General features: G+C 43.7%; 6 protein-coding genes and 1 long non-coding RNA gene across 17 annotated transcripts; 4 read left to right on the top strand and 3 right to left on the bottom strand.

The window, feature by feature from the left end:
- The first annotated feature begins 6,652 nt into the window (after nt 1-6,652).
- On the top strand, nt 6,653-15,142 carry hey2 (hes-related family bHLH transcription factor with YRPW motif 2). Its single transcript, XM_031755983.2, has 5 exons — nt 6,653-7,159; nt 9,048-9,126; nt 9,211-9,294; nt 10,940-11,021; nt 13,296-15,142. The coding sequence occupies exons 1-5, from the start codon at nt 7,074-7,076 to the stop codon at nt 13,952-13,954; spliced, it is 990 nt and encodes a 329-aa protein (XP_031611843.2). The 5' UTR covers nt 6,653-7,073; the 3' UTR covers nt 13,955-15,142.
- Nucleotides 15,143-17,011: 1,869 nt separating this feature from the next.
- Nucleotides 17,012-19,645, bottom strand: LOC116332901 (lactoylglutathione lyase-like). The gene is made up of 6 exons (XM_031755988.2): nt 19,510-19,645; nt 18,503-18,585; nt 18,287-18,427; nt 18,138-18,205; nt 17,955-18,044; nt 17,012-17,594 (listed from the first exon to the last, which is right to left on the bottom strand). Exons 1-6 carry the CDS (start codon nt 19,582-19,584, stop codon nt 17,500-17,502), a joined length of 552 nt encoding a protein of 183 aa, XP_031611848.1. The 5' UTR covers nt 19,585-19,645; the 3' UTR covers nt 17,012-17,499.
- Nucleotides 19,646-22,415: 2,770 nt separating this feature from the next.
- LOC116332903 (mitotic checkpoint serine/threonine-protein kinase BUB1) lies at nt 22,416-34,364 on the bottom strand. Its single transcript, XM_031755990.2, is given in 25 exon segments — nt 22,416-23,332; nt 23,334-23,451; nt 23,536-23,642; nt 23,871-24,048; nt 24,203-24,360; nt 25,017-25,178; nt 25,361-25,461; nt 25,557-26,344; nt 26,428-26,494; nt 26,613-26,790; nt 26,894-26,978; nt 27,753-27,837; nt 28,015-28,125; nt 28,325-28,444; nt 28,525-28,565; nt 29,067-29,431; nt 29,671-29,762; nt 29,855-30,039; nt 30,542-30,591; nt 30,678-30,754; nt 30,875-30,915; nt 32,951-33,147; nt 33,258-33,399; nt 33,962-34,021; nt 34,175-34,364. Coding segments are annotated over 25 exon segments (3,612 nt in total). The 5' UTR covers nt 34,198-34,364; the 3' UTR covers nt 22,416-23,251.
- A 694-nt stretch (nt 34,365-35,058) lies between these two features.
- On the top strand, nt 35,059-47,506 carry LOC116332904 (heterogeneous nuclear ribonucleoprotein Q). Of its 8 annotated transcripts, none has more exons than XM_031755998.2 (12): nt 35,059-35,231; nt 35,832-35,991; nt 38,197-38,315; nt 38,428-38,649; nt 40,870-41,046; nt 41,431-41,566; nt 41,694-41,899; nt 42,575-42,724; nt 42,803-42,924; nt 43,017-43,398; nt 45,120-45,204; nt 45,285-47,506. In XM_031755998.2, the coding sequence occupies exons 1-11, from the start codon at nt 35,229-35,231 to the stop codon at nt 45,159-45,161; spliced, it is 1,719 nt and encodes a 572-aa protein (XP_031611858.1). In that variant the 5' UTR covers nt 35,059-35,228; the 3' UTR covers nt 45,162-45,204; nt 45,285-47,506. The 8 variants fall into 8 exon arrangements, 7 of the variants coding, with proteins under 7 accessions (XP_031611858.1, XP_039454461.1, XP_039454459.1 ...); XR_004200418.2 differs by having other exon boundaries at nt 35,060-35,231; nt 43,017-43,555; XM_039598527.1 differs by having other exon boundaries at nt 45,123-47,506.
- Nucleotides 47,507-48,619: 1,113 nt separating this feature from the next.
- Nucleotides 48,620-75,196, top strand: snx14 (sorting nexin 14). Of its 4 annotated transcripts, none has more exons than XM_031755980.2 (29): nt 48,620-49,089; nt 50,448-50,568; nt 50,687-50,760; nt 53,293-53,371; nt 53,468-53,511; nt 53,596-53,683; nt 54,308-54,392; nt 54,541-54,697; nt 55,090-55,165; nt 55,434-55,478; nt 55,942-56,031; nt 56,526-56,640; nt 56,883-57,038; nt 58,304-58,428; nt 59,171-59,229; nt 59,521-59,544; nt 60,784-60,916; nt 61,008-61,194; nt 61,409-61,492; nt 61,797-61,897; nt 62,166-62,274; nt 63,248-63,288; nt 64,542-64,658; nt 65,668-65,782; nt 66,313-66,477; nt 68,313-68,408; nt 70,594-70,685; nt 72,180-72,236; nt 75,043-75,196. In XM_031755980.2, the coding sequence occupies exons 1-29, from the start codon at nt 48,953-48,955 to the stop codon at nt 75,070-75,072; spliced, it is 2,802 nt and encodes a 933-aa protein (XP_031611840.1). In that variant the 5' UTR covers nt 48,620-48,952; the 3' UTR covers nt 75,073-75,196. The 4 variants fall into 4 exon arrangements, with proteins under 4 accessions (XP_031611840.1, XP_031611839.1, XP_031611837.1 ...); XM_031755979.2 differs by having other exon boundaries at nt 59,503-59,544; nt 75,046-75,196; XM_031755977.2 differs by having other exon boundaries at nt 59,503-59,544.
- A 21,030-nt stretch (nt 75,197-96,226) lies between these two features.
- Nucleotides 96,227-106,443, bottom strand: nt5e (5'-nucleotidase, ecto (CD73)). Its single transcript, XM_031755989.2, has 9 exons — nt 105,959-106,443; nt 103,687-103,909; nt 102,463-102,651; nt 100,996-101,193; nt 99,527-99,681; nt 99,123-99,231; nt 98,819-98,968; nt 97,038-97,238; nt 96,227-96,960 (listed from the first exon to the last, which is right to left on the bottom strand). Exons 1-9 carry the CDS (start codon nt 106,289-106,291, stop codon nt 96,785-96,787), a joined length of 1,734 nt encoding a protein of 577 aa, XP_031611849.1. The 5' UTR covers nt 106,292-106,443; the 3' UTR covers nt 96,227-96,784.
- Nucleotides 106,444-107,353: 910 nt separating this feature from the next.
- Nucleotides 107,354-108,651, top strand: LOC120433320. The gene is made up of 2 exons (XR_005608492.1): nt 107,354-107,510; nt 108,287-108,651. It is a non-coding gene; the product is annotated as an uncharacterized LOC120433320 (long non-coding RNA).
- The last annotated feature ends 19,636 nt before the right edge of the window (nt 108,652-128,287 follow it).

The raw sequence follows: 128,287 nt of genomic DNA, 5'->3' as shown, positions 1-128,287 counted from the left end.
GACCAAAAGAGTCTATAACGGTCAGCGTTTACATCTCAGTCGCTCTTCAAACTCTCTCTGTCATGTTTTAATTTTACAATCTCTGCAAGACATTTAAACACAGCTGATACACACACACACACACACACACACACACACACATCTGCATCGTGTCCTGATGAGAAACGCAGGTCAGGTGACAGGAAGGAAGCGGAGTAGTGCTGCACCTGCAGGTTATTCGTACCGCACGGCTCCCCGAGGACGCGTCTGTGGGCTTCCTTCATCACAACAATGGAGCATTCTGTCCTCAGACAGCAGACATTCATACAGTCTGTGGGAGTGCATTAAAGCTGCTGATAAACACCCTCATTCTCACCCCCACCCCCACCAGCATGCAGACGTCCTGTACAGGTGTTAATAACGCGCTTCAGTTTTTAAGCTTTGAGCATAAAGAGCTCTCACATATAAAGTGGTCAGACATCGTTTCTGCACAATCTACTCTTTGGTTTTAAAGTTTCGCCATCGATATGCTGATGTTTTAATATCATACTGGTACTGCTGGTGAGCTGGGACTACTTATTCAAACATCACCATGCTGCTAACATATGAACATCAGGTGAGAAAATCTGTTCCATGAACCTTCACCGCATTTTCAATGAAATCTACTTCCTGTCTGAGCAACGCAGCACACGATCATCAGCAACACGAGACACATGTAGAGGTTCAAATAATTAAATAAACTGTAATTTTATTGTTGTTTTGGGGGAAAGCAGCAAATGTGTCAGACTGTTTTAATGCAAGTACAGAATTCACATCCATCCATTTTTCTGAACGATTATTCTACTCAGGGTCACGGGAGACTGGCTGGAGGTGGGGTGTGCTCCGAACGGGTCGCCAGTCTGTCCCCGGGCTAATTCACAGCAGGAATGTGAAATAATCCAACCACTGCAAAGAACAAAAACATGAATACGCCCTCTAAAGTGTCAGCATATTCATTCCACACCAAACAGAATGTGGTTGGTGCTGTATCGTCTTCTTTTACACATCGGCCATATGTATGTGTATTTATAGAGAGTATTCAGGACTCTGGGTATTCAGGACTCGAAGTATTCAGGACTCGGGGGTGTTTCAGGAGATGGTATCTGGGCAGGATGTGTCTGGCTTGGCTTTGTCCAAACACCAAATCACAGGAAGCTGCTAATAAAAACATGTCAGGCATCAATCACTCAATGTGTGTGTTCACAGAGAAGCTGATTTCCTTTTAACAGAAGAATCCACAGATCTTCTGTTTCACAGCATCGTGAAGAAGAGAGCATCCTCAGACAGCAGGCAGGTTATTTACTGCCCGCGTTCCACCAGTGTTGTGATGCTGTGTAAGATCTAAATATAAACACAATGCAATGATTTGCTAATCTCATGAATCCAAATTTCATAGACAATAGAACACAGAAACACGTCCACATCCAGACGTGCATTTCATGGAAGGCCTTCATTTTTCAGCAGGAGGATGCTAAACCACAGACTGCATCTACTCCAGCAGCACAGCTTTGTAAGAGAAGAGTCCAGGTGGTGAGCTGATCTGCCTGCAGTCTAGACCTTTGACCAGCTGAGAACATCTGAAGCATCATGAAACCCACAACAGAACAAAGCAGAGGCAGGACTGCTGAGCAGCTAGAATCCTCCATCACACCAGAACGGGACAATATTCCTCTGTTAAAGTCCACAGCTACTTTCCTCAGCTCACAGATGTTTACAGTCTAATGTTAGAAGAAGATGGGATGCTGTGCAGTGGCAACATGGAGCTGCACAGTTCTTACAGAACAGCAGCATCAGCGTTTCAACTGGTTCCACTTTCAAACTCTATGTCTGTGAATGGATGCAGACTCAGCATCTAGGCATGGTTGTGTATCATTGGTCTGTAAATGTTATATATGTGTACATGCTGCAGGTTTGTGAGGTCACCAGGAGGCAGGCTAACAGCAGTGATGAGCTGTTTTTGGTCCTTTGTCTCCTGCAGATGAGACAGACGTGTGAGGATACCAAGAGTGTCTTTGTGCTGAAACTAAGTGAAACTAAAGAAATCAATGAACACTGCCCACTGCGTCAGTCATCGTCTGAGCTTCTAACTCGTGTTTGATATTTAAAGATTTTGTCCTTAGCTTCTTTGTCTTGGTGAACTTTTCAAGCAATTAGCATTCAACCTACACGGCTACGTGCTGTTGGCTTTTTGGTCCGAATGGATGGATGGATGGACGGACAGACGGACGGACGGACGGACGGACGGACGGACAAGTCCCACAATCCTCTCTGCGAATTCAAAGACCCACATGAACATAAAGGGTCAGGCAGCAAAACTCAAGGATTTCTGTACCAGTCATGGGAGTGCTCCAACACCACCATCTTCATCTGCAGCTGATGAACATCATCCCCATTCTGCTCTGCATCCATCATAAGATTTGCACTAATGGATCCAAGCAGCAGAGGAAATGCCATGTAACTGTGGAAAGCTCAGCTCTGTGGCGGAGACAAAGGAGAGCAACACGAAACTGAAAGAAAAAGGATCAAACTGCAGACAGCTTCAGATGCAACACCCTGAAAACAGGCAGAGAGGCTGACAGAGTTTCTGCTGCATGATTTGCATGTCCATGGTGCTGCTTGGAGTCTCACAGGTCCTCCCAAAATTCAAAGGAGGTGTGAGGTGAAACCGCACACAGGACTCTGAAGCCTCTGCGGGAGGCCCATAAAGCAGCAGTTATCTGCTCAGATACAAGCCATGCTCCAAATTGTTTCTGAGCACACTGCCTTACTATAAAAAGTGATGTGCCTGAAGCAGTGCTTAATGCCTGAAGAAGTCTGAAACCAAATAACGTCTGTGATTCAGCCCAAGGAAAAGATGTTTAACTAACTGTGTGAGGGTTCATTGCACAGCGTGCAAGGACAGTTTAACATGATAAACCTGATAAACATAAAAAGGGAAGACAGAAAAGAAAAAAATGTCTTTTAATCACTTCAACAAGCTATTGCAATAAAAATTGAGTTTCTTCTTATTTTCTGGAAAAAAGATGACAATTATGATGTGTGTGTGTGTGTGTGTGTGTGTGTGTGTGTGTGTGTGTGTGTGTGTGTGTGTGTGTGAGTAATGGACATCTTGTGGGAACGAGGGGTCGAGTGGTGTGAGGTCCGAGGCGTCGTAACGACGGACGGGCGGCGAGCACCATTTAACTGAGAATAATACACCATTTCCTCCCATTCTCTCTCTCTCTCACACACACACAGTGCATAAACAGACACACACACACACACACCTCCCAGTCATGTTCCCTTGTTCCAAAAGGATTTCCGACTCACGGCCCAGCACTCCGGCTCAGCGCTCCCTGAGATATTACCCTCTACACACAGAGATATTCCTCCCTCGACACGCTGCGTTTCCTGCTATAGGATGGCCCTGCTTGTCCTCTGTGACCCCCGACACCAATAAACCTCTGATATCATCAACACACACACACACACACACACAGAACCGGGAGTCCGTTGGCAGCAGCTTCTCCTGTAAAACAACTTTAACTGAAACTAACTGTGTTTAGTTGACATCTGAGTTTCTGCTCATTTATTCTTGTTTGTTCCTTTGTTTTCCGTCTCAGCTCAGAAGCAGAGGTTTTCTGACTGGCGCCGTGTGAGGCTGCATGAGGTGAGCTGTGTTAGTTTGTCACAGATGTAGTCCACGGCTGAACTCTGGGATAGTTTCACCTGAACTCCACAGCTGCGAGGCAACACCTCAGAAGGAGACTTTTCAGTCCAGCAGAAACCCAAGCTTCTGTTTCTGACAGTGTTTGGTGCCACTCTAACTAATATAACAGTTACCATACTTTGTTTATCTCCATGATGGGTGGATGGACAGTCAAATATTCCATTTCCTGCATGCTGTCTCACACGACATTCATGTGGGAGATGGAACTAAAACAGCAGCTTGAGCTAAAACTTCTGGAGGGATGCTCGGTGCCACAAAGTGACAAGAATGTGACGATGAAGCGCAAACTCAGCACAACCCCAAAGCTGGCACTTTATCTGAGCTCCTCTGTGAGCTTGGCTCTCAGGTTTGTGGTACTAAAGAAAGATCTTTCATATTATGGTATGGGTTTGTGTAGATACACTGTGTACTTCCTATGAATAATGCTAAAGTGATGTAATGAGTGTATCTCTTCTTAGAGCTTCACAGAGGTCTTCATGGAGAGGTTCATTATCCCTCTGTGCTTACTGCAGCTCTGCACATCAGCCTCATTCTTGAAAACAGGCAGCAATAAGGGAAATAATGCATTACTTTTTTTTTTTTTAAGTACAGAGTAATGTGTATTACTTCAAGTCACAACTGCCAAATTAGAGGGCGTATAGGAGCCTCATAAAATGAGTCAGAGTAGTTCCAAACTTCAGCTTTGCCAAATTTAAAACAACAGAAATGAAGCACAACAACAACAAAAACCATAACTACGGTTTCACCGGGCGGCCTCGTCAGCGGTGCAGTGAGAGTTATGACATTGGCTGGAACAGATGTGCAGAGACCTGCAGGATGGATATATGAAGGAGCATCACTCCCACAATCCTAAAGTATTTTATTTTGAAAGTGCGTTTAGTTCACCTTCTCTCCTGTGAGTCTTTTATCCCTTGACTTGACTTTCCAGGAGAGCGAAACCTGAGGACAGCTGACCGCTTCATTTTTGAAGTGATGAAATAAAAATTTTGATGTTCTCAGAATGTGTATGGACTATTTGACTCCAGTTAAATTAAAGTTCTTACTCGACTGGTAATTTGTTGGAAGTGCAGTACTGTCGTTTTATGACTTCGTGCAGGCAAGCGTAAAGTAAGCAAACTTTCTAAGATTAAAAAATGTAATTGGTGATCTTTAAACTGAGTCAGGATTCATCACTTGTGTCTTGGATAACACCTGGAGTTCTTGCTGTCCTTCATTAACTGACCCACAGCAGAGGTTTCCATCCCACACGAAAAATCTAAGAGTTCAGTGCATTTCAGATTTGAGCTTTAATGAAGGCCTCGCTGTGTAGATGTGTAGACAGACTCACTGTTACAGCAATTACCCGGACAGAAAGAGGAGGAGCTCAGCCAATGAGAGGGTGCTGACAAGCCCACTTGAAGTTATCAGAACGAACGAAGAAACGGGGGGGGGGGGGGTCCTGTGTGAGTCTGTGTGCTCGTATCTGCGTCAATGTGAAGACCAGTTTGGTTTTAGTCAGTCCTCGCAGTGAGACCAGTCTGTGTATCACTGTGTGTATCAGTGTGTGTCGGTACAGTATAATTCCTGCATTAAATCCTTGTTGCACCGCTAACAGATTAGCAGGTGTAAAAAGACAGACGCTTCTGTATGTGTGTGTGTGTGTGTGTGTGTGTGTGTGTGTGTGTGTGTGTGTGTGTGTGTGTGTGTGTGTGTGTGTGTGTGTGTGTGTGTGTGTCTGTGTCTGTGTCTGTGTGTCTGGCCTCTCTCACACGATGATTGGGTTTCAGTGAACACAGCCAGGAGCTGTGGGAATATCACACACACACACACACACACACACACACACACTAGCCTTTTTCTGAAATGTCATACGTAATGTTTCTGGCTAAAGCGTCTTTCCGGCATGGCAGCAAGGGATTGGTGGATGCAGGTCCAGTGGGTCAGAGCCTCATTTTAAAGTGAAGATTGAATCTGGTGTAAAAATCAATAAAACAAAAGCAAAATGACATCACATACACAAAACACAGTTAAGACTCACAGACGAGAAGTTGAAGTGATGATTTGGTGAGTGACTTCTCTCGGTCAGGACGTTTGGCCCTCTCTGCTTCATGTCCGTCAGCTGACTGTGGGTCTTTCATGCTCAGCTCTCCTAGCATTTATGTCAAGCTGAGGTCCAACATCTTATTGTGTCTGGAGATACAACTCACCTCTCTTTACTGCACGATGGTAACCGCTGATGTCTGTGCATCAATCTTTTTCATCCTGCACAAATCAATGTGCAAATCAACGCTTCCAAGTTTGTGTCGTTTTTCCTACTGACCACATTCAGCTTCCTGACTATCTCTCCAACGTCCTTCTACGATGGAGTGTTAGAGTTAAGAAAGAAAATATTATTATTGTTTTGAGGAAAAAAATGGATATTTGGACTTTATTCTCCAACATGTATTTGTTCTTGATGTAGCTCTAAGACTCCATCACACCACAGAGACCAAAGGTCAAGCTGCAGGTTTTCACTGTTACTGACCTCCTGCCTCCAGTGGGCTGAAGCTGAATGTACCCGAAACGTTCATGATGCCATTCAGCCTTCTGTTCTATCAGCCTCTTGCTAAAGTGCTCTGAGCAGTCAGTAAGACGAGAAAAGTACTTTATAAATTCTTATTTAAGTATTTTTTACTGTGGAATAAAGCATCAGTGGGGGTGAGCTGCTGGAAATAACAGGACCTCAGAGCTTCAGAGGACCTCTGGTTTGCGGTGCAGCACTCACTCTCAGACCTGGTGCCTGATATAATCGCTGTTTTCTGACGGCCTCGTTCCCATACACGCACGCATGCGCACGGTCGTGTACGCGCGCACTCCCTCCGAACCAGACGGTCGGCAGCAAAGCGCAAAGCTACCACCCCACAGCCTGTGTGTGTGTGTGTGTGTGTGTGTGTGTGTGTGTGTGTGTGTGGTTCCCAGGCTTCGTGGGAAAGCTCCAGCGGCAGAGGAGGAGGAGGAGGAGGAGGAGAAGCAGGAGAAGGAGGAGGAGGACTCACCGGTCACCAGTCCACTCTGCAGCCGACACCCAGGCCACCTGTCCCGGACTTCAGGCCGGACACGCACCGCTGAGAGAAACCGGAACCCTGTGAAACTAACGTGACTTTTATTTGGAGGAAACGTTTTTGTCTCAGGAACCTGACCCCGTGGATTAACCGCACACGCTCCTGTAGCACCTTCACACCTGATCATCAGGACCCACCGGGTTTCGACCATTCGTTCACTCCTGTCTGATCTCCGGTCAGCAAATCCGCAGGAATAAAAGAAGCCTTTGAAACCTTCGCGTCTCCTCCCGGGACAGACGGCCACACTTCCCCGCCGTCCACGCGCTATGAAGCGGCCGTGCGAGGACAGCAGCTCCGCGGAGAGCGAGGTAGAGGAGACCATCGACGTGGGCAGCGAGAACATTTATCCGGGGTGAGAATTCACACACGTTTTTCTTTTTCTTATGACAGAAATGAAAGCAATGCAGATCGTTTAGCTTATGTCTTTATATTTCACATCCTTTCAACCTAAACTAATGTTGGCGTTCACGCAGCGCTTTATTACTGTGACTAAACAAACATTAATCGCCCTAAAAATAAATGTGAGGAATTTTAGCGGTTCATAAAATGTCAAAAGATTATTGTCAAACCTTTCATTTCTAATCAGATTTTCAAGTGAATGAGACAAAAGGGTCATAAATAAGTCGCGTAAATCAAAATATGTCGCGTGAATTCAGCAGATCTCCCAAAAACCGAGCTGAGCACAAGCTTTTAATTATTCCTGAAAGAAAAGGCAAAAGAGAATAAACATGATGAAAACTGCGCTCGTTTTTACTGAGTGACGTCACTGAACTTTAAAAACCGCTCAAAGCTGGAAAAAGTTAAAAACAATAAAATTTTACTTTCAGCTAATTTTGCCTCCAAAGTACTTTTCATGGTTTGTTTGTTGTTGTTGTTTTTTGTTTGTTTTTGTTTTGTTTGTTTGTTTATTTCTGAATTTAAAAGTGGATTTAAAGGCCTCGGTTTATTCCACATGTTCTACTATTTATATTTTACTTCATTACTGCACAGCTGGCGTGGAGCACCCACAAGTTCGTTGTACATGTATAACGAAATAACGGGCTATTCTATTCTATTCTATGTTCACTGTTGGTGAAGGACTCAAATACTTCAGTAAGATAAAGGTACTGCAGATTCTAAATACACCCTTATAAATACTTTTAAAGTGAAATAGTGCAGTTAAATGCATGCATTTAATAGAAATCCATCAGCGTGTAATCAGCTGCTTTTATCTGTTTAATACGATCAGTTTAGTTGAGCGGTTCCCAACTTAAGGGTCACTCCCCATTCAAAGGAAAGCCTGATAAACCTGAGGTGTCAGCAGAAGAAGATGAGAGGAAAGGAAATCAAAACCAGCTTCGTCTTTTCCTGATATTTGATGTGGTTCCGAAAGTTTAGAGGAGACGCTTTTTCAACGGAACAGTTCAAAGACCACTGTATAAAGAAATCACGGCATACATTTTATTAAATGTGTTGCAAAATTATTACAAGATTATTTCTGTAAAACTGAACAATCTTTGTCGTTATCTAAATTTAACTGTTGCAGTATTAATATCTTAAAGGTGGTGAAACGAACAAAGCATGAAATGGAAACAGTGAAGTTAAATACGTCAGACTTACACTCGAGTAAACGTGTTCTGTAAGCAGTAGATGTGGTGCTCGTTTATTATATGTTAATATAAAATCGGGCAGTTTATGCTAATAAAATCTACTATATTTTATCCATTTTATGCATGTAGTGTTATTAATATTCTACAGTAAGTGGGCTGATCTGCAGAGGAGTGAATGGACGATGGGTTAGAGATAAGAAATGAACACAAACACATGAATAAATATATAAAAAATATAAATAATCTGTCACACAGATTTTTGCAGCGTTTACTCTTCTCTCTCTAACCTTCATCTCTCATAAATAAACAGAAGAATAAACTTTGCAGTCCTGGTGTTCACATGTTTATGTCGACACAGTGGTGCTCAAACTGTGGGGCGGGTCCCCCTGGTGGGGCACAGAGAAACTGCAGCGATCTTTGTGCACCACCAGGAAAATTATGCAGACTGAGGTGATAATTTATGTATATATGTGTGTAGGGGGGTGGGGGGTCAATGATGATTTCCTGACATTATTTTAATAAAATCTAACTTTTTATTTTTAGTTATTCATAAAACTTGTCTTGTGTGCATCATGGCCTTTTTTTTCTTCTTCTGAGCATGCCTGAAAAGTATGAGAAACCCAAATTCCACAGTTCGTTTATTTTCCGCAGACACATGAAAGAATCTTTGGTAAGATGTGGCTCTCCAACCACGACGACTCAAGTGATGGCGAGGAAAAAACGCAGAGGGGTAAGGTCACTGTTTCTGTCAGCGGATGTGTACAGGAGTATCCAACCGTGATGATTTCAATTGATTTTAATATTTTTTCTTAAGATTATCGAGAAGAGACGCAGAGACAGAATCAATAACAGCCTGTCGGAGTTACGGAGACTCGTCCCAACAGCGTTTGAGAAACAGGTACCGGCAGACAGTCTCCTGTTTACCTGCTGCGTGCTCAGTGGGTGTGTCTCAATTCAGGGGCTGCATCATTAGGAGGACCCAGCCCACGTAGACCGCGAAGGCCGGGTCCTCCGAAGACCGAGAAGGCGGGAAGTGTGAGGCTGTGAAATGGGACGGTCTAGACTTCAGATTTGTATCACCAGCTGTCTGAGTGGAGTTTAATAAACTCAGCCGTCTGCTTCTTGCTATCTAAAATATAACAGGACACTGAAGTAAATTCTCGACCCTCTCACACTTCTGTTTATTCAGTTTTCTGTTTGACGTTTATTCAGCTGTTTGTAAACTATAACTTTAATCTCAGCCAAACAGATTTACTCAGGAACAAATAAAAACCGAAAAAAGCCAAATAATAACATTTTTAAGTTATCTAAGTGACTTGTATATCATGTTTAACCTGAGTAGCGAAAGACCGCGGGGGGTCTGAAAACGATGTGCCAGTCAGCTATCAAGTTGGTGGGTAACAGACGTCTCCTAAAACGACAGAGCACTTTTGGCGATATGTTTTTTTCATATATTATTATGAAAATACTATAAATACTAATTTAATTAATAAAGTATTGAAAAGAGTAATACGAGTAATATTACAACTAAGTAGCTGCTGCCATTGTTGGAAACTGGAATTCGCTGGGCCACGCTATGAATTCTGGGATAGGCTGGGCCACTAAGGATACACCGACCCATCTTTCAAATTCAGGGAAATGAAGGACGCATTTGTCAGCCTCATTTGGAGCAGCCTTCGAATAGGGACAGCCTTTGTCGCGTTGCTTTGACGTAATCAGCCTTCAAATGCAGCCTCCGAAGGATGTAGTCCCTGAATTGAGACACAGCCAGTGTCTGTGTGGCGCTTCCACTTGAGTTTATGATTTTAACTGAATAATCTGTCCACCGTCAGATCAGCGATGGCATTCACCTCCCCGTGTTTCAGTGATCGTGTAACTAAAGAAATGTTTAAGGAATCTGGCTTTTCCACAAACGTGGAACCACAAGAGAAATATATTTGAGTGTCATCTGCAAAGAAATGTTTTCTTATATGGGTAATTTCAAGATTTGACCTTAGAAGTAGCAGACAGATTATTCATGAGGTCTAAAACTAAACACTAGACAGGTGAAGTAGGCAGTGAGGAGTTTCATGTCACAGCGAGAAGAAACCTGAAATAATCAACGTAGTTGTCTTTAAAACATTTATCACAGCGTGCTTGTGGGCTCGTTTACAAATTGATGCTCAGTGCATTAAACTGCCACAGTCTTAATGGATTTTACAAAAACATGGGCATAATCTACAACAATTTGTATTTTTAGATTACTAAGCATTAATCACTTGGATGTTACGTTCCAAGTGGAAGATTTTACAGATGATGCATTACAATGGGAGTTTTCTTTGCTTAGCAGTTACATTTTAATCGGACTTTTGATCAGAAGCTTCTGTGGATGGACAGCTGCAAGAAACTCACTCCAAGTATGCTGCAAACATGGTTTTTATATCATGTAAAAGTTCAGTACTTGGTTAAAGTGGATCAACCCGCAGGCCTGGTTTGGAGTCACCCACAAAAGATGATGTTTTACTGGAATCGGTGTAAGTTTATCTGTCGTCCCTCTCTGTCAGAGTTCAGCTAAGCTGGAGAAGGCAGAAATCCTCCAGATGACTGTGGATCACCTGAAGATGCTGCAGGCCACAGGAGGGAAAGGTACCCACATTACTCCATACTACCACAATATGATTTTCTACGCTATGGTAACAACAGCTGACTGGTAGCTAGGTCATGACGGATCAGGGTTTGGATTTTGATCTGCTGACCTCGCTTAAAAACAGAGTTTGGGTATGTATTGGGAGGTCGTCAGTGTGGAAGCGATGCACAGTCAGGTTTTGGAATATTCTAAGTTAAGTGGGCAGAAAGTGACTGAATGTACGTCAGTGTGATGTCCTCTGAAGTGATACAAACAGGACTGTGTGTGTGTGTGTGTGTGTGAGAGAGAGAGAGAGAGGGCGGTGGTGAGTCCATGGGAAAACGCTGCAGGGATAAAAGCAGCACTTGACCCTGAGCAGCGCTGTTTGCTTTCATAAAGCGGATCGGTGGAGGTGGGGGGCGGGCAGTGTTGGCTGCATTCGCAGGCGGTCTCTCTGCAGCGTTTGTTTGGGTTTACAGCAGCAGAGCCGCAGCTGAGAGTCCGTCTGGCTCTCACAAACTGAAATCATAGTGCAAACGTTTCTCTGGAAGTCTTTGGGAAGCGATGGCGGCCGTTTCTCACACACAGTGAAGATGAGCGTCACTTGAAAGTGTTGAATATCATCACTCCACAGGCTAACATCACTTCCGATCTTCACTCCTCTGCAGACCTTTTCAGTAATGAGATACAGCACACTGTTTTTTAAAAAAACATGTCGGCTTTCTGGGATTTAGACTTAGGCCACTTTTATTTTAATGCTCCTCATAGCTTCAGACAAACATTAATGAACCAAGCCACAGTACTAGCACAAGTTATGCACGATACTTTTTATGATACATCACATGGCGTAGTGCATTAGGTCATTGTTTTCTCAACTTTGGCATTTTATTATAATCGTGGCTTTGATTAACAGAGATGCTTGTCAAACCTGGGTTTTAATCAAATTTAGTAAGTGAATAAGCTGAGGGGCGGCCTAGAGGGGGGGAGGGAAAAAAAAGAAAGAAAAAGAACGCTTGGACACTGCTAGCATAATGGAGGTTTTTGACAGGGCTCCACACAAACGCAAAGCAGAAAATAAAGCATCGCTAAATATGTTTCCAAACCGACTTCCTTCCAAGCCAAAGACTAGAAATATATGATGAAGCACATCTTTCCTTTGGCTTCAACTTCAAGTGCCAAGGTAGGTCTCCCCGACAGAATTAGTTTCCCCTGCGTCGGGAGCACGCGCTGGGCTGTCCAAATCACGGACAAACAGTATCCCACATTCTGGAATTTTAGTTCACAAACACTTATTATAATGACTAACTACTGACATTTTGGAAGTGTTAGCTCTTTATACAGTAAAGTTACAGTGGGATACAAATAATGCCAGGTTGATCCTGCCACAATTTGTTCCCCCTGTCCAAATCACGGACAAACAGTATCCCACAGTTGTTTATGTTTTTGAACCCATTTTGCACAGAGAAGCATTTTTTGAAAAATGTATTGACAGCAATGTTGAATATTATTACACAGTAACTGCGTGTCTATATGTAAGCGTGTAAAAACCGCAGAAAGTAAGAGTAACAGTATTTTGTCCCTATCTGCAGCGCGAAGACTTTCTTGTAAAACAAAGGGGGGCCTAGCAAAAAAAGTTTGGGAACCACTGGGTTATTCCGACCAGTCACAGACATGCTCAATAAAGACATAAGCAGAGTTTCATTTCATAGACATTTTAATGTGTAACTGATGTCAGCACTGCTCTGTGTGTCCCAACATGGCACACAGACACAGTGTTTGCATCACCTGCTCAGGTGATCAACTCTTCTTTGTTGTCTTCCTCGTCTTCTGCTCTTTCTTTTTATTCTTCTTCTAATTTTAATGGCCAATTAACAAACCAGCTTACAGGCGCACTAATGCTACATTGCATAGATCCCAGCATGGTGCAGCGTAAATAGGAGAGACTGATCAGACACTGAACCCTGAACCTGCCGCCTCACCTGTGCTCACCTGTCCTCCCACAGCTGAGCTCAACCCAACACCCCGTCACCCCAAAGTGAACGAGGGAAAACGGTTTAGTGTTTCTGGTGACGTCTGTGCACACCTGTCTGTTCATACCTGTCTGTGCTCATCTGTGTGGACCTGGTGTCTCCTGCACACCTTTGAGCAAACTGTGTTGACTTGTGATTTGTCACAAAATGATGGGTGGAGTTTGTAATGACTGACTGCCCTCATCATTTTTCGATTTGATTAAGAATCTGATTTTAAGCCCCACCTCCCTTCATCTAGTTAACCCCGCCCTTTTCTGCCTGCAGGTTATTTCGACGCCCATGCTCTCGCCCTGGACTTCCTGTCTCTGGGCTTCAGGGAGTGCGTGACCGAGGTTTCCCGCTACCTGAGCGCCGTGGAGGGGCTCGACTCCGGCGATCCACTGCGCTCCCGCCTTCTCTCCCACCTCGCCTCCTGTGCCTCCCAGCGTGACGCTGCCGCCCTTACAACTGCCTCCCATTCGTCACACCACCTCCACCCCCACCCCCAGCAGCCCCACCCCCTGCCTCACCTGTTCCACCACCCGCACCATTGGGCGGCTGCTGTGGCCGCCTTTCGTCCTTTTCCCTACAGACTTAGCGGGCTGGTTTCTCCGGACGTTGGAGGAGGCGGAGGCTCCCAGCGCGGTGTTGTCTCCTCCTCCTTTTCCTCCCATGCAGACTCCACCTCCTCCTCGCCTTCTTCCTCCTCTTCCTCATCCCTCGTGCTCCCCTGCACCTCCACCCCTCTCTCCACCTCCCTGCTTTCCCTCTCAGCGTCGTTTCCCATCGCCCTCCACGGAGGCATCCCCATCCTCCCTCACTCCTCCTTCACCTCCTCTGCTGCCAGTCCCCCCGTCTCCTCCTCCTCCTCTTCCTCGCAGACTCCACACAGCAGCAGCAGTAAACCCTACAGGCCGTGGGGAACTGAGGTCGGAGCTTTCTGACTGTGTGCTGCTCACTAACCTCTGCTGACAGTTTAACAGCCTGGAAACGTTTGAGCTCCACGGCTGGTGTTAGCGTCTCGTTATTAACTTCTTTGGGATGTTTGTGACTGACTTCCACCTGCTGCTTTCACACGCTGGCTCGAAATCAGAACAGGAACGTGTGGTTTGTCTCCTCTGAGCATAGTTTTCATGTTTCAGCTGCTTCAAACTCACATAAACTTTGTTGTTTAACCAAGATAAGTCAGGTTAAATATTGTTTATTACTAATTTACCTCAACCCCACATGTACAGTGATACTTGCCCAAATGCTCACTAAAAGTTGAGATGCGAATCAGTCTGCCGTTGAAAATAGGTCCCAACAGATGCCTAGTTTCCTCCTGTTTGTTAAAAACTGGCTTATTGTTCAGCTTTTTAAAACTGAGACGCTACCGACAAGACGCCGGGTAATGCTGTTTTTCACACGCCGTCGCACCGTCACACACCAGGTGTTTTTTCACTTTGATGCACCTGCTGTGCGGTCCACATCAGGGGGCTGCAGGGCCGGGGTAAGCACTGGTCTCATGTGTCAGGTTTAACAGCCAGCAGGCTGTGGTTGGTTTTTTTACTTCTGCTTCCTGTATTTAAATACAGCGCTTCACAGCAGAAACCCTGTATGCTGAAAACTGGCTGTCATGGTGTGACGCAGCACTGTGAGGGACACTCGTGCATAACCGAGCCACACCACCAGCTTACTGTGCACCCCTCAAACCCAAGCGTCCCGGCCGGGTCACCTGAGTTTGACTCTTTGACTCTTTCAGCTGTGGTTTGATGGTGTTAAAGAAATTTCTCCACACAGGTGATTATGACGCTCCATCTACAGGTAATTAACCACAGACTCCAGCACACCAGCGTCTTTTAAAGTAAACCTGACACAAACTCACGTCTCACATTTAACCCGACTAACACAAACGGACTTCTGTCGTATTTGATCGATTTGATGGAGAATCTATGAAGTGAGAAGAAAAGTGTTCCCCAACAGACTTCAGAAAGTTCAATATTAAATAAATAATATTGCTATTTGATTATATGAAATCTTCTTTAAAGGTTAAAAAAGGTGAACTGTCACTGAACTTTGAGCCAAATGTCTCTGATACCTTGTGTGCCTTGTACAAATAAAGACAACATAACAGAGTTGCTGCTGTAGTGAAAGCTCGAGTCGTGACGTCTTTCTTATTTTTATTTTTTTTTTTAATATCTATAATTAAATTGTGAACCGAGCTCTTTACCTGTCGCTCTACTGCAACCCGAAACAGCAGCTCTGCCGTGACAGCGACATCACTGACGTGTCAGGCGGCGTTGAAGTCTGCAAAATGATTTTTCTGCTTCATAAAAGGTGTTTTTTTGTGTGCTGACAAATGTCTCCGATATTTTTCCACCATCATGTGTGTTAATATGCTGGACAGAATATTCAGAAATGTGTTTGCAGTAAAGAGTTTATGACTATTTTTTAACAAATAAATAAGAAACAACTCAGCGATTACTCGGGGGTTAGTGTTCAGAGAGAGATCTCAGGTAAGGCATGTTTCATCATTGTGTTTCACTGAAAGAGACTTACTGACTATAAAAAGACCAGACAAAATTAAAAATGATCACAAAACGTAAAAAAGAAACAGAAAAATGTCCTTAAATAGACACAATGACAAACACGTAAGACTTTAAAAATGAGTAGAAGCTACCGTGAGAGAAATAATATCCTTAGTTATTTGACAGAAAAAGGCACAAAAAAAAGAAAATGACCACAAAAACGACACAATGAGTACAAAATGACCAGAAAGTGGCAAAAACAATACAAAACAGATGTTTAAAAAATTCCAGAAACAAATCACAAAATTGGCCATAATGGGCAAAGTACAAAGAGAAACAAAGAGCTGCAAATATACACCAGAAAAACAGCAAAAGGACAGAAAAATGCAACATCAACAACAACATTTCTACCAAGATGATGGTAACCAAAAACAAAGAGAGAATTACTACTTTTAAAACATGAGATGGAAATGTTTATAGAAACCAGAAAGACACGAGGAAAGGGCCGCAACAAAACTACAAAACAATCCTGAGACAAAGAGACATGAGCACAAAGACGCACAAAAATGGGACAGACTACCTTGCAGAGACAACACCACAGTGAGGGGGGAGGGGCTTTTACATGTGTGAGCCCAGGTGAGCTGACTTCCCCTGCTTCAGTCAGGTCACGTGATCTTCCTCAGGGGCTGGACAAAACAGCACGTCTTCCACCACGAGGCAAACGTTTTTACCTCAGTATGTTGGCATGTGTGACCAACCACACTGTACACACACTGTACACACACACACACACACTTCTCTTTGCCTTCGTCTTTTGGCTCAATCGCCATTACAGCCGGTAAATCCTCCCGGAGCAGAAAACTGCGTCACTTCCAGCTCAGTGGAGGATTAAAGGCCGACAGGCCTGGGAACGACGCTGCAGACCGTAAATCTGCCCCGGTCAGCCGACACGGTTCTCATGCTGCGACGCCGCTTTGAAGCAAGCGGCAGTAAATTAGGTGACATGATTCATGCTTTATATCCTCACAGAGAGAGAGGACGGATTACAGCGAGGAGGACGTGAGCTGGGCGCTGTAATGAGTACTTACAAACTGATGACACATTTTCACCTCTTAAATTCATCAGATTCCATTTACTGCTCGGCTGTTTGACTTCAGTTAAAAGTGCAAATTCCTCACAATAAAAATACTCCATTACAAGTAAAAGTACTGATAACTATATAAAATACACAGTGACAGTTTCGGAAGCCTCAAGCTGAACATGGTCACCGTCTACCGTCTTTAAACCCTCCCTCAGATCAGAGCTGAGACCTGTTTGCTGACACAGGAGTCGCCCTCTGCTGGCCGAGACAAAGAACACAGGTTTAAGGTGCTTCAGCCTCATTTTTCAGAGCAGGAAATCTTCCATCTTTTATATACAGACAGTGTTTGCTGCAAACATCATTCTGAAAACTGAATTTGTGCAAAAACAAGTAAAAATGAGTCAGCACAGAAAATAAATCCAGATCATATTTAATCAGAAATAAATATGGTAACCAGGATGTTCATGCACGTGCAGCTCTGTGCACTCATACAGATGTCTGACATGAAAAAGCACAGCTTAATATTTGGATATCACTCTTACTACATACAATTTCAAATAAATGTCATGAAGTAAAAAGTATGACAGTTACACCCAACATATAGTGGAATTGAAGTAGAAAGCAGTATGACATAGAAACACACAAAGTCAAGTGAGTTTAATTCTATGGCACATTTTAAAACAGCTCTTCAGCAAAGTGCTGTACATCTGGAATTATGAAAAAACAGCAAAAATAGCACACAGTAAAGTAAACTCATTCTGATTTCAGTGAGCAGGTTTGACCATCTGTGCTTTAATCCATTTAAAGTGTAAATGTGCCACATTACTTTATTATATCCTTTACTGTTAATATGACATAACGTTCATAACGTTCAGTCCTCCTCTGTTTCAGTGATGCGACTCTAAGACGACATGAGGGAGAACATGTTGTTTGGACTTAAGATCTCGATCCAGTATCCATCCGGGTCCTGAACGAAGGCCAGACCCTTCATTCTACCTACGACAGCAGAAACAGACTGTCATCAGTGAAGTTCAAGGAGAGAAGCTGACTCAAACAGGCGACCTGACCAGCTGTGTCTGCGCGCCCCCTGCTGGTACAGACGTGTCAGCAGCAGAGCATAGACGAGGTTCTTCAAGACTCTGAGGAAGATTTTTTACTTTTTCAAACTTCACAATGTTTAATCTAATCATCAGTCACAGAGGCTGAAAAGCTTTTTCAGTTTAAAAACATCAGTAATTGAAAGGCCACTTGCAGGACAGGTAGGGGCTGATGAACAGTGGAGTTTGGCTTCACTATGGTGGTATTTTGAGCCCACACCTGACGAGTGGGGGCTGGAGCGCTGACTGAAAAACTCACCTGTGTCTGGTTTCTTGACAAACCTCACTCCTTGCTCTTCAAATAACTTGCAGGCAGCGTAAACATCAGGAACAGCAATGCCGATGTGACCTGCGAGGAAGCAGGACAGCAGTGACACCCACAACAAGTCAAGCATTGAGAAGCAAACGAAACGGTCTGAACGTTGAGCAAACAAGTTCTCACCAAATCCTCGCAGCTCATTGTTCCCATTGTGGTACGACAGGTCTGCATCGGACTCCGAGCCCCAGTTACTGACAGGTGGAGGAATGTTATTTATTATAAATAATACTCATATCGAGTTTAACAGTTGGACTGGTTTTTTCCATACGTACTGCGTGAGCTCCAGGGTGGCTCTGCGGGAGAATGTCCACGCTGTCCTCTCCTTGACGTCTGCCGGGATGTCCGCCTTGTCCTCGTAACCCAGGTAGTAGAAGGTGAAGCGCATTGAAGGGAAGTCGATCTTCTGCAGCAGCCTAGAGAGCACAGAGCACTTGGGCAGTTAGAGCAGAGCAGCATGGGAGAAGTTCGGGATCAGACTAAGGACTCACGTCATGCCCAGGATTCGAGTGTAGAAGTCCAGCGAGCGAGCCGGATCTTTGACCCTCAGCATCGTCTGCTGCAGCATGTAGTCCTGCAGAGAGCAGGTGGGGGAGACCAAAACAGAGCTGAAAGAAGGGTAAACACTGGACTCCTCTGTGCCTGTGCACTTCAAAATAAGGACACCCAAACCAGAATCCTTCACGTGAAATTTGTCATTTCGTGTCATCCAGACGTCGTTTCATGTCACTTTGTGTTTGCTTTGCATCACTTTTGTGATTTTCAGTGTGACACAGAGGAGGACACGGAAAATGAACTTTAACATGAATGCACTGAGATTCAGGATAACAAGACGGGCGAGTCAGGAGCAGCGCCCTGACTCGCCCTCACCAACGCCCATCACAATTCAGTTCAATTCAGTTTTATTTAGGAGAGCCAAATCACAACAACAGTCACCTTATATTGTAAGGTAGACCCATACATATGAGAAAAACCCAACAATCATATGTCCCACTATGAGCAAGCACTTTGGCGACAGTGGGAAGGAAAAACTCCCTTTTAACAGGAAGAAACCTCCCGCAGTACCAGGTTTGGGGAGCGGTGGCCTGCTCGACTGGTTCTGGTGAGTCACACACAGTGACTGGCTTACAGCTCCCAGAACAGACTGTGAATGCGCTGTGGCGTCAGTGTGTGAGTCTGTGTACACAGGTACATTCCACAGGTGCTGGGTGGGGATGGGCAGGACGCCTTCAGTCTGATGGTGGAACGATAACAACGTTTCCACATAAAACTGCAACTTCACATAAAGCCTTTAACATAATTCGCGATTATGGTTTTTATACTCATTATTTTAACAAACCTCCCAACTTTACCTGAGTTTCAGGTGTTTAGCCTGCCTGTGAGTGTTGCTGTGGTCTCCTGCAGGTTTACACACAGTCATTCAGTGATCAGTCCTGACCTTTGACCTTGTGCCCGAGCTATAGAATCAAATCTGAGCTGTGAGGTTTGAAGCACTGACCTTAGTAAGGGCGTGTCCCTCTGAGCAGGCGGCAGACACAGCCTCGTCCGACAGTCCTTTCTCCTGAAAGTCCATTTCTCAGATTCCACTGATGAACGCTCAAGCTCCTCCACGGGCTTCTCTCCGTGGTGCATTCAAGTGCTCCTCGGAAAATTGTGTTTTAAAGCGATGAGGAGGCTGGAAGTGGGCTGTGTAATGTGCAAAAAACCTAAATAAAAATTATAATAATGAAAAAATTATATTTAAAAAACTTTTAAATCTAATTATAAAGCCTAATGTATAAGATCATAAGTAATAATTATAATATAAAAATGAAAATGATTAAATAAAACGGTAAAACTGAAGCTACAAGTAAATAAAATGAAATATCAGAAGTATAACATCAGAGGCGATTTTTAATAATCAGGACCTTGCAGAGACAACACCACAGCGAGGGGGGAGAGGCTGTATTTAAAGTTATAAAAGAATTATGCATTTGAATATTTCAAACATATAAAAATAGGTATTAAATTTATAATAGCAAAGTGAAATAAAAACCCGACACGCCGTGAACGACTCACGGGAGAGCACGTCAATAATGTGATGTTTGCTGCAGCTGCAGGTCTGAGCAGGTAACAGCGAACTGGCAGTAACACACAGTAACATGAAAAAACATGAACCACACACACGCTGGGTAAGTTTGTTTTTTTTGGGGGTTGAAGTTGAGACTTAAAAGAGAGAAAAAGTTATTAAAATATATTCATTTAAATAAAATATATTTTTTTTTTTTTTGGGGGGCGTTGTTGAAGTTGAGACTTAAAAAGAGAGAAAAAAAGTTATTAAAATATATTCATTTAAATAAAATATATTTTTTAATATATATTATATATATATAATATATTTTCAATATATTTTAAAAGATGAAATCATAATGTCTCTATAAATAAACATGCAGGTGGTGAACTGGGGGTGTGATAAAAAAAAAAAAACTATTTAAAGTAAAATGCATAGTTTGAGATTATACAGTACACATTAGTCTTTTTAAGTCTTCATTATCTCTTGATAATCTGAGCTGAAATCACCAGATTCCAAAAAGCTGGGACGCTGTGAAAAATATCAATAAAAGCAGAATGTAAAGATTTGTAACTATTCATCATAAAAAGGCAGCGACACGTCTCAATGGGCAACAAAAGTAACATAACTGGACAGAAAAAAAAAAGACTTTAAATATGGAATCATCTACAGTAAATACAGTAAATATTTAAGACCACTTGAAAAATGGAAAAAAATCATATTTTGCATGGTTGGATCTTAACAAGGTTCCAAGTAGAGCTTTAACATGCAACAAGAAGAAATGGGAGTGAGACAAAACATTTTTGAGCATGCGATTTATTGAAAACAACACTTAAAGTGAAACAGGCTGTTTCAGCTGATCAAAAGTTTAGAATCACACCTCCAAACAAACCTGTAAACCCCCCAAAACAGAAATCAAAGTTCCAACTATGAACACAGTAATGAGTAGCTCCACCGTTCTTGTTGATCACTTCAAAAATTCATTGCGGCATGCTTGATGCAAACGTTTCCATGAGGTGAGTGGGAACATTTCTCCAAGTGGTGAAGACGGATGCATCTACTGTCTGCAACTGTGGTCCATTTTTGTAAAGTTCCCCAAAGGTTCTCAAACTGATTTAGATCAGGGGAACACGCAGGATGGTCCAAAAGAGTGATGGAAGAAGTCCCTTCTCCTGCGGGCATTGTGTCCTGCAGCATTGTCCTGTTGAAAAACCCAGTCGTTACCACACAGACGAGGGCTCTCAGTCATGAGGGATGCTCTCTGCAACATCTGGAGCATCTGGCCAGCGGCCATTTGACGCCTGCACCTCCTGAAGCTCCATTGTTCCACTGAAGGAAAAAGCACCCCAGATCATTATGGCGCCCCCTCCACTGTGGCGCATAGAAAACATCTCAGATGGAATCTGCTTGTCATGCCAGTAACATTGGAAACCATCAGGACCATCAAGGTTAAATTTTTTCTCATCAGAGAAAAAAACTTTCTTCCACCTTTCAATGTCCCATGTTTGGAGTACTTCTGCAAAGTCCAAACAGTCAGTTCTGTGGCGTTCAAGGAGACGAGGCCTTTGTAGACGTTTTTTGTTTTTGAAGCCCTTCAGTCTCAGATGCCGTCTGATGATTATGGGGCTGCAGTCGGCACCAGTAACAGCCTTAAATTGTGAGAGACCCTGCTTATGCACTTCAACAACCCGACCACGTTCAAAAAGGGAGTTTTTTTGCCTTTGCCATCATAACATCATGACAGTGTGACTAGCTGATACCCCCTATGTGGAGGGTATCAGGTGGAAGCTCTATGTGGAACCTTGTTAAGATCCAACCATGCAAAATATGATTTTCTGCCATTTTTCAAGTGGTCTTAAACTTTTGATCAGGACTGTAGTTATTACTGAATCAGGTGACCATCATCATTATCATCATCACCATCCTCTAGTTATGCTGCCAAGACTTCCCATGATGCACTGGGAACTTTATACGTCACCACTCCCTTTCATTAATTTCTGATTTCTCTCTTCTCAGGTTTGTTTCGTCCTCATTTCTCTGCTCCTCTCAGAAGATTGCTGCTTGTCCGTGATCCTGGTTCTGTTAGAGATCTTGTTCTGCTAAAAGGTTTTTCCTTCCCACTGTTGCCATGTGTTGCTGATAGGGGATCATCTGATCAGTCTGAGGTTCACTGACTAAAATAAAATTAATGAGTGAAAAAAAAAAAAAAAGTTTTCTGGTCTTGCACATCAAATTATGGCTTTAAAAGCTGAACGGTATCTTTTTAGCTTTTCTAGCCAACGTTTGACAGAGGAAATGGAAAAAAAACCCCTTATCTTTCATTTTAATGTAAAAATATAGACAAAAAACGAAGCTTTATGTTTGAAATCCGTTTTTTTTAATCATAATTTTGACATAATTCTCTGCCTTTTCAGTGAGGCGTGCTTGTTATTATTACACCTGCATCAATGACACAAAGATAAAAAATAATCCCAGTTTAACAGAACATGAAACATTACAACTTGTCTGCAGTGAACATAAAACACTCACAGGTGAAAATATCTTTACATGTGACTGTGATAAACTCATGAACTACGACCATCATCTGAGATTTCCACTAAAATCACACCAAAACATTCTGATGTTTAATGTTCCTCATCATAAGATGAATTAAAGAAGCTGAAATCAATGCTGTTTTCAAACTTTAGGATAAAACCGTGTTGACATTTATGTTTTATCAGTTTATGTTTGTCTCCTGCTGGAGATCATCTTAATCTTAATCCTATTTTTTCAGGCTGGGACTTTTACCAAAATCTTCCTGTCTCACTTATTTCCTGAGATTGTCTGTGACACAACAACATCAAATTTTTATGTGTTTTGTTCTTTCAGTTGTTTTAATGAGAGAAGAAAAAGGTCAAAAACAATCCTGAAGCTATAAAACTTCCTTAAATACTAAAAACGCTTCAAACAGACTATCGTTTATTGTTTTACAAGGAAAAAAACAAAAACAAAACAAACTTGTTTCACAAAATGGGAACAAATTCAATTTAAAAAGTGACCTAAGAGAAATATACATTTATGCATTTGTATAAGCTGAAATGCTTCACTGCTCCTGTGACGCATTCACAGTCCAACCTGTCAAAGAGCGTTTACTTAAACGAGTGTAAACGGAGGACAAACAGCAGCCTTTTTTCAGAGCGAGGGACATCCGTTATCTCCGCACCGTCTTGCGGTTCTCCAGCAGCAGCACCACCAGCCGGCTCTTGAGTGTGGGTAGTTTGTTGCCGTAGTTTCTCCTGCAGAACGGCGTTCATCCGGCAGCGGAGGCTCCGCAGGCTCGGCAGCGAGCCGCAGTCTGGAACATTCAGCAGTGTGTGGAACAAGTCCAGCCACAGGTCGCTGTGAGGGTTCCTGTGGGGTGGAGACCATCAGCACACATCTGCACCAAAAACTAGGTCAAATAAAGAAAAATGGGAGCTTCCTTTGAGCACTCACCTTCTAAAAACGCCGTTTGTCTTCCATACGCCTCCTTCGTTAGTCACCTGCATGTACGTCCCAAACAGCATGCAGTACACGGTCCCCGCGATCCCAAAGTAGTCGGTCTGAAACTCAAACAACAGTCAGACCTTCAGAATAAAACTCGTTTTCCATCTTTAAAAGAAGCGCTAACCCACAGAGACATTACTCTCAGCTCTCAAACACATACGGAGTTATGAGAGAAGCTGCAGCTCAGGAAAAACCGCACGACTGTCCAATGTTGCTGAAACGTGACAGTGTTCGACGTCTCCGTCACCTATGTTAATGCCTATTCTTGTCCTTGCTGTACTCACCTGGTAGTTCCACAGTTTTCCGCTCAGCATCTCTGTGCACTGGAAGCCTGACGTCAGGCACTTGGCAGTGAACGCAGTGCCTGCTGGGAAGAGCTCCATGTCGATGCTCTGTCCGAGGTCGACAAGGACCAGGCCGTGGTCCGTGCTCTCTGAATCAAAACGCTTGTTCTCCAGGAACCTGAAGGACACGAGTAATGATGAGGTGTTTCAGCAGAGCCTGAAACTGATGTGACAAGAGGGGAGGACCAGGCCTGCCCACCTCACCTCTGACACTTTGTTTTTAAGCTGCAAAGACGAGCAGCGCAGAGATAAAAACAGCGTGTGATCGGTACCTCTCTCCCAGCAGGAAGTTGTCAGGTTTGATGTCGGCGTGGATGATGTGGATGCTGTGCAGCAGTTCCACCATGTGCAGGATGCAGACGGTGAAGTACATGACGAGGGGCTGAGGCATCACTTTGTCACTGAGGGTTCTGTACATGTTCACAGCGTTCTGCAGGTGGAGCAACAGCGTTACAGTCAAACAGAGAAGCTTTAAACCGACCGACTGAATAGTCACTGCAGACTCCACAGCAATGGTTTAAACCCTCATAACAACTTATGGGGGGGAAACTATTTTCATTTTTTAAGGCTTGTATTTGTAAAATTTGATACCAAATAGGCTGCTAGGCTTCACTTCCACTAATTAAAGCCCCTGAACTGGACGTTTGGACTGTGTTTGTCCTGTTTTAGCCTTTTCGGAGCATTTTTAATGACATCATCTGACGAATAGCACGGCTGCTGTGAGGTTACCGTACCAACGGACCGACCCACATGTCCAAGCTCAGCTGTGGCAAGTAAAACTCTAGTATTTAAAGTTTCTCTTCCTTCACAATGATTAACAGTCTTTGTCTCTGTGTCATGTGACGGCCAAATAGTGGGGGCTTCAAAGTGTCGTCCATGTTTTGGATTCATTATGTGCTCAATTTATTGTTTGGTTCACTGAAAAGTGACCACTAGAAAATTCTGTAACAAAAGTCTAGTTACGTAAACACAGATCAAATCCTAAATTATGGTGCAAAAACTAAGAAACCAACAAATTACTGGATTTTAAAAACATATATACAAAAATAAATGTATATCCATAAATCCACGCTGATGGTAACTGACCAGCAGGGTCCCGTAGCTGTGAAGCTCGCCGAGCAGCACGCTCCCGTTGTGGAAGAGGTGAGCCGAGTGCATGCTGCTGTAGAGGTGACGGACGTCAGGCCGCAGCCGAGCGTCGAGCTGGGTGTTGATGTAAAACTCCCAGGGATTGGCTGGCTTCTGAACCTGCAGCGAGGACACACGTGAATCCTGCAGTTATGTCCCAATGTCTCTGAGAACATGGTTCAGTGTGAACTGAGATGTTTCTGAGATGATTCAATAAGATTTGTTTCACCACTACATTAAAAAAAAAACAGAGCCGAGTAACACAGAGACAGGGACGCGGCACTCTTCATCTGCAGCCTCACCTTTAAAACGGTCTTCTCTAAGGTCGCGGGGTTTGTGGCCTGGTAAACTGTCGCAAAGGCTCCCTCTCCAAGAACACAGTCCACTCGGAGGGACTCCTTTCCTGTCAAGACACAAACATTCATCGTTTCAATCAACACAGCGTAGTTTTTCTCTGCAGACTTCCACACCTAACGGAGCAGGCGCTGCAGATCTTACCCATGCTGATGGTCATTTTTGGAGTGATGTTCGGTATGTTGCACTGCCAGGCGGTGCAGCGCGGGTGGGTGGTGAGAGGCGGGCTGAGTCCAGACAGCAGGCTGGAGATCAGTTCGGTGTCCCAGGGATCCGACACCAGCTGGACCGCCCCCGTCTGGGCTTTCTGGGGCGTGTCACTGTTCATAGAGACGTCAGCGCTCAGCCTCAGCCCCCTCTCTGGACTCATGGGTTCGTCCTCCCTGCTGATCGATGTCGGGCTCATGGGCACGTCAGCACAGAGTTGTGGCTGGCCTGGACTCATGGGGAAGTCCAGATTCTTGGGCTGACGGGGACTCAGGAAGGCTTCCAGGTCTGGCTCGGCCATGGCCTCTGGGCTCCTGATGGCGAGCCAGTCTGGTTTGAGAGCACCCTCGGGGCTCATGGGAACGTCACAGACTTGATTCTGGGCTTGCTGGGGGCTGCTGGGGGTCTCTAGGTCCTCCATGATCTGAAAAGGTTCGCTCTTGGGTCTGCCTGAGATGAAGGAGGCCTGTTTGGGTGGCTGCTCAGGGCTCGCAAACACCTCCCAGCCAGGCCCCGCTGTCCTGGAGGAGTCGGCGGGACAGAGTGTCTGGTCCCTGAAGGACAGCACGGCGGGAGGAGGAGGCTGCACCATGGTGATGGAGGACGCAGTAAGGCAGTGCTGGGCCGTGGCCAGCTCCTCTCCAACGATGGTGCCCTGCCTGGCGGAGGAGGGCACCGTCTGGCCGACGGTGCTCTCGTCGGTCGGACTCTGCTCCAGGATGGGGCTAACAGAGGAGAGGACACATCTCTGACATCTGCACTGATAACACTGACACAAATGGGCAGTGGATACCTGAAGACTGATTACCTCAGCTTTTTGGTCTGACGCCTCAGATAAGCTTCTTCATCAGCTTCACCGTCATCACATTTATTCTCTGTGGGGCAGAAAAACTTATTATTTAAGGAAACTTTAAATTATTTTCAGCTCGTTATTAAAATGTGACCGGTGCGGAGGCTGCGGCAGGAATAAGCCGCAGGTTTGGCTCTTTGTACCTCGGTCCTCGAGGAAGTCGCTGCTGATAAAGGTTTTGCGAGTGAATGGCGTGGAGACGAACTGAGCCAGCATGGCGAAGTCTGTGGTGCTGTTGGGACAGGCGGCGAGCGAATTGAGCGAGTTGTAGCGAGCTCCCCACATGGTGCTCTCATCTGGGATCAGATCTGAAGGAGTCTCCTGACGAGGATCAGAAAAACACGAGCATGTGAACCAAACATAAACACACCAAACACTCGTCCAGAAATCTGGAGTTTAGCTTAACGTGAGAAAATTCACTCACGTTGGGTTTGTCTGCCTTCGACACTGGGATTTCAGCCAGAGCTCTGACTCCTTTAGGCTTCTCAGCATCAGCAGGAGCAGCGGCACTAAACAGCACAGGGGACAAAATAACAGGAACACTTGGCTGTTATGAAGATGCACTTCATTTTATCCTCAAGGTTTCACAGGAGCACAAACATTAAGACGAACTGATCTACAAAAAACGTACGACAGAATGAAATGTGTGCCGTCCTGACCCCGGCAGCTGAATCACACACCGTGTTTCCAGAAGGGCAAACGTGTTTGGGCTGCATGACCTGACTCTCCCAAAATCTGCATTTCGTGTGTGAAAAAGCCCACGATGAACAGGAATTATTTAAAAATGGGAGTTTGTGGGTTTTTCTCATAAAATAAGTGAAAAATATGTCTGTATTTGTTTTAGCAGCCTTTAGCAAACACCATTTCCCAGAAGCCTCGAGTGTTTGTGAACTAGATCTCTCCTGGTAATGAGATTTAAATCTCAGTGAGAGTTATCACCTGGACCTGAAGCTGGAGATCACATCAACATCTGAGTGGAAATCAAAAGCTAAATCCTCCTGAAAGCACTTTTATTGCATTCACTACACGGGCTAACAGAGTAAACAACTGTTAAAAAAAGTCTATAAATTACCACCTTTGTCATTCATATTCAAAATTAAAAGCACTAAAGAGTCCCTGAGTCTTCTCAGGCTGAAGCACAAAATTCTCTTATCCTGGATAAGCAGAAGAAGATGGATGGATACAGGACATCCAGCACAGTAAGAATATCACACAGGTACAAGTACATGGTGTAACATCACAGCTGGGGTTTAGGGTGTCCACAGTCTGGGGGCCATATTTACCTGCCGTTTTCTTTGTTGTCGTCATCCTGAAAGATTGTGAACGGAGTCATGGTGGGAGGCTTAGATAATGAGGAGGCTCCTCCTGCTAATCATCAGAGACAGAATAATTAGGTTAACTGGAGCGAGACCAAGAATCAGTTACAGAGGTTCAGGCCTGAGTTTGCTTTGACTCAAACAGGAGGAACATTAATTTTAAGCATTGGTGACCGGATCCAGTTAGATTCTGTGAAAGTTATCCCGACTGTGTTCAGAGCCTATTTACCGCCTGTCCAGAATAGGGCTTCAGACTCCTTCTCGGCAGCGTGGAGCACTGATGTGCTGCTGAACGGTTCCTCAAGGAAGGTCGGAGCCTGGAACATGTCCATGATCACGCCTGAGTTGACACAAAGAGGAAAACAACTCAGTGAGGGAGTTTTTTACCACAGCTGCCAAAACCAGAGCAGCAGTGAAGATCAGTTTGATTAAAGGACAGAGACACAACATGAAAGAAGCTCTTTGAATCCAAAAACATTAAATTTGACATGAAAAAACACCTCTGAGGTGACAGCAAACAGACAAACTGTCGTGCTCACCCAGCGCCTCCCGTGTGTTGACAGTAGGTGACGGCAGCACCCGCGATGGCGTGGCCTGAACAAAGCCGAGCGAGTTATTAGGAGTGATGTGAGACAGGTTAGCTGTGGCTCCCTGTGACACTGAGAGGGACAGAGAGGGCTGTGATTACATCCACCAGAGACTTGCACCCAACAGCTCGACAAAATAAAAGCACACTTACCATCAAGCTTGTCCTCGGGCTCTGCAGGCAGACCCACATCCCTGAGAGAAAGACAAGATCAGTAACGCATCTAAAAACATTTCAATCAGCCAGCGAAGCCAGTGAAATCATCATCATGTGTGCAGGAGAATTTTTAATAAAATGGGAATACAATTCGTACATGGGATAACTAACTGACTAGAGAGAAAGCTGCTTATTACTCCATTACTTATTGTCACAAACTTTATGGCACAGGCATCATGTAGAGTCGAGTGATGAGCCCGTCTGCAGGACTTGTTAGCAAGGACTGAACTTTAACAGAAATCAGACTGTCCAATAATAAAACGATCGGTTCTCTTGAAGGGACGGAAAAATAAAAATAAACTTGTGTGGGAAACACGGCGTACGGGGGGTTTTGTTTCCTAAAAACCATCTCTGCAGCTGTTCTTACATCTCACATTTTCATGAGATTCAATTTTAGGTTCAATGTTTTCCTTGCAGAACCAGAAACCTATGCTCCACGGAGTATCAGAAGCAGCATGGGGGAGTTAGAGGGTACTCACGTGGCATTGTTCTCTGGGGGTGGGAGCCTGTCTGTGCTCTCAAAGCTCACAGGCTGATGAAGCGACAAAGGGGGGACTGCTGAGGCCCAGAGGGGCGGCTCCCGATCTGCTGACTTCTGCAAACCCACGTCCCGCTCAGCCGGGACAGGGGGATGATGGGATACCACCGAACTTAGCGTGTCAATGTTATGCTGGCGAGGAGGTTCGGGAACGGTGGCGGCGGCCTCTTGGATGAAGGTCGGCTCGGAGTGTAATCTCAAGCCAAGAGAGCGCCGGCTGCTCAGACGGTTTGAGGGCGGAGGTCGCTTGAAGGAGGGTTGGGTAAGACCTGGGTTCACACTGGCAGCCGTTTCTGCTGCAGGCGGCTGAAATAAAGAAGAAAACACTCTCAGACTGACGCAGTGAACCCAATGTGCTTATCACTCACTGTTTTCATTCTTGGATGCTGCTAGAGCAGCTTTGCATGATTCGCAGCTCAGACTAATCCTTCTTTGTCTTTTTTTTTCTTATTTTTTTTGCTGGCACGTTTGCTTTGAGCCTCAAGTTTAGGCCTCTGATGCACATCCAGCACAGCCTGCATTGCATCGAGGTGCTTTTGTCTCACCTTTTGAGATGAAGTCTGTCTGGTTTCGAGATCGCAGAAAACTTTGTCCAGCAACCATTTATTCCTCTCCTCCAACTCGGTTGGTGTCAGCGCTGGCATGAAAACAATAAAAAGGACATTTATTAGAAATCAAGACAAGTGATCGCAGCACGGATTTATTTTAGCTGCAGTATTAAAAACTCACTTAAGTCTGCCTTGTCGTTCTCTTCCTGCTCACGGAGCTTGCGGAAGTAATTCTGAGCTCGGGCCTCCTCGAAGCATAGCTCAGATTCGTCGCAGACAAGATCTTCCACCGTGTACTCAGACACGGTCTGAATGCCGGAGCCTTGACTGGTGGGGATCGTCCCGGAAGTCTCAGAGCGAGAGACTCTGTGAGAGACCGAAGAAATCAGGTGACACCATGTTGTTAAGATCCTCGAAACTGTGCGAGAGAATTTTTACATTAACTGGAAAAAATTCCACATGAATCAATCCCTGTGAGCCCAAAGCCATCATCAGGCAAAGCTACTCTAGGATGAGTAGCTGACATTTGCCACATTATGACTGTCTAAGATGCTTATTCCACCTTTGATGAGATAAAGGAAAGGAAGACGATTTAAAACACAGAAGATCTTTTTCCAAAAATTCCAAATAAAACAAACAAACCCTCCTAAGACACTTTTATTTACTGTTACTGTGGTTAACGTAAATCTAATTTGCTTCCAGAAAGACTGTTAAAGGATGACTTAAACTCTTTTTTCCTATTTCTGTCTTTGAGCCTCTTCCTTTTTCATCTCATGGCTATAACATGTTATGTTGGTACAAGCACACTCTTCTGACAACCAGCATCAGAAACAGGAAACCCGAAAACTAAGTTCAGTATTTCACTCACATGTCGATGAATTTACTCGCAGGTGGTTTGGAGGGACAGTCCACAGACATCTGTGACAGAGGACGCACAGTGTGAATGGAAAAGCAGAAAATGGTATTCATGCACAATTAGGATAAAAATCCAGTGATAAACACACCTTGTTCTGAGCGACGGGCTCTCTGTGGGGCACCTGATTGGTTAAATTGGAGTTTTGCAAAGGGTTTCGACTTCCCGCTTCATAAAATATATATATATATGAAAAAATAGTCAGAGAGCAGAGCAACAATAAAAATTTCTAAAGAAAGAAATCCAACATTATATAATAAAGAAACTTTTAAATAAACACCATCTTACCGGACACTGCCGTCTCACTTCTGGTTCTGGTCTGAAACTGCCTGCAGATCAGAGTTTCTGTTAGCCCACAGTATATAACATACAGCACAGTAGCATACCCCAGTCACTGCATGTAAATGCTCTGAAGAGTGACTACACACAGCCAGCTATCATTCACATTAGAAGGCTAGATTAATCCAGATTAATATCCAGGCTTTAGTTGTTAACACAGACTTTAAATTCTTGCACTTCTTAATCGCACCATCCCTAAAAGATCACAGCAGCAATATTAGAGTTTCCACACCCCAGATTATGTGAACGTCCTGCGCGGACCAGAGTGACGTATATGTCATCATCAGAGGGTGAATGCGAGGCTCAGAGCAGATGCTCACACTTTATTACTGCTGGGACTTTCCATCATGCTTCCTTTAGACAGGAGTCTCTAACTTAAATGAGCTGTAGGCCACTGCTGGCATGGTCGCCTCATTCAGGGCTCTAGACTAACTTTTTGCCGCGGTTGCACTGGTGTGCTTAACTTTTTTTTCTTAGGTGCACCAGCACAAAAGTTAGGTGCACCCAAATTTTTCAACTGCATCGCTTAATCGCAGCATATAATGTGTTTTATGGATACACTGTGCTTTTTCAGCGTTTTAAATTCGAGACATAAGCACCAGTCACAAATGCAGTATTGCTGCCCATGGTCTTTCGACACTCAACACAGCAGGGGTGGTCCTAGCCTGTTTGGTGCCCTTTGCGAACCCGCCGCTGCCCCCACAAAGATGCTGCTCTAGGCAATGGCCCATGTCGCCGTTATATCAAATACCCCAGTAAATGCAGTGCATCATGTTTTCAGCGTTACAGTATCTTAGCCAGGGAAACTAGTCAAGCAACTCTCTTGTATACACTGCCCCCTTTTACTTTCAGTAGGCTCTGGCTCGGAGTCGATCGTATGTGGCTCATTATCTGATGTTATCTCCGAACCAGTGTTAAACATAACTTCGGAGGTTAATGGCTCCGTGTCAGAGGACTGGCTATGAATTTCGGACGGATCAGGCCTCCACTTAACGAAAAAGTTATCAATCATTCTTTTCATCTTTTCTCATTACCCACAGCTACATCTACACCTATCGGGCCTAGGCTACTCATCCCTGACTATCGGCCTGCACTTTCAAACGTACACAAACGTAGGCCTACAGGAATATCTGGACCACGGCCAATCAGAGAGGGCGGCACGACCTTCACTATCTCTAATTGGCTTAGACCACGATATGGGCATAATGTATGTCTGTTGTTGACCACACAGAGACTTTCAGAGTTGCAGAGACTTTTTTTGTACTTGAACGACTAGTCGCAGATTTTTTTTTTTTAGTTGCACCATTGAGAAATTAGAGCCCTGGAACGTCCTGCTCAGACCAGAGTGATGTAAATAACGTCATCAGAGAGTGAACACGAGACTCAGAGCAGATGCTCACACTTTATCACTGCCAGGACTTTCAATCATGCTTCTTTTAGACCAGGGGTCTCAAAACTTGGGACTTGTGTTTGACAGCTGCGCATGTCTGCAAACAAGTGTAATTCTGATCTTAGTCATACAAACTGAAGAAACTATATCGAAATACCAGGACCAAACCAGTAGTGACGCCTGACAGATGAACATCAACAAATCTCACGTCCTGCAGAGCTGATGGCAGATGTTCAGCTGATAAATCTGAGCATCTCTAGAATTCAGCAATTTCAAGAGCACTGTAAACGCAAACAAATACTACAGTATCTGATGTCTGCAGTTCCTCGACATTTTTAATAGTTACACTGAAAACAAACCACCGGTCACCGTGATGATAGCTGCCCACTAGTGAGACCACATACGTCCGTGTCCTTTTAATACAATAACAGGCTGGCAGTTGGGTTAACAACAACTACACTACAACACAGAGGTTAAACCACTTCCACACATTTCCACTGCCATACTTTCTCTACAAAACACTCTGAAAGGCATCTACATAGGCCAGACTCCCACTGACACAGGCACAGACAGCTTTGCATTTAAACCGTCTGAGGTTACCACAAGAAACTTCCTGTCATTCTTCGAATGCTTACTTGTATTCATGGAGAACAGTGCTGGCTGGATTAGCTTGGTTCTCCAGCGCTTTCTGGTACACTGCATCAGCCTGTTCATGCAGTCCTCTCTGTTCAAAGTGCTGAGCCCAAGCCACATACAGGGCAGCCGTCCTAGTGCCGACGCCCCTACTGAAGACCTGACTGTACAGGGAAACAGGATCCAAGTAATAACTTGCCTGTAAGACACAGTAAGGTGAGAACAGGGCTTGAGTAAGACTTTATCCAACTTAAAAAGATACCAACTATGGAGACAACTGTAAAAATACAATGTTTTAATCAGACTTACACATTTGATGCAGTAGTTCACATATCTGATGTCATTCGCGTATCGCTCTTCATTCAAAAATCTCTGGACAAGACGCTCAAACACCAACAACATCCCTCTGCCACCATCTGCAGGTAGCCTCTGCTCCAGGTACTCCACAAACCTAAAGAAGCATCCAGAGAAACTTGCCTTCAGTACTCATCAGTGTCTCAAACATGGAGACCAAAAGTCATCAAAATAAAAACAAAGAAAGGCTGGAAACATGTCATTTTATGTTTAATATCTCATTTTGAGTACATCTTTTTGTATTAAATCATCAAAAAATGATTCACAATATTTTTAAGACAGACTATTATTGTATTTTATTGAGATATCACGCAGTTATTTATCTTTGAGGCTGGTTGGTTTGCTGTTTTGTGTGCTCTGAGACAAACAAACATTTGCGATACATACATTCAAAAATAACATCCAAAAGTGTTGTTAAATAACCTAAAGCTAGAAATAGACGGTAAAGAACAGGAAGTGTGACTTTGAAAAGTAAATCCACGTCTACTTCCGACATCAACACTCAAAAATGAAATAAGCGCACGATCATTTGTTGTGTACCTCCTATGTTTAAGGCTGTCACTTACAGGTTTCAATATGATTTCAATGGCTGCAGGACTAATAACGTTTCCAGAATGACTAAAACATTACGCATCAATGAAAACAGTCGAAATACTCACTTGATCCAGGGGTCCAGTGGGTCGTCCCCTGTGTATGAGGTCAAACTGTTTTCAAAACGCCTGAGAGGTAGAGGTATGAGTAATTAAAACATGTCTGACAGCTACGTTGTTTATGAATTAGTTATAAAACATCCATACATTCATGTTAGCACTAAAGCTAACCCCTTCAATTGAGCTAAGAGCGGCTAATGTCCATGTTCCATCGTGACTTACTGTAAATACGAGGCGATATCCATTTCGCTTTAAGTTAAAAAAAAAAGTTCTCCCAAGAAAACCGACACTACACTTATTTGTAGCGTTTAATTCCTCTGGTTTGATAGTTTGCTATCTAAAAAAATCGCATATTTAGCCTTGTTGTTGCCCTCCGAGCCGCTAACGTTCCCCTTACATTTCAAATTTCGCGCTAAGCCAATAGCGTTTCAGAGGGCGTAGGAAATCCCCGCCCATAACACGTGACGCACAGGCGTAAAAAAAATGCAAACTAAAAGTAAATAAATCAAGTTCAATTAAACCTGAAAATCTTATTGAAACTGAAACTCAAATAAAGATAAATATTTTTTTTTTTTATTAAAAACTAAGAAACATCACACAAAGTCCCGTATATTGCCCCTTCTGTGAGTTTTATTATTGGAAAAATGAAATGGACGAACGTCATGATTTTAATTTTTAATTTACAGGTTCTCCAGTTCAAGGATAAATTTTTTTAAAAAAAAAATAAGACTTTACTTTAAAACAACCAGGAAGCACCTGATTTCTATGTGCTTGAATGTACTTATAAAGTGTATAAGTATATACTAAATTAAACATCTTCACAATAAAATCGCAAGATTTTCCAGATATATTAAGCGTGTAAAGGCTTCTCCTGTTTGAATTTTAAAAAGAAAAAATAATCATCTTAAAATAATTTATTTACTCTAAAAGCAGTGTTGCATTTACACGTACATTGTATAGAATATACATTTAAACAAGCAGTATATTTAAAATAAAATACAGACATATCTTTGTTATGAAAAAAAATAAAATGAAGACTCACTGGTTCAACGTCACCGTTCGAAGCCCCAAAAGAGCCCGTGAAAAGCAGTTTAAGAAGCCCCGTACACGCGGGGGGGGGGTGGAGGAGAAGCGGAGTTTGCGACGTTACGTAGCCGCCATTTTGTTTCACCGGGAGTAAAGAAGCCAGCCTGGGAGCCCCGGCGTGAAAATTTCCCCTCATTCGGACCACCTAAATTACGGCGGAGCTGCATCGTGCACCCAAATTCAGATTCGCATGGTACGTAAGCTCCCGAGGCAATGGGAGGGGATGTTAAATTCGGCCATTAACCCGCAGCTTTCTGCATGCTAATGTTCGATGCGTTGCACGACCGGCTGCTGTTAGCATAGCAGCTCGTTTTCATGGCTAGCCGGCATTTTGGAAAAAAACGGGCCTGTTTGCATTCACTGTTGGGTAAATAAATGTGCTGTACGTTATGAGCATGGGCCAAACACACTGAGCCACCAAAAATTGCACGTGCTTGACATTTGGACCTTGTTTAATTAACTCTAATCTCGTGCATTTTGCACTTCCATGCGTGCCGCGCTCGGTGAGGCCTGTGATCTGTACGAGCCACAGATGTTAGCTCACAGAGGCGTGGTGACTGCGTGGATGCCGCCTTTTCTGCTCACTGCTTAGCTGCTTGTTTGTGTGCTGTTTGGGCAAGTTTGTTTTTCCGCTGGCGTCTAACACGTGGTGTTAGTTTCGCAGCGTCCGCAGGACATGCCTGTAAACCAGGTGGATGATGGCGCCAAACTGCGCGCTTGATGTTATTGTCCCACTTCAGTCCGGTGAGTGCGGTGCTGCTGGTGGTAAATGTTTGCTCACTTCTCTGCGCAGATGTCTGAAGACATGGCCACAGATCACGTTAACGGGAACGGGACGGAGGAGCCGATGGACACTACAGCCGAGGTGACCCACTCGGAACACTTCCAGGCTTTACTGGAGGCAGGTTTACCTCAGAAGGTCGCTGAGAAGCTGGATGAACTTTATGTAGCAGGTAAGAGAATGCCCTGCCTCCGTTTTCAGCCCACAGTGGGTGCACAGATAAACCCACCCTCCAGCACACAGTGTGAAAGTCAGTAGTATCTGAAATTTGTGAATGAAATGTAGTACAGTACCTGGAGAAGTGCTGCAAACATTACAAACACAGGAGTGGTGTGCTGGTGTAGCCTGCTTGAGATCACATGGGGTGGCCCATGAACCAAAGGTGAGTTTGACTGAGTTAAAATATTTGTCATGAACTTTTTGAAATCCTCTGCCACGTTCTCCTTTAATGTTCAGGTATGTTTATTAGTGTTTAATTACCAGTAAAGCCTTCCTGCTGCTGAAAGAATCTCAGCACAAGTTACTGAAATTTATAATTTGGCGCAATTTTAACTCTTTGTAGTGTCTTTACATGTTATTTTGTTAACCAGTAATAAAAATAAAACGATACCAGTGGATTAAGCAACACTCTAACTAACTCAGGGGTCGGCAACCCGCGGAGCCGCATGCGGCTCTTTAGTCCTTATAGTGCGGCTCCGCGTGGTTTGGGAAAATAAATTAGAAGTATTTCGCTGAAGTGTATTTTATTTATGTTAGTTCTTTTAAACTTGTAGTTCTAAATTGGAAGATTATTGTGATATTGAAATATAAATATAAAATTATATTCTATTATTTTTTCCTCGCTCAATATAAGCGTCACACTCGCGGAAGCCGGTATACCCGCTGAAACACCGTGCATTTATCGAGACTTTCAACCCCAGGTAGGCCAATTATGGATCTTCGGATCCACATTATGTCAGCAGCTCCACCGTGAACTATGTTAAAGACAAACACTGCTCACGCCTCACAGACGACAGATGACAGCTTACAGTCCTGCGTAAACTGACTTCGCACAGCACCGATTAGCAGACGCTGGGAGCAGAGGTTCAGGATCAGAAGTCCCATTGTAAACATACCACGGCAGACCCGACGATGTTTGCATGAACGCACTTTTCAGCATCTCTTTATTGACCACTTTTCACACACGGTTGCTGTACGCATACAGCCGGCTGTAGCTTCGCAGCTCACAGCCCGACATACACCACCAACAACAACAGCAGAGAGAGCACATACTTTAAGGCGGTGAGGCGTGATTGCGGGTGCCGCTCAGGTGCGTCCGCCTTCCCTGCAGCGGCACTGCAGACCATGCCCCTGCCGCACGCATTAACCAGGTAAAATACATATTTAGGCAGAATTTTGCAAATATCTATTTTTCATTTTTCAGCAGCATAGTGCTTTTTTACCAATTATTTTTTAAAAGTCAGGTCAAGGCTCCAACAGCCCAAAGGAGATATAAGGAGGCGGCTCACAACAGTTTTGTTTGCTACATGGATCATTTTAGTTCAGCTGGGTGTCTTTGCTTTTGTTATATTTCTTTAAGAGTTCAAAATGTGTTGATTACATAAATAAAATGTAATTTTCTCTGTAGCACTTCATGGATTTCATAAGCAACACACCTTAGTTGTTCACACAAAGGTAGAAAACAATATATACAGTGTTATCTTCATTTTAGATGTCAAAAAGTATTTGCGGCTCCCAGTGTTTTCTTTTGCGTGGAAACCGGGTCCAAGTGGCTCTTTGGGTGTAAAAGGTTGCAGACCCCTGCTCTAACTGAACAACAGTGAAATGGGAGCTGATTCAAAGTAGTTAAACCAGTCGTATCAGCTGCTGACAGATGGCTGAGGGAGCGTCAGATTGATCATTGTCACACTGAAGTATAGAAATCGGATCAAATGAAAGAACTCCTGTTACTACAAAGGGCTGAGTGAAGGTAGATGGAGGCCAGCTGGCAGGAACAAAAGAGCAGCTGTGTGTCCGCAGCAGGTCGGCAGGACTGTCTGAACCTCCAGCAGATGGTGACAAACACTGAAAGGAGACCTCCGGGCTTCTTCAGCCTTCTGAAACCTGGCAGTATGACAGGAAAACTTTGATGTCCATAATAATGAAACCGCTTCATACCTTCAGCTGTTTTACTTTGCTTTTTTTTTGGATCACATCAATGATCCTCAATCCTGTATTGCACAACTGCACGAGTCCCACTGCCTCTGTGAACCTTCTCACCCGTCCTGAGCGTTGACGAAGTTGATCATGTTTCTAATGTTGTAGTTACTATGGGGGTGATTCTGGTGGGGTCATGTGCGTTCGCCAGTTATTCTGAGGTGTGTTTTGTGTCCGTCAGGCCTGGTAGCACACGGTGACCTCGATGAAAGGGCTATTGAGGCTTTGAAAGAATTCAACGAAGATGGAGCCCTGCAAGTGTTGGTGCAGTTCAAAGAGAGCGACCTGTCACATGTGCAGGTGAGTTTTAAATCATGCGAGACATGAAGGGAAAGCTCTGCTGTTTGTTTTTATCCCCTAAAGGCAGATAAATGTCCAGGTTTCTAATTTTCTGCTGTTTCTTATTCCCCAGAATAAAAGTGCCTTTCTCTGTGGGGTGATGAAGACTTACAGACAGAGAGAGAAACAAGGGACTAAAGTTTCAGACTCCATCAAAGGACCAGATGAGGCTAAAATCAAAGAACTCCTCGAGAGAACCAGTTACACGCTTGATGTTACAACCGGCCAGAGGAAATACGGCGGACCCCCGCCAGAGTCGGTGTACTCGGGTTCTCAGCCCCCTGTCGGCACAGAGGTATTCCTTGTCAATTTATAGAAAATAGGGTCTTGTGTTATTTTCTGACATGTTGCTCTCGGTGTTACATTTTTACTTCATGTGATTGGAGAATTTGGTTGTTTTGAAATTGGGAAGCTGCAAATGAAAGGCAGGCACAGACAGAGGTGCTTTAAATAGTTAAACCCACGATCAGAGTGGCGTCAAGATTTACTTCATCAGATCCTATGAAGCAGGAATTACTCCTCTGCTGAACAGGCATAAACATAGCTAAAGTCTGGTGGTGGTTTATAAAATCTTAAGTATAAGTGATCATTTTTGACAATATTTGGTCTGAAGTTTTATTCACAGATATTCAATCACTGATACATCAGCATTGAGTTTGATTTATAAAAAGTGTTGGGAAGAACAGGAAGCAGAACGAGTGTCCTTTATCGAGGTGAAAATTATACAAGGGTTCAGTTTCTTACTGCTGAGGAAAAAAGATATATAAATAAAACTCTGAGGACCTAACGAGATGTACTTTAAATTTTAGCTCCACACTGTGCAGTGTAGGGCTGTGCGATATGACCAAAATCTCATATCCTGATATTAAGACATCTATCGTCCGATAACGATATAAATCACAAAAATGTAACATTTTCTGTAAATTCTGTGAATGTCGGGCAGCTCGACTTGCCTGAAGTGTTTCCAGCTGGGCATCGCGTACCTGGAGTCGAGTGTTTTAACTGATGCATGAAACGATAAATTTTTAGACATAGGTTGTAGCGGCTGCCGTTTTCTTTGTGAGTATTTATTACACAGCGTGCTGCGGGGAAAAGCCTGTTCTAACGTTCGAGTCTAAGGTTTATTTTTTTAGCACCTGACGGCTCTTTTTTTGCTTCTCATCCGTAAATACTCTGCATCTTTCACGTGATTCAGTTTATTTTGAAAAGTCTCAACAGGATCTTGAGCTTTATTGTGAAAGGTTTATGTGGAAAATAAACAAGCGGACACGAGGTGGTTTTACCGTCGTTGTTGCTAACCACATAAAAACAAGCGCTTGTCCGTCTGTAGTGTGGTTATATTAAATATAAGAGAAAGAGAGAACTTTAGGAAATTAATATAGCCACTACAGTGACCATCAAAATAATGAAAAAATATTGCCGTAAACAGTTTATTTTGCGACACCACGAAACAAACGATAGCGTAAAATGAAACGATAGACGTTTTTATATCATCATCCGATATATATCGTTATATCGAACAGCCCTAGTGCAGTGGGGTATATATTTGGTGTATTTAGATATTTTGACTTCGCTGTGACAGGTCTCGCAATGTGATGTGGGATTTGGATCTGTAGATGTTGATGTGAATTGTCGGCGTGTCACTGGTCTCATGTGGACGGGGGGGGCGGGGGGATGAATGCACTGCTCAGTTTATCCACGGCCTGTCATACAGTCACGTAACGGTGCAGAACAAGGAGCATTTCTTTACTAATCTCCACTTAATCCAACAAAGTTTGGGCTGTTAGTTCTTCTATAGCAGGAACAGTTTCAGCATTCTCTGTAGTTCCTGTGGTAGCACTAGCACCGGTTAACTTGTCTTAACAGATGAGGTGTTTGTGCGGAAGGCCCCTGACGGTCCAGCTCAGTCATTTCTGCCTGGTTTTTTTCCTTCAGCTGTTTTTACGTGGGGTTCTCCACTCAGTGTGTTCATCTTTACCTCCTCACATGTTCTCCTCCCCAGTATCAGTATCTCACACGAGGTTTTCCTTGCTTTTCATGAGTTATGGTGCAGTAATATTTGTTTCGGCATTATCACAAGACTGAGCGTTGCCAGTTTTAAACTTCTCAAAAAATGTGCAGCAGAAGCTAACCCGACACTGTCTCAGTGTTTACCAATGTCAAAATGTAAGGATGCATAAGACTGCAAATATTTATGTGCATATTTTATATCAATATAACTTCATTGAGATTTTTAACATGCACGTGTTTAAAAAGGCTTAAAATGTGATATGTGAGATTTTTTCCTGTTGGGCAGCGTTTATAGGAAAAAGCTGTACAGACATGAAGTGTTTTCAAGTGTTTTCAGACCGCTTCACTGAAGCAACTTTAGGGGTAACTCCTGATTAACATAAACTGCACTGTTGAAATGAAAAAAAAAATTCAACAAGTTAAGTAATAAATATTCAGTAAAACCAGCTGCTTGTGGGCGTTTATATTTAGAATATTCTTTTTTTTCTTTTTTGTCCTCTTGTAGATCTTTGTTGGGAAGATTCCCCGCGATCTGTACGAAGACGAGCTGGTTCCTCTGTTTGAGAAGGCCGGTCCGATCTGGGACCTTCGGCTAATGATGGATCCGCTGAGTAGCCTGAACAGGGGCTATGCCTTCATCACGTTCTGCAGTAAAGAGGGGGCCCAGGAGGCCGTGAAGCTGGTGAGTTTGTCAGGAGTGCACAGTGGCAGGTCGCTTTTCGGCGTTCAGGAGACCTGTCACTGTGTAACAGAGGAAGCTGTAGCTCAGGAGGTGAATTGGGTTATATTCTGATTGGAATGGTTTGGGTTGGTGGTTCGATCCCTGCTCCAGTCTCCTTGCGAAATATCCTTGGGAAGATGCTAACCCCAGGTTGCTCATGAATATGTGTGAATGTTAGATATAAAGCACTTTCGCATGAAAACCATAGAGAAAAGTGCTGCATGCATGAATGGATGAGGCGTGTTGTATAAAGTGCTGTATGAGAATCAGTCCGTTTACCCAAAAAACCTGTGTGCTGGAAAGGTTTTGGATCTAATGAGAGTTCATCGGCTTTATTTTTTGCAGTGCAATAATCATGAGATTCGCCCTGGCAAGCACATTGGGGTGTGCATATCTGTTGCCAACAACCGGCTATTTGTTGGTTCAATTCCCAAGAGTAAAACAAAGGAACAGATTGTTGAAGAGTTTTCCAAAGTCACAGGTAATGATTTCTGACAGTTTTGTTTTTCTAAGAATGCCCTGCTGTTCTCGTTATTCTGCTCAGAAACACCCAGACTCTTAATATTGAACCACAGGCAATGTTTTTGTTTTTTTCGTTCTTCACCCAGAGGGCCTGAGTGATGTCATACTGTACCATCAGCCCGACGACAAAAAGAAGAACAGAGGCTTCTGCTTCTTAGAGTATGAAGACCACAAAACGGCTGCTCAGGCCCGTCGCCGGCTAATGAGTGGCAAGGTGAAAGTTTGGGGCAACCTCGTGACCGTGGAGTGGGCAGATCCCATTGAAGACCCTGACCCAGAAGTCATGGCCAAGGTGAGCATTGGGAATCTTAAGTGTCGTTCACGTCAATCTTTAGGCCAACCATCCATGAACTTAATGCCACCTCTCACTTTAAGGTCTGAAAAGCTTTTGTCAGATTAGTGATTAAAAGCTCCATTAAATAACCAGTAACTAAAAATAACCTAAACCTGTGGGATTTAAAGATTACAAGTTATTTTTTTCCCTTCTGAGCTATTTTTAATGCTGAACTGGTTTTCTATTGAAACGACAGCAGAGCCAGAGTTGAAGCTGTTAATGAAGAAGGAAAATTTGAAGATCAGATCTCAATCTTTGGATCCTTTTGATGATCTGATGTCAAATTCTTGCATTTGTAGCTGACTCTCCAAAGCAAAGCATGTCTTTGCTGCTGATTCCAGTAGGAGGCTCTGCACTGGCACCACAAACACTTGTAGCAATGAACTTTAAAACATCAGTGCTTATGCCCTTTGTGCCGTCTTTTGTGTTTTTTTTGTTTTGTTTTTTAAACACGAGACAACAAGCTAGATGACACACATCAGCATTATAATGAACTAATAATAATTGTTCATATTGTGACCCTTTGTCTTTAACTCAATCAAATTTTCCAAAATATGTGATTTTACTGCCTCGATAAATGCGCAGGAGGAGATGAGCTGATTAAATCTGAGCTTCTTTGTATCCGTGTTGCAGGTGAAGGTTTTATTTGTGAGAAATCTCGCTAACGGCGTCACGGAGGAACTCCTGGAGAAGTCCTTCAGTGAGTTTGGAAAGCTGGAGCGAGTGAAGAAGCTCAAAGACTACGCCTTCATTCACTTTGAGGAGCGGGACGGTGCGGTGAAGGTATGTGTTACCCTGATGGTTAGCGCTGGATTAGAAACGAGGTGCAGAGACGTTACCAGTCTTTTATTCTGTGTTCAGGCACTGGAGGAAATGAACGGGAAGGAGTTGGAGGGAGAGCCAATCGAGATAGTGTTCGCCAAGCCGCCTGATCAGAAAAGGAAGGAGCGCAAAGCCCAGAGGCAAGCGGCCAAAACACAAATGTAAGAAATGTCTTCTCGAAGGTTTTTGAGCAATCAAACCGTTGTTTTTGTCAGAGCTGTTTTTCTAACCTGTGCCGTCTTGCTCTCATCAGGTACGACGACTATTACTACTACCCTCCCCCTCCCCACATGCCCCCTCCCAGCAGAAATCGGGGTCGAGGAGGGAACCGAGGCGGCTACACCTACCCTCCTGACTACTACGGTTACGAGGACTACTATGATTACTACGGCTATGACTATCACAACTACCGCGGCGGCTATGATGACCCCTACTACGGGTACGATGACTTCCAGGCCCCAAGCCGGGGGCGGGGTGGCAGCAGGGGCGCGCGGGGCGGAGCCTCCCCGGCCAGAGGACGCGGCGGCTCGGGGGCACCCAGAGGGAGGGCAAACTTCTCCCAGCGCGGCGGGCCGGGACCAGGCCGTGGCGGGCGCGGCGCAAGAGGAGGCGTGCAGCTGAGAGGGCGAGGAGGGGTACGTGGTGCACGGGGTGGCCGCGGTGGAAATGTAGGAGGAAAGCGCAAAGCTGATGGGTACAACCAGCCAGATTCCAAGCGTCGCCAGACCAATAATCAGAACTGGGGCTCTCAACCCATTGCTCAGCAACCGCTCCAAGGTGGTGATCATTCTGGTAACTATTCCGGTTACAAATCTGACAACCAGGAATTTTATCAGGATTCTTTTGGGCAGCAGTGGAAGTAAACCCCCGTAGTGCTTTGATAATAAAACCCGTGTTTGTTTTTGTCTTTTTATTTAGAGACTTGATCTGATTGGCCCTCAATCCCATACGGTTGCCTGCATTTTTTTTTTCTTTTTGTTTTCCTCAAAATTGGTGACATCTGGCAAGATCTCCTTTTTGTACATATTTTAATAATCCGCTTGGACTCGAGTCGTAGTCACACTCCCACCTGTTTCTGGCGAACTGGTTTTCTCTCTTCCTTTTGGGGTTTTTATTTTTTATTTTTTAAAACCATGAAAAGAAAAAAATATACGATGGGCGTTTAAAAGATTTTCCATAACAGAGTTTGAAAAAAATTTTTAGATGCAAATGTGCTCGAGCTGTCTATTTGGCTATAGCTTTGTCTGTTTTTAGAAATTCTGGTTACCATGTTTTAAGTAGCTAACGGCAACAAAGCATATGTCTCCTAAATATGTATTTAAATCCAATGAATACGATTTGTATTGTCAAAAAGTAATGCGTGTCTTGTTATTGAAAAAAGAAAAAAAAAAAAAAAAAAAAAAAGGACCATCGTAGTCCTATATTCTTTTTTTTCTTTTTTTTTGGCTTTACATTTTGGCTTGTATTCTTTGCTGTTTGTCTGCTTTAATAAATATACACGCACTCGTGTACAAAACTTCAAATTGTGTTGCAAATTCATGTTTCGGCAAATTCTCTCTTCAAATTACCTTCAAATTTAAGGCTCCTTGTGGAAGAAAATGGACCAAAGGTTTGCCAAATGTTTGGCCACGTGCTACAGTGTCACCTTGCATGCCATCAAATTCAAATCACCTTCTGATAGTCGGCATCTCTCAAGTGCTCTGTATGTGTAGTGACATACTCCATCCTTATGAGTTTCTCTCATGTCCAAAGAACATTAATGTTTCACAAATTGGTGTCCGAAATTCACACGCAGCGCAGTGTCAGGGTTAAGCCCCGCCCCCTACAAGTCTCTTAGAGTCCCTCTTATCAGCTTTGGTTGGGGTTTTTTTTTTTTTTTTTTTTTTTCGGGGAGGGGGGATAAAAGCACAATTTGAGTTGTTTCAAAGTGAAGCTTTTCCTTGTCCCAGAAGGATCTACTTAGCTGTTGAAGGCCTGGATACTAATCTTGCATGTCTTACTCTGGAGGTCTGATAATTGTGCTCTTGTGCATGACCTGCTTCTAGGTGTTTGTTTTTATTTTACTCCCCTTTTGCTTTTACTGATAATGATGGCTGCTCTTACCCCCTCACCTGCCCACTTACCTTCCTCCCCTCCTCCCTCTGTCTGTCTTAAGCCGCGTCTCACCTGCCGCACCTCGGTTTTACCTTTAATAACCGTCCCGGCTGACTCTGCTCGCCGTCTTCTCTTTAAGGCATTGTCATGTGCATGTTAACGTCTGAGCTTGTGCGTGTGAGCTCCAGAAACTGTAAATGTGTGTAGATGTGATGCGATCTGTTTTCCGTTCTCTAATTGCTTCCTTTTGTTACCTGACTAGCAGGAAAAAGGGGGCGAGGCTGGTCCTGATGTGTTGCTATGAGGACTGACGGCGACGCACGCTGCAGGCTTCGGTGGATGAAATGGTAAGGTCAGCTGACTCAATGGTCCAATGGTTGTCCAGCCTTTTATTTTATTTTATTTTTTTCTTATTTTTAATGTAAAGGAGGAAGGTTTTTTTTCATTTTGTTTTTGATCGTCTTCGAACTGCCATGTTTGAAGATGATCAGAAGAGTAAACCACACCTCCTTCAACCCTAAGACAGCCATGTGAGATGTACTGAGGTCACGATGGATATCCTTCTGGAAAAGGCTTTGCACTTTTTTTTTTTTTTTTTTTTAATTGGAGTGGTGCAGTGGGACTTGTTGTTTCTGAGTTTTTGGACTGAGACGTGTGAGGTGCCGTCACCTGGGTCTCGCAGGAAAACTGGTTCACGAGCTACCTCGGTTTCACGGAAACGCCTCGGATCACCTACTTGAGGAAACTGAGACAGGGCTCGAGCCTCTCCGGCCTTGCAGCAGAGCACTTGATTTAATTGAGGTTCTTGCTGAGACCTGGCACCGGCCGGTCCTGTGGGAGCGAGCCTGAACATGCCTTTTTTGCTGTCTTTGTACATGAACTGAGTGACAATGAAGTTAATGGACAGATTTTGTCTTTTATTTGTAAGGCCTGAAAACCACAGCCCTCCTCCTCTTCATGTCTTCCACAGCCTGACCCGACAGCTGTCTTTACTACAGATTTAGGATGTCATGTGAGATCCTGCCAGGTCTGGGAGAAAATGGGTTACATGTTTTGCATTGTATGTATGCCTCTGTAGACTATCATGCCATGTGTGTATGTGCTTGTGAGAAATTTACCTGTGGTGTTGACTCATGTCTTCTCACTGGTGTGAGTGTAAAGGAGAAATCCACCGCTGGCTGCTCAGTATTTGGAAGGGTGGGAGTTTAGGGCTCGTTTTGATTGAGAGGAAAATGACCAACCAAAGAACCTGAAAGTAGTTTTAACACTTCGTTGGATCAACTCTGGATATTTGGTTTTATACTCCTGCGATTTAAAACTGGTTAAAAAGAGTAAAAATATAGTCAGACATGTTGAAGTGAGAGTAAAACATTTTAACATCTGTCTGTTCTTTCAGCGTTAAATGTTGGAGGGAAACGCAGACTTTGGTCTGTGGTTTTATTTGAATGAAAAGAAGAAAATGAATTTCTTCAGAGGATAAAAGTTAAAAGAAATAAGTTTTTATGCTCTCAATGTCAGATAAAGGCTTTTTTTTAAATTTATTTATTTATTTTTTCATTTTTTTTTTTTTAACACCGACAGCCGTAAAAGGCCACTGCAGTTATGTCGTCACGCCACTCGAACAAGGAGACGTAGATTTGGCCCATAGAGCCTGTGTTCCTGTATTTCTTTTTTAAAAATTTTTTTTAAAAACATTTTAAATGTGTTCTGCAGGAATACTCGCAACTCGTTTTCCACTTGATGTTTCTGTTAAAATACTATATTTTGAAAATATTTAATAAAAGGGGTGATGCCTTCCCCCCTCCCCCCCTTTTCATCTTTTGTAGAAACACCCATAAGTCAGTGTTTTTAAAAGCACTCGTCTCTAAACACGTAAACATCTGTCATCCTTTAGAGCTTAAATTTTAATTGAGTATGTAGCATCTGCTCTCACGAGAGATATGATCTCTGAGCATAAAAGTTGAAATGTATACTTCTATGGCATCGATAAACTCTGCTTTTATGGTGTTGCACCAGTTTGAGCATTTTCAATAATTTCAGAACTTTTAATAATGAAAATATAATGAATGAATAATTAAATTATTTTGTTTAGAAACTCGTTTGGAGGGGAATGGTTTGGTCACTAGGTTTTGGTGATGTTAGCCCCACCATGACACTTTCATCTTTGTTCTACCTCGCACAGAGAGATCAATCACTCTGATCGATTAGTAGAAAGAAAAGGACGATCTGTTACACGTCCCTTTTAAAGTAGAGGAATATTGGGAGATAGGCGGCTCCAGAGTCGATGCATTGTGGCCTTTGGAAGGACGATGTGAGGTTGGATTTCTCCTTTAAGCTCCTTTCAGTGCATTTTTGTGTCTCTGCCTTGTGTTGTGACCTTTGACATGAGCCCAGAGTCTTGGTCTCATGTTGAGCTTTGTCCCATCTCTGAGGGCTGTGCTGCTGCCGCCACCGCCTCCTCTGTGGGGGGAAAAATAGAGCCACATTAGTGTTTGTTTCCACGTTAGACCAGACTTGATTTTATGGGTCAACAATGTGTTTTTGTTTGTTTTTGCTAACGAGTGTATTTGCAGTTTGCAGATGAATTGTTTTATACTGTACAGCGAGGTGATGTAAACCTATTTTTCTAATAAAGCCATGGACTTTGAACTCGGCTCTGTCTTCTATTTTGAATTTTGCCAGTGCTTAATCACATTTCAGAGGGCCTAGAAATATATTAGTGATGTTTAACATTTGTTTAAACGCCTTAGCTCAACCCAAGCTCAAAAGAAAAGTCTAGAGTGTGATTGGCTGCTCCGGGTAAGGATTATTTGCATGTCCATCTGCAAAATGAAAGTGACCAAACATCAGCATTTATGTCTGTGATGTATATGCTTCTGTAGATACCCAGTTTTGAATATCCAATTTAAAACAGATCAGAAATGAGAATGTCCGGTCCCCTTGAGCTTTAAATTATCGCACAATAAACTTGTTATGAAAAACCTGATCTCAGATTATTTACTAGTTAAAGAACAGAAACTCAATTTTTAATGATCAACCTCCAGCATTTCTAATTCTCACTGTAAACTTATCAAAACAAACCGCCTTACCGGAAGTGGCGTTGCTTTGGTCCAGGGTTGCCATGTCTGCTGAAGAAGTCACGGCTTCATACAGTTATAGTAAAATGCTTTACTCAAGAAAGATAATCTGTATATTAACTGAATAAAAAATAATTTGATTAAAGTACGTGACCCACAGTAATTCACAGCTCGATGTTTAACTGATTTATAAGCAATACTGGGAGTCCAGTGTTTCAATAGAAAATAAATTCACAATTTTGTTTTTGGCATATAACTGATTGAATCAGTATATTCTATTATTGCAGCGGCTGAATTTAAAAAAAAATCATGAAGTTGTATGTGTTTTAATTATAGTGAACTATACATCTTAGACATCTAATTTTGACCTTTAAACAACTGGCAACTTTAAAAAAAATACGATAAGTAAACATAATATCAAAAATAAAATTCCGACTGTCCTAAAATCAAAGTAACTAGATGAATCTGATACTTTAATGTTTACACTTTAAAGGACACTTCTTTCTACAAACATAAATAAAATAAATAGTAATCAGTGTTTACTGACGTATCAAGTGGAAAAATCCCACCCTCCGTTTCAGCTGAATGTGTTTGAAACGTGTTTATCTGCTAGTCATGCGCTCATCAGAGAGCCTTTAAAGAGGTGGGTACCGATGATTTTTACGTTTTTCCATAGACCTGGCAACCCGCGGTGGGATTACAACTCCTTCCATCTGTTGAGGAAGTGTGTCGGACGTCGGAAACTATTCGGAAACCATGAAGTGAAAACTTTGTAAAGTGAAGAAAGTGGGTTTTGTTCGGGAGCAGAGTGCGCAGCAGCCTCGGCTCGTGCCGTGGAGCCTGTTTTTGTGGCTGGTAGAGTCACGGCTCTGACGCTAGGCGCTACGTTCAGGCTAATGCCCGCGACACCCGGAGGGTTAGCCGTGTACTGTCAGGCTGTGCGGGAGAAAGTCCGGATCAGGCCCGAGCCGTCCCCGGCTGTTTCTGGTCATGTCCGAGCTACCACTGCTCTGACCGGATGGCGGGAATACTAACGTGTGTGGAGGACGTGAAGCGGCGGCTGAAAGTGGACGTCCTGCGGGAAGCCGGCCGTCAGTATCCGCTCACCTGCTTCGTCCTGGTGTCTATGCTCGCGCTAACGGTGCTGCTCAACAGGTGAGCTCACATGACCCCGTTCACCTGGAAGATTCATCGACGTGCAAAGTGTCAGGCGGTCCGTGTGCAGCACTGTGACCTGCACCTGGTCAGTCAGTAGAGGAAGGAGCAGGCGCAAGGCAGAACCTGCCTGAGAATATTTAGTTTTTAAGCTTTGTTCTATACAGAGCACCTCCCGGACATTTATCTTTACAACAGAAGCCACAGAACAAACAAAGAAGTGCCAAAGGCCAATTCGGCATACTTTATTTCACAAAATGTAAACACTTGACATTTCCTCAAACACTACAGGCAGTTAATTAGGCAGGTCTTTCCTGTGTATCTGGCCTTTTTTGCTTATAGGTTTCCTCCAAAGAAAAATCACATTGAATTTGCTTAAGTTTTGCTTAAAAATGACCAAAAAATAAAATGGGAAGTGCACAGGCATCTTCAAAGCCAGGTAACATCCACTCTTTGCCTAAACTACATGCAGTCCAGTCATGCTTAGGTGTGTAGCATCCCCCTCAAAGGTCCACTTTAAACTATGAAACCCCTGTTGGGTACAAATCTTCTTTAGAGGTCGTCACAGTGGACCATCTGCCTCCATCTCGCCCTGTCTCAGCATCCTCCTCTGTCAACCCTTTGCCTGTACTCCTTCATTAGATCCATGAATCTCCTGAGTTCTTGCTCTTTTCCTCCTGCCTGGCAGCTCCAGTATATCCACCCTCCCTCCTCTGCACGTGTCCAACCATCTCAGCCTCACCTCTCTAACTCTGAGCTGTCCCTCTGATGGACTCATTTCTATTCTGGTCCATCCTGGTCATTCCCATAGAAAATGTTAACATCTTCAACTCTCCCACTTTCAGCTTGAACTCCTGTCTTTTTATTCTTGGACTCTACTGAAATAGTTTTGCATGAGTCTGTCTTATACTGGGCCTTAATGCAGCCCCTCAGTTCAAGGTGTATCTAAAACAAGCTGTTTAAGCCAGCTTTCTTCTGAATGGCTGTCCCCGCATAAACAGAAGGTTTGAACAGCAGGTGGATGGAGCTATTCTGCCTCAGATGTTTGTTCTAAATTACATGGATATTTACAATAGGAAGCATGAGTTTGCTCTGTCACACATAAATAATGCAAAATAAAAGCTAGAACCAGTTTCTACTTTTGTTCCTTTGCCATGTTTTTGTTTTTCAGATTTTTTTTCAGAAGCTGAAAGTATCAGAAACCTCAGGTTTTCTTTACTTTGCCTGAAATAGAATATATGACCGTGTGTTTATGGAAATCACACGTCCATAGCTGCAGTTCTCAGGGAGTGAACACTAGGTGGTGCCCCAGTTCATCTCCTCACTCACATGGAGAGTGTGTGATGCTCTCCCTGCAGGTATATTCACATCCTGATGGTGTTCTGGTCGCTCCTGGCTGGTTTTGCCACTTTCTACTGCTCCCTGGGACCAGAGACTCTCCTTCCCAGCGTCCTGTTCACCGCGAAGCCCAGGAGCAGAGTGAGGCACACACCTTTACCCGAGAGGCTCTGACTGAATGATGATTTCTGCACACAGACAGGTTCTCTGTGATAAAGTGTACATCGTTACTGACTGATGTTTCTCTTCCTTTGCACAGCGACGGGAGCAGGAACTGTTTCCTCTGGGTCACAGCTGTGCCGTGTGCGGGAAGGTCAAATGCAAGCGTCACAGGTACGTTCACGTGACCTCTGACCCCATGCGTTCAGACTAGAAAACGTTTAACACAGTGGTTCCCAAACTTTTTTTGCCAGGCCCCCCTTTTTCACAAGAAAAATGTTCGCGCCCCCACCACCTAACCCCCGCACAAACACATCCTCCAAACACACACACCCATATTTTGTTTACAAACTCCATTGCGGTTTATTTCACACCTCAAACATTTAGTAAACAATTAAGCAAATACAAGTAAACGGCAATAAATTACAGGTAGTAATAAAATATACTACTAACTCTTTTACGCTGCGTCCACACCTACACGGGTATTTTTGAAAACACAGCTGTTTCTATGCGTTTGGGCTTTTCGTCAACACGTAAACGGCGTTGCGATTCACCGAAAACGGAGATAATTTAAAACTCCTTTTTTGCGTTTACGTGTGGACGAGGAATACAGAGTTCGTCACGCAACGTCAAAGGGATGTGCCTCTTTTCACGTCACGCTGTGCACCACGTTATTGTTTACATGAGATGAATTGCAGAATGGCAGATAGAGACAAAATACTGTTACTGTTAATCTGACTATCATCGGGTTTTACACACTTACATATACACACGCAGTTACTGTCCCTGCATTTAGAAAGGCAGAGGCGTCACGGTGTAATTATTTTACGTGTAGTTGTTTTTTCCTGTGTAATAATATTCAACATTGTTATCAATACATTTTTCAAAAATGTCTCTCTGTGCAAAATGGGTTTAAACACATAAACAGCTGTGGGATACTGTTTGTCCGTGATTTGAACCGGGGGAACAAATTACGGCAGGATCAGCCTGATATTATTTGTATCCCACTGTAACTTTACTGCATAAAGAGCTAACATGTCCAAAATGTCAGGAGTAGTTAGTCATTACAAGAAGTGTTTGTGAACTAAAAATCAAGAATGTGGGATACTGTTTGTCCGTGATTTGGAGAGCCCAGCGCTGCTCCCGACGCAGGGAAACTAATTTTGCAGGGGAGACCTACCTTGGCACTTGTGCAGGTGAAGCCAAAGGGAAGATATGCTTCACCATATTTTCCTGTCTTTGGCTTGGAAGGAAGTTGGTTTGGAAACATATTTGGCGATGCTTCATCTCCTGCTTTGCGTTTGTGTGGGAGCCCCGTCAAAAACCTGTCCACAGTGTCCAAGCGCTCGTTTTTTTTTTTTTTTTTTTCTTTTCATACCGCACCCCCCCTGCAATGGCTCTGCGCCCCCCCTAGGGGGCGGGCCCCACACTTTGGGAACCTCTGGTTTAACAGATGATGTTAGTCTGAAAGATTAGCAGTACTGTCGGCTGATTAGTTAACAGCAGAAATGTTTTGGTCTTAATCAAGGAAACACATTTCACGATCAGATAATCAAACTTTATTTGTGGATTTTTTCGAGAGCTTCACAGAGATGGCTGAGCTCTGAGATGTTTCAAAGTAAATCAAACTGCAGAGAATAGATAATAGTTCTCAACTATTCTTATTATTATTTTTAAAAATCTGGCAACATCTTTAAATCCATTCGCAACACAAAAACCTCCACTTCTACATTCCTGTGTGGGGCTTGACACTGACAGGTTAAACTGAGAAGATAACCACCATTTTTCAAACCTCAGAATAAGCCAGATGATTACTGTACCTCAATTCCTCTGCAATTTATTTATGTACCAATTTAACAAAATACATTTGATTAGATATTAACATGCAGTTTGTGCCGCCTGTCTGGGGTCTACATGGATATTTTCACCTTTCTGCACTCCTTCCTGGCTGAAGAATTGTAAGTTATTACTACTGTTATAGAGTGCTGGCCGTGACTGCACTGAGAGCAGTGAAAGCACAGCCACTGGCACCTTGTCACGCACGCTGGTCTCTTATCAGTTTGCTGCTGTCAGATTTTTCCCCAATGCATGTGCAAACCCCCAGAAAGAGTCACTGGAGCTGGGCAAGCTGAGAGGCTTGCCAGCTCCAGTGACTGTTAATGGGAGATGGACACGCCCTCTAAACAAAGATGGCTACAGTCTCTTATGCGATTTTTAAGAAGCTTTCAACAATTGCTGACTGCTGCCACAAGATGGCAGTGATGTAAAGCCTGGATGCATATATTAATCAACAGGTGAGGAATTTTATGGCAGCGCTGTCTGAGATGAAACGAGAGAGACGTTTTAACTTTTGCCTGACTTGTCCTGACTCATCCAAGGAGGCCCTCCCTGGGTTGATCAGGCCCCAGAGTGTGTCACTGGTTTATGTTAAATTGTTATTTCTCTTCTACTTTCTTCTGTTTAGTTTTCTACAATTTATTTTCTTCTATTAATTCACTGCAACTGAGAAGTAATATTTACCTCTTTAATATTTATGGAGCCTGACTTCTTCAAAGGGATAGAAAAGGTGATAGAGAGAATTAAGACAAAAGAGACAAGATAGGAGAGAGCAGAGAGGAGAGCCCGAACCTGATCTGGCATCCCACACCTCCCCCACCGGATCAACTCCAAAAATAAACCTGACTGACTTTCTTTCATTCACCGCAGGCCGACACTGCTCCTAGAAAACTATCAGCCATGGTTGGACCTGAAGGTTCATTCAAAGGTGGACGCCTCAGTAGCAGAGGTACCTCAGCTCAACAGCTGGACATGTGCTTAAGTGAAACATCCAGATGTGATTATGTGGTCCTCTCTGACCTCTCTACTGTCCCCCCCCTCGCAGGTGTTCGAGTTAGTCCTTGAGAACTTTGTGTACCCCTGGTACAGGTAGGAGGACAGCTCAAAGCATGTCTTTATCCATGTACTGGTAAAGACGTTTGTTTTTTTTAAAACTGCCGCCTCTGGTTTCAGAGACATCACAGATGACGAGGCGTGTTTGGATGAACTGAGGATGACTTTTCGCTTCTTCGCGTCGGTGCTCGTCCGCCGAGCTCAGAAGGTGATGTTCGGTCTCACAAAACAAACTCACCAGTGAGAGGATTACAGATTTGCTCCACTGAAAATTAGATCAGCAGCTGGTTTAGAGTGAAATCCAGTTTATGAATAGTATGAAAGATTATTTAAAAAACCTTCAATATGTTTCCAAAGCCACAAGTTTTTATGACATTGTTTATGTGGTTGATTTTTAGAAATAAACAGAAGTATAACCGCTGTAATTCCTCGGCCCTTAACCTAATCAGATTTGCTATAATTACTTATCCAATTACAAGTAGCGTGTGAAGTTTAATTGATTATAGCCGAGCTTAAAGATAAGAAAAAAATAATATATATTGTAAAATTTTACATAATCATAATAATAATAATAATAATAATGATAATAACATATTTAGTAACAAAGCTTGTTTGGCTCTATTTTGTTGGAAGTGTCAGTGAACTCTCCTGGAGCTGTCAGTTTTTCTGTTTGCTACAGTAAAATTAAATCAACTGGATTACTCAGATTTCTGTTCAGAAACATGTTCCAAATCTCAAACTGATCGAATGCAGTGCTGTTTTTAATGACTGCCACCCGCCGTTTCTGGTGCCTATTTTTGATGATTTTTGTGTTAATTGTCACTGTTGGCAGGTTGATATCCCAGCTGTGTTTGCAGACAAAGTGATGAAAGCTGCGATGAAGCACATTGAAATTATTGCAAAAGCCCACCAAAGAGGTATGCACGTGGACCGGAGTCTGCTTGTGCTTCATTTCTAAAATGCGTGCTATATTCAGTCGTCTGTGGGAAGCTTGCTGGCTGTGTTTGTGTGGCGTGGGGTTCACTCGGTGCAGGGTTGCACCCTAATATTTATGTCTGTTTGTAGTGAAGACTGTGGACGGCCTGCAGCAGGCAGCTCTGGACGAATACGGCGCCGACCTCCACGTCGCTCTGCACAGCCGGAGAGACGAGCTGCTGTACCTGAGGAAGCTCACGGAGATGCTGTTTCCCTATGTCATGCCTCCCAAAGCCACAGACTGCAGGTACAGAAACGACCGAATGAAGTGTTTTTCTGCATCTGAGGCTTTTTGAAATTTTCACACCTTCATCGCTCCGCCGTGCAGAGACAATTTCTGTTCTTTCTCTTAGATTACCATTGTAGCTCTCAAACTCTGAACAGGAGATTTTCAGTCCAGTTTCCAGCCATCCATCGATTTCTTCCACTTATCTGAAGTTGGTTTGCAGCTGGTTTCTTCTTGGATACTCCGAAATGTTCTAATCTGTCCATCAAGTTCCGAGTCGGTCGGATCTAAAAGACCATAAACCTTCTCTCTTGCCTCTTTAGGTGTTCTTATACGACTTCATGCATCGCGGGAGTCTCAGGCAGAGTTTCTGATAAATTTCTGAGCTTTGGTTTTTGCTTCATGTGGTGCAGGTCTCTGGCTCTGCTGCTACGGGAGGTGATGGCTGGATCCGTCATCCTACCAACCATGGACTTCATGGCCGACCCTGTAAGTAGCCACGTGATCGCGTCTGTCTGCATCTTTGGTGCAAATATGTGTACGTAAAATCCCCAAATCAATTCAGTGTTTTGAACTGTTGAACTGCATTTTCTCAATCACATAAAAATATATAAATTAAAACAAAATTAATCAAGATTATCTGTTAAAGTGGTGAAATTATAAATGTTTTATACAATATGAATCCTAATGTGATGATGAAACGCTGTGACAGTATAAAAAATGTTTTACATCATGTCCTGTTTCTCCTCCTTTTCAGGATACAGTGAACCTCATGGTGCTCCATTTTGTTGATGATACTCCAGTAAGTGAACCGCCTTCCTTTTATCTGCGCCCCACAAAGTTTAAAGGTCAAGTGTGGAGGAGTGGAGGAGAGCCGACATTGCTATGACAGACCGTGTCACAGTGTAGATTCAGGAGGCTCATTTTAATCCAGTTATCTCCAGCTGAATTAAAACCAACCACCTTTCACTTCAGCCTGTCAGCTCCTTTATAAGCTCCACGTTGAGCTGGCTGAGGGTGATTTCAGGGTCTGATAAGGTTTAATGTTATGAACAAGGCTAACTCTAAACATCAGACTTGAGTCCGGCCTGTAGGTGATCTAAATCCTGCACAGTGGACCTATAACATACAGTGTGTCCAGCATGGAAAACAAACACATTAAGGATGAAGAGTCTTTTTTTTTCACTCGTTTATACTCAAATCAATTCATTTAATTGTAGTGAATTGTTCTGAATTAATGGCCTCTTTGAATCTGTCCTGTCCAGCCGGAGCCAGCCACAGAGCCTCCGTCTCCACTGGTTCCATTTTTACAGAAATACGAAGAAACGCATCAAGTCAGAAGCCAGAAGCCGTCTGTAAGTACCTCAGAGTGCAACAGGACAGGAGAAAAGCTTTTCCTCCACACTGCTGTGACTTCAGCAGCTCAAACTAAGAATGAAGGTCTGATCACACTTTTCCTTATAGAGCTGGGAATCGTTTATATTTAAAGCAATTTAAGTCAATTTAAACAGCGCTTTCCCAACTTTGTAAATTAAATTGTAATATATAAATTGAAGTGTATATACAATTACTGAACTGGTGTTCCTAATAACAATAATAATAAACGTTATATGGTAAATAGAGATCAGTGTTGTGGCTAAAACATGATCCCCTTTTGTTCTTAGCCTGAATAATAATCAATGCTCTGATTTGAGGGTCTGGAGGTTGGTGTAAGGTGTTGTTTATAAGTTGTATGAACATGTAGTGATTTATAAAAAGAAAAAAAAATTCTGATCAGTTTACACACAGTGTGAATCTGGTGCAGATTTATTTTTGAAGCTTGTCTGAGCCTCCCTGTGCGGTGCTACAGGTGCTGAAGCTGGAGCTGAAAGAGATCAGGGAGCAGCAGGATCTCCTCTTTCGATTCATGAACTTCCTGAAGCAGGAAGGAGCCGTGCACGTGCTGCAGTTCTGCCTCGCCGTGGGTAAGAGAAGACGTTATCCATACATTTGATCTCCTCAGACAGCTCGTCCTGTAAACAGTTTTGCTCCACTTACATGCAGCAAGCGTGAAAATGTTTCTCTGTCAAGCAGTTTGTAACTTGATTAATAAAGTTTTTTTTGTCATCATGAGTTCTTAGACATGCAGTGAAGTCCCTGTTGGACCCTGTTATAATGTTATATTAAATGTGTCGGATTGACTGTATAAAACTTTTTTTTTTCCCAGAGGAGCTTAACGATAAGATCCTTCGTCCCGAGCTGAGCGACTCTGAGCTGCTGCATTTGCACGGCGAGGTGGTGCACATGTACGAGACGTACTGCCTCGAGGAGAGCATCGACAAGATCAGTTTCGACCCGTTCATCGTAGAAGAGATAAGAAATGGTGAGAGTTGCTGTTTGCAAGATCGTTACCTCGCCTTTAGGCTTTAACACCTGTCACCTGACCTGAAGCTTAAATGTGAAAGCTCAGAGATGAGCTGTGTTGTATGATGCTCGGTAACTGCAGGCGGCAGATTGTCAATGATTTAATTCACATTTCTAAAATTAAACTCTGAATTTTCTTATGAAATACTCTTCAAATTCCATCAAATTTCTTGATACAGAGTGTTTTGGAAGCGTTTAATGTCCAGTTCTACACAAGTTTTTTTAAATCCAGTGATTACCTGTAACAAACTGGCACTGATTTGACCCCCCCCAAAAAAGGTAAAGGTCACCAAAAACTACTAAATTATTGCTAATTCACTGCGTTGGCCAGTTTACATAGCATTGTTTTTTCTTGGTTAAATAAGCGTGGTCAAAAATGGTCCAATGAGCGCGATTACAGGTCTAAACACCAGCCAATCAGTGCCATCACATTTATCACCATTGTTATTATACCTCAGGTGACTGATTGTGTGAGATTTTTCCCAGCAGCAGCAGGGCGAAGATGGAAAGTTTTGTTTGTGTCGTGGCTCCATTTGCATCCAAATGGTGTTTGATATCGAACATCGTGAGACCCCCTGAACCTGCACGGGTGAAGATGGTGTTTCATTTCATAGCTTGTGGACCCACAGCTGGTGTTTGCATCAGTTTAAACTGAAATATTTTAATATTAATATTTTGTTTCGAATATCCGCTCTGATTATCGACCGTATACACAGCTGGCCATGCAAACTCTTCTGGCACTCAGCTTCTGGGAGTGTAAGCTCATTGCATCAGCTGTGTGCACTGACTGTGTTTTCATGCACATTCTCCCCTGTTAGCCTGTGGGGATAGCTTTACACAATGACGGCCGAAGTGTTGGTATACATTTGGTTAAATCCTGTGTTTACTGAAGCAGCTGCTGAATTTACTGCTCTGAGTTGGACACTTTATATATTTCTGTTTATCTTCTGTGTATTGCACACGTTCTGGTTATTCTTACAAAGAAAAAAAATTGTTTGTGCTTTGTGCGCATAAAGATTTTGGAACCTCGTATGTGTGGATGCTGATGGAAAACAGCCGCTCAGGTTTAATCTGATCCAAAATTCAGTCTATGGAAACTGTGAAATGCGACTGTTACCATGGTGTTTGATGTGCCCGTGTTATCTGTGTATATAGCATGTTCTCTAAGCTCTATAACTCAGTAAGCGGAAGCACGCAGTGACATCAGCTCGTGTTCTCTGTCAGTCGCCAAAGGTCCATACACTGAGGTGGTGAAGCTGCAGCAGATGCGCTGCCTGTTTGAGGCGTACGAGCATGTCCTGTCTCTGCTGGAAAGAGTCTTCACGCCCATATTCTGTCACAGCGATGAGGTAAGACCTCTGCACCCAGACTGACCCACACAAAGGCAGCACATCACAGAACAACATCACAAGGTCACCGGTTTGTGCTTCAGCTGTTAGCTGCCGTGTTCATTCCACTGTGTCATAGATGCATGGCTTAACCTGAGCCAAAAGCCCAGCCTGCTCCAAAAATTCAGCTTCAGACAGTTTATTCCACTCTTGGCTCATTATGATGTCATAGAGAGCCGATATCCCTAATATGGTAGATCTTACATTTGTGAGGGGCAGCCAATTAGGAGAAGCTTGGCTCAAACACAGGGGCCTAAAAAAAGTTTTTAACATAATAACTAAGGATCTGCACTCAAAGTCCAGTGTGTGACACATAAAGATTATTCTGAACTGTGAATCATGCAAAGTTACTCTAGAGTCCAAGAATAGAATTATGGAGCCGGAAGTGAGTTTAATTTCTTATTCTTTAACAGTGTTGAGGTAATAGCTGTATATACACGAAGCTGTAAGTTATATAAATGAAGGGAAAGTAGATCTGACTTCTATTTGTTACACTTAAAATACTTTTTTACAAGATTATTTACCTATTCTTTTTCACACATTTGGATCAAAAATGTGTTCAAAAATGTGTACCTGATTTAAATTTGACTGCTCTTCTCCTTTTCTCTGAAATATTTTGATTACACCCCATCATACATTTATCAGGACTTTGAGAATCTCATATTAGTCACTACTTATGTACCTTTGTCTCTTCTCTGTGCAGTACTTCAGACACCTGCTGAAGGGGGCGGAGTCTCCAGCAAGGAACTCGAAAGTCAGCAGGTTTGTGATTTGAATTAAACTTCATGTGTTTATTTTGATAGGTGTTTAAAAAAAAAATTAAAAAGTAAAAATGAAAGGCGGGGGGGGAGCATTTATTCTGAAAACACAAATTTGTCAATGCGTGCATGACAATAATAATAATCCTCCTCATTTTGAGCGTTGTGTTCGCAGTAACCACCGTAAACCACTGTGAGGCAGCACACAATCAGAGCAGCTCGCTGTGCTCACGTTTATTTCTCTGAGGTTGTTTTTTGTCCAAACGCCCGTCTTTAGATGTGCTTCTTATTCCAGAAGCTTCAGCTGGGATGAGACCAGGTAAGCACTCGATCAGCATGTTGCTCGTCTGCACTGAAACTCTGCCTGCAAACAGCACACGGTATGATGCATGCAGATAGAGCACTGCTGACCGCAGATTTGTTTACGTGATGCTCACTCAGCAATTTTAACCTCCTGCTTGAGAAAATGGAATAAAGATGCTGGAGAGTCATTAGAATTTCTCCTTGTGGCCGGATGAGCAGCACTGAGTCTTTGCATTGCATTTGCATTTTTGCCTGACACTGATTTTTCATTTTTAGTTACTGTTCGTGATTCAGGACTCAGCAGTCATGCGTTCAGTGCTAGAAAGGCAAAGAGTTTTTCCCCAAATGTCCTGCAAAACACAAAGTTCTTTCTGCTGTGATTTTAGAAACACATTTTTATAAGTGGACATGTTCTGCTTTTCCTCGTGTTTGTTATATGCATATATCTACCATTCCTGCAAAGTCTCTGTAGAATCTCTTAACTCACTGATAACTGGAGGACTGTCACTGCGGACTTTTATAACATCTGTCCAGAAAGCTTTTTCCTGCTGCCACCAGGCTAACGTACACTAATGTCAGCATGCTGGCAGGAATAAAGCACGCATCAGTGTGTGAAATGCAGATTACAGGCGTGAAAACATACAGCATCACTTTAATTTAAGTGATCCGAGCTCAGTTCTCCTCTTCTTCCTGGAGGTCATGTCCGAGACGACGACTACTACTACTACTAATAATAATAACAATAATAATAATGAAAAAAAAAGTGCACTCTTCTGCAAGTCATTTCAAACCTGTGTTACATAAAAATCTAATGACGTATCTTTAAAAAAGAAATGCTGACACAGGCTGGAAACATCGTGTAATGGTAAAAAAAAGAGGTTAATTACTAAGATGATCATGTATGAAGAGACAACCCCAAAAGTAAAGGAGAAGAAGCAGGAAGTTTATAATGATTTAAGTTTGAGTCCAGATATGAAAACATCTGGAGTGCTATGAAAGCAAACTGAGCTGTTGAGTCTAAAGAGTGTTTATCAAGTTTCCAAACGTAGACCGAGTGCTGTTAACGGAACAGTGATGCAGCACAGTGCTCTTTTGTACTTAACTTCATACGAGTTTGACATTATTTGCAAATCATTGTATTCTGATTACATTTTACTTGTTGCACGTCGTAGCGCACAGAGAAATCCTCTGCGTGAATTTGTCCTGCGGTAAATGGATTCCAGAGAAACGAGATGAAATATTCTCTTATCTTTAGAAACACGTCCAAACGAGGGGAGTCGTTCGGTATCAGAGGAATTGGCAGTAAAATCAAAGGTGTGTTCAAGAGCACGACCATGGAGGGCGCCTTACTGCCGCCCAGTGCCATGACCGACGTCGACGAAGATACGGTGAGTGCAGCAGCATTTTAATACAGATCGAGGGTTTTTCCACATCAATGCTTGATGTCTTAGTTGTGAGTCTCCTCTGTCCGTCCTGAAGGTAGAGGAGGCCACAGTCGTGATGGAAGACGACTCCCCCGACGAGCCAGCCATCACACCTGAACCTCAGAGGAACCTTCTGGCCTGGAGCATCACCATCCCCTACATCGATTTCTACGACGACGACATCAAGAAGGAGCGGATCCTAGTCTTCTCCATCCACGTCGAGCGCAACGACAAGAAGAACGGTGAGCGAGCGGAGAGGAAGAACAAACCTTAGCCAGGTTCTTCCTGCACAGACGAACCTGAAGATGTTTGTAGGAAAATAACCTTTACTGAGGTTTTGTTTGCTCAGAACAGACGTTTGTTTGTTATATAATCAGAAATGGTCCCGTGAGGTAGCCCAGACTCTGTGACTCATCAGTCAGATGATGTAATGGTTTTTGCTCTCGTCTTCTTTAGCTGATCACGAAGCAGACAAGTGGTTGGTGTACAGGAAGTATATGGAGTTCTACGTTCTGGAGTCAAAACTCACCGAATTCCACGGTAATGCAGTGTTTACAAAACCAAAGACTGTATATAAGAGATGGACACTGCTGAAAAAGGGCTGAAAGGTAAAGGTGGAAAATGAAAGTGTTCTAAATATACATTCTGTGTAAGATGGAGATGGAGACACTATGGTGGCTCTTCAATCTGGTTTTAATGTTAAAGGATTCCATAAACCACAGGCTGGCTATGTCCTTTCTTTATATACAGTCTATGTACCTAGCTCACTTTATCAAATGACCGTGATATATTTCAGCTGTTGGTATTTTACCCCTTTTTTCCCCCCGCTTGACTTTGTTCTCAGGCCCATTTGAAGATGCACAGCTTCCATCCAAAAGAATCATCGGACCAAAGAACTACGAGTTCCTCGAATCTAAAAGGGAAGAATTTGAGAAATATTTGCAGGTACTGGAAGTCTGAAGTTTGAGGAGCGTTAAAGAAGCTAATCAAGCATGGCTGCTGTAGACTCGTTATTCCATATGCAGGTTCTGTTAGTCTTTATAAAGCATCTCGCCCCCAGACAAACAACGTTACTGCTTCTCTTGGTTTTATCAGTTAGTTTTTGCACCTCTGCTTGGCCTGATGACTTTGAGCACTTGTCGTATTTTTCTGCAAGTCTTTGTTTGAGAGGTGAGCATTAGTCTGACTCTTGGCTCTTTGTGTTTGTGCTCAGACTCTCCTGCAGCATCCGGAGCTCAGCAACAGCCAGCTGCTGGTCGACTTCCTGTCTCCTCACGTGGAGCATCAGTTCCTGGACAGGATGCTGCCCGATGTCAACCTGGGTACGTAACCAACATATCACACATGCCCTCTGTTTTTATAATGTGACTGTTTCAGAGTAGCTGCGCTGATAAAGGGTGCTGTTAGCTCACCTGTAGCAGGTGGAGACCTGGTCCGTGTGTCACTACACTGATCTCACCACGGCTGCAGAGCAGAACGACCACCGTCAGAAACTGCAATCTGAGAATGGTAGCTGACGTCTGCTCCATTATTTAATGTTGGAAAGCAGCATGATTATGAAGTCGAGATGAAGACTTTGTGCTGCATGTCTTGCACACGTGCAGTCTAAGAGAGTTCTTCATCTCCCACTAAAGAAGTAAAACGGTCACTGTCAGTTATTCTGGTTAAAATTCAAACTGACATCATTTATATTTGAATCAAAGGGGAGATGTTATCAGTGCTGACGGGTGTGGATGGATGGCTCAACGCCGTGACTGAAGTCATCTCTTGCATGAAGTAACAAAGCATTCCTCCTTAAAAGCTGGCGGTAGCTGCTGGTTTACACGTAAATGAGCAAAATAAAAGGGCTTTTAATCAGCTAGTACTCACTGACCTTTATTCACAGAACATGGCTGACCTTTTTCTATTTCCTGTGACTAATAATCAGGCAGTGATGCCGTCATAATGTCTTTACTCAACATTTTCTTTTGCAAATTAAAATCTCTCATACTACTTTTTTCTTTAAAAAAATACTTTATTGTGAAACATTTGTATAAAACTCAAACTGACTTAAGTGATAAAATAAGTAAATAGCATTTCTGTCAGTGGCTCTGACGTCCTTCCTAAAATTTCCACATTGTATGTTCATGCTTTTATATTAATTGAATTTGTGCGCTGTTAACATCAGTGCTTCTGCATTGTAATCTGTATAAAACGGTTAATGTTATGGGAGTAAATATCGTAATTAGTCATTCAGTGCTCGCTGCCGCCATCTTTCTCTGTGTTCGGTTTGTGACCCAAGTTTTTCTTCTACAGGAAAAATCTTCAAGTCTGTTCCTGGAAAGCTGATAAAGGAGGTGAGTATCTCTTCCTAAGCCGGGGATCCTCTCTGTTTTTCTCTTGGCTTTGAGAAGGCTTTATCTCACTTAACGAAGCAAACGTCTCACGTTGTCTGGAGTGATTTTAGAAGCGTGTGAATGTGCAGCTTCTCTGTGTCCCACCTTTAAAAGCTACGTCTTATTGGTAAGCTGATATTTCCCTCTGCATACCCAGAATTTTACTGTGAGCCAAAACCAGAAAGCAGAATTACTCATGATTCATTTTGTGTAACCTCTAGAGTCGCAGGCAGTCACAAGCATCGAGAATATACACACAGAGATACAGAAACAGCCGGAAACATGCCAAACCCCACAAACAGAGTAGGAGATCAATGACGTTTGCTTTCATGCAGCTGACCCTGACCTCTAGGACAAATTCACAGGGTCTCGAAGGAAAACGGTGCCCAAAAAAACCATCTCATTGTTTCCTGTTACTGATGTTGTTGCCCTGGTTATTTTATTTAAGGTGGAATTTACCCACAGAGTAGAGCTTTCTTGTACATTGAAGGACGGAGATGTATTTTGGTTATGGTTGTCTTGGTTGGCAGTGTATATAGCCATAAGCTTAAAAAGTCTGACTTGGGGGCAGTGCTTTAACTTTTTCTTTTTCTGTGACCCACAAATTGTGCTGGGTCTCACCATACATAAATAAGTAATAAATCTAGAGCAAATCACTGGAAAATATCTTCAAGTAAAACAACTGTTTAAAAAAAAAAAACGTTTCTGTGTTGAGAAAATCGTGAGAAGAATTTCAAGAACCAATATGATAAACATCCTATTCACTGACGGCCAGAGGGCAACAAGTCTAAGTCATTGTGAAGTGGATGGTTAAAACAATTAACAATAGAATGAACCTCCCTCAGCACATGCTTGTTATAAATGGCCAAAACTCCGTCTTGCCAACTTCCTGAGATTTTGATGGCAGTTTTTACCAAAAGTCCCGTCTGATTCTTGTGCTTCAGAGTCATGTTACGAACCAGGCAGTGATACAGAAAGAAATAACAGATTCAATAAAACTTCTGTAAAATGAGGACAACATTTCAGAAAAAGGATCTCATTTTCCGTAAAAAGAATAGTGTTTGGTGAACTCTTTTGGTAGTGGCATCAGCATGAGGTTCAAAACACAGTTTATGGTCAAGAACAATCCCTAAATACTCGTAACTCTCCACAATCTCAATATCAGCAGCTTTAATGATAGTAGGTGATAAGCTATAATAGAGTTTGTTTTGCAGAGAGGACAGAACCTGGAGCGGTTCCTTCAGTCCTTCGTCAACTCATGCGAGTCTCCCAAACCCAAACCGAGCCGGCCCGAGCTGACCATCGTCAGCCCCACGGCGGGTAACAAGAAGGTAAAAAACAACTGTCCTATAAATGTATATGGAAGCTTTAACGTCATGTCTTAAAAGTCGCACGTCCATTCACCCTAGACCTAAAACAGCTTTATTTTGGATCACAAATTATACATTATCACTTCATACTTTAAGTATGTAGAAAGTACTGGATTTGTAATACAACATTTCTAAAAAAAATATTTATTGCAGATTGCTGCATAGTTTATTTACTTATAATTCAATCTTCAGCACAATAAAATGTTCACATAGTCCAGTTAAAGAAAAGGCATTCATGCTTAAACAAAGTGACTCAGTCAAACACAACAAAGATAATGACGTCCTCTGAGCAGACAGGACCTTTGTGGGGGTTTTTGGGGGTTTGGGGGGTTGAGCCTCAGTCATATCCTGGCATTTACTCATTTATACTTGTAGAAGCCCAGTCAATCAATCAGTCAATAATCAGTCAATTCAATTTTATTTATACAGCACCAAATCACAACAACAGTCACCTCAAAGTGCTTTATATTGTAAGGTAGACCCTACAATAGTACATGCAGAGAAAAACACAACAATCATAGGACCCCTATGAGCAAGAACTTTGGCGACAGTGGGAAGGAAAAACTCCCTTTTAACAGGAAAAAACCTCCAGCAGAACGAGGCTCAAGGAGAAGCGGCCATCTGCCGCATCCGGTGGGAAGGAAAGTTTAATCCTAATATTAAACTAGAGATGGTGTTTGTCTCCTGAATCCAAACTGGGAGCTGGTTCCACAGAAGAGGGGCCTGAAAACTGAAGGCTCTCCCTCCCATTCTACTTTATGATCTATTAGAGTAATACGGTACTGTGGGCGTCATTAGGATAAGATGGGGCCTGATTGTTCAAGACTTTGTCTCCTGTGTTATAAACTAAAGATCCTCTGCAGGTACTCGTCTGTAACTTAGCCTTGTTTTTTCAGTATTTCTTCATGTTTTAAATTATGTCGAGCGTTTAATCGTTACGAGGTAATGGTGTGTGCTCGTTGTCCTGCAGCTCTTTAGCAACCTGTTCAAGAACAACGCCAACCTGTCAGAGAGGAAGCACAACCCCAACTTCTTCGCAGAGATGTTCACTGTGGACGGCATGTACGACTACATGATGTATGTCGGTGAGTGAGCCTGAGGAGCCGTAAGCAGCCTCTAAAGGCAAGATCACAGCTTTACAGGATGTCTGTACAGCCTCCGTCACGGTCTCCGTGTAAGTAAACGAAGTGAGTCCACGATGATGGGACTAAATCACACGCGTGTGAAAATGCTAGAAGCTGGAATTTCCTGCAGTCAGAACATTTGAGGGAAAAATGACTGCATGAAAGCATCCAATGATTTCCTGCAGTATTTTAGGTTTCACTCCTCCTGCAGCAGATACTGTGGCCTTTAATGGTAACATAATGCACATTGTACTGATAATCAAAGCAGGGATGAAGACACTTGCACAGACCCACAGTTTAGTTTAGAAAGCAGCCAACGTGCTAACGTGTCCCACTGAAGCTCTTTTTACCTTCGTTTCTTTAAGCAGAGACCTGTTATGATTAGAAGACTTTAGATTGGTCACCTAAAGCCTGTGAGATATTTCGATCTGTGTTTCTTGAAGTGATTCGGGCCTGACTGTCTGTATCTGTGTTGGTGTTTGAACTCACAGGCCGGGTGGTGTTTCACATGCCGGACTGGCTGCATCACATTCTGTGTGCTGGGAGGATCTTGTTGAAGAGCACATTCGAAGCCTACATGGATCAGTACATGCAGTTGAAACTGGAGCAGATCCTCCAGGAGCACCGCATGGTCTCCCTCATCACCCAGCTCCGAGGTAGGACACCACCTGCACCAATAAAGTCTTTTCTTTTTCCGAGCTCAGTGTCGCTGCTTTTAAGATGATTTACAAGGTGTTCGGATTGTTTATGACACCAAAAGAAGCGTCAGTATGTGGAAAGGTCTTTTTTTTACTTTCTAAATGTTACACATAAAAAAGCCTCACGGCTCAACCTGTGAGCATCATTTTAAGCTCCTGCATCACCGCGATAGCTGTTCCTTGCTCTGAGCTGGTAGGAGTTAAACTTATCGAGCTCAGGATTTGAGTCAACAGTGAGTAAACGGGAAAGAAAAGAGAGAGTCTGAGTATTTTATTAACATTCACATCATAAAAATGCAGATCTGAATCCTGTCAGCAATATAAACCTGCAGTTAGTGCATCAAAGTGTTTTTTATTCCAGAATGGTTCCTTTTATCCTTGCTCCTTCTGCAAATGGATCAAAAGGCTAATCTGGGAGAAGGTCGTAACTAGGGATGGGTATCGTTTAGGTTTTATCCGATACCGGTGCCAAACCGGTACTTTTGAAACGGTGCCGGTGCTTAAACGGTGCTCAAACCGATGCTTAAAGAATGGAGAACACATCCAAAAACATCCAAAAACCTCTCATGTTCAGCTGTTTTTTTGTAAAAAGATAACAATGTTAGCCTTTTCTGCAGCTATAGGGCATATATGGTCTCACTCTTGGCTGGAAGCAGTGCTTAATCAATGGAAAAAACACAAACTTTGTCCAAAAACCTCTCATGTTTAGCTGTTTCAACGTTACTTACACACGAACAACATGAAGCTACTCACGCAGAGAAGAACGGCTGCTGCTGCCATCATCATCCTCATCATTTCTGCTACGCTGACAGGGCTAGGGGCCAGGACTCTCCTCTTCGGGTTTTTGGGGGATGTTGCTAACTCCGGGTCCGATAACAGGCACCACACCCGCAGTAGATGTGCACGGTGTGAGGTCTCGCAGCAAGCTATCAAACACGGCGCATTTCTCGGCTTTTAAAAAAACCCGCTATGCGTCGCCAGGTGTTTCATCGGATTTGAGCTGTTACCTCCTTTGACAGTATCACAGTATCAGCTTAAAGCACTTGTTGCAGGCTGCTGAGTTTCCATCTTTTGCTGTGAAGTACAGCCAGACTTTTGATTGCTTCGCCTTGGGCATTTTTAATCTGTAGCTCTGCTCTAAAAGAATGTACGTACCTGGGCCCGCCTACTATCCTCGGAAACGTAAAATGATTGGCTAGAATTGGCTCAGGAAAAAAAAGCACCAAAATAAAGCACCGAAATGTGCGCTGCTTTTCGGTCTGGTTACTACCGTTTATGTCAGAACCGGTGCCATCATGGCACTGGACACCGGTACCCATCCCTAGTCGTAACAAATCTGCTCATAAATCTCAGAAGTTGTATCTGATTTAAGTTTGGCAGATCTCCCATCTCCTCAAGTGTGCCCAGACAGCTTCCAGCATGCTGCCATCATTACATACCTGCCTGGAAGTTTTTCAGATTCCTTGTATTTCTGGGACATGTCATTGTTGTTGTAGAGGCAGACCCACTGCCTCTGGGCAGCACGCTTGGTTGATGCCACTGAACTTCTTCACAGATCTTCAGCTGAGGTGAAATCGGAGCACTCTGCGCACGTGATCAGCAGCGATGTGTAAATGTGTGGATGCAGAGAACGAAGCACCTTTCAACTGGACAAAAAAACTTGTTTTTGAAGATGATTCATGTTGTGTGACCCTGCAGAAAATTTCTGCTTCTGCTTCTGTGCAGATGTTTCAGTTTCCAAAAACAAAGGAGGAAACTTGAACTCTGCAATTTGTTCCTGTTCATTTCTGCAGACGCCGTTTTCTGTGAGAGCAGCGAGGAACGAACAGCAGAGGCCAAACAAGCCAGAGCCAAGCAGACGTTTGAGGAGATGATGAAGTACCTGCCAGGTCGGGTTTCAGTTCAGTCACAGTAATCGTTAATAATCAATAATCATCTCCTGGTATGTTTCATGTTGAAGTATTCAGTGAGGCTGTCTCTGCTGAAAGCTGTGCTGAAAGTTTATCTGCTCTCTCGGAGACATTATAATTAATAATGACTGTGGACATCAGCACAACATATCATATCAGAACATCAATAAAGATAATAAAGTATGTTATTGTATGCGTGTTAAAATCCGACTCTTCTGAAGTGCCAGTGAACATCTCACAGCCTGTTTTAAACATGTCAGAAATCTGATTTAAAGGGGGATAAAAATATCTAGTTAGCTGGGAGCGTGCAGGCAGTTTCTTTTGATGTGTGACTTTAAAAGTAAAACTGGAAATGAAACCACAAGACCTTTGAGCTGTTCTCACTTCCCAGTCTGCCGGTCATACTGGATCTAAAGTCCCAGTTTAAACACTGGCGTTGTCCGAGATGCTTTTCCTTTTGTTATTTACGGTACGGAAGTGATCCGCCTGCTTTTAAAGACAGAGGTTTTCTTACAGCTGCATGCCTGCACAGAACATAGCTGCTTTAACTACAACCTGGAAGCGAGAGCGCCACTTTAATCTCCTTCCTGTTATCGATTTGAGTATTTTGCTTCTTACATTTAAAGTTCTGGACTGCAGTTCAAGGTTGCTCTGCTCAGACAAGAGTTTCCAGTGTAATAGTATTAATAACCTGTATTAGCCTAGCACTTAAAAGAAACAGACAGTTACAAAGGGCTTGGCAGTTCGATCAGCCTCTCTGCCGACTGTCCTCCAACTCTTCTACTCTGATCTTATAGACTAGGGGTGGGTTTTAATAATCGATTTATCGATTAAAATCGATTCTGGCTTGGATAACGTGAAATCGATTCATTAAAATCCTGAATCGATTTTTTAATATAAATTTATTTTGCCCGAAACGCCAGAATCTCAGGTGAAACCTCACAAAATTTCAACAACCACCAAACAGCTAAGACAGTAAATGAGAGCAGGTACACGGATTCTGCACAAGGACGTAAACGCACAGCGCGGACCCGCGGATCAGAATCAGTGAGATGTCGCCTTTCTCACCCGACGGGGGCTGCAGCTTTAAGCGGCTGCGCGCGCTCCCGCGGATGGCAATCACTTTCTGGCAGACAATCACTTTTTGGCACAACAACTGCACGGACACGGTCGGGGCTGAAAGCGACAGCTCGCTGATTCTGATGTTTCGGCGGGTCCGCGCTTTGTGTTCACGTCCTTTTTGCGCTGATTCTAAAGCTGTTAGTTTTATCTCTCTCCAAACAATATTGACCGAACCAGCAGCAAAAGAAGATCCAAACTATGCTTCACATAAACATCGTCATGAAATCACTCTGACTTTTACTGTTTTGCTTCCACCATGATAAAATCACACTTCATGCACAGCTCTCTTTCTCCCTCTCTCTCTGTACTTCAAGAACAGTTTCCCGTCTAAAAATCTGTTTTCTGCATTATTCGCTTGCTTGTTACGCACAAGTCTACTGTTGTTTACAGCGCTGTCGGCCGCTGTTTTTTTTTTTTTTTTTTTTTACATTCTTCCGAAAAGAAAACCTAATTTCTGCCATTCAATACTGAACAAATTTAAACTTTTTAAAATTATGCAAAATGCAAAACGCTTAGCCGTGTCTCTAATAAAACCGCTGTAACGTCAGAGGTAACGTTCATATGTTGATTAATGGTTTTCTTTCGTTTTTGATGTACTGCAGAATATTTTTATAAAATCCCAGGCCAGGAAAATCACCTTCATGTTTTTCTGTGTTTTATCTTCAGCTACTTTGACACAAAGGCATCTGATGTGATGGTCACACCTTTGATAAAGTCTTGCGTGTGTCAGCTTCCTTTTTATTGATACAAAAATATGTAAATGTACTGATCTGAATTATAATATTTCTGACTGTCAAAATTTCCCAGATTCAAATCGAATTTAATTGAATCGAATTGAATCGAATCGTGGATCGAATCGATTCGGGACCTTGTGAATCGGAAACAAATCGATTCTAGAAATCAGTGACGATACCCGGCCCTATTAGACAAACAATCCTGGTCTTTGCTGCATGTTTTTAACAGTTTCGGGTCCAACTCATTAAATCTGCATGCTTCACATACCCATGGCTTAATAAAGCTGTATAATATGCTTTGATTTCAGACTTTGTGGTGAAGTGCATCGGTGAGGAGTCGAAGTACGAAGGTATCCAGCTGATGTTTGACAGTTTTCAGCAGCCGCTGCTCAACAAGCAGGTAAACGATCTTTCTCCTAATCCACGGTTCAGCTCAGCATTTACGAGAGCTTCCTGCATGTTCAGGCAGGCTCAACGGTGACGTGTAATGTAATGTTAGGGTGCATTTTCCCATTAGCATCAGGGTGGGTCCAAATGTGAGGCCTATTTTTCTGACATTTTTAAGCTCTGGTTCTTTTATAGGTACAGGAAATGTACTGTACCTATGTGGTTGCCATCTATGTCGATGCATGGCGCCTTGCACTGAGCGCTTTCACTTTGTAGAAAAGACGATTGTTTGATAGCTTGATTACTCTGATGCAAGCAGACCTTCATCCTATCAGAGAAGAATTTAAAGACACTCTAACTAACAGGAAGTGTTTAAAACTACTGTGTTTGAAAATATATTTTGTGTAGCTGGCTCTTATACTCAAATGTTGGCAAGCACCACGTTTGGACCCACTCACGTAACTTAGAGAGGCTGTAACTGTGAAAATATTCATAGTATGAAGGTAAAATCTTACATTCAACATGTTACTGTAACTGTTACTGTAAAGTTACTGTAAATCAGCTGGTTCTAAAGGAGTCGGGTGGGAACTTTATTCAGATTGACTTGATTTTATACAAAGCTGCAAAAAACAGAATCCCTGCAGCCTGTGTAGGTTGTGCTCACAGCTGTCCTGATTTACATATTTACTGGTCCAGACTTTTTCACTTACATGTGAATGTTTCCCTCAATTCCCGACAGTCCACGGAAGTTTTTAAGTTCCTGTGAGCGGTCCTGAATCTGAGCCTCAGTTGATCATGCTTTTCTTCCAGTGTAAATGCTGTAAACATGTGTTAAACGACCACTGCAGCAATGCAAATTTCTGTGCATTCATGTTGGATTTTTCTATATCTTTTAAACAGATGAGTTCTTCTACGTGTTTACTTGCGAGAACTGCTGCATTGTGTAGTTTGCACACATGCACACACTATAAAAACAGAAAACACGAGGTTAATGACGTCAGGTGCCCTTTTTTCACTGGAAGTGTTCTTTATAAAACACACCCACACACCCACACATATGCCTGTACTTGCTTAATGCCACAGCCTGAGGATGCAAGCCGATGACTTTCAGCTGAGCCTTTCCTGTTTTCAGCTCGTCACTGTGCAGCTCTTCCCTCTCACATTGAACTTAAACACCTCTAAAATATATCTCAGGGATCCTCTCAGGCTGAGTTTACATTAATCTGAGTCATCACTGGTTTATGACTCAGCGATAATTTGCTGTTCTCGTAAATATTGATGTCTGAGGGAGCAGAAGGACTGAAATGCATGTTTTCTGAACTATAAGATGAATTGATATCTGAAATCAGCAGTGTTTGGATGTTAACTTTCAGTACTGACGTACTTCATGTATGTTTTCACTTTAACTTACTGGCACATGCATATTGCCCATCAGCACAATGAACAGTAAGAGGAGATTAACTTTTCCCCTCTGACTCTGACTGGCCTGATCATTTCTCCTCCTCAGATGACGTACGTCCTGCTGGACATTGCCGTGCTGGAGCTTTTTCCTGAACTCAACAAGGTAAACAGCTGACAGTGGGGAATGTAAAGAAATAAAACAGGATGAGCTGGAAGTTAAGCTAAGACGCCATTCTCAGAATATATCAGGCAGGAAAAGACCTGTTCAGGAGTTCACTGTATGTGCACATGTGCATTTCCAAACATGAGCTTTTTCCTGGTCAAAACAGATGTTTGACTGCACATTTAAGTGCACATGGTCTGCAAAAGCAAAAAAGGTTTGTTTCACCTTCACTGACAGACATCTGTGCATCTTGAAAATATAGTTTTAACAGCAGATCCTCATTGTGCAATCTTTAACTGCATTTTTTATCCTGTCATCCATATTGTGATGGAAATACATTTGAAGGCATTTAATGGATACTTAGGAAAAGCTGGACTTACTTTGTGTGTTAGTGAGCAGATTTGTTGCTTAGACAGGAAATAAACTGTTGTAAGCAGCTCAGATTCTCTGAGTCTGCTAACCATTAGTGCTGCTGGCTACAGCTGTGGAGGCTCCTGTTGGCATCTACACTAAGTGCTTAGTGCTCATTTAGCAGTTTATGATGCTTGAATCAATATCTAATTAACATGATGACGAACGACTGAGTGGATTTGTTCTGATGAATCCATGTCATGATATTCAAACTGAGGCTGCAGATTTCTGCAGGTGAGTGTGAACAAGCAGAGGAAACCTACAGATAGCAGAGCTATGCATTAAACTGAAATTTAATTTAAAACAAGATGATTGAGATAAAAAGATTGAGTAGTGACCAAAAGAACCAGGATGTTGCAGATACATGGAGGAAACTGGCATAAACTGTCGTCCGCTTCCATAGAAATCTAACCACACTGACCACAACAAAGAGTGAGGATGCAGGAGGGAAAAAATGCCCAACATGTTATGTTTCAATCGGCTGACACTGGGACACAAACACATAGCAATTAGCACATAATGCACCATCCTGAGAATCAATGGCGCCAAGGATCTCTCTAATTATGTAGGTTATGTCGTACCTTTAGAAAGATTTCCTGCAGGAGATCAGATCAGGCATTAGAGAGAGGGTAAGGAGTTCACTCATTTGAGTGGTTTGGGCATCTGACAAGGATGCCTCTGGGGGTTTCCTAGATGAGGTTTTCCAGGCAGATCCCACCAGGACACGCTAGAGAGATTATATCTCTTGGGTTTGTGTGGGAACGCCTTAGTGTTTCCCCAGATAAGCTGGAGGAGGTGGCCGGGGACAGGGACATCCGGGCTTCTCTGCTTAGGCTGCCCAGTCCTGGATAAATCAAAGAAAGTGGATGGATGATTTATTGTGTCACGATCAGGCTTTATTTTGTTTTTCATCCCCCAAACGTTGATTTTTGCTGCTTCCTGGGAACATCCAACAGTTTCCACATCACTGTTAGCTGGAAATCGGGCGGATGTGTTGTGAACACAGCAGATACCATCAGTGATTTGTTTTCAGCACAAGTGTAAAACGCTACCATGAGAACAAACCAGCTTCTCACAACTGTTCATTTTACTTTAAATCCAGACTAATTTCACATTGTGAGCAGAGAGACGCGTCTCCTTTCACAGCAGTTATGCTGCAATAGACGCAGGCTGCCGGGGGGTTCCCATGATGCATTGAGTTTTTCCTTTCCAGTCACCTTTCTCACTTATTATGTGTTAATAGACCTCTCTGCATTGAATCATATCTGTTATTAATATCTGGCTCTCTTCCACAGCATGTCTTTATCCTGTTTTCCTTCTCTCACCCCAACTGCCGGAGGTTTCTTCCTGTTAAAAGGGAGTTTTTCCTTCCCACTGTCGCCAAAGTGCTTGCTCATAGGGGGTCATATGATTGTTGGGTTTTTCTCTGTATCTACTGTACAATATAAAGCGCCTTGAGGCGACTGCTGTTGTGATTTAGCGCAATATAAATAAAATTGAATTGAACTACAGCTGTTTTGGGATTCACGCTGGTTTCAACCTATTTAGTCATAAGCAGCTCCTTCAGTTAATGCTACGTTTAATTCAGCGTCTTTCCTCCACGTCCTAAACAACTGAAATGAGAAACGGTGATGAATGGTGGAGATGCTTCCATCAGCCCTGATTTTGTTTTTTTTTGTTGTTTTTTTGTTTCTTCCTTGTTGTAAAGTGTCCTTAAAGCTAGTAACATAGGCAGAGTTAGTTCAGCTGGATTCACATGTGGCAGCGGAGAGCCTGGAGCTTTCTCTCTCTGTGAGAAACCATAGCTCACATGGAGGGCGCAGGCGTGGGTGGCGTCTGTGGAACTTCATACTTGTCTGACAGTGACACTAAAGCAGAAACGCCCACACCGCTCTCTCCCCAGGTACCTCCTCCAAATCTCCTCAAGCCCGCTGAGAGGCGCGTCCCGGATCTAATTCCAGCTGGTCGCACCTGAAACGCCTCACCCAGTAGACATCCTGGACATACACTTGAACCACCTCAGCGGGCTCCTTTTGGTGTAGAGGAGTAACAGTTCTGCTCTGAACTCCTCCTCGGGGAAAATGGACATTATGCTTTCCCCTTCTGAGTCTGCTGCGATCCGTTTTGGTTCCATTGATGTAAATTTCATCATCAGACAGTTAGCGTGAGGGTCCATGTGGACATCCACACGCCGGCTAGTGTTTTGTGAGCATGTGACACAACTGTGCTTTCATGCTTTCCACAATAACACACCTCTTAGTCATGGCAACCTCTGTCCTAACCCTGAATGCTGTGATAGTTTAGGGTGATATTTAAGGTTGTCACAGATTGGGCAGGCCTCGTTCTCTCAAACACTCTAATGTGACCTCACAGGTGTTTCCTCTTTCCTCCTCAGCAGGGGGCGAAGGAGGCGTTCATCGTGTGACTCGGAGGAGGAACCGAACTCCGTGCTGGAAGGTGCAATACTGTCAGAATATTTCCAAAGGCTCTGAGACCATCTCTGCATTCCGATGTACATTAATGCACTAATAAAGAGATATTTATTGATATCACGCTGCCAGTCGTCTTCTCTGCAAACACCAAGGAGCTCATCTGCTCATCAGAACTTTTTGCTGCTTCATCCCAGCTCAGCTTCACATATCTTCACTTCTGCTTTAGCTGAACTGTAGTGAAATGAGAAGGCTTGCTTTGTCTTTGTCACGCTGAAGCAAGCTACCTTGCTCTCTTTCAAAACCAGTGACTTTCAGTTGACCTGGGAATGGTTCTGCAAGACCGCATGTAGGTCACTGTACTCGTATCTGTTTTATATCTGCAAGCTGTGTGCCAGACATAAAACAGTTGGGAGTACAGTGAGCTGACCGGTGTTGTCAGGAATTCAAACCTCAGCTACAAACACACTAGTTAGTAGTATTTGTTAACCACTTACCATTCTCTACGGACCGTGAACAACAAGTTGTTGTAAGCTGCAGGAAGTGATCAGCTATAACTTTAGGGTAGTTCAGACTTTTTCCTGTGTTTCCGATCTCTGTGTGCAAGCAGAAGACAAAATCATCAGGACAAACGACAGAAATCTTAATATCTGTGCAAACAACATAAAACTGATGGATTCTGAAGGCACAGTTAAAGTTATTTATTACATTATTGCCTGCAGAGAGAAAAACATTACATTTTCTGCCGTGACTGAAATTCACAAAGCTCTATGAAGACTTCCAGTTCACAACAATGTGCCAAAGTGAGTCAGAATTTCCAAAAAAACAAGATCACTCATAGGCGTTTACAGCTTTGCTTTAGTCCAAGTCAGTGAATACAAGAATTAAGCAACAGAGTTTTTTGTTTTGTTTTGTTTTGTTTTTGTCCCTGTGGGTGGGCCTTCAAATAACACTCCTTACATAAGAAACAGTTACTAGAACCATTCTGACTGGTGATCAAAGAGTGGTGATTATTATCCTGTCTGTATGAGTTTACAGTTAGAGGACCACAAACAGACCAACATGAATTCAGAGAATCCCTGAAAGCTCCTTTCAGGGATTCTCTAAAAGTAAAAAGAAACTTAAAACCTGTCCCGAGTGTGTTTCAGTGTCGGCTGCAAGAACGCAGACAGAGAGCAGTTCTGCGGTTTCAATGAGCTTGTTTTCCAGCCTTTGGCAGCTCGTCCTGGTGCAGGCCGGTGCCAGCTGAGTAGATGCTCAGTGCAGCGACTAATAAGGTGCTTCCAACATTAGCAGGCAGCGAGCGTTGTTTGGGAGATCCCTGACACAGAGGAGGCCTTGTTTAGGGTATCGCTGGGAAGCTCTGGTTAAAAAGAAAAATTGAGGTAAGGAATTTCCTGAACTCTGCTACAGGAAAAAAAAAAGACATGAGGGAAATGGCACCGCCTGTTTTCTACCCTAAAAATGCAGTCTTTACACATTTTTGCACATCTTTGCTTTTTTGTTTTAGGGGCAAAATTAAAGGGCTGGCAGTAAAATCTTTCTTAAATACTGATGCTAAAAGGAGAAAAAAGAAAAAAATGTGGAAAATTTTAACATTTCCATGACAAAATAGGCAGTTTCATTAGGGAAAAAACAAAACAAATTTGTGACAAAAATGTAGATTTTGAAAGAAAAATTCAAAACTAAGGAAAGATGAGAAAACGATGGCAAATTTACAATAAGCTTTACTTTTACTTGTGCTGTAGCTCTCAGTAATACTTTAAATGGCTCAGTATAATGTGATCACTTTTAAAACTTAACTTGAATCCAAAATCCCTTTTAAATATGCAGTTCATCCATCATCACAGGTGTGGTGTAATAACCTGTTTTTATTAGCTCTAGCTTCATATTTACCATTGAGACATTATTTATTTATTTTTAGAAAGAGGGGCAATACATATTAATGAACATTTTAATAAATGTAAATATGCCAGATTATAGCCTTGGGCTAATTTCCATCTGCAGACCCTCTGGCAGGTTGGTGTTAAACACAAGTTAGTAAAAACATACAGAGACACTGTTTACAGGTCATGTGACAAGGACAAAAACAGTCATCACATTATACTAGAGCAAACAAATGACAAGAAGAGTGGACACAGAGGACAGTATAGATAACAATAACGGAAACACATCAATTATATTGCACAAACCCCAGTATTGCACATGCCCTGACTGTCGTGATATTGCGTTCACCCATTGCACTAACAGTTGTTTACCTTTTTGTAATATGTTGCACCCTCAGAGAGACATGACTCCATTCTCCTTTTGGCAACTTTATTCTCCTCAGTTCAGGTTCGGAGTTTACAGGCAGTATAGCGTATCATCAGCAAAACATCGCTCTCATGCCTCAGACACTGTTTTTTTCCTTTCTGCGCTTACTGATGACATCACTCGTCTGAACTCTAACCTCTGGTGCTAGTAAACTACAAAAATTAACTAGAAATGTGTCCAAAAACAAAACAATATTAAATAAGAATAGTCTTTAGAGATTTTTCCAATGATTCAGAAAATGCAAGTTCTATAACTACTTTTAGAGCACAACACCCTCCCCCACAAAAGAAAAATGTTGCCACACATTTTCTTTCTAATCTTTGACAATTTACCAAAAACAAAACATTTAACCGAAGATGAGCAAGCAAACCAGTATTTCCACACATATTACACATTACTGGGTTATGACATCTCTTATTATCTCAGGACAAGTCTCTCATGGTCACGATACAAAACTAAATGTTCATAGTCCTTTTGTATTGAAGGGTGGGTTATCCCTCGAAGCATTGGTGGACCCGCCGAATCTTCGCAGTGGGACAAGGAAAATACCATTTACACCCAAACATCATGTGATTACACACTTCAAAACTATGAGTCCATTAAACCCGTATTGTACCCACTACTGTCTTAACTCTTTGACGCTAGAATGATAAACCTTTCCTCTATTTATTACAGTAATAATGCTCAGAGTACCTGTTTTCTTTTAACTGTAACATGTGTCAATACCACATCAACATGAACTGCAACTGTAATGTTACGTTTAGATTAAACTCTCATGTAAAGTTGACTGTGTGTTTTCCGTTATATCTATTCATACTGTAAAGGATACATGAATGATGGTGGGGCAGAGGAATGATAGATGGCACTTGAAGGGCTGTTCACACTGACAGGGCACGTGCTCCAATGCTGGACAGTTGGCTGGCCTAGCTTTTCATATGTGTAGACACGCCAGGGCTGTCTAACTCTCTTTGGCTTGTGCCTCCATGTCTTGGCATCACTCTGCTCACTCTCGGGTCCAACAGCTGGAGCTTTAACCTCCTCCTCCAAACTGCGTCTCTCCTCCACCTGTTCCTCTTCAGGCTGCCCCTCTGCTCTGAAAGCAGGCTCAGACTTCTCTCCGAGTGCTTCACTCCGCAGGCAGAAATCCTCTGCTTCCAGGTTGAGGGGTGGATCAGCATATCTGAGTGCTGTCCACGTGTGACAGTCGTCTTCACTGGAACTGCCTGTGTCTGTTTGGTCAGTATCGGGTTTGGTCTGATGATGTCTTCTTGGTGACTGTCTCTGTTTGTTTCCACGGCTTTTCTCTTTCGGGCTGCTTTCACACACCACAGAGTCGTCGACCAGGTAAGGACACGGCAACAGTAGGTTACGGTGTAACACTCGTCTTCTTCCTGTCCCCTGCAATGGCTCAACCACATACACTGGACTATCAGGACCTTTCGTTTCGGTGATGACATGAATCATATCCTCCCAATAGCTGCGCAGTTTCCCAGGACCTCCTCTGGGTGTGAGATTTCTCATCAAGACATGGTCACCTGACTGAAGCACAGAGCTCCACGCACGTTGATTGTAGTTTTTCTGTCCCCTTCTTGCACTCTTTCTCATGTTCTGCCTCGCAATTGCATAGGCCTCTTGCATAACTCCTCTCCATTTCTCTGCATAGCCAATGTGTGATTGACTCTTCTCCTCTTCTCTTTTTGGGAAGAGCAGGTCGATAGGCAAGGTTGGTTCACAACCAAAGAGAAGGAAGAATGGAGAAAATCCTGTTGCTTCGTGCACAGTCGAGTTGTAGGCATGAACTACTTTGTTCAAATGGTCTTTCCATCTTGACTTCTGTGATTCATCAAGTGTCCGCAGCATACCTAGCAGTGTCCTATTGAAGCGCTCTGCGGGGTTGGCCTGTGGGTGGTACGGGGAGGTACGAGAATTACTGATACTGCAGTAGCCTCGAAGCTTGCGGAAAAGATTGTTCTCAAATTCTTTCCCCTGGTCATGGTGTATTTTGGATGGGAAACCGAAGCGCATGATAAAGTCATCAAAGAGCTTTCTTGCCGCAGTCTTCCCAGACTTGTCCCTTGTTGCATATGCCTGGGCATATTTGGTGAAATGATCCACGACTACGAGTATGTATTCCTCACCTCCTTTGCACTTGTCCAAATGCAGATAGTCAATGGATATCATCTCAAACGGTGCAGAGGTTTCAATGCTCTGAATTGGTGTTCTAGTTATCCTGTTAGGCTTCTTCTTCTTTATACAGCGACACAGCTGAGTGACATAGTGCTCCATTTCCTGCCTCATTTTAGGCCAGAAGAAGCGCTCCCTGGCGAGAGCGACCATCCTGTCTGCTCCTAAATGTCCCATCTCCTCATGTAGATGTTTATAGACCATGGGCTTTAATGAGTCAGGAACAACTAACTGCATTCTCCTTGTGGTCTCACGCCTCAGAATGCCATCTCCATCAATCTGCAAATGGGGCCACTGCCGAAGAAGGTACCTAACTGCCTCACTCTCCGCCATCTTTTCTTTATGCTTCAGGTAGGTGTGTGTTCTTTTCAGGGACAAAACTCGATTTATGGCTATGTCTGCATCCTGGGCTTCCCTGATGTCGTCACTTGGAAATGGCTGAATTGGCTCTGAGATGATGCATCCCTCTGGAAGCGCGTTGACATTACAGGTGACAGCTGAGATCCAGTTCACGTCTCCTGTTCTCTCTCTCTCTAGAGCTTTCCCAATACATTCAATGGCCTCCTGCTGACATTCCTCTGTGCATTCCTGCATGATGTCTTCAATGGGCTTTCCTCTTCTTGATAAGAAATCTGCATCTCGATTCGCTGCCCCTGGCCTGTACTTAAGAGTGAACCGATAATCTGCCAACTCCGCCACCCATCGGTGTCCAGCTGCATTAAGTTTCGCTGACTTCATGACGTATGTTAGCGGGTTATTGTCACTGTACACAGTAAAATGAGGCGCATGAAACAGATAATCACGAAAACGTTCTGTTATGGCCCATTTCAGTGCCAGGAATTCCAGCTTGCCTGAATGTAGCTTGTAGTTTTTTTCTGCAGCTGTCAGTGTCCGTGAGCCATAGCCTATGACTCTCAGGGCAGTCCCTTGACGCTGGTACAAGACTGCACCCAAACCATCCTCAGAGGCATCTACATGAAGAACAAATGGTTTCTCTAGATCCAGATATGCCATTACTGGTGGGTTTGTCAGCTGGTTTACTATTTTGTCCAATGTCTCTTGGTGAACTGTCATCCACTGGATTGGATGGGATGGTGGCAGCTGGGCAGATTTGCAGTGGCACTCCTTATTCTTTCCACGCTGCTTGTGTTCAGACTTAGGCTTTGCTAAGAGTTCGTAGAGGGGTTTGGCTGTCCTCGAGAAGTCTTGTATGTATGGTCTGTAGTAGCTAAGGAAACCCATCAACTTCCTCACCTCTCTCACAGTCGATGGTTTCTCCTGTTTCAGGGCTTGCACTGCTTCGACTTCTTTGGGGTTCATCTTGTATCCCTCTGCTGAAACTACTCGCCCCACATAGCAGACTTCACGTTTGAAAAAGTCACACTTCTGTGGCCTTAATTTGATACCACATTCTCTTTGTCGCTGTAGCACTCTCCTCACATTTTGGATGTGTTGTTCAAAGCTTGAGCTAAAGACGAGTACATCATCCAAATATGGGACACACATTTCATCCCTGAGGTCTCCCAGGCATCCCTCCATGTAGCACTGGAATGCTCCTGGGGCATTAGTAAGGCCGAATGGGACCCTCACCCACTCATAGAGTCCCCATGGTGTTATAAATGCGGTACAGGGTCTGCTGTTCTCACTCATGAAACCCTGGTGATAAGCCTTTCCCTGGTCCAATACTGTGAACCAGGAGTTGCCCCCAAGGCTTTCCAGGATCTCCTGTATTCTCGAGATGGGATGTCTGTCGGGCAGTGTCTTTGCATTCAGGAGCCTATAGTCTACACACAAGCGAAGGCCACCATCTTTCTTCCTGACACATACCACAGGCGAAGAATATGAAGAACAAGACTTTTGGATCCAGCCCCGATTGAGTAAGTCTTGTATGTGTGCTTTTACCTCCTGATAAAGGTGTCTGGGGATTGCATTGTATGTCTTTTGCACAGGCACATTGTATTTTAGCTGTATCTCCAGCTCTAGATCTTTAATGCATCCTGTGTCCCAGTCATCTTTTGCAAAAACATTGCATTCCTCCCTCAGCATCTGTTTTACCTGCTCCTGATGGTCACTTGTCAGATGGCTCAAATCCACTGGTGGGTCCCAGGGCTCAGTTTGTGTTGTCTGACTGGACTGCGCTGTGGGTGAGGAAGCACTGTCTGATGTTTTAGAAAGCTCACCCTCCATACATTTTACCTGCGGCATGTAGATAGCATCAACATTGTGCAGCCACCCCAGTGTAGTGCGACCACAGAGGATGATATCATGGTCAGTCATATTTTCCACAGTCACTGCAACTTTAGCATTATCTTCTGAGGGGAGCTGGATTTACCTGTTCTCTAACAACTAGGCCTGCTGGCCATGGTGTCTCACAGTTCGGCTCCAACACTGCATGTGACCCACTCAACACACTCTTATTTAACCAACCACATTGCACTGTCATCATGTTACGCTTTGGGATGGTCACAGGTCGCCTTCCTACTCGGGCTATGTGGGGATGGCTGTCAGGTGTTTGTTTCTTTAGGACAGACAGGACAGCTCTTGCAGTTTTGTGCCCCACCTCGAATGCTGAGCACAATCTGTCCAGCATATGCCCTGGGGGGATACAGTCTTTGCTGGTGTCATTTCTCAAAGCTAATTCTTCTATCACATTAAAACCGATGATGGGGCATTCAATGTCACCACTGGTGACTAGGATTGGAACTTGGACGGGCCTGTTGGTCATCCCAGCCACAGCATTTTTGGACAGGCTGAACTCAGTCTCTATCCATCCTTCATATGGAATACTGGTCCCATTAGCAGCCGAGAGCTCTAAAGCCCCCTCTTCAAGCAGCTCTATCACTGACCTCACTTCAGCATCAGGCAGGTGTTTCTTTCTCCAGTTCGTCCCCACTATCGATACTTGTGAGCCGGTGTCCCACAATATTGTGGTGTCGACACCTCCTAAGAAGCCACGGACCTGGCATCTTTTGCCTACCAGCTTCGCCATTTGTTGTTGTTTACCAGTGAGGGGTGCTTTGAGGCTGAATGGGTCGGTTTGGTGCTTCTCCCCTTCAGGGTTAAGTATGATTTCGATCTTACTTGAATTAGCTGAGCACTTTTTCCTACGACAACCTGCTGCCCAGTGTTCCGTACTGCCACATTTGTAACAGTGGTCGCATTTGTTTCCTGTATTGGATGAGTGACACTGCTGGCACTGTCTAACGTTTGTGCTCCTAGGCTGTGATTGGTATTTCCAGTCAGGTGGTTCGGCCATTCTCATGTGCTGAGGCTTAACAGTCTGCTGGAGACTGGCAATGTGAGTGGTGAGGTTCTGCAGAGCCTCACATATAGCCTTGTTACCTTGATCAACTTTATCCATTAATGTGTCTCGTTTGACCGCTCCACCTTGCTTGTTCTTACTGTTTGATGTGTGCATACTGCTTTCTTTCTCCACCTCTGGATCTTCCCCACTAACTGCTGCAACTTTGATCATCTTTGCTCTTGATGCAGCTGACAGCTTATTCCTTCTTTCCATTTCCAGACTGTACACCGCAGTCATTTTTTCCAGAAGAGCCTCATCTGTGATCTTAGGATTTTGCAGGTATAGCTTCACATCAGCTCGGATGGTGTCATCATGGAGGCCAGTGAGTACTGTCTGGAGAAACTGATTTTGGATGAGCTCCGAACTGTACTTCAAACCAGACTGAACTCTCTCTGAAGCAAGAACAAGTTGTCTCAAATCCATTGCTCGCATCAAAAACTGGATTGGAGTTTCTTTTGGCTCCTGTACAGCACATGTGAGCGAGTGATACAACTCTGTGGCATGTTTCTCAATGTAATGAGTCCATAATATTTGCCTGAGAGCTTGCAAAGTCAAATCTACTCTACTCTCAAGATAGCTTTTCAGTTTTGTTCCTGGGGTTATAGCTTGAATGATGGCTTCAACAATGTCTCCTTCATCATAACCCCTCTTCAATGCCCTCTGGATTTGTCTTTCCAAGCTAGTGTATGTTAATTTGTCCTTTTGATTTGGTTCTCCAATTTGTCCCATTATCTTCAGATCCCGTCGGTACAGTGGATGTACAAAAGGGACACTTTGAGTAGCGACAGGGGTGACTCGTGTAGCATTCAGATGAGAAACACTTTCTCTCTGCTCGTCTGAATTACTGGGTGCTATCACATTTTCAGCCACAGGGTGGTGCTCTTGTACCACTTGTTGAGACAACGGGGCATTAGTTTCGCATCTCTTTTGCTTCACTTCATTAATTTTGTCATCTAATTCCAACAACAGAGACATTCCTTCATCTTCTCGTGCAGTAACATCCTCTCCCTCTAAGTACTGGAGAATACGCCGCCTCAGTTTACGAGGTAAGTCTTTTTCACTTTCATCCACGGCTAAACTAAGGGCAGCACAAATCTCATTTCAGATCCGGTGCTAGCAGTTTAAGTAACTTTTTCTCTATCTCCTCAAGAAGTTGCTCCCAATCAGGAGACATCTGTTGTACTTTAGATATGACGAAAAACTTTTACCTTCACTGCCTTTTCTCGGAGGGATGGCACTGCCGTACGCGTTCACGTGGGAGATAGTGAGCGAGGCTAGTCTCCTCTAGCTCGTCCTTCTTTGCAGTATAAACTCCAAACCGGGCGGAAACACCAAGATTATGTTGCACCCTCAGAGAGACATGACTCCATTCTCCTTTTGGCAACTTTATTCTCCTCAGTTCAGGTTTGAAGTTTACAGGCAGTATAGCGTATTGTGGCGAGCTCAGTCACGGAGGAGACAAAGGTTTCTTTGGGAGCACCCGTTTATTTACAACCGGCCCAGAATACTGCCGCTACCTCCCTCCTCCGCGCAACCCAACATAAACAACAAAAAAAGGCGCTCTCTCACCGGAAAACAGTCGCCGAGAGAGCGCGTCACTCATCACCATGACAACAGTAAACAGAACTATAATAACAAAACCCCAAAACAGCCCTGACCCGCTACATAGCCCCCACCTAAGGGGTCAGTCGTCCCCGACAGCCCCATTACCCCACACAAAGTCCTGTAAGTGTCCGGGTGCCTTCTTCTGGTGCACCGGCCGGTCTCGACCGGCGGGGGAAAAGTCACTCGGATCAGAACCTGGGATGTCACCAGCATCCCCTGCCCCGGCGTCGGCCGGAGCGAGCGGTCGATACGGTGAAAGCCTGTCCCGGTGCAACACCACCATGCGCCCTGGGCCCGGCATGCGGATACGGTACACCACTTCCGTTAGCCGCTCCACGACCTCCGCCGGCCCTTGCCAGTGACTGCACAGTTTGGGGGACACTCCTCTCTTGCGAACCGGGCAATACACCCAAACCTTGTCGCCAGGCACAAAAGCCTCCCCCCGGCACTTGGTGTCGTAGGCTCTTTTCTGCCGTACTCCGGCGCTGGCCTGGGCCTGGCGGGTATAGTCGTGAACCACCTGCAGCCGCTCCCTCAGCCTCCTGTAGTAGTCCATCTCTGGCCCACCATTCATCTCCGGCTCAGGGGGGGACCCAAACACCAGATCCACAGGCGTCCGGAGCTCCCGCCCAAACATCAAAGCGGCAGGCGTGCACTGGCTAGACTCCTGAACCGCAGTCCGATACGACCAAAGGACCAGGGGCAGATGTCGGTCCCAATCACGCTGGTGGCGGCTGGTGAGAATGGCAAGCTGGGTAGCCAGTGTGCGGTTAAAACGCTCAACCAAGCCATCGCTTTGTGGGTGGAGCGGTGTGGTTCTTGTCTTCTCCACCCCCAGCCGCCGGCAAATCTCCCCGAAGACCTTCAATTCGAAGTTGCGCCCCTGGTCACTGTGGAGCTCAGCCGGGACCCCAAAACGGGCGAACATCTCCTCCACCAGCCTCTCTGCCGTCGTCGTCGCACTCTGGTCCGGCACCGCGTAGGCCTCCGGCCACTTTGTGAAATAGTCCATCGCCACCAGCACGTACCAGTTCCCTGACTCCGTAACGGGGAAAGGCCCTAGGACGTCCACTCCCACTCGCTCCATCGGGGCCCCCACCAAGTACTGCTGAAGGGGGGCAGTGGAGCGTTGAGTGGGGCCCTTCTGCGCCGTGCAGGTGTCGCAGCAGTGCACGTGAAGTTCCACATCCCGTCGACAGCCAGGCCAGTAGAACCGTCCCCTGAGGCGGCGGAGAGTTTTGGCGGTCCCATAGTGGCCTGCCCCCACCGAGCCGTGGACAAGCTCAAGCACCTGCGACCGCAGCAACCGAGGCACCAACAACTGCAGGAGATCTCTGCCCTGACCGAGGGCCCGCCATCTCCGGTACAGGAGGCCGTCGTGGGTCTCCAGGTTGTTGTGCTGGGAGTAGTAGGCCTTCACCTCGGGCTCCTGACCCGACACCCCCGTCCAGTCTGGGCGTTGCGCCGCCTCCAGCCAGGCCCCCACCTGAACCAACGTCGCGTCGGCCTCCTGCTCCTGCTTCAACTGCTGCGTTGTCAATGGGATCCACCCCCCTCCGCTGGCTGTGGCCTGAGCAGTAGCCACCCCCAGCGCCTCCTGGGCCCGCTCCTCCTGTTGCAGACAGTAGCGGCACTCGACGGCCATGCAGGGCCGTCTGGAGAGGGCATCAGCGTTGCCATGCTGCCGACCGGCCCGATGCTGGATCTCGAAGTCGTAGCCCTGAAGGACCTCCAGCCAGTGGGCCACCTGACCTTCTGGGTGTTTGAAGTTCAGGAGCCAGGTCAGAGATGCATGGTCGGTGCGCTGGAGGAACCGGCAGCCGTGCAGGTATGGCCGGAAGTGCCGCACTGCTAGCACTACGGCCAGCAGCTCCCACCGGGTCACACAGTAGTTCCTCTCGGCTCGCCCCAGAGCACGGCTGAAGTATGCCACCACTCGTTCTCCGGCCTCGCCCTGCTGGGAAAGGACCGCCCCGACTCCTACATTGCTAGCGCTAGTGTCCACAATGAAAGGTTGCCGGGTGTCGGGGTAGGCCAGAACTGGGGCTCTGGTGAGGGCCTCCTTCAGCTGTGCAAAAGCCGCAGCGCAGGCATCACCCCAGCCAAACGGCTGGCCCTTGTCAGTCAGGCGGTGGAGGGGGCTGGCCATCGTCGCGAACCCCTTGATGAACCGACGGTAGTAGGAGGCTAGGCCCAGGAAGCTCCGCAGTTCTTTGACGTTCGAGGGAGTCGGCCAGTCCCGGACCGCAGCCACCTTTGTGGAATCGGTGGCGATACCTTGAGCGCTGATCACATGGCCCAAGAACGTAGTCTCTCTCGCCAACAGCCGGCACTTCGCAGGGTTGAGCCGCAGCCCAGCTCGACGGATGGCGCTGAAGACCTCGCTCAGGTGAGACAGTGCACTGTCGAAGTCACCACCGTGCACCAACAGGTCATCCAGGTACACAACACAGCGGCTACGAGGGATGTTCATGAGCACCCTCTCCATCAGACTCTCAAACGTCGCTGGCGCATTGCAGAGCCCAAATGGCATGACCCTGAACTGCCACAGCCCCTGTCCAATGGTGAATGCAGTCTTAGGCCTTGCTTCGGGGGCTAGCTCCACCTGCCAGTAGCCGCTGCGTAGGTCGAGGGAGCTGAACCAGCTGGAGCCGGTAACGTAATCCAGGGCCTCGTCGATCCGTGGAAGCGGGTATGAGTCCTTCTTGGTGACTGCATTGAGACGGCGAAAATCTACGCAGAACCTCGGGCTGCCATCCTTCTTCCCCACCAGGACCACGGATGCCGCCCATGGGCTGTTGGACGGCTCGATCACCCCAGCCGCAGCCATCTCACGGAGCTTTTCCTCCACCACCTGCCGTTTGGAGAGGGGCAGCCGGTGTGGGCACAGACGGATGGGTTGAGCAGAGCCGGTGTTGATGGTGTGCTGGACCAGCCCCGTCTGCCTGCAGTCTTTGTCACTGGCGGCAAAGATGTCCACATTCTCATCCAGGAGGCACCTCAACCGCTGGCGGTGGTCAACGTTGAGACCTACGCTGCTGCGCTGCCACAGGTCACCAACAGCCTCGGTTGTCTCGGTCGAGGGAGATTTGTCGGGGCTGAGGTGAGTAGAGATGACCCGGAGCCACCGGCACCCGAAATCTGCTGAGCGGCAGCTGCCCGACGCCTGTCTCGTCTGGCTCTGGTCCCCTCCGCTCCCTGCTTTTGATCGCACTGGAGGGCAAGAGTCTCTGTGCCAAGAGTGATAGCCCGCTTTGCGGTGTCGACGCAGGCCCCCCAGCGGGTCAGCAGATCAAGGCCGATGATGCACTGGTCTTGAATGTCAGCAAGCCAGAAGTCGTGCACCAGCTCCAGATCCTTCACTCGGATCCGCAACGGTTTCTTCCCCCGCATGTCAGCCCACTCACCCGTGACCGTCATCAGCTGGGTGTCGGTGGGCGACCAACCCTTCACCAATGGCCCAGACGTTCCAGGGAGCACGCCAGGTCGTATCAGGGAAATGGTGGACCCCGTGTCCACCAGGGCCCGGCATGGCTGGTCCTCAACACAGCAGCTCAGGTAGAGTCCCTTGAGGTACCCAACTCGGCCCACCACCGTGCATCGTCCTTGGAGGGGGGCAGGAAGCTGGAGCGGTGGTCCCCTCGCTACACCGCTCCCTCCCCGTTTCCTTGAGGCTGCGTAGTCCTGGTCTTTGGGGCAGGTGCTGGGCAGTCCGGTCGACGGAGACGCCTCCGGGGCACCGAGGGTTGCAGCTGGCCTATCTCGGCAACCTCCCCCTCCCCGTCGCAGTCTGCGACTCTGATTTGGGGACAGTTTGGGGGGGGCACCTGCTGGTTAGGTTGCGAGGTGAACACCAGCTCGGCCCTCTCAGCCTCAAGGAGCGCCTCACGGAGAGTTTGAGGCATGGCCAGGCGAACGTGTTGACGTAGTCGCTCTGGAAAAAGTCCTCGCAGAAAAGCATGCAGGCTAAGCTCCTCACGGGCTGCTGCTGGGAACTCCGGGTAGCCATGACGAGCATGCAGCAACACGTCCGCTGCAAAGGTGCCCAGGCTCTCCCCCGGCCGACGGCTCCGGTTGGTCAGCTGCTCTCTGCTCTGATCAGTGGAGTGCCGCTGCCCGAATCGCCTCTCGAGTGCTATGGTGAGGGTCTGGAGCTCATGCTGCTCTGACGGGGCTAGGTCAAGGAGTACCTGCAGTGCATCTCCTTCCAATGCTAGCGCTAAGTGTGTAGCAGCCTCTTCATCGCTCCAGCCATTATGCCTCGCGGCTAGCCGTACTTGTGAGAGGTAGGGCTGTAGCGGGGTTAGCCCGTTGTATTTCGGTACCTTAGCTGGCGTTGCAGGCGTCACTGCCCGCTGTCGGGGGCTCGGTGTGTCGGTCGACAGAGGCAGCCCATGAAGCATTGCCCTAGCGTCTATCGCGACGGGCCGCTGCCGCGGTGCGCTCGCGCCGTCGGGACCCGTCAGGGGACTTACATGGCCGCTCACTTCCTCTCTCCTCGATCGCCAGCTTCCCAAGCAGCGGATGCTCTCCTCGACAGCTTGCTCCAGCCTCCGAATGTCTCTCTCCATTATGGCGAGGGTGAGCAATCCCACTTCTGACACCAATGTGGCGAGCTCAGTCACGGAGGAGACAAAGGTTTCTTTGGGAGCACCCGTTTATTTACAACCGGCCCAGAATACTGCCGCTACCTCCCTCCTCCGCGCGGCAACCCAACATAAACAACAAAAAAAGGCGCTCTCTCATCGGAAAACAGTCGCCGAGAGAGCGCGTCACTCATCACCATGACAACAGTAAACAGAACTATAATAACAAAACCCCCAAAACAGCCCTGACCCGCTACAGTATCATCAGCAAAACATCGCTCTCATGTCTCAGACACTGTTTTTTTCCTTTCTGCGCTTACTGATGACATCACTCGTCTGAACTCTAACCTCTGGTGCTAGTAAACTACAAAAATTAACTAGAAATGTGTCCAAAAACAAAACAATATTAAATAAGAATAGTCTTTAGAGATTTTTCCAATGATTCAGAAAATGCAAGTTCTATAACTACTTTTAGAGCGCAACAAATACACTAACTCTTTTTCCCGTCCAATATAAAGCATGATTATTAAACATGATCACATGTTTGTGTGTCCCTCACCCGCCCTTTTAAGTGACTCTTAAAGATGGGTAGACTTGTACTTTCCCTCACTGACAGTGGAAGACTATTCCAGAAGCTCACTCCCTGATGATGACATGATCTGTAGAGGTTTTAGCTTTGCTTATTTCAGCTTTTCTGATTTTGTCCATTTTTGTTTTTATGCAGAATTGTGACGTCATGTGATAGCTGAGTTCAAATACTGCAGACAAACCGGATAAAGCAATTTAAACATGTTGCAGGACCGAAAAAAGGGAAGAGGAAGCAGGTAGCATTTAAGCTCTGTCACTAATTCAATTAACAAAGCTAAATCACTCCAGAGTTCTGCATGAACTCAGAGTCAGGACAGCATAAACCAACTCAACTGTATGCAATTCACTCTACTGCTGCTGACACGTGCTTTCATCTTTAACCCTTACAAATATTTCTATTTACCTTTCAAATCATTTCTTTTAAATCTGCACAGAGAAATCTGAGTTTATTTTGACTGCTTAATCTTAAATTTACAATCTTTCATGCATGTAGTTAGAAAGTTAACTACTCAATCACTACAGTGAAGACATCGCTGAGCCCTTTAAGGGTTTGTAAACTACTTAAAGTTGAGTGGAAACATCTGCACAACACATGACTTAGATTTGAAGGTCACAATCAGCCGTTTACTGTTTTACATATTGTTAAGTCTAATTGTTGAATGTTGTCATTGTGTTTCATAAATTTGTAAGTCTGAGTTCAATCTATAGGATCAAGACATTCCTTTGATCCTGACCACCTCTCCAACCACTCTGTGCTGGGGGAGGTTTTATTGCAGATACATCTATCTGGAAGATTCTGTTTGTTTGGTAAGCTTCCTGCCCTTTTATATGGCTTCACTGTGTTGTGCATGGTGAACCAATACAGGAATTGAGCCATATATTGGGTGTGGGGGAGATTACCATTTTATGACCGAGGATTTTGTTAGAAACAGTTGTGATCAGGAAGTTACGCATACAGAGAGACACACACACATTCTCACATGCTTACACACACACACACGTTCTTGCACATGCATACAGGTGCTTACACATACACACACACAGTGCCTTGTCTTAGAACCACTGGGGGGTTTTACGGTGGGAGGGGCTTTTGCTTTGATGCGTATTGTGTGAACTGTTTTTGCCAATAAAAGGCAGCGAGCGGAGGCTGGAGTCGGGGTCATTTGTGATAGGATTTGAAGTGCGTTTCTGAGATACCGACGAGTTCTCCCTTGCGCAAGTAAAATCGATCGATCGCTGACTGTCTTGTTTTCCGTTCTTCATGAGGAATAAGTCTCTAAACTAGCGGGGCATGTGGAAACACAGACCCAACACATATTTAAATTTCAAATTAAACAACCATTTCTGCCAGCTTCCACACTTCAAAGGCCAAAAATGATTGCCTAAAGATGTGGAAATTTGGCTTAACTTTCCTTGAAAGAAACTTTATTTATCTGCAAGTTGGAGCATTTAAGTACAGAGACATGAAAGGAACCCCACAGTGCCAAGTATCCAGACTTAGAAAAACAGGAAAGGCAACATGAAACTGAACTTAAAGTCCAGAGGTGGGACCAAGTCATTGTTTTGCAAGTCTCAAGTAAGTCTCAAGTCTTTATCCTCAAGTCACAAGTCAAGTCTCAAGTAAAGTCAAGCAAGTCAGAGTCAAGTCGTAAGTCAAGACAGACAACTTTCAAGTCAAGTCCCAAGTCCGAAACTTTGAATTTCAAGTCCTTTCAAGTCTTTTTTTTAACCCTCTGGGGTCCCGGGTATAATTGGCCGTTCTTGACTACTTTTGATTTTACCTCTATATTTCACCTTTAAAATATGTTTTTCTTGCCTTGTTTGGTATCTTTATTTACAGCACAACCTCAAATATCTGAAATTTGAGTTATTTTTTTCATTTTGGTATACTATATTAGCACAGTTGATCTAAATTCAGACAAAAAATTCAGAATCCGAGTAGAAAAAAGTTATATTTTTTTACATGTTTAACGAATCATTTTCATAACTTGAAATGCAAATAGAAATTGTACATTTCTAAAAATTATGCACAAGTTTTGCAAACAACAAAGTTATATGGTACTATTTACCTAAAAATGCAGCCAAGGCCTCAGGCATTTTTTATATAACCATTTAAATCTATTTACAGAACAATCAGGTGTGCTGCATCAAATAAGAAGGCACACAAATTATTTGTGCCAGTCCAAAACATGTAGTTTGTGTTCAGTATAAGACAGAGGAGAACACCACAGGCCTAAACCCTGCAGGTCTGACAACTGGAGGTGCAACAGTCCAGTTTTCCATGTGGAAACAGCGTTTACACTGGAATCTGCCTTTGACAGCTTTTTTAGATCAAATATGAAATTCAGCAGTCTAACCGACACACAATACAAAACAATAACTACACAACAAACTAACTATAGCCTCCAAACACGCTAAACGTCACTAATGTCTCACATATGAAAACTCGCTCTCTCTTTCTTTCGCTCGCCCGCTTTCCGTGGCGGGTGTCACTCCTAAAAACTTCCCCTTCTCCCTAAACAACCAAATGTCACATGTTGCCTTATCATTTTTTTGATTGGCTGACATGGTAAACTCTAACACCAATAGGGAAGGGGTGTTTTTTCTTTTTCTTTTTTCACTCGCAAGTGGAGAGCGTATGCTAGGCTGTCTGTAGAAAACGCCGTTTTTGTTTAGCATCCCTGTTGAGAATAACCTTTGCAAATAAACAACAGCTAATAACAAGATCAAAATATTTTATTTGATGTATTGACATAAATGACAGAAGAAAAAGGCCATGTATAGCAGGACTACTCAATTACACACTAAGGTGGGCCAGATTTTCTAACCAAAAAAAAAATTCCCAGGCTCAGACATGCAAAAGTTAAACACGACCATACACTAATTGCAAATTGAACACAGTGATTTTGAATTGTGATGTGATGGTAAAATAAATATTTGTCAGTCTAAACTGGGTTAAATCTACTGGGTTAATGATGGGAGGAGACGGAGAGAGACTGAGTACAGCTACAGAACCCACTTTCTGAAACGGACCCTGCTCACCATTCACCGACAATTCTGAGCTAACAAGTTGCATGTTATTCTTGGATGCGCTTGCAGGACCGGATTTAAAATAGCATGACAAACATATCATACCTGTTAAAGCCAAACAGTATCATCAACGTAGCCCGAAGAACATTTGCTAATAAGATGAAGTTAGCTAAGTCAGCTATTTCATCGTAGCAAAAACAAAAAAAAGCACCACTTACCGTTCTTTATGCAACTTCAAATGTCGGACAAAGTTGGAAGTTGTTCCATCTCCGTCTGTGATTCCCTTCTTGCATGTTTTGCATATTGCATTTCGTTTTTTGTTGACTACTTTGTAGTTTATGTACCCGAAAGAAATTACTCTTGGGAGCATTGAGCGTTTTTGTTCTTGTTTTTTTCAAATCTGGTTAATTTGATTGGCTGTGCTACAGCCCACGCTCACATACATACGGAGTGTGGTAAGAATGAATGAATGAATAAAGTGAATTAATGGTCCACACTTTTTATATAATATGTATGTTAAATTTTAGATTTGGGTAAAATATCAAGTCTTTTCAAGTAAACAGGTTCAAGTCCAATTCAAGTCACTGGTGTAAAAGTCCAAGTCAAGTCACAAGTCTTACAACCTTTTTTCAAGTCAAGTCTAAAGTCATAAAATTAATGACTCGAGTCTGACTCGAGTCCAAGTCATGTGACTCGAGTCCACACCTCTGTTAAAGTCTGAGATGGGGTTATAGACCCTGACCGACTCCCACAAGACATGACACTGTAAACCAGCTGTTATTAAACCCTTGTTTAGTGAGTTTAAAGGTTCTGAACCCCTAAAAGCTTATGAAGATTTTAGCTGGTTGCTAATTCATTTTTCTCTTTGGCAACTAAAACCCACTTTTTCACAAGTCCTGTGACATACACCTGTCACACACCTGTCAGGGGTGTATCCCAGCTGTTGCTTGTGACAGCAGGGATAGGACACCCTTTCACAGCTTCAATCCCACATGATGAAAACTCACTCTTTAGTGCATTTAAAAGTGGCCCACTTTAATCTTAGGCAGGCTGAACCAGTGAAACTAATTTTTCTCTTGGTGCAAAGACTTTGATATAGAACATTTAATCTCTGACATATCTTAATATAAGAAAATGAAGTGCAATTTCAACAATACCTCTCAGTTTTCTGCATGACTCATGTGTAAAATAACAGGAAAAAAGTTCTAATACTTATTGCACATAATGTTGTCTATAGTAGAAAACTTGGTAGATATGGTAGATACTAGGAAGAACAGGAACTTTTTTTGTTTTTTAAATGTTTATCTATTATATAACTTTGGTGTAGTATGGATGGTAATGGGGGGCAGGGCGTCTTTATTAACAGAAAAAGCTGTTAAACGACAAAATACAAAAAAAAATAAAAAAAATACAATGCTTTCCAGTGGGCTGCAGTGGAATCTTTGCAGGCCCCGGGCTTTATGTTTGACACTACTTATGAAGATGGAGTAGAACCTAGCTCCATTTAGTGTGCTAACATGCTAACATTAGCAAATTAACACAGAGCATGTTTGGCCGTAAACCAAGTTACTGGAGAAACTCCAAAGCTGACGAGATGACGGCACTACATTAAAAAGCCAGAGGATCACTAAACTGGTTGTGTTTCCTCCTTAGGCAAGCAAGATATCTAAACCCAACAATTCCATTTGTTAAGGAGAAAGAAGTTATTCAAGCCAACCTGCCCTGTGTGAAAAAGTAACTGTCCCCTAAACCTAATAACCTGTGGTGCCACTCTTGGCAGCAGGAACTGGAATCAAGTCTTTGTGATAACTACAACAAGTCTTTTACACCATTGTGGAGGAATTCTGGCCCACTCATCTTTGCAGAATTGCTTTAATTCAGCCATATCGGAGGCTTTTCAGGATGAATGTCCAGACTTTGACTTGGCAACTCCAAAACCTTCGTTTTGTTTGTTTGAGCCAATCAGAGGTGGACTAGCTGCTGTGTTTTAGATCATGCTGCTGCATAATCAGAGTGCTTTTAAACTCCAGGGCATGAACTGACGGTCGGAGATTCCCTTTCAGGGTTTTCTTGTATGGAGCAGAATTCCTGGTTACCATCAGTCACAGCGAGTCATCCTGAAGCAGCAGAGCAACCCAGACCATCACACTACCACCACCGTGTCTGACTCCTGCTGTGATGTTCTCTTTATGAAACGCTGTTGGTTTGATTGTAGATGTAACAGGATTCAAACCTTCCAGAAAGTTCAGCTTTTGTCTCATCGATCCTTGTGGGTTTGATTATCATTCGGGATTAATAGAATCTTAAGTTTTTCACTGATTGAATAATTACTTGCAGACATATCAGTATAAAAGAATTTGCTTGAGGCAGCTGTGGACACGATGACTGGTGCCTGATATCCATCATAGCCACCTCTTAGCTCAGGGCCTGCAAAACAAGCAGCTTGACTCCACCAGTTTTAACCGGTTAGATAGATGCACATTCTCATATAAAGCTCTGTGAACTGCTAGGGAGGCTAAGCTCTTCTGGAAAGTTGGCTGCAGCAAACTGTCTTAATCATTCAATGCTTTGATAAATAATAATCAAAAGAAGAAGTGTTTCACTGGTGATTCCTCAAGGTGGATAAACAAACACTTTATCAGTCAGAATATTTTCCTAGATGTTTGTTGGCAGATATGATATGATATAGTCAGCAGTGGTTTTCTCCTTGAATTGTCCCACGGAGGCTATTTTTGGTCAATCTCTTTCTCATTCTTGAATCATGACCTCTGACCTTCACTGAGCCAAGTGAGGCCTGCAGTTTTTCAGATGTTGTTCTGGTTCTCCTGTGACCACCTGGAGGAGTCGTCCATGTGTTCTGTTGAAGTGATTTCTTGAGAGGTCTGGCAGTGAAACTAAACTTTTTCAAAAAAAATTGTCTTTATTACATTCAATTCATGAATCATGGGGGGATAACTACTTTTTTTTACATGAGGCAGGTAGGTTTCGGATAGCTGTTTTTCCCAAATAAAAGAAATCATGATTTAAAAACTGTGTTTGTTCAGGTTATCTTTGTCTAATGTTAAAAAAAAAGTTTGATGATCTGAAACATCTAAGCGTGATAAATGGCCTGTATTTATATAGCCCTTTACTAGTCCCTAAGGACCCCAAAGCGCTTTACACATCCAGTCATCCACCCATTCACACACTGGTGATGGCAAGCCTCGCACTGACAGAGGCAAGACTGCCGGACACTGGCGCCACCGGGCCCTCTGACCACCACCAGTAGGCAACGGGTGAAGTGTCTTGCCCAAGGACACAACGACCGAGACTGTCCAAGCCGGGGCTCTAACCGGCAACCTTCCGATTACAAGGCGAGCTCCCAACTCTTGAGCCACGATCGCCCACACTCGCAAATATATGCAAGTCCCCACAACCACACCACACCACACTACACAAACACACAAAAAAAATCTCTGTATTTCACTCTGGTCCATTTTGGTAGAAAGACCAAGTGACCAGCTTTCCACCAGCTAACAGCTAAACACTCAACACACACACTCAGTTTTTACCATATGTTTATTATGAAAAGGCAGCGCTGTCCAGCTTAGCAGTGCAATACCTGTCACTACCCAAATGTGCAAAATATTAATACCACTGTGCATCTGACACAGTAGGCAGGTATCTGGCTAATGGTGTGGTGTGGGGGAGTCTGATGGTTCCTCCGGATCTCACAGTTAGCAGAGCTTAGAAAACATCAAACACAAAAAACCTTGTTGGTGCTGATTTCATTTTGAGGCCAAAGTATACAGAAGACGAGAGTTATAACTACACACAAAAGATATTTTACACATTTTCTTCTGACCACAGCACTTTTTTTCATTCGAGGCTGCCAATGATTACTGGATTTGTTTCAACTCTTGGCTGCGTTTTTTACGCTTTTGTCCAAATTTGTTCCTAGATATTACCACACTGACATGGGGCTTCCCTGTTATAAAAAAAATATTAGTCATTAAGGTCAGGATTTTATGAAGAAAGTTTTCCGGTCCTGCATGATTACATCAGGGTGTTATTTTAATCGGTCGTGGTTTCACTGCCTTTGAAAACAGTTTTTAAAAGTTAGATGTTTCCACGGAAACTCCAGAGAAGCACGAGTGAAACCATAAAAACCAGGGAAGCTGTTTGGCCCTCAAGTCCAGCAGCTGAGTTGTACAGCTTGATGCGTCCTTCGACAGAGGGATAAACTTTTTTTCTTTGTGTGATGTATCTTGACACGACTGAAATGTCCAAATCCCCTGGAAGCAAAAGAAACAGGTGTGAAAAGAAGCACCTGAAAAAATTAAAGCAAGCGCAAGACTAACAAAACCCTCACCGCTGTTATGTTTGAGGAACCCGTCTTTAATCATCGAGAATCCATCGCCTCCTGTCACCATGTACGACGGCAGCACCACCTTGTAAACCATCTCATTCTCGACGGGTTCATAGACAGGAACCCGGCATTTGGTGCAAAGGATGCTGAGGCTTTTGACGCGATGCTGCGGCGGTTTGGAGAGGTCAAATTCTACACGAATTCCTGTTGGAGGAAACAGAGACACTATCAATCTGAATCAGATGTACTGTACGGGTAGCTGGAGAGTAAGAACAGAGAACGTTCTCTCCAGCTCCTTATACATGTGGAATATGTATAATGTGGAGAGAGAGTCTTGACACAACAGAGAACTCAGGTTCTCTCTGGTGCTGACTAATTCCTGGGATTGAAACCAACCGGATGATGATATTTCTAAGTTCTTGTCCAGTTTCTAGTACTTGGACGACATTTGAGGCACGCTGTGCTTTTCAACACAGGATTTAAGTAAGGAGGGCACAATCTATCAAATGTAGCTTATGTTCTGTACATCCAAAAGACAAGACTTTGCTTTAAGTTTTCTCAATGGGGCAAATGTTGATGGCACAATCTAAAAACTAAGTAATGACACCATCTACATGTACACTGAGTCCATCTTTCCAGGTCAAACTTTCACAGTTCTCCATCTGAATGAAGAGGAGAGTGTAACTTTAAACCAGAATATCATTGATGCAGTAGCTCATGTGGCTCAGGATCCTTCACAATTCACAAGTTTTTATAAAATAACAAATGTGGCCAGTTTGGGTGAAAAACCCATTTGGTGAACACTGTATGGAAGTTGATTAGATTCTGACCAATAATATAGTAGGGGGTGCCACTGTGAAATTTGGAGAGATAGCCGCCTCGAAATGGCTTAAGCTCATTGTTCCTTTGGCCGGATGAACTAAAAACTGTTCTCATAAGCTGAACACAAGCAGGTATTTTAAAAGGGAGAGCAAATCCAAAGCAGCAGGGATGGGTGGGCTGTAGAAAAGTTATCTATTGTAAATGGTAAATGGCCTGTATTTGTATAGCGCTTTACTTAGCCCTAAGGACCCCAAAGCGCTTTACACTACATTCAGTCATCCACCCATTCACACACACATTCACACACTGGTGATGGCAAGCTACATTGTAGCCACAGCTGCCCTGGGGCGCACTGACAGATGATAATAAAACAGATTGGTTTTATTATCCAAGATTTATTATCCAAAGCAAACCCAATGTTCCCACAAAGATTTCTTTATACTTCAGGGCTTCTCAAAAAGTTCAGGTTAAACAGATTTAGATGCTTTACTGAACTCTTCCCATCCGGTACCATCGTCATATTAAAAATTGAATTTGTCCAAAATGAGATGCAATCGATCAGACCCAGTTCTGGATGTAATGAGTAAAATGCATGCCAAATATAAGTTTAGCTCATCTACTCTTTGTGGAGGTGTACAGAAGTTGTACAGAGATACACAGGAAGATGGTGTTGAAGGGGGACAGTGGCCAAATTTAGAGAATGTATGGTTTTTATATTGACATTGGGTAACCTATTGAATCTTATATTGGACAACCTGAAATTATGAAGTGAAAGCGCTGGAGGGAAAATACATAAGTTTTTGTACCAACAAAATCACAATTGTGCACTTCGAAGCTGCACCAGAGTAAAAGTCAGAGGATCACATGGTTCCACTGGATATCAATTTAAGATTGAGTGCCAAAAAACTGTTGATAATTCTGTCTGAACCAAATAACCAGAGTAGATGTAAACGTGCAGATACCGGACACTTGAAGGAACTCTCCGGTGCTCTGGCCGTATCGTTCCACCGAGTGTTCGAAGGCTTTCCTCAGCGTGGAGCCCTTTAGCTCCACCAGGTCAAATGTTCCGCTAAAGGGTAAGACGGCTATCAGGTCCTCCATTGTGATTGAACCTATAGAAAATCAATCACAGAAAACAGTTTTATAAAATCCTCTTGACACAAATCAGAAACTGCTTTGAAGAAAAATCCCAAGTAGTCAATGACAGGTTGTCCTAACGTTCTGACTCTGCACATGAAATACAGCTCTATGTTTATTTGACTTCACCGTTCCTCGTGCGCTCGTCGATAGATGCCCGAACGCCTCCTCCATTCAAGATGCAGGCGCTGACGTGGTTCCACTGGATATCATTTGAAAAGCTGATGTAGTTGTCAAGCTGAGGAACAGAAACAGGAAGCAGATTTCCTCGGTCATACGTGGGTCTATTGCATGTTGCTACAACTTCTCTGCTTCTGACAGATGTATATGATAGCTGTTGTTATAGTGCTTTTATACTGTTTAGTTCATAGTTCTGGAACTTTGGAACAGATAGCACTGCCTACACTGCTAAACTGGAGTCACTCTGAAGTTTGATTCATGGAGATGATACTAACCGCTAACCCTCAGCTACAAGCCTCTGAGAGCCAGGAGGAGGAACATAATAGTACTCAAGTATTTCTATAAAGGCTCACCATGGCGTCACAGATGAGGTTTCCCAGGTTGCATTCCTTAAAGCGGCAATCGTGAGTCGACCCATTCAGGAAGACCAGAGTCTTTCCCACCACCTGAGCAGAGTAGTTGGCCAGATTCTTCTTCCATTCCTCCACATCAGCCAGCACCTCTGAATCTGTGCAAGACATTATTCCGTTTTAAAAACAGTCAAGCAGTTAACAGTTTTAAAAGCCTGCTTTACTGTTTTGACACCAAGCTCCTACTCTACACATCATTTACATAACCCACTCTGTCTGAGCGACTAAAATCCACTCCACTCCATCCAAGCTCCCTGCTTTTCTTTTACAATCTTCTGATATCAAAAATGATAAACAATCTGATAAAGATACGATGTCTGTTTGTAAAAAGCAGAGCACGACAGCAGCTAATTTTATTTGCAAGCATACACAAGGTCATAAAAATACTTCCAGACAGAATCCTCAGGCTAATAACAAGATCGGGACTTTGAGTGTGGATCCTCAGAGGTGGTTGTGGTTCAGGAGGCTGATCAATCCACCCACTAATTTGAAGGTTGGTGGTGGCCAAAAAGTATGTTTGGGCAAGATACTACTGCCTGTGTTCATCAGACCGTGAGTGTTGGACAGAAAGAACTTAGACACAGAAAAACATTCTGGTATGACTGGGTGAAGCTTCAACAGAAAAGTGCTACATAAGAACCAGCACATTTAATAAGTCCTTGCTCTCCCCATAATCCACAATTTTCAGCATAGCAAGTATAAAAGATGGACGTAGAGACTGGATCTAAACAATGAAGTCAGTATGTAAGTGCCTTTAACCTGGATTCTTTCTAATGATCAGCAGGGGACACCTCTGGTTGCAAAAGAGAAATATAATTGGAAAATGGTCCTTGCCTCCCTTATCTGTGACCTTAAAGACTTTTCTGATGAACTGATGGTATCAAATTGTAGTTTCAAACTGTACTGAATACAAAGGAAGGCTTATTTGATTTCTATGTAAATTATGGCCAACATTACACTAATGGAAGACGGCAGCGAAAGTGAGCGCACTCATCTTTTTTATGCCTTCTGTAGCACAGTAATAGACATGGCATGTTCTTTTAACATCAACGGCTGTGCAGCTCGGAAGGTGTCCCAGGGGCTTTTGTGCAATTCATAAAATTTAAAACCAGAACCATAGCACAAAAATGGCAAAATACATTCAGAGAATTTGAGCTCTGAATGTGACAGCCAACCAGATTTGTCCAATTTGCACCAAGTAGAAGATAAAAGATTCCACAAACTCTCTCAAAGAGCATTCAGATTTCGGCTGCTGAAGCAAAACATCCACAAAAGACACCAGAGATCCCTCATGTGCCCTGTCACCCTGTGACAACTGCAATCAGAAATCCTCCAACAGCACAAAGACGGCACGAAGAACCTGGTAAAAAACAGAAAACGAAGAACAAAGATGGCAGACTCTGCTTCATTACCCTGTTTGATGCTGCTGTTCAGGAGGATGGGGTTTCCAGTTGACTTCACTACATTCCCAGCATCATCAAAAGAGACCTTCAGATAACCCAGATATTTTCCAAAGGCATAGGCCTGCACAACAGGAACCTTTCGCCCGTCCTCTGAGTTCACCATGAAGGGATACGGACCGACTGGGACTTCAGTAGAAGGAGGAGTTCCTGAAAAACAGAGCAGAAAAAACAAAGGATGGAAAGTAAAAAATGATAAGTTTTCTGAATATAAACATCCTCAGCAGATCTTCAGCTCTTTGTGTCAAAGGGCACATTTGAAAAGATTCGCCCTCCATGGGAAGCTTCCAGGAAGGGAGCCTCAAAACTACAGCACAGAACGGGCCTTCTGAAGTCACGTGACCTGGGCAGATGGCTCAAAGAGCTTCTTGTAGTCTGATATCAACTCAGTTTGATCGGGTAGATTAAACTCCTTTGTGACATCACTCAGAGACAAAGATGTGAAATCTGCACTTATAAATATTCATTCGTTCATTCAAAGAAATTCCAAACAGTTCTCTTTTTTTACTCTCCTGTTTTTCAGTAACATCCTTTCACTGCTCTGAAGTCTAATCTGTGCATTCGTGACACTACCAGGGGAATGTTTTCCATCACGAAGAGGTTAAAGACTGAAAAAGAGCAACGCTCAGAATATGCACTAACCAACGCTGATTAATGATGCTTGCCTGTCTAAACACGAGTCCAATGGGCTGTGCAGGATTATCTGCACAACAGGAAGACACCGTCACCCTTCAAGGACTCTCTTCCTTCCTGAACCCCAAACAGTGATGAAGTGCTGCCCAAGCCTCTAAGTGAAGGCAGTTCCACACTGCAGACAAACAACTCTGTGCGGTTAGAAGTCCAAACCTCGTCTTGCCCACGCAACACTCCAGAGTTATTTATAAGAGGCTCACTCACACAGACAGCCTGTTTAGTCCAAAACGAGTCAGAAGGATGAAGACTCAAAGTTTCCTCTCATGAAGAAACAAAGACACGCCTCACAGAGACGGACTGCGGGAGAATGAAATGCATGAAGCAAGATGTAAATGATTTTGCTCATGAAAATGCATGAAAGAGCAAAGCCACAGCCGCAGATCTGAGCTGCTGGATGGATGAAAAATCAGGTCAACATTTTTACCTCCTGACCATTAACAGAGCAAAATCAGCTGAGGTATGAGTAGTATTTTACCCATCTAAGTAAAATCTGTTGTTTCGGATAAAATGCTAATCAGCATTGTAGGGCATAGAACACCGACAGACCACTGAAACAGACTACTTAAAAAAACAGAAACATTAAAAACAAGCAAAATAAACTTTATTTAAATGCATTAAATAACCTGCTGATCAGTTTTAAATCATTAAAAACTGCCTGCACCTTCAGTAATAGTGTGAGCCTCACAGTGTAGGTGACAGATGTGACAGCTGTATCCGCTTTCCTACCTGTATACAGGAACGTGTTGGTGTGTCCGCCGATGACGACGTCGACCCCACGGACCTTCTTGGCGATCTTCTTATCCACAGTGAAGCCAGAGTGACCGAGAGCGATGATCTTATTGATCCCCAGAGTCCGAAGTTTTTCCACCTGTACCTGTAGAGAGGTCACCTCGTCCAGGAACTGCAGGTGAGGTCCTGGGGATAAACATTGGCACCGGTCAGTTTGTCCATGTCAGTCTGCTTTTCTGCCAAATCCAAAAAACAGCACAGGCACTATTTTCATATTTATGTCTGTGATTTATCATAAGTAACAGTTATTTCTGCTGTGACCAACAAACTTCTGTGAAGAGGAAGAAGAATAGAGTATTTCTATGTCCTGTCCTTATTTCAGTGTTCATGCAGGCCTGAAGACCATTTGGTGGCCAACAGATAAGGATGTTTTTACAGCTGTTAGAGAGGTGGAAGAAAGCATGTCGACTTAGATAACAAAGCATATTCATCCCATTGTAAGGAACAATAAATGGTGTATGTTCCAAAACCTGGGACCAGCCATCGCAGCACATTCAGACCCGGAAGTCTTCAGGAGCCCCAAAACATCGCAAGCAGATCTGCAGCCTTCATGTCAAAGGGCACATCTGAACAAATCTGACCTCCACAGGAAGCTTCCTGGGGAAAAAAAGACTCAAGTACGACACAGAATGGGGCTTCTGAAGTCACGTGACCTGTGCAGATGGATGAAAGGTCTTCTTGTCTGGCCACAGCCCCAGCTGACATTTTTGAAACAAAACAGCTTTAAGAAGAACTTCACAGCAACCGTGAAGCATGGCAGTGGAAATGTTCTGCTGTGGGGTTTCTCCACTGCGCCAGGGTGCAGTCATTACCAGAACACACCTAAAATGCATCGTACTTTAGATGTTTTATTTGATGGTTGTTTCCAATCTTGTCCAGTGAAACACTTTGTAACCTTGATTTAAAAGGATCTTAATAAATAAGATGAATGGAGGATTATGGAAAGGCCCAAATCAGAGCTTGGGTTTTAATCCGCATGAAATGCTGTGGCGTTATTTTCAAATTAAAGGTTGATCCCACTTCCTGATACCAGTTACTTCCTTTCACTGGAAAACACTACATCCACTGATGTATTTGTTCATTAATAAACCATTAAACAGTTTCCATGGGGTTTTTTTCACATTACTGTAAATGTGTCAGAAGCTCAGAGGAGCCACTTACCAGGCTTGGAGAGAGCTGGTGTTTCCTGTGAGGTGTACCCCACCACGCCCACCATCTCTTTGCCAATGGTAAATATCTTATAAGGTAAATAAGTGATCCCAAACGTTGCGTTCAGAGTGTGGTCCGGTTTGATGTTAGCACTGAGAACGGGACACTTGATCTGTTCCAGGAACGGTTTCATGAGTCCTTCGACTCCGTTATCGAACTCGTGATTCCCAAAAACCTGAAAAAGAAAACAAAGAATGAAGAGCTCGGACTGATCAGCAGAAGTTGGTTGTTACTCCAAACACCCCACCAACCAAGCTCACGCTGTGTCCTTCAGTTTCTTCTGGTTTCAACCACTATAACTGCCTTCACATCAGCCACGGCCATGAAGCCGTCCACTCACCTCCGACTAAAATCGCGGAACCTTCTCAAACATTGCTTTCATATGAAAAACCTTCTCTTGCTTTTGAACCTGTTCTGGTTATATAGACAGAGTTTCTTCTGAAAACTTAATTATTTTATTGTTTCAGTGTTTGGGGCTAAAATAAAACTCCTGCTGCAGCTGGATAGTGTAGTGGTAAGACCACACACCTTTGGAGCGGAAGCCGCAAGTTTGATTCCCTCCCAGTATACAGTAAGGGTCCTGGCTAGGCCCCCCATGCCAAAAGACCAAACCATGGAATGCCGCGGCTACGTCTGCAGCCTGTCCGCAGCTCGGACACGACACATTTCACTGCATGTTGTACTCTGTATGATTGTGTACGTGGCCAATAAAGCTCCTTTCTTCTTTCTGTGTGCACTTCCTGCACTTCTTTAAACTCACCACAGGCCTCAAACCTTCATACAAAGAAAACTTTAACCTTGTTAAACTGCCCAGGTGACACTTCTGTTTCTGGTGATCAGAGTTGAGGAAACAACTCGGAGACCAAACAGCAGAGTTAGTGGAACAGTCCGCCACATTTAAGCCTGGAGGTGGCTCATCAGCTCACAAGCACTTATTTAGGAGTTTGCCATCATTTGCAGGATTGTACACCTTGAATTCAGCTGCTGATGTGACATTTTGTGCAGAAACGTCTAGTAAAACACTTTGAAGGTGAATGATGACAGGAAATGAGCTGATGGAGGGGGAGGAGTTTCCAGGCCAAACCAAAAACCTTTGACAGGGGCAAAGATGACCTTCAAATTCGGATGGTGGGAGTTAAAGTGGGTGTAGTGTTTCACCAAATTGTTTTGCCTTATGGTAACTTGCTTTGTTGTGTACTCACAGTGAAGTTTTTCATGTTTTCACATAAATTAATTAAATGTAATGTGTTTTTATTTTTCATTCATGAACTTTTATTCACCTGTGGAACATTTAGCTCTCTTGGCCGCTAGAAACAAATCCTTCTTCCTACTTTCACAATTTAAAAGACAAAATGTTTAGACTTGCTGAGCCAATAAAAACGCACTTTTGTTACCCGCCAAAAGTAAATCAAATGGAGACTCTAAACTTGGATCTCTGATTCTGTCTGAGAGTTAAAAAGCAAAGAGAGAAGAAGCTTATCTGTCAATGATTAATTAGAGGAATTAAAATCGAGTCCAGCCTTTAAACCTGAACCAATAAATCAAGCCTTTCACTGAGTGCAGTCCTGCGTGTGCCTCTCCCAATAAAAACCAGAACGATGATTGGACCCCACCATCTCTGCAGAGATGGAAATTGTGTTTGAGATGCTTATATTCCTGCTCTTCATCTTCACGCTAACATTTCCATAAAGCCCCTAAAGACATAGAAGCAATTAGGATTTTGCAGTAATGTATTTGGGTAATTATCAGATCACAGCGTCCGAATGCCCGGGAAGCTTCACGTTACAGAGCCGGGATCCTCCCTCAAGCCTCCAGCTCTTACACTAACTCAGGGACAGCAGCACCACGCACTCGGGCTGGTGCGCTGACCTGGTGCACATGTGTGTGTGCTCTCCAGATGTGAGTAAGCAGCTCTCTCTCTGCCTGTTTTGTGCTTTTTTCTTCAAACTTTGGATTTTATCAGCTCAGAAACATTTTCTAAACTTCCTGCTCAGCGGGGGGGATTTCAGTCCTCCTCTGCACTTCATCAGACCCCCCCCCAAATCCTTGTTTATCTGGCACCAGAAAGCAGGTGAAGGAGGTGGAAGGGGGGGTCACGTCTGTGTGGGACGGGTAATTACGATCACTACCACAGAGAGTAATCTGATTACTCAGCATTACTCAGTTAACCCAGCATCTACAGGACCTGAACAGCGGAGCTGGGCAGCACAGGAGGCGCTCCTACCGTGGCATCGTAGCGCAGCTTGTTCATGAAGTGTGCCGCCTCGGCCCCCTTGTAGAAGTTGAACCACACGGTACCCTGGAACTGGTCCCCGGCGTCCAGGAGCAGGACGTTGTTCTCGGTGCTGCGGATCCTGCTGACCTCCGTGGCTCTCCGGGCCACGCCGGCGAAGCACTGCCCGTTAACGCCGCATTTCCCGGAGTTAACGTCGGTCTCCTCCACACGAGCGTGTACGTCGTTGGTGTGGAGCAGCACCAGGTCCCAGACCGCCGACGAGGACGCGAAGAATCCCAGCAGGAGGAGGAGGAGGAGGGGGAGCAGGCGCACCGCTTCCATCGCTGTGCGCAAAAACAGTGCAGGAGGAGCCCGGAGCACGGCGGCTCCCTCTCCTCCTCCTCCTCCTCCTCCCCCCGCCCTCAGACCCGCTACCTGCTCCCTGTGAGGGGGCTCCGAGGGGGCTAACAGAGCATGAGAACCTGGAGGAAGTTTTTCATCTTTTTGGAGCTTCGCCTTCTTTGTAACTGTGGAGCAGGGCACATGCTCGCTCCCTGCTTTTTTCTAAACTTTCTGACGTTTCACATTCGCCTGATGTTTGCTCTGCAACACTCAGTGTGATGTTCAGTTCACGGACTTTGATAAACATAGAATAGAATAGAATGCCTTTATTGTCACTATACAGTTGTACAATGAGATACAGAGGTGCTGCATTCACTGTTTGAGAACCACCAGCATTTCAGACACAGTGCCCGGTTTTCTTAAAACGAACTGGGCACTCTCACATAACCGCTGTTCAGGATTAAACCTCCTTTGGTCAGTCCTTATTATCCAGTCCCCTGGATAATATTTTTCCTTAATTAATTCCTTAATTCCTTAATTAATAATATTATCCATTATTTTGACAATAAAGTGAAATTGTGGAGATTATTAGACCAGACACAGCTGCTGGACCCTCTGACTCGGTTTTAGTTACAAGCATTAAACGATTTAAACTCATGAACTTGTTGCAGTGATGACACATGTTTTCTCACGCCCCTCCCCGAGCCTGGGTCTGCACTGTAATCCCAAAAGTTATTTGCATTCAAATGGTTTAGCTATAATCACTGATGGTAATTAATTTTCTTTGTAAAACTAAAATCATATAACTGTGTCAGACAGAACTCATTGGTGGAAGCTTTTTGCACTTAACCTATATTGTTTTGCATGTGATGCACTAAAATGAATACATTTAACATGGTCCTTTCTATTTTAAGTTTATTCTAATAAATAGTTTAAGTTCAATTTTTTATAAGAGAATAAGTTTTAAACTCAACACTCAAATAATAAAAGTAAATTTGATGTTTACTGATTATGTTTAGTTGAAAGCACTTTCACTATTTTTAAGTTTTTGTTGCCCCTCCCATATTTTTCCCGGCACTGGAACCGAAGACACGTCTGGACTTGTTTGTCAGAAAAAATTAAGACAAGTCGTTTTTGGTGGTTTTGCCTGGGATTGGACATGTTTGTTTCAGTCTACAGTCGATAGGGAGTACTTTTCCTCAAACCTCCACGCAAACTGGTGAGTTAAATCTTTGTATTTCAACTTTAAGCAAAAATAGTTGCATGTTACATTACGCAAATGTGCACGCTAATTCAATCTACAGTGAACCCTCGTTTACCGCGGGGGTTACGTCCCAAAAACAACCCGCAATAAGTGAAATCCGCAAAGTAGTGAAAAGTATTTATTATAAATGTTTTAAGGCTGTAACCCTCACAGCCTTAACCCCTGCTCATGCGTAATGGTTCTAGCATCTTCCTCGTCCATCCAAACCGCGCGGTTCCATTGTATGATATGAGCACATCCAAACCGTGTTCAGGGTTAGCCCGGGTCCGGACTCCGGCCCCGGTCAGAGGAGGAGGACCAGAGCACGGCCGGGCACCTCCAGCCGTTCACACGGACAAATAAACCTGTCATTATTCTCTGCACAGCCGCGCTCTGACGCTCAGCCCCTCGCTGAGGCTCGAGGGGCTGAACACCGCTCCTCTGCACCTGTACGGCCTCTCGTAAAGTTTACTTTATTAACATGTGCGCCGCTGCAGCGCCATACAGAGCTGAGCAGCGTCTCGTCCTCGGCCCTCGCTGCTCCGTGCGGTACATCGTACTGAACTCTGCAAACGGGACTCGTGTTTCAGAAAAACTCGTGTTTTTTCCTTTCTCTGGACTTAACACTTTACTGAGGTTTGGATGTGACAAATAGCACTTCATTTGACAAACTGAAAGCATTCTGTGCCGTACAGGAGTCACGGTCCTCTCCACCAACAGGTTAACTCACAGTTTTTTCCCCCCCTCTGTAGAATGCTGCTGATGGTGACCTTGAAATCCCAATAGGAATCATCTTCAATGGTGAAAACGGAAGTCCAGAGCAAGAACTGAACCCCTCCCAGCTGGGGATCCTTCTAGAGGGCAATGTGGTAATGGATTCCATCTGCAGTCTTCCTTTGGCAATGTGTCTCCTGTTTGGACTGACTTATGCACTCCACTTGGAGTACCCAAAGTGCATGAAGAATACATTCCTGTTTATCCAGCAGATTATGCTGAATCTGGGACGAAACGATCCTCCTCCAAAACTCCAAAGGCTAAAAAATGAGCTTTCAATGTGTGCATAGATACATTGAATGTTCACTCTTCATTGAGCAGCTTTTTCTCAAGTTCAGGAAGTCATTATTGTGTTTGTAATTGTCTTTTTTGTTTTTAGTGGATGGCAAAACCAGGGCTTAAAGGAGTAGTTCACTGATTTTTACATACTGAGATATGTTCTTACCTTAGCTTTGAAGAGTTGATGCATACCTGTCTTGTCTTTGTGCGAGAGAAAGCCTCTCCCATATATTCCAACTACCTCCATTTTTTTTGCTCCTTTTAGAAGCTACCGAGCTCCTCCACGTTTTCCCTATTTATGTAAAATTACATGAAAAGTTACACTAAGTTTAGTTTCACTAAATTTAACGTATAGATTTTTAAGCCCATAAAAGGGCACTATATTACAAGCGCCGCAGCAGTAACCCTAGTGCACTCTGGAGCATAGACTGAGTTACTGGGGGGATGAAGAAGTGCTCCTACAGTGTTATTACACCTTGTAATATAGTACCCCTTCTTATCGGCTTAGAAAATCCACACGTTAAATTTAGTTAAACTAAACTTGGAGAGTGTCACTTTTCATGTAATTTTACATAAATAGGGAAAACGTGGGGGAGCTCGGTAGCTTCTAAAAGGAGCAAAAGTGGAGGTATTTGGAATATATGGGAGAGGCTTTGCTCCATTTGCATGACTGAGGGCACGCACAAAGACAAGACTGGTACACATCAACTCGTCAAAGCTAAGGTAAGAACATATCTTATTATGTAAAATCAGTGAACTATTCTTTAATTTCATTGTCTCGCTGGGGCCATTCCTTATTCCATAGTTTTTATTTTTCCAAGTTAAAATATTTGTGAAAATAAGTTTTACTGTTACAACTTGTTACCCAGAGTGTCGCACCAAAGTTCTTTACTTGTGATACACAGTTTTATCTGTTTAAAAGGATTGTTTTAAAGAAAATGTTTTATTGGAAGTCCAATTGTGCAAACAAAAACTTACTGTTCAAAAAAACTACCTCAGAGACCACAAATAAATTCTTGTCAAAAAGTGGCTAGGAACAACTGAAATATTGTGTTTGTTTCTGAAAGAAATGTCTTCTTAGAAGCGCCATGTGTAAAAATTGGAATACTGTTCAAAGGAAAACAAAAGTCTTGTTTTGTTATAAATAAAGTAAAAAAAAAAAAAAAAAAAACACTTTAGTGGTCTTTGGTTTTGAGTGTGTTTGCCTTGACATATTAAGTTTTAGTAATAATAATACATTTAACTAAAAGACGCTTTTAATTAAACACTACGCATAAAAGTGAGTTTTGTAATATTAGCACCACTTAAACAATTTAGTTTTTTCTGTTAGTATTAAGTTAACTGTACTTAAACAAATTATTTTTGAAATATTGAATACTTAAACACTTTAGGTAGCGATGACTCAATATAGTAAATTGTGACAATTTTACTTTTAAGTTTACTTGACTAAATCAGTTAATTTTTTGTTTTGGTTTGATTACTCAAATCATTTGAAGGGAATCGGTTTCCTCAAACGATTTAAGTGTATTGAACTTATCCGGGTTTACAGTGTGCCGGAAGAAACTTTTCTTCCTGTTAAAAGGGACTTTTCCCTTCCCACTGGCGCCAAAGTGCTTGCTCATAGAGTGTCATATCTAGTCAGAAGGACAAACAACCAAATGTGGAAGAGTTGATTCGTCCAGAATCAAACATCTGCGGTGGTCGGATGTGAGGTGATTGACGGTTATGGCCTCCTGAAATAAAGACGATGGATGATGTAGCACTTTTTCTTCCACCAAGGCTTTTGGAAAGGGAACAGCAGCCATGGCAGTGAAACAACAATCTAATAATCTCCACATTTATTCTCAAAATGATTTATATCATCGTTTCATCTGTCCAAAGGATTTTCTGAAGATCTGCGCAGCTCTTTAGATGCTTTTTTATGAACTTTGACCTTCCCATTCCTCAGTGTAACCAGCGGTTTGCACCTTGTTGTAAAGTCTGTGTATTTCATGAACGTATTTCTTGAATGTAGACCTGGACAGTGATACTCTGGCTCCTCATCACTTTCATGGGTTAAAAGTTATTTTTTAAGCACAGAAATAATTCTGTCATCATGCACGTTTTCAGGCCTTTTGTTGTTGCCGAGCTGCTCAGTGACATTCAGATTTTAAAATGTTTGCTTTCTCTCTGGTTTATTTTAAATTTTCAGCCTAATGATGGCCTCTATCAATGCACTAACTTTTCTTTGGAGCTTTTATTTTAGAGTTTCATGGAAAGATACTAAACTGTAATTCCTGAACAGAGATCACAGAGAAATGTGTCATTGTTCCAAAACTCATTGCCCTGACTGTATGGTGTCTGAAATGAATGAATGAATGAATGATTAATCCTTGCATTCAGAGCATTAGAGAGCTGCAAAAAGAAAAAAGAAAATGCAAAGAGAGGTGAGAAATTTCACTGTGGTGAGATTTTCCGGTTTACAGACCAAGTGTGGAAACCCTGGTGAACAGAAAAGTTCCTTCTTAAGCAAGAGTGTAATCGGTCCCACAGAGCTCAGTTTGATCTTGTAGCACATTCCTCCATTCATAAAAAACCCCGAGACTTCAAAAAGACACCAAGATTAGTTTTTATTCCACATCTGATTTCATCTTAAAACCCACCATCATATCAGAAACTTCATTTTTACAGCTCTCCCCGCAGCACCCCTACTGCGGGGAGAGCTGTAAAACATGCAATAGTCACACCCATTGCATGTTCCAATGGGTGTGTCCTGCAGAGCTGAAAGATGTGCCAAAAAACTGCAGTTCCTCTAACGTCCACTAGTGTCCTCTAACTTTACAGCAGAAATAAACCTGTTCAATAAAAGTGGCCATCACACCAAGTACATCCATCCATCTTTTGGATCAGCCAATCCGATTTGGAGAAAACCATCTAAAATCTTTACAGGTGTAAAAAGAATCTTCACTTTTATAAGGATCCATTAAAAAAATAAAAAATAAAAGTAAGCAGCTTTTTTTCCAACATCACACACACAGAACCATTTACAGCTCACTGCACAACACACATAACTAAACAGCAGGAATGTTTGACATCTTCACGATTCAGAATTTGTTGATATATAAATATAGTTTTCAAAGATTTTCATTGTGCTCTGTGATGACGAACAAACAGTCGAACCGGCATGGGGACGACAGAGTTGTGAGCGTGACCTTGGCCTCCTTTTGGATGTCAGCATCATTTTCAGGTGATCTGTGAAACAGGATGTGATGAGGCTGCAGGGATATCACTGCACATCCATCAGGCCCGTGACCCTCTCTGCTCTCTAACTTCATTCAGCATGCCTTACATGAGCAGCTCAGTCCTCTGCAGTGACACAACCTTTAAATTTACCCTCCTCTGCTGCTGTAAAACACTTTGACACATGCTGTACAAACACAGCTGTTTTACTGCCCCATACAGGCATGAACTCTCTGTGTACACAGCACGCACACATACACACCTGTGCAGAAACACACATGAAGCTCATCTATCCTCCAGCTCGCTTTACACTCGTTTATTATTTCTAATCGTGCACAAACACTGCAGCGACGCTCAGACTGGAATGAAATGTCCTCACAGCGTTCGCTGATGGATGACTGAACTGAGATGGGGCAGGAAATAAACAGCTGAAGGTGCCGCGGTGTCGACTTACTTTTTTTTTTTATTATGAAACCAAAGAAAAAGATAAAAAAACAACCTGCAGACTGTGCTCAGACATGTTTTGCTCAAAGTTTTAAAAAAATGAAAAGATTTTATTAAAAATGTGACTCAGAGTGGTTTCATGTGGTGTACACCGAGCCTTTTTGAGTTCACACCCGACATCAGGCCGGGAAATAATTGTCAGTTGACAATAAAATCTAATAATGGCCACCCCAACATTTGCATCAGTGGAACGCTCCACAAGCTCCTTCTGGTGTTTCAGGAAGTCTCTCCAGAAAAGATGTGAACTCGCAGGCGAATTTCTGCTCTGTGAACAGACCGACGCAAACGTCAGCTCTCGAAAATTTAATGTTAATCAGAATCCGCAACAGACACGTCTGTAAAATATGATGCTGAGCACAGAAAGAACAGAGAGGTCAGGAAGACGAGAGAAAAGAAAGAGAGAGCTGAAAACACAGCAATGGTGGCGTAAGAATGGAACAGGAATAAATCCTGGAGTTATTTTCATGAGTTCTGTCCTCTCCAAAGTGCATGAATCCCCCCTGTGGTGAGCCTTTAAAGCCTCGTGTAACCCCTTCTGCTCATAAACAGTCTGGTGGATCTTTGTGAGTGTGAGCATATTTGGAAAACCACCATCACCGACAGAAGAAACTTTGAGACATACAAACAGAGCTTTCCCTCACTGTGTCCACGGCTCTGCTGAAATGGACTCTTTGTAAGCCACAATCTGTTCAGTTAGAAGTTTGATATGTGCCGCTGTCCCTTTGAACACCAGCACAGTGTCTACACGTGAACCTGGGACAGTGGCTCAAAGTGAAAAATGTTCCTATATGAGGCTTGAAGCTCAGTCTTTGGGTTCAAGTGGCTCCTTGAAGCATAAACACAGCAAGATATGGACTTTTATTTGAATGGCCCCAATCACACTGAGGAAAGGGCCTCCACCTGCCGTGACTGGAGGCGAGAGGAATGAGACCAAAAGTTGTTCTGTCATCTTGAATCTGCTAAACTTCTCAAACCATCAATATGGGACAAACTCTGCGTCACAATCACGAGTGCACAGTCATCTCGTGGTTTCTCAAAAAGCAGAACAGAAACCTTACTAACGTCTCTGCTGGGGTCGGCTTTATGGTAAATTATGAAGTCTGTAAATGCGTTAGTCCTCCCCTGTGTCTGCAGAAGCGACCACACAGGAAATAAGTTTCAGTTCTGTGTTTGGCTTCAGCTGTTTAGCAGGTGAAGTCAAATTTAACCCAATAATTCACTCAACCTCAGACTTTAATTATAGTGCAGCTCTGACACAAAAACATCTCATTACGCTGAGCTGCTGCTTCTAACCTGAATAACAGATGACTTGAGCGCAGGAGGTTCGTTTATTTTGAGTTTTTTCAGACTTGACAGTCTCAGTATGTTGCACACTTACGCCCACAAATCAAATGGACCCAGTGAATCCTTACTGACGTTCACTATGATAAACGAATAAAAGATGCAGCGTTTTTATCGGGGTGATCTGATAACAGCGTGTTCAGTGGATAGGTCAGCCCTGAAGTTAATGTTGCTGTTTAATGCACAACTCAAGTCTTTCCAAGAGGAAAGAACTGCAGAAGACACAAATTACCACAAGTTTTGACTGCCTGGTTCTATTACAGGTTTCTTCCTGTTTATTAAAGTTCTTCCTTAAACTGTCACCAAGTGATGCTTTTAGCAGCAACACTGGTCAGGTTTACATAAAAAAAAAGAGCAAATATGTGAGAGAAAAATGGGCAAATCGGAAAAAAAAAAAGCAAATTTATGAGGGGAACAAACAATAATCCCTGCACAGCAACGTAAGTGAACAAGTTCTCTCTCAATGGGAGAACGTGACAAGAGAAATAATAAAAGACCTTCTGTTGTTGTTCTCTAACTTTTATTCAAAAATGTTACATGTGAATGTGCCACAGCTCAGTCATCATCTTTACCCGTGTGTCAGTCATGAAATCAGCCTGCAGTCACAGCATGAATCACAGCGTGACTCCTGACCCGAGCCAGTCACACCCACAGACGGCGCTCTCTCTCAGGCCTGGTATCTGCTCAGTGAGGGCCTTTTTTCAACCGTGAACTCGGCTTTTCACTCCACAATAGCAAAACAGTATACAGGCTTAATATTTAATGAGAGAAGCTCTGAGCCGCAGACTGATTAGCGGCGTTAGTGCTGTTGAATGTCGCTGGCTTCAGTTTCAAGCTGTTGGCTTTGGTTTTGGCTCCAAGCACTAAAACACCAAACCTGGAACTTAGTTTTCACTGAAAATGGTGAAAAAGCTTGGAAACATTGTGCTTGTTGGAGTCTCCTTACAGTAAAAACTCTGCTGCAGCAGAAGACTCATAAGCACAAGCTCTTAAAAATAACAAACTCTTACTACAGAGCAGGGCACTACTGCGCCTGCACACTTAGGTAAGAGGACTTCAATCACATTAATGAGGCACGTTTTAGTGAAAATGGACCATACTGCTCTTGGCTCTTGACGGAGGCGGTCGCACTTTTTCCCTCTCCCTCTCCCTTATCTTTCCTGCTTGGCTTCTCATGTCTTTTGTATAGTTTCGCTTATTCTCTAACCCTAAGAGAGTCTCCCAGACTTGTTCTCTAAAAACCTAAAGAAGAATTATGGATTTGATCAACTGGTCCCTTAACGAAACTGACACCCTCCTGGGCTGGGGAGAGCCCTATTGACGTTTGCTGCCGGATACTCGATGGTCAGTTGTGTCCTGTGTCTAGTGACACTCTCGATGGAGGACATTGAACGACATCTACCAATTCGGAACTACGGTAACAGAGTTCTGGCTGATTGGAGCTGGCTCGGACCTGGCTTATCGAAGAACAAGAAGCGGCTACAGCTGTTCAAAATCCCACAAGGCCTGCCAACATGATAGACAATGGGCAGGGCTGTGAGTACTCAGACTGTGTTTTTTTTGAAGAAGAACAACGGGAATTGAGAGACCTGGTGACCAGTGACGGACATTAGACCAACTGTAAAATTGGAAGCAGTTTGTTCGCACTAACCAAAGCAACCATCTTCATCTCACGCCGCCCCCGAGCTGGATGCTCAAGGCAAAAGCTGATGGGAATAACAAAATTCTCCCTTAGATAACAAAACTGTGTTGTGACTCTTCCCCCTCAATCAAGGCCACCCGCGTTGATCGAAGACTGTTGACTTTTGCTTAACCGGGTGGAGGGACACTTTCTCTTGGTTGAACGCAGAACACACACACACACACACACACACACACACACACACACACACACACACACACACACACACACACACACACACACACACACACACACACACACACACACACACACACACACACACACAAACATATGCATGTACACTGACACAGACCTACACTCACCCCCGCACCCCCTCCAAACGCCTTCGAAGCTTATTTCTTCTATGTTGTGAGATGTGATGATTCATGTGCTATGTGCTGAGCACATGATCTCCCTGTTGGAGCCTAGTCTGGAAGGAGTTTTTTTCTCCTCGTCTTTTCTCATGTTGTGCATTTTCCATTGTTATACCTCTCTGACCTGTCTTCCCTGTGATGTTTGTGTAATGTATGTATGGTCGGAAGGGTAGGATGGCGCTGGCAAGGCTGGCAGCCTTAACCCAATTTCCCTCGGGATGAATAAAGTATTATCAATCAGTTAATCAATCAATCAAATAATTGAACCAAAAATGAGGCAGAGCCTCATACAGCCGATCTGCAGCTCCAGCAGGCCCACGTTCAACTGCATTTGTCTCCTGGGTTTGTCCCAACTTCCCTTCCTGCGCCTTTTCATGTCATGTGATTCAGTTTTGCAGTCTGGTATCACTAGAGGGCAGCAGAGGGCAGGGAAAGCATTAATTCAGGTACAAGTCTCACACAGAGCACAACAGGTTTAAATGAAAGAAGCAAAAATTCTAACCTGTCAGCTAAAGTCTGTGAGAATTTCATTATGTTTGGACACCGCCTAAAACATACGAGACCTGCAGCTCATTCCAAACCCTAGATTAACCTCCCAGGGAGTGCCCATTGTTCCCAATTCTACACATCAGCTGCACTTTTCCCTCAGACATCATTTCTGCTAACTGCTTCACTGTGTGATTCATCTGAAGCAAAATAAACCTCTGAAATGATAATCTGCTCGATTAGAGGAGGAAGATCAACCTGCCTCTGAGAGCTTTGACTGTGGATAAATAAGGATGATTTTACAACAGGTGTGTCAAATAAACAGTTTAACCTCCACAGGTTACACATGATTGTATGGATGTAGAGAGCCTGGATATTCTTCCCAATCTTTACACTGCCATTTTTGCATCACATGTTACTCTGGGAGGAAACACGTGTGAATTCAGTTAGTCCAAGAAAAGGAAGGCCTGAAAAAGTGCCAGATGTGTGAATTCAATTTTTCTTTCTGTCTTTTTTAAATTATTTACAATAGAAAGTAAGCGTATCATTATAATTATGTATATTTCACATCTCAGAACACGAGGATGGGACAGGAAACATCGCCCTCTCCTTCGCTGTAACTGCAACCATCCAAGACATTTGATAGAAAACACACTGCAGAAGTGGAGGACATTAAAATAAAGGCAAAGCAGATGAAATCAAAACTCCATAAAAGAAATGATTAAAGTCAGGACTACTTAAAGCTGAAACAACATCTGTAAAACCAGAAAGAAACTCTCCTAAACTGTGCCTTTTTACTACTAGTCCCATTCACTCAAACACACATTCATATACATGCTTTTTCTATACCTAACATGTACACACACTCACACTCCGGAGTTTGTTTCAGCTCAGGCTGACCTCTCTGAGCAGCTCTGTGAGGATCTTCAGGAACAGTTCTTCAGGTTTCTGGAAGGATGTTCAAAGCTCTTCTTTGGATGTTTCTGTCTTTTGTTGTGTTCTCTGTCAGGATGATCTCACACTGCTTCAGTAATGCTGAGGTCAGAGCTCTGATAGAGTTCCCCTGTGTGTTTCTATCCAGGTTTTACTCCACAGCAGTGTGTTTGGATCATTGTCAGGTTGAAACATGAAGCTGCTATAATCAGATGTTTCCAGATGTTACTGGTTGGTGGATCAGACTCTGATGGAACTTTTCTTCCTTCATAATTCATCAGTTCATCAAAGATCTCAACACCACTGACTGACCTGCAGCTGAAACCATGACAGAGTCTCCACCCTGTTTCACTGATGGCTGCAGACTCTCACTGTTGGACCTCCTCCTGACCTCCTCATACATACTGACCATGATGTGGATCCATCTCTCCATCAGACCTGTTCCTCTGATCTTCAGACCTCAGCCTTTCCTTCTTCATTAAGAAGAACGGCTTCCTGTCAGCCGTCCGTCCTCTGAGAAGACCTTTAATGAGGCTTTAGAGAACAGTAGACGATCAGCTGACAGTCCTGAAAATGACTAGAAAATCTGTCTTCTTGGAAACAAAATATAAATAAATCAGGGGTGGCTCAAGACTTTTGCACAGTACTGGATTCGGTAGCTTTCCTTTGGAATTCTCTTCTAGGTCCGAAGAGATGTCAAAGATGTTAACTATGCTGAAAAATCAAATTCAGACTCTACAAACATTCACAATCATTTTTCAGAGTGCGCCAGGTGGAAGTGAGAAGACGAGCCGAGACCTTTTCTCCGTGTCTCATTAATGTTAACTGGACGCGTTGCAGCCTCCTAATTGGATAATTGTGTCTGACTCGATGTGAATAAGTTGTTGTAATGAATCAGGCAGTAAACGGAGTCCCGTGGTGGTAATCAGTGTCTCCCCTAATGAGCACAGCTTTTATTAATCCCCTCTAATTTCAGCAGCGCTGACTTGCATCTGACCTCGGTGTAGATGAGATGAAATCCCCCCACAGAGATCAAACGCACCATGAAGACTCCACACGGGGGGCAGGTCACCATTTGTCTTTCCTTAAAACAGCTGCAAACCCTCCAACAACACATCAGCTCTGATTCAGAGCCGTGAGTAGAGGTTTGGTGGGTCACAGAAGATTTCCTCTCAGAGGTTTGAAATATTGGTGATGTGTTTATTTGTTTTCTGACCTCTGATGGAGTTTTCCTGGTTACTGTCCCGAAGCCTGATGCCAATCAAATACGACATTTAGAACATGTACAGGTTTCATTCATGATCGCAGGTGTAACAGAGCTCATGGCCTGGTTTAGATTTATATCCACTTTTAATTAAGCGGCTAGGTGAGACAATATGCTTCCCCTCCTTTCGTCGACCTCTGTTGGATCCCCGTATTCTGGCCTCCTACCTGTGACACCAACCTGCTGAACCTTTCCTTCTTTTTCCAGCAGAGGGCAGTAGAGTGACAGAGATGAGTCTGTGCCAGCCTCTCAAAGGCAGAAGAGTAACAAGTGAAGCAGAATTAAAGATGATTTTACTCCATGTGTGTCTCTGTGTGTTTGTATGAATTATGGACTGGTGGTGCTGGTCTGTTATCATGAAGGATGTTTGGGTATTTTGACGGGCGCTCTGGGGGAATAAAGGAAATGGATGAGGGTGTGAGGACCAGCAGAGTGACGCAGCCTTTTCCTTTCAGCCTTTCGTACTCTGGCTGATGGATAACAACGGCTCTCCAGAGAGAGGCCGGCCGTATCAGGAGGACAAGAATGCAGCGGGCGTACGGCGAATAATAAAACTCCTCCTTCATGCCTTCATCCTGCTCGTCCTGCATTAATACCGCACGCAGTGACGGCGCGCCCCCACGGATTCATTCCTTTTCTACTCTCTGTTGCACCTGAAACCCATTCAACGGCGAAGGTGATGGAACATCAGCCGCCATCTTTGTGAACTTGTTTCACCTTTTCCCGGAGAAGAGGGAAAAAAGGAATCGAGTCACGAGGTTCTGTATGAGGGATGAGACCCTGTAGATGAAGGTGACTCGTGTCCTGCGCTCACAACTGGCTCATCCGAACCCGAACGAACGCCTGCAGAAGATACCTAGACAGTTTTGGCTACGTTCACTCTGGATTTCATTTAACCGTTAGTTATTATTCATCTCTGCCTCTCTTCCACAGCGTGTCTTTGTCCTGTCCTTTTCCTCTCACCCCAACAGGTTGTGGCAGATGCCCGCCCCTCCGTTCTTCCTGTTAAAATGGAGTTTTCCCTTCCCACTGTCGCCAAGTACTTGCTTATAGAGGGTCATTTGATTGTTGGGGTTTTCTCTGTATTATTGTAGAGTATTTACCCTATAATATAAAGCACCTTGAGGTGATAGTGGTTCTGATTCTGTGCTATATAAAAAACACTGAACTGATTAGGAAGTTTGTGAGTATTTAGGAGTTCATTAGTGAAGAGGCACTTCAGAAGAAGCACGGTTTCTAATGACCAGCAGTGGGTTAATGGTTTCAGTTGTTCATTTCAAGTTTAACTGAATGAAAAATCATGTTTTTCTTTCTTTCTTTTTTTTTTTGTAAATTATGATACTCACCAGAGTGAAACAAGGGCACAATGGGAATCTCTTGTTCGAGCTTTGTTTAAAAAAAAACAACAAAAAACAAGATGGTGACGGCAAAAACAAAAACACTCAGCTCGATGCTTCAAAGCAGTAATCTTAACACCACTGGTTGGCGTCACAGAGGAAATGGCCATCTTTCGTGTGGAGTCAGTGACTCATTGACTGCCTTATAGGGGAGATTTTTCTAATGACTCAAACATTTGGATTTTATCAAGGCTCAAAGTTTCAACGATTAATGATCAATGATTAACTGACAAATTACATTATTTGCTTTGAGGTACTTGACATCCAGTTTTTATTAAGGTCTCAGATCCCAGCAAACACAAAAACACTGTTTCATATGCAACTTCAAAATCTAATAAATTGTGGATGTCACCCACCTGTCATTTAGGACAAACTTTAGCACATCCAGGCCAAACAGCTCATATTCTATTGGAGATTATGTATTGGAATTTCAGGAGCAGGACCACGCCTCCAAACACGCTCCTTCCGGCTGTCATCTATATAGGTTCCCCTAGTTCTGCAAGCTGATCATTCTCGTTTACGTGCCCCACCCTCCCTCCCTTCTTCTTCTCCATTCTTCAACTTCTTCACTTCTGTTTAGTACATGGGGATCTGCCAGGCCCGGGAGCCATCGCCAGTCCTCTTCGAGGCCTTCCCCAAACCGCAGCTCAATTCACGTCAAAGCATTCACTTTTACCTACTAAAACGCTGTCACTTAACTTAAATGAGGACGTGGGCCCAGCTAGTGAATCACATTATTCCTAACTCTCTTCCTGAGTAAATACAATAAGGATAAAAAGGAGGCCCGGGTTTGTTCTTAAGGTCTTGTGCAATGGTCTTCTTGCACTCCTTTTATTTCCGCTGCTGTGCTGCTGGGAACAGTTTTTGGGCTTCAGTTTGGATGCAGTCAGACTTTTGTTTGGCATACTTTTATCTGACACTCATACTGAGTCACGTCACACGCATTTTCTCTTCTGTGCCAAGCAGAAAAATAACTCTAGCCAAAAAGACAAAAATAGTTTCTTAGAATATACTGGCCTTCATCTTCGGCATGATCGTTTCTATCATGTTCAACATAAGCACCATTGCATCGATACAGGGTGGCACAGTGGTGCAGCGGTTGGCACTGCTGTCTCACACTGCTGTCTGGGTCAGCCAGGGCCGTGTGGGTGGAGTTTCCATGTTCCACCAGTGTCCTTATGGGTTCCTGTCTGGGTGCTCCGGCCTCCTCCCACACTGGTGACTTTAAATGGGTCATAGGTGTGAATGGTCTTTCTATGTCACACTCACCAGGTGTGCACTAGCTCACCACGAGCCTGAAGTGGAAGGATGGATTTCATCCATACTTTCATGGTCAGAAGTTTTTTATTTAGTGTTTTGATACAGAGACATCACATTTGCTCCTCCCGTGGTCAAACCCATGCTGTTAACACGACCTCCACACCTCATGTACCGACGTTGCTCCAACACTGCCATCGCCTTTTCTCTCTTTCATGCAGTTTGTGATTTTTCCTGTTTGTTGTTCTTAGAGATTTATTCCTGTTAAAAAGGACTTCTTCCTCTCCACTGTCGCCAGATTCAGCCCATAGAGAATCGTGTGATTGTCGAGGTTCTATTATTATTATTGTAGTGGCTTCACCTTATAGTGTGACGAGTCTAGAGCTGATAATCCCCACACAGGCTGCTTCACCTGAGGTGGAGCAAACAGCGAGTGGTGAACACAGTGATTTACAGAGAAACCCATCTGTCAGCAGAACATAGGAGAGACTACAGGTTAAAGAAGGCTCAACACGCGCCAACGCGCCACCGCCCACCTGTCACGATTTGCGTCACGATCTCCTCTCCGGCCGTCGGCGCACATCAGCTGCCAGCGACGCACCTCCCACGGCGAGCACAGCGTGGAAGAGGTCTGATGATGAGGTGAGATCTGCTGCCCTGTCAGAGCCGCTGAGAGTCAAGACCTCAGTTTCAACTCAATCTGTCAACCCGTCCGTGTTTGAAATCCTTCCAAACAGGCAACGAAGACATCGGAGAGGCCCCGAGGACGGAGAATCAAACTGAGGTGCAAGGGGAACACCGGAAGGGGTTTCTCTCCAAAACAAGATGTCATAAATGATGGAGAGCATGTTCTTCTCCTCATACACTGATGTCATTTTAAGCCTCAGGTGTACCCGTCTACCACCCAATCAATACATGTCAGTAGGTACAAAGAGACATGGCAATCCTCCAGAAAAACCTGGTTTTATTTTTATGTTCACTCACATTCAAAAATAAGCAATGAAGACTTCTGATGCATAAATCAGAACTTAATGTGAATCTGAGGGGACTTAAATTGCAGAAACTGAAATAGCAGAATGACAGATCAAGATCAAACTGACAGAACAAACTTCATGTCTGCCGTTTCCTCTCCACCTGTCTCTGAATCTTCATTAGATTCTAGTGATTTCTGCTACACGAAAATCTTGGATGTTTTCATTCCTCGTTTTCCACCTCTCATCTTAAGAAAAAAACAAAAGGGTTATTATCTGTTTAAAGACAATCATTACCACCACCGGAGCAGCCACGCTTCCGAGGATGAAATCTGCAGTTTGTAAATGCAGTCACGTATCCTGGGAATGACATTTTCTTTTTTTGAAGACCACAGAGATGGAAAACTTAGATTTGCTTCCCTAAACCAGCCTCTGACTCTTCTGCTTTCACCAGCATTTCCCAGAAATACAGACAAATATTCAGGGGCTGCACATCATTTGTCAAACGATGAGGGGATTAATAAAATGTTTGATTAGATATATGAATGGGAAATACTGAGAAAGCAGTTCAATAAAAATAAAACTGCCAACAGCTCACAGATTTTACTGATCATCTGTATTTTATTAGTCATGAAATTGTAATAAATCTGGTAAAAACCCAACATGAGCTCATTAAATGCTTTGCTCTGTTATGTGAGGAGTTTTCATCTTCTCCCTGTGTCCTGGTTTCATAAAGATTTCTTTTCTTAGGGGTCACCAAAGTGGATCATCCTATCCCAGCATCCTTCTCTGTCACTCCAACCCTCTGGACATCCTCCTTCACTACAACCTACAACCTCTGTGGTCTTCCTCTTTTTCTCCTCCCTGGAGGAGCCCCTACATTTAAAGGATTTCATACTGGAGCGCTTCCTGACACCCCCCTACCCCCACTGATCTGAGCTTTGGGCTGAAAATATGAGCAGACTGAACCTGTAAGTTCCACATTAAATCTGAATCTCACCTTATAATATAAAGCACCTTTAGGTGACTGTTGTTGTGATTTGGTGCAATACAAATAAAACTGAATTGAACTGAATATAAAAGGCGGACACAGCAAATGATCACCTGCTGATTGATGGGTGTTCTTTGGAGCCAGAGGTGACCATGTTGTACAACCGAGAGCCTAAAATATGAATAAAGGTACCATAACACACTTGTTGGTTTTCAGCGGTGACTCTGGTGTTCTGCCTGCCGCCATGTCATTTCAGTCTCGGGGCCTGAAGTGACGATACATGGATGGATAGATGGATTTCCTCTGTTTGTGCTTCAACTACAAACTAAACTCTGACAAGTGTCGTCGGGACAGAAAAGCATAAATCATGTTGTCAATCAGTCCCTCACGTGTCAAGCTGCACATTCGCACAAACACGTTGGAGTAAGAGCTCAAAAATCATTACAGCCTTCATCCTCCGAGCAGGAAATGTATCCCCCACTCTTGGGTAAAGGGTGAAAGTAAAATGAGCATCACAAACAAAACATAACAAAACGATGACCTTCGGGGAGCTGGGTGGAGCGGCAGATTGCATTTACAAGTCTAATACAGTCGGCACTCAAACACACTCACCGCTCTCCGGGATTTCCGAGGACGAGGAGGGAGCTATCATCACTGGCTTCATGGTATGGCTCTGACGTAAGCGTGTGCACCCGAGAGCCTGAAAACCAAAACTTAGTTAAACACATCGGAAAAATGGAGCAGTTTAACATTTTGGGAAATAACTCTTTTCAACCTGGCAGAAATATTTTCTACCTGGAGCCAGGAACTTCCCATCCAGATGTCAGACGAACCCAGCTTTCCTTTTGGAGAGACTCAGACTACACCTTAGCACACCCCCCCCACCCACTTCAGTTTAGTAGCACTCCTGAAGTTTTCTATTATCAGGTAAAGTCACAGGAGGATTTTACTGTTAAACAGTGGTGCCAAGGTTAAGGTTACTTTCTCTATATGAGACATTTTTGGTGAATAAATGACTTTATAAAATAAATGATTGGTTTTGTTGTGAACTAGCCCCCTTTTCTTGCAGGCACTGTTTCAGAGATGTTCAAGTATGACCTCAAAGCCAACACTTTCAATCACTTTTCCAAGGTTTTTTAGGTTAGTGTGGTGGTAAAGACGAAGAGTGAAGAAAGCAGCAGGTGATTCTGAAGGAAGGTTATAAGCCACCTACCCAATCAGAAAAAGATACTGAAACTGTGAGTGCTATTTTTCTAAATAAAAAACCCCCCAAAAAATCATCAACCTTGAGGGCTGAGAGACTGAGTGAACATGGAGGTGGCATAAACTGCCGTTCCTCAAATGTCCACTTGAGGCTCTAGGTGAGTTAGTCCCCCCAAAGACTTCCATGTTAAAAAGTCTGCCTTGTTTACAGCCTGATATTTAAAAGTTTTGGCTTCTCTGAACAAATCTGTCTCTTCATAACCAATGTCGGGCTACCTGAAGGGTTTTCTAAAATGACCATCTGCTGTTGTTTTCACCGCTGTGCGAATAGTTTGCAAATGGTAACCATGACAATCCAGTCACGACCAAAGCAATCGCAAGAAGGTGACGTATAGCTCTTTGCAACCAGTCTCTAGTAACTTCCAGCAACCACTCGCCAAACAGAAGAGAAATGTTGTTTTTTTCCCTAGCAGCTGGTGGTTACCAAGGGTCTCACTGACCGGTATCTAGGCCTCCATGACTGAGGCTTAGTCACTGCTCTGGATGCTGTAATTAGGGGTTTGGTCACTTTGATTTTGTGACCATAAAATGCATGACGACACCTTGATATCGCTCCATGTTCTGAGGCGTTAACCTCAGGGTTTTGTCCCAGCCCTGCCCCATAGCGACTGCTGGCCTGCACCAGATGAAGAGCCGATGAAGGTTTAAGGCATGAAACACTTAGAGTTAGTAGAGATTATACATCACCAGTCCAGGATTTCTTGGCTCCTTCAGAGTTCGTGTGAGATGTTTGCAGAGTGTCACAGGCCACAAATCAGTTTGGGGAGAAGATTTAGCGTCCACACAGACATCAAAAATGACTTGGATTAACATTTTGATGAGACGTAGGTGGAGGAGGAGAGGAATATTATTCATTCATTTCCCCACACATATTTTTTCCCAGATGGTCTGGAAGTTGGAGCCAGTGATTTGCTGCTCACACGCCCACTTTTCTAACCTTGAGGCTGGTCTGCAAATGACAGCAGGCAGTTGGAGCAGGAGGAGGATAAGAAATACTTTCTGCTGCAGAAAAAAAGGAGGATCAGGGAAAATGATTGTGCAGATGACAGAATGATGCGACAGAAAAGAGGTAAATATGGCACCTGAGCATGGCCGTCCAAATCAGCGTCGCTTCGTTTCTGATGTGCAGATTTTTCTCTGCAGCATAAAAATTCTTGCAAATGTTTCACAATAGTTTGTTGTGAAGATTAGATTTTCCTTCAACAAAAGCCAGATGGTTAACGGTGTGTGAAGTGCTTTTGAGATGGCTCGATACCAACAGCAGTCTGCCGCTCATAAAAGGAAATCTCTACGAGCATGCTCAGAGACCCGGGGGTGCTTCAACCATGACATGATTAATAACCCTGCACTTAAAATAGGCTTCACAAATAATTATAGGAGATGGATGGGGGAAGTGAAGTTTCTGAATCAGAATCACTTTAATTACAGAGTACAAAGGATGAGGAAGGATTTGTGTTGGTGGGATCACTGCCGAGTCAAAGCAACGATAAAGGCGAGGTCCGCCGGGAGCGAGGTTCTGATACCGCCAGGGATCGCTGGGTCAGAGCGACTCAGCAAAAAAAGGCGAAACGTGCACCAAGCGACGTGGAAAACTCAATTTCACAACATCACATTAATCCATCAACGTCCTCGCTGAGTTTGTTTGATGTTTGGTTGCATCAGTGCCAACTCCTCACAGCAGGTTTCAGACAGAGGTCGGGTTTTAGCTCCAGTTTGATCTTCAGTTTGATCTTCTGAGCTACACGCAGTGAAGTGATGAAAGAGCCGCTGGGTTACAGGCGAAATGACAGGAAAAGGGCCAAAAAGAATGCAAATTACATTGAAAATGATTAACCAAATGACTGATTACATGGTTTTAGTGGGAGCGTCCGCTCATCTGCAGACTTATTAAACATCTGGAGCACACCAAAAACTGAGCCCTGAAAACAACGAACAAGAAGATCCACTCAAAGAGCGCCACCATCTGCCAAGGCAGCGCACAACAGGCAGTATTTACTTTTAAGGGATTAGTATTGTATTTTCTGTATATTCAGTTTTCTTTGTTCCTTTAAGTTTAAGACGTTTGTAGTGCAGCAAAACCAGTGTGAAGCGCAGCTTATTGTGTTGTTTGCCCCACTGAAACTTGTTTTAATCTACCATAAACTTTATGTGGATATAGTACATGTGCAGCACTCACTATTTAGTACATTTTGCTTAGGTGTTTGGTAATAAATACCAAATGAAAAGTTTTTTATCAAGTTTATTTTGTTTTCCACAAAAAAAGGCACCCATGTTCATCTCTGCTTTTCTATTGGCGGATTGGAGGAAGTTGACAGGACATTGGTCTGATCCAGACTCAGGAAGCTGAATCGGGTACGGTGGAAAAAGAGCTGAGGTTTCTGATTTGGGTCGGTGTTGTACTCACACAGCAGACCACCAGCAGCAGCAGAGCTCTAACAGCAGCGACATCATCAGTATCTCTTTGTACGTTTGCATGTTTTTTCTACTTAAACCCAAACTGCTGCCACGGATCGTCGAGATGATGAGAATGTTCTGGGGAAACTTTTATTACACTTAAGGTCACGGTAACATGTTTCCATCAACTCGGTTATTAATATTTACCTCACCTGTCTCTTATCAGCTCGGGACACAGAGTGGAAGCAGAAACAGCAACGAGCTAGTTCAAATAAATGAATTTCCTCAGTCTAATTACTTTTCATTTTATTTATCTTGGGCCTGATGCCGCCTTAAACATAAAAGACACTTGCGTACTAATTTAACACTGAAATCAGATCATGCTTGGCACAGGCAGACACCTAAAGCCAAGGTACTGGTATCAAATCAGAAACAGAGGAAGTTGGATTGGTGCACAGCGTCAGAATAAGATTTATCGAATAACAAACTGTGCAGCTGTAAAACTGTTAGCCTGGATGTTTTCCAGACCACAGACCAACCCGTGATTCTGGTAAACAATAAAAATGTCATCCCTACATCACAGCAGGAAGATAAACCAGAAGAATACTCAACACAGGAAGGCGACAACGGCAAATCGAGAACAAACAATATCCCATAAAAATGCTGTAAAGCGATTTTCACAGTCAGCATCAAACCGGAGCCGCCATCTTGATCCTGTTCCTGGTCGAATGTGGTTTTATTGGCCCTACGTGAATCAGCATCTCGGTAATTCTCTGACATCTTGTCCGTGCATGGCGGTGGAGAGTATTGACGAAAGCTCAGATTGTACTTCGAGTACAAATTCAGTGGCTTTTGGGGCGCAGTGGCTCATCTGGGTATTGACTGTTTGCTGCCATAAAATGGATCTGCTGGCTCCCTCTGAATAAAAGTTAAATAAGTTCAGCTCGTGCAGAATAAACCTCACGTGTCACAGCGCAGTTTTCTTTACATCACCTTCTACATCTGCTCCACAGTTGGAGAGGAATAATATGAGGCTGTGCTCTCCATGCTGCTTCTACCAAACTTGACCTCGATGCCTCCAGAAAGACGAACTGAAGATGATCCACCTGAAAAAGGCTCCACCGAAGAGCTTCTACATACTCGAGAGCTCCCACTTTCTGTGATAGCTGCACTCAAGAAAATGAATACGGCTTGAAATGAGTTTCTTCTGGAAAACGTAATTATCTTTTAACAGAAGGGCCTGAGATGATGGACTTTTTGTCGTTTGCTTTGAGTTAACATCACATTGCTCCGAGGCTGGTGCCTGCAGCGTACCCTATGGGAGTGATAATTCACAAAATAAACACAAATTTGGACTTTACGACTTGAAACACTCTGAACTGACAAGTTTTCGAGAAAGAGACCAGCCATTAGAAAGAGTGCAGGTTTGAGGACCTCTGCATTGGCTTCAAATGAATTCAATTCAATTTTATTTATATAGCTCCAAATCACAACAGTTGCCTCATTGCAATTTATATTGCAAAGTAAAGACCCTACAATAATACAGAGAAACTCCAACAATCAGACGACCACCTTATGAGCAAGCGAGTGGTGACAAAGGGAAGGAAAAACTCCCTTTTAAACAG

The sequence above is a fragment of the Oreochromis aureus genome, linkage group 15 (genome assembly GCF_013358895.1).
Source record: "Oreochromis aureus strain Israel breed Guangdong linkage group 15, ZZ_aureus, whole genome shotgun sequence".
Classification (NCBI taxonomy): Eukaryota; Metazoa; Chordata; class Actinopteri; order Cichliformes; family Cichlidae; genus Oreochromis; species Oreochromis aureus.
This window is presented reverse-complemented; position numbering and strand designations above follow the sequence as displayed.

Coding starts and splice junctions, on each gene's coding strand:
- hey2 (XM_031755983.2), top strand. CDS start 7,074: ATGAAGCGGCCGTGCGAGGACAGCAGCTCCGCGGAGAGCGAGGTAGAG. Junction 9,295..10,939: donor CAACAGCGTTTGAGAAACAG/GTACCGGCAGAC, acceptor CCTCTCTGTCAG/AGTTCAGCTAAGCTGGAGAA. Junction 11,022..13,295: donor GCAGGCCACAGGAGGGAAAG/GTACCCACATTA, acceptor TTCTGCCTGCAG/GTTATTTCGACGCCCATGCT.
- LOC116332901 (XM_031755988.2), bottom strand. CDS start 19,584: ATGGACTTTCAGGAGAAAGGACTGTCGGACGAGGCTGTGTCTGCCGCC. Junction 18,586..19,509: donor AGGGACACGCCCTTACTAAG/GTCAGTGCTTCA, acceptor TGCTCTCTGCAG/GACTACATGCTGCAGCAGAC. Junction 18,045..18,137: donor CAATGAGCTGCGAGGATTTG/GTGAGAACTTGT, acceptor GCTTCCTCGCAG/GTCACATCGGCATTGCTGTT.
- LOC116332904 (XM_031755995.2), top strand. Junction 35,992..38,196: donor GGATGAACTTTATGTAGCAG/GTAAGAGAATGC, acceptor TGTGTCCGTCAG/GCCTGGTAGCACACGGTGAC. Junction 42,925..43,016: donor CAAGCGGCCAAAACACAAAT/GTAAGAAATGTC, acceptor TGCTCTCATCAG/GTACGACGACTATTACTACT.
- snx14 (XM_031755977.2), top strand. CDS start 48,953: ATGGCGGGAATACTAACGTGTGTGGAGGACGTGAAGCGGCGGCTGAAA. Junction 50,569..50,686: donor CCGCGAAGCCCAGGAGCAGA/GTGAGGCACACA, acceptor TCCTTTGCACAG/CGACGGGAGCAGGAACTGTT. Junction 55,479..55,941: donor ATTTTGTTGATGATACTCCA/GTAAGTGAACCG, acceptor TGTCCTGTCCAG/CCGGAGCCAGCCACAGAGCC.
- nt5e (XM_031755989.2), bottom strand. CDS start 106,291: ATGGAAGCGGTGCGCCTGCTCCCCCTCCTCCTCCTCCTCCTGCTGGGA. Junction 99,232..99,526: donor ACCTCATCTGTGACGCCATG/GTGAGCCTTTAT, acceptor TCTGTTCCTCAG/CTTGACAACTACATCAGCTT. Junction 97,239..98,818: donor AGAGTTCCTTCAAGTGTCCG/GTATCTGCACGT, acceptor TTCCTCCAACAG/GAATTCGTGTAGAATTTGAC.